General features: G+C 34.5%; 1 protein-coding gene across 6 annotated transcripts; it reads right to left on the reverse strand.

The window, feature by feature from the left end:
- Window positions 1-41,948: 41,948 nt before the first annotated feature.
- Window positions 41,949-101,899, reverse strand: pcdh17 (protocadherin 17). Of its 6 annotated transcripts, none has more exons than XM_015363980.2 (6): window positions 101,337-101,899; window positions 97,975-100,573; window positions 83,260-83,310; window positions 78,749-78,807; window positions 78,452-78,624; window positions 41,949-46,109 (listed from the first exon to the last, which is right to left on the reverse strand). In XM_015363980.2, the coding sequence occupies exons 2-6, from the start codon at window positions 100,246-100,248 to the stop codon at window positions 45,445-45,447; spliced, it is 3,222 nt and encodes a 1,073-aa protein (XP_015219466.1). In that variant the 5' UTR covers window positions 100,249-100,573; window positions 101,337-101,899; the 3' UTR covers window positions 41,949-45,444. The 6 variants fall into 6 exon arrangements, with proteins under 6 accessions (XP_015219466.1, XP_015219465.1, XP_015219464.1 ...); XM_015363979.2 differs by having other exon boundaries at window positions 78,452-78,621; window positions 97,765-100,573; XM_015363978.2 differs by having other exon boundaries at window positions 97,765-100,573.
- Between the last annotated feature and the right edge of the window lie 42,280 nt (window positions 101,900-144,179).

Raw genomic sequence — 144,179 nt, forward strand, 5'->3', positions numbered from 1 at the left:
TGCTATTTGTATTGTCTTGAGCATCATTTCATGGAGTCTGTTCTTTTCATTTGAAAGATTTTATACTTATTTTTTTGAAGCTTTTCTCCTACTTTAATCCCCAAGATATTCACTCCATAGTGTGATCAATTCCTTTTTTTTTGTTCTTATATTCTGCTTCAGTTATTGAACCTAATCCTTTTAGCATAACACCTTCTTGTGTATCTTAATGCACATGCTTGTAGTTTTTGAACAAATTTATGGTCTGTCTGATAGGATCACTCAGCACTATTTTCATTAACAAAAATTGCTTCTGTCTAAAAACAACTTTCAACCCAGTGTTTTCTTTAGATTCTATTGCCAATCAAATGCACCTCAGTACTAGTTCTTGCTTTACTGATATTTTTATTTGGATCCTTAAAATACTGTAGGTACATTCTCAGGTAATAGCTCCACTTAACCCTCAACAAACAAATGTAGGCGTTTGACTCTCCAACTATACTAACAGAGATGAATAATTAATTATCTGTTTTATTTCTTTGGTTTCTTGATTCTGAAGTGGCTCAATGGACTAACCTAGTCAATATTTCTGAAGATCTTGAAAACTTGGGTCAGCAATATAATTGCTTTGCACTGATTCCTGAGCAGCACTTTGTTTTTTGAAACTGGTATTCTGAATTGTACACAATATTCTAAATGACTGGTGGCTTGATTGCAAGGTGGTTAGTGCTGCTACCTTATAATCATTCCTGGATTTCTGGATTGTTTCACCATGTGGATTTTGCATTTTCTCCCCGTGTTTATGTAGGGTTTTATAATGTGATCAGGATTCTTCCTTACACCTTCTAAAAGCATATTGAGCAGGTTAATGCCTCTGCATTTCCCCCTGAAATGGATTGGCATCCTGGCTTCCATAACAGACTCTGGGTTATCATGAACTTCAGCAGAAATAAGCAGCTTTCTGATAATGACCAATAGATAAGTTATACAGTAGATCTTATTGGTGCATCCCTTGATTTCACTTCTACACATTTTTCTATGTGCGCTAGTGTTCTGTTTGCTTTTTTATTGAAAATAATGTGTGAACATATACAGTACACTTAAGGATTTTCATAGGAAGCTTTTTGTGCTCAGTTCATCCCTGTTTCTGCTTCCTGCATTTGTCCAATCCTTTGCTACTTCTGAGAGTCTATTGATCCTCTTATTTTGGTATATTGTAATCTTTGAACTTCACTAGTTTATGAAGTATATCCATATCTAGATTATTATAAATTATAATTTAGGAAGAATGATAATTCTATATATTCCCTTACTCTACTCATTATGTTACTCAATCTAAACATTCACTCTTTATATTTTATGTTTTATGTTTTATGCCCATTAATCCATTCACGGATATCCTCATTTCAGACGTACTATTTGTATTGCATTAACTTTTATAAAAATTCCAGGCTGTATGTACTGTCATATCCATTACTGCTGCTGTTTTAAAAATAAATCTAAGAAGTTAAGCAAGGCCTGTCTTTTCAAAATCTATATTAAAATCTAGAATCATAATGCCATAGAGATGATCTTTTAGTTTAATTTTAAAATTGTTTCCATAGGCTTGCATGTAGGAAAAGTAACACTTATTGGTCTATACTTGTTTGATTTGGTTGTACCACAATTTTTTTTGATGGGTGTTTAATTTTTCAGTCAATGGGTGTTACCCCTGTCTTGAGTGACTGTTGGAAGAGTTTAGTTAATGGCTTGTAAAAACATTTTTTGTTTCTGTAAGTACAACTGGTAGAACACCAAAGACTAGAGATTTATTCACACTTTCTTATTCCAGTTCAAACCAATTTCCAAGGTTCTACAATCAGTGATGAGTTCTGTCAGTTCTCATCTAAGACCAAAGCTTACTTTTTTACCACAGGGGAAACTGACAGCACATCCATCCTGACTTGCTTGAGTGCATCTGTTGTAAGTAGAGCTCCATAACAACTTGGGTGTCATGCCCACTGTAGAGGCTCTAAATCAGCTTGGCCGAATTCAGAGAGAAAAGTAAAACTATAAAGGCAGGAATTTGAAAGATCTTATATTTAATAAGTAAACTTAAATAGCCCAGCAGACACTTTTCTTTAGTCTCTAGGGTGGGCTACATAGCAATTTTTCAAGTTAAATGAAGGATTTAGGTTAGTGGAAAACCCTTGAGATGCAATCTGGCATTTTAAATGCAATAGATATCCATTTATATGAATGAATGAAAAATACAGCTCACAATATTGACAGTTGTGAATAAATGAGCACTCTTTAAATTTAAGTTGGTACAGTTTTGGAAAAGCTTACAATGACCAATACTGACAAATTGATACTATTTATGGAATTCTATGTCAGTAACATCTCAATTATCTAAATGTAAACACTAAAAACAAAAGACTGTACATATAAAATGTGGCTAGCACATTATTGAAGTGTCATTAATTATATGCATGCTAACATTCTAATAATTGAAAGTGAAAGACTATTGTATATCTAAATTGGTTAACCAATTATTGAAGTTTGTCTATGTGTGTTATCATTCCAGTACGCTTTAGAATAACCTGCTTCAAAACTAACACATAGATATTATTGACTTTCTTGTTTCTGCAGACAAATAATGCACGAATTGGATTGTCTCATAAATATGTTTGCTGGAAGCAATGATACAACAGATGTCATTGAATGTAAAGTAGGCTACATTGGCTTGTTGACTGAAAAGGACATTTAGGAATTTCCAGTACCATGCACAAGAAGAGTACAATTATGCAAACAGTTTAATATTTATATCTGAAAACAGAAGTGGGGAAAAGGTTATTATGTTTATTAAGGAAGGTCATGGACGATGTAATAAAGCTAGGTTTTCACACTGGGTTATAAAGTACTTTAATGGTTAGGCATGGCCAGCTTGGAGGTACTTTGTGGAAATGCTTAGTTTTTCATTTTGTAACAGTCTTTGTTTTGCAATGCTGGTAAAAAATCAGCTTTGGCTAGTGCTAACATCAGTGACTGGGTGGATCTGAATGAGATTTATGGGCTCTTTCTTTCTCTTCAGAGTCGTACACATTCAGCAATAACCAGGATTTAAACAATTTAGCAAGGAACACCTACAGTAGCAGTTGCATCACTGACATGGTGGTGTTGTATTTTGTGCTTACGATAGAAAACAATAGATCACCCTGTCAGAATAAAATGAATAACTTCAGATCAAACATTTAAAATACATATTCATGACTGCACAAATAAATGATGAATGGGAAGCTTTTTAAATTCTATTAGTATTAAACACTTTCTTCATGAACAATGTGAACAATTCCAACATCAAATTCAGTCTTTTTTTTTTGCTTTACAAATGATTCTATATTTTGGTGTGGTACCTCAACTTTTGAAGAGGCAAGAAAATGCTTTAATGAGTCTATCAACATTTACTTATTATTAATTACAGAGTTAAAGAATTAGTAAGAACAATGGGAATAAATAGCAATACTGTCGTAAAAAAACCCAGCATAAGACATTAACCAATACCAATACTTAGAATGTAACATGGTTTAACCTGGTTGCAGTGGTTTAGTTGTTCTTTAGCTGTGTTAATAAAAACACTTGACTGCAATAACTGCCCTAGTACCTTAAGGGAATTTCTGAAGGACACTAAACAACTGAAGTCCAGAAAAGAAATACAAAACCAAATATTGTATTCTTTACATTTATCTTATGGATTACATTTTCAAAATTATCATTTAAAATTTGCAAAGGTTTGGCTCCGTCTTCCTCTAAAAGATTGTGAACTTGGTTACCCATTCCTTTTCCTTCCTTTTGAAGCCAGTAATGTATAATTCACTGGAGCCTTCACACAGTCCTAACAGCTTCATTTAGTATGAAAAGGACGAAATAGGATCTTCTGTTTTAAGCAGCATAAACATTGTACAGTATTCTACTCTTGGACTATCAGTACAAGCTGGTTATTAAAATTTCAACTATTTTTTTAGACACATCCTCTATTCTATCAGCCAGTCCATAGCATTACCCATGATTACCTCACTGACCTAATGAAGTAGTTACTGAGATGCTCTGATTTTAGAGTCCTTAAGGCTCTGGTACGTAGGAGGGCTGCAGCAGGTGGGAAATACTTGTGTTCCATTGCACATGCAGCAAAGAATAATTCTTTCCTTATTCACATATAAACAGAAGATTCATATCTCTGAGTTCAGTTTTTTTATTAACAATGATTAAAATAAATGTGACATTTGTTAATGTAACACTTATAATAATCAGAATGAGAATACATAACGTAGCATATCTTGGTGATATTTGTAACTTGTAACTTACAAGTTTATAGTTATGTGGGTACATTTTGTTAAGCCGTAAGCACAAACCATCAGCAGAGTGATTGTCTCACAGTAATCCTTATGTTTCCACGGTGATCCTTATCTTGCATGCTAAGATTAAATCACATTAACACTGATAATATTACTATTACTAATTAGAACAAAATCTTGTAAAATATAAATAAAATGGGGTAAGATATGAGGTGCAACTTGAATGTAACTGCAGTTCACCAGTCCCCCATAAATGTCTGAATACATACATTTATTCTGTTCTATTTATTTAAGATCGTCTGAGATAAATCATAGAGACTGTTTCTTTTTTGCATGTGATTCAAGTTCATTGCTAGATTAACCTGAGGCTATTCTGCACCTGCTATATAGTCCCGGAGTGTTGTTTCCTGGTTTTCAAGCACTAGTGGCAGCAGTAATTGATCAGGTTGAAAATGTGGGTGTTGGGCCATTGTTTCTTTTTTTGGACTTGTGGTGGTTGGGACTATGAGAATATAGTTCAGAAAAGCACATGCTTATATTTTGGTTAGAGTGACCATAGGTAATCTACTTAATATGTCCAAAAGGTGTCTGCATAAGAACACATATCAAATATCAGTTTGACTTCAACAAATATTGCATTTCTTTTTTCTAGGCAATTGTCCAAATTGTTCTTTAATAATAAAACTGTAATTTAATAATAAAAACCTTGTTTTTTAAATTGTGTATTTCACAGACACAGACAGCTTGTAGGTTGCTGACTTTTTAACCCAATAAATTGGACACATTTCTAAGTTGAACTAATTGTATGACCCATGATATTTAACTTTGTTACATCCTTGCTCTCTTCTCCTGAGCATGAAGTTAATTACAGTCAAGAACCACAATATTATTTACTGTGGAAATCCACACAGTAGCATGTTCTTTGTCCACATCCTTTCTTTCTCTACTGTCTCTAACATTGTCAAAAAGAGGATCACATCAATACCCATATTGCTTTTCTTATAAAGATGGTAACAACATTTGAAGAATTTTCTGGAGCTTTGTAGTACGTTTATGTTATGGATAATTTAGACTGTATTAGCAAGGCTTTTACAATGTTACTGTAAAGGATAAGTCTCACTATATCAGGCATTTAGGGCATAATGTTGTAGCCATGTTCCAAACACTTGATAAATTTACATTGTGTATATATGTTCTGTAGGGCAATGGTCGTAACAACATTGTAAATAATATTTCAACATCCCCTGTAAATCTATAAAATGGGATTCCCAGAGTATTTTATGATGTGCTACAATGTTATTTGTCTAACTTGGTAGCTATATGATTTAAGATTTTCTAGCTTTGTAACATCATAAAGTGCCTGGAGACCAAGAGTGCTTCTTAAATACAGTATGATGTTCTTTTTCTCGCCTATTTCTATGTTTTGCAGGCATGTAAGAGGCAAACCTTGAGCAACATCTGTATGAATGTTAATTATTTTTAAAAAAAGGAAATTGTGCATAAAAGATCCTGAAATAAAGCTGGTTCAGCTTTACAACTCGAGAATTGTATTTCTTGTGTTTATCAGTCCAGATGAAACCTGTGGAATGCAGGAACATATCTGAGGTTCCAAATAAAGATTTCTTCCAACCCCTCTGTCACAGATACAGTCATTTTTGGGTATATGTGACTATGCCAACTACTCAATGTCCTCAATTGTTCATACTCAATGACTATTACTACTGAAATTACAATTCCAGGTTTCTGTAAGAACTGAGGTTTGGAGTCTCTAGCTAACAATTCAGTTTCCCAAGGTTGTGTGGAGACTGAGACAACCATGAATATCATCTTGTTACACTCATTTGTAATAACTATTCTTAAGGTGTGAAGTATAGCCAGATTACATTGTTGTAGTGCAAAAAATGTGTCAGCATGGTCAGGTGCATTCTTCGCTTACAAGGGTGTGTGTAAAAAGTGTTAATTATCCTCTTTTCTATCTGGTCCATCTATTTTCTAATGGCAGGATACACTGGATGGGGTTGTTCAGTTCTTGTTCTGAAAATTCCATTAAACATTATTTAAGAAAAAGAAGCTCCTGCATGCTGTCCGTAGACTAATATGTTCACCCTGAAGAAAGATCTCATCCACTTGTGGCAAAATGTGTACTAGGGTTGAACTGACACACATACTAAGTTAATTACTTGATTTAAGGCAGTGCACGCTTGGTTAGGGGGAAAGTTTGAAATATTGGCTTTTCTTTTTCCAAATAGATGAGTACATGCATTTTTCCTGTTCAGTTACACATACTCAGATTTGTCAGATTTGTTCTGCTTGCTTTTCAGAGATTGAACAGAGGCGATGACCATAAAGTGGCTATGACAGTGGTAAAAAAGCTAAAAAGCGAGGTAAGATGGTGGTTTGCATGTGATCAATATGCAACACAACAAAAACAGCCATTAAATAATCATTTAGGTGAATTACATGTTGTTTAAGGAAACTACTAAACTTCTGTTTTTACTTAGAAAACAGGAGAAGTACTGAGAAAGGGAATGGTTTGCGTTAGCATAGCAAGAGTAGAGCGCATCAGGAATACAAAGGAATTATTTGGAAAGGGAAGGGTATGCTACTCATACTTATGTTACTCATACTCATGTTTCTTCAAAAAGCAAATGTACTACACTGTCCTTGACAGAATTATGTAGGGAGTTAATAAACCTAAGAATAATCACAAAGAAAGTAAAGGATTTGCTCGAAAGCTTCAGAACGTAAACAATATTAACTTTGTGTGCCTCCATTTTAGGCTTGGATTATTTTCTTTGGTGTAAACATGTTAAATTTCCAGAAATATTTTGACCATTCTTTGGCACATGCAACTTCAGGTTCTGCATATGGCTTCAATGGCAATCTTCGAGTCTGCAACATCCTGATGGGAATTCTGGTACCCGAGATGACAAATCTATATGCAATCTACATGGAGAAGTAAAGGGGAAGATCAGCCCTTTCTTTCTTTTGTTAAGAAGAAATACTTGCAAGGCAAATTCGTTCTTTGTTTTATTAGAAGAGTATTATGCAGTAAATGTTGAGAGGGCAATTAAGTCTGCATACTGTATATCCTTTGTTCTGATAGGAAAACTAGCCTTAGGTAGATTATTGTATATATTGAGTCTTAAAGTTTAGCAACAGATTAATTTAGCTCTAAAAATATTAGCATTAGCTAAAAGCAAGGTTCCAATTTTACTTTAATTAGAGCAGTCTTGTTAAGAACCCACAGTCCACAGTGACTGTGTACTGTATATAGTTTAAAGTTTTTGAATTTGAATCTTACCATGTAAGAACATATATTTTAATACATTAGCAGTTTTTTAGCTGTTTTTATCAGATTTATTGCTGTACTTTAGATAGAGCATCCCATAAGTAAGGCTAATTGCTAAGATGATGCAAATGCAAAGCTGGTTCAGAATCTAGGGATTAGAGTGCGGAATAACACCCAAAGAAGGCTCCATAGCCGAAACATTATGTTTCTTTTCTTCTCTTTTTTAGCACAGAATAAACCTTTACTTGTCCTTTGTAGCCTACGAATGCTGACACAGCTACTTACTTGAATTAATTCATAACATTGTTCTATTCACTAGAAATCTCCATGCATGGTGTTTCCAAACAGTACAAGCAATACTGTATACATGTATACTGTAGATACATACACAAAAAAGCAGTGCATATTTGGAAAACGTTTGTTTGCAGTCAAAAATGCATTCTTATGTCCAGTGAAGAAAAATGGCTTTAATTCACCAGTGTGTCTTAATCTGTCAATCTCTACAGCATGTACAACCTGCTAGAGATGCATTTAAATCATTTGTGGATGACATAAATGCAAACCAGATACGACAAGTACAATTAATGAAAATTTACTGATGCGTCAGAAAACAGGTTTTCTGTCAAGCTGTCTTTTTTACTTCAATGGGAACGTAGATGATTCCGCATCTTTTCATGTACGTCAGCAAATTGAGTTCTTTATAAAACTGAAAGGTTATGTGTTTATTTTCCTTACCTCACACAACACTTCTGATTTATTTTTACATTATCTTTAGACAAATTGACTATGTCGGGCTGTTCTACAAATTACTTGGATTGAAGAAGCATCAGATTCAGTTGAGCAATATTTTCTTCATTACAAATAAAGTTATGCATTTGGTTTGTACTGTACTTGAGAGGTATAGTTTTTATGTTGGAGGAAGTTAAGGTTAATTACTGAAAAGTAAAAAGTACAACTGAAATGCTGTTTTTCTTCATTTGACTTTTCAGCATGGAATTAACCTTTCCTATGCAACTAAAGCACACTGATGCAGCTCCCCACTTGTAGGTCCTTATTTTGTTAGGTAATACAGTAGATTTATTGCCTTAGTTGTGAATAGCTCTGTATAGAGAAGTTTAATTTTCACTTGGCTTTTCTATGTGGAATTTCTTTGCATATATACCGCATTTGCCATTGCAAATCATACAAAGAAAAATATTCATACAGGTAAAGTTAAGGTTATGAGGATTCTTCTTAAATGTACTCTTCTAATATTTTACACATGCTGTAAGAGAGAATTTCCCTTCCTAGTGCTGAAACAAGATGTGAGTATAAATGGAAACAAATAACTAATTGCAAAGTGATGGGAGTAATTGGGGCTGATTTAACAGATATTAATGTTCCAAGCACAACTTTTAGTGTGTGATGTTTCACGCTCACTTCTTAATCCAATTAACAAATATCATATGCCAATCAATTGAACTATACAATTAATGCTTTAGCTACTGAACATTAATGTGTTTCTAAATAAGATGTCAATTAAGAGAGACAAGGCCACATATCTATAGACTAGTATGAAAAGCACATCAAAACTAATTAAACACTGGCTATAGCCGTGGAAGGCCCACATTTCCCATAAGCACATTTTTATATATTCATATTTTTTCACTAGGTTTAAATGTTTCTGGTGATTTAAAAAATCACAATGATTTGTATGGTCTTTTCTATGGCCATTCTGTTATCCATCAAACAGAAAACGTAAGGGTTCTAAATCAACAGAAAACACCCTTTTGAATAGTGATTGAGTTACTTATTATCCTAGACAACAATGGCTCAAAGTATAAGGATACATATATTGTACTAAAAATGATTATTTTATGATTGATTATTTAATGATTATTGTATGATTGTGAACATATTAATATTATTTGAAGAGCACATCAAAGAAACAACTTTTTAAACATGTTTTTATGTTTTATCACCAAAGAAAGAAATGAATAATTGTAATATTACATTTTTCACACTCCCATTTAATCCAATAGAAACAGTATATGTAGCCTTAACTCTAAATGTATTATTTTTTAGATTACATTTACATATTTTCAAACATGCTTTTGTCTCTTCCACTGTAGAAGATGATTTTCCTCACACAAAAGTCTTGTTCTTTTGGAAAGAGTAAAAAATAACGTTTCCTGTTGTGGGTAACACAGTCCCACTGGCATGGCTCCAGTAGAGCACATCTGGTACTTGAAAGACATGCAACACAGAAGGTGATCACCCAAGAGTAGGAATGCTGCCAAGCATGGTAAGGCAACATTCTCATCATGATAAAATGCATTTGAACTATAACCTTAAGAATACAGAGGAATGTATTTTTCATTTTATATAATAAATAATGACCATCTATCTATGGAATCTTCAAAGAATACATACTGTATATGAAAAATCAGAGGGATAATTTAAGGGGATTAATTTTAGGGATATTTTGGGGTATAATTCTTTATGGAGTTATCAAGGATTAATATAGCCACTTAGACACTTCATGAACTCCCTGAAATCTGGTAACATACAGTATCCTAAAAAAATATCTGGGGAGATCACAAATAGAATTAAATAAATATTTCTAGCTGTTTGAATTACTGCAACAACAAAGTACATTAAAGCAAAAGCAAACATAACTAAACAGAATACTAATTATAAATTTACTAGAAACAAACCAACATTTCTTATTCCACATTTTGTCTTCTATTTCGAATGACATTTGTATATTTTGGGTGGCTTTCCATTATAATTTTTAACATTACAGAACTGGTCAGTAAATCACACAAAAATACACAAATAAATACCATGCATATTCAAACCTGAAGTGTGTAATGAAAAGAAGGTTATGACATTTCAATTCTTGTCACAGACCTCAACATTTAAATTCCCAAATTCACACTAGATTATTTTATGGAGCACATGATTTGGGCCAGATGGCCAAATTCAGTAAGTGTCTATTGAGATTATAGCACGTGACTTAGAGGCTGTGCTACTGAACCTGTTTTGATTACTCAGGGACTTTAGCTTCATTGACATGTGACACCAAGATGCTACCTTGCCTCATCATTATAATGTCTTCAATCTAAACTTTAGAAACAGAATTAAACTGCATTTTATCACTGTTGAAACTGAAGTACAGACATTATTTTCATCACTAATATTAGCTAGGAAAATGTAATCAAAGTTTTAGGCCATTTTTCTTTAAGTGTATAAATACAAATTATCATTTAAATTACTAAATCATTTTTTTCAGATGTTGTGTTGAAACCAATGGATTAAGAATTATGTGTGTTTTTGAGATTTGAGCTGGTGATGTTTCATGTCTATCGCTACAGATCTGCATCAGATTATCTTTGGGCATTTTCTTTTGCTGTCCAGAGTATTTATTCCTTGTTGATGCCAGTATTGTTTTTTTCTAAGAACATGTGCAGCTCAATCCCACCAATTTAATGGATTAAAAAATGTTTGATTTTTAAATCTGAATATTCCATTGTTTTCAACAAAACATTTTGACAAAAAAATAAGTAATATAACTATATAGAGGGATTTGGCAAAACATATAAGGGATTTGTCTATATACAGCATCTTTATACAGTACATATGCAAATTGCTGTTTTTTTGCAACAGAAAATGTGTACAGGGATTTTTTCGAAGTTGTAAGAAAAAAAGCATTGTAGTGGACCAAATAATTTATTTATAATCCAGTTTCTAAAATTTCTAAAAATGTACTTGTTTTTCCCAAGAAACATTTGTATGGAAGCCCGTTTCTGCCAGGGAGTAAAAAAACAACGTGCTATGGTATCTCACAATTGCGACTTTGTATCTTAGAATTCCGACTTTAAATCTCAGAATTCCGACTTTATATCTCGCAATTGTGATTTTATTTCTCAGAATTGCGACTTGATATCTCAGAATTACGACTTAAAAACTCAGAATTACGACTTAAAAACTCAGAATTACGACTATATATCTCTCAGTTGCGACTTTTTATCTCACTATATTTTATCTTATTTTCGACTTCGAAATGCCCACATTTCATTGTCTGTCCTTTTGCTATTAAAACTGGATTCGGGTTCTAGGGCTTGTGCCCTCGCTGCTCCCACCCTTGTTCATGCCTCACTGCATGAGCTCGAACCAAGGTACAGTATTGCCACCTGAGCTAAAGAAGACTTTCTTTAGCCCTGGCAACCAGCATCCCTGTGTTATGCGCAGGGGAGGGCGGTGTTGTCACCACACTGCAAACAGATCATACAACCTTTATGTCGGCCGTTCCGTTACACTACATTCATAAATCGTACAGGATCATAGGATCTATAGGCCTGAAGACTTGTCTTGTACAGTGCCTTGATAAAAATCAAATTAATTACACTAGTTTTTATGGAATCCCATTTCCGCCAGTGAGGCTTCCATAGAACCCAAATGGAATAGTGGACGGTGGGCTTTTTAAAACATTTTTATTTAAACACCAGAAATACAAAAAAGGTGACAGAATATGAAAAAAGATACAGAAATAGACACTTAACATCCAGAGGAATTCACAATTATTAATGCTGAAACGTAAACTTTTTATATATTTCCATTGTATGTCTTGCCTTTTGATTCTTTACATTTCTAATAGAATTTAAATAAAAAAGGAATTGTACTTTGAAAGCATTAGTAGAGGGAGCAGTATTACTTTTGTGGATGAAGTATTTCGCCAACATAATTAACAGATTAATTAACATACTAACATAACATACTAACTAACATACAGGTTGTACGATCTGTTTTCAGTGTGGTGACAGCAACGCACTCCCAAGCGCATAACACAGGGATGCTGGCCGCCAGGGCTAAAGAAAGTCTTCTTTAGCTCAGCTGTCAATACCTGGATTCGAGCCCATGCAGTGAGGCACGAACAAGGGTGGGAGCGGCGAGGGCACAAGCCCTAGAACCCGAATCCGTTACAATAACAAAAGTACAGGCAATGAAATGTGGGCATTTCGAAGTTGGAAAAAAGATAAAATAAAGTGAGATAAAAAGTCGCAATTGAGAGATATAAAGTCGTAATTCTGAGATTTTAAGTCGCAATCCTGAGTTTTTAAGTCGCAGTTCTGAGAAACGAAGTTGCAATTGCGAGATATAAAGTCAGAATTCTGAGATTTAAAGTCGGAATTCTGAGATACAAAGTCGCAATTGTGAGATACCTTAGTGCGTTTTTTTTTAATCCCTAGCGGAGATGGGCTTCCATACATTTGTGAAATTGTATACATTTAAGATATTATTCTATTGTTAAATAGAGGGGGATCATGCAACCTTGGTCCTGATAAGCTATAATGTTCAAGCAAAGGATATCTGGGTTAGCCTCTTCTCTTTCAAAACATGCCAGTGGATCTCTCAGGGTATAATCTGAAGGACATCACCTGTTACAGCACAGTGTCAGTGTCAGTGTCAACAGTCACTATACATTTTGTTGCATAGGGAAAAGCATCACCAACTGGTCCAGCAGCTACATGTTGCAGCAGCTACATGGAGTTTCTTGGTGGTTTCTCAAGGCAATACTAAATAGACTTAGCTTGCTAAGTTTCTGAAGTCTTATGAGATCAGCTACAGGGAGGTAAGGCTGTTAATGACCAAATAATCAGTAATTAACTTCTCATCACTTTCTTTAGCATAGAGCTCCAAGTCACCAGAGATAAGAACTTTAGAGACTACTAGGCCAAAAAAAACCAAAAAGGTTAGAGGTGAGAGGAGGTCTTTCAGCCTATCTGAGACTGCTTGGTAATTTGTAGCTAATTGATCTCAAGACCTCAACCAACCATTTCTTAGAAAGAATCCAGGGTATCAGCCTTCCCAAATACTGAAGAATACTTTTGGAAATTTAATTTAAAAAGAATTTATGGTATGTTAAGTATTTGTGCAAAGATTAAAACACAGACATTTACTGTTGTACACTACATTACAAAGGTAAGACTCAATTTGTGCTATAAAACTTGAAGATAATATTTAATATATAAAATCTAGACAGTGCACAGTTCTTAAAATGGTTAAATATGAATTAAAAGCTATTACAAATAAAACAGTCTCGGGTGTAAGAAACTACATCCAATGAGGGCAAGTAGAAGTATTCTGCGAGAGTGTGCACTGAAGCTCACTGTAATAATCTGTTTACCTTTGAAACCAATGGTTGCTTGTTTAGCCAAGGTTTAACACTTGATAAAGTCATTGCAGACAAATGTTCCCATCCAAGGTGCCATCAGTCGTTGCTTCAGAAAGATTGCGAAACGAAAATATACAAATTCTCTGCATGATATAATATGGATTTCCAATATTATAGAGTGTTTCTTACAGTGTATAAATAGAGGAAAATAAAACTAAAATTCAGGGTAGAAGACTACATCATGTATGGGGAATTGTTGCTTTAGTCTGCAGGGCAGGTAACACATCTTGTTTCTATGACAATTTCTCTAGAAAAAAAGTGTCTCCCATGTTTACTTTTAAATGCACCTTCTATTTGACCAGTTCGCTTCTTTCATTCTGCCAGTGTAAGTAGGACATTATTTTGAGGCTGGGAATGTGTCTGGATCCTCTTTTCTGGACTGATTCCAAAGCACCAATATCTTTTTTTTGTAACATTGTTTATGTTTTAAAATGAGGTCTAATTAGCATTTTGTAAAATTGTAACATAACACACACTTATTTAAATGCTATGCTTTTAACGATGTAACCTATCATACTGCTTTTATACTGTACTTCTTTTGTCATCTATAAACTGATTTAATAAGTACTGTACTTCCAGCTCTAATAATGAACACTGTATAGCCCTTTAAATATATTTGTAGCACTTTAAATATGCCAAAATGTTTTATTTTAAAAGAATGTTTTTTAAAACACAAGATCTACAATAAAATGTGACAGTGACTAACAATGCACACTGCTTTAAATCTGTGTAAATCAGGGTAAAACTGAATCCCTCTAACTAGTGATGTAATTAAAGTTTTGTAGGCATTTTACTACAAGTGAGCAGTGACCTGAAATTAGCTTTGTGAACATATGTTTGATTTGCAGTATTTCAAGAACTTAACTATACATGGAAATCATATTTTCAACATAACTTAATGAGTAGACTGATTCAAAAATATTAAATATATATATATATTTAATATACACTCAGAAACCTTAAGACCACTTAGGCATTAGTTTTTGTCAATGGTGTTCAATTAATATTCTTGGAATATTTAAAATCGATTTTTATGGCATAACAGTTTCTGGTACATGCATATACTTTATGGTTACTTTGTTTTTGTTTTCTTGGAGTACTAGTTATCTTTGAAGACACTCTAGCAAGATTTATTTTAGTGTTTCACACCCCAAATTTTAGATCTTTGCAACTACAGTGTATCTCTGTGTAGCAGATATGCCTGAACCGCAGTGCACTGCAATCAGCAATCAATTCAACAATCACACAAAGTATAGGACATAGAAATAACTGCAAGGTATCTACTGTACATAAACCAGGCAATTTAAATACAAATAAGTGAATTGACCAACAAAAGACATCAATCACAATGGGGATTGGTACTTTGGACTAAAATGAGAGTTATCCTGTGGGAAAGATGATATTCTGATTGAAAATGTTGATGGGTTATCAGGGTCTTCTAGTACATCTCTCAGATGATGTCTCTGATTTCAAGAGCTCTTATCAAGACAAAATAAGCACAGAACAAAGATGAAGAAGAGTTTGTTTATTAGTATCTATTTTCTTAGTCTGCATACTTGTTTGGGCTATACTGATGGAAGTGCCACTTATAAATACATGTAGCTAATCTGTTTATGTTCTAAGTAACTGTATGTTCTCTATCCACTTTTCAGATGCTGGATAAAATTTTATAGCTCTCTAAATGATTTTTTTGTTCTTAAATGTGTTCATGTCTCATGATGTGTACAGTATAACATTTGTTTGTATTATTTGTCACTGTATAGGATTTCTTTTTTTCCAAGCACTACTGTAAGATGTTCATAGTTAAAACAGTGCCCTTGTAGGTAAGGATATTTTCCTTGTTTCTTTTAAACATACAAGAAACCCTGGGGAGTCACCTGTGCTTCATAATCAATACTGTGACAGTTTGAGTAAGAATGTATACAGCTTAATTTGGCATCAGTAAAGCTCCAAGCATTCATTATGAAACACTTTTAAAGTTCATGGAGCAGATGAGTTTAATTCTCCTTACACTAGATTTGTATCATCTGTAGGAACAAAAATATTATAGAGGACATGACATCACCTACAGTATAATATCATATTCCTTTATACCCTGGTAACTTTTTTCTCTGTGCCTCAACACAGTCCAGACACTCAAAACATTGTGTGGAATTAAACTCTACTCCTTCACCTGTAATAAAATAATCTTGGCTGTCTTTGTGATACCACATGTTCTGCACATTATTATGGCTTATGCTAATGAAAAGGTGGAGAAACAAGGAGAAGAATTTTACGTAGCATCTTTCATAATCTGTCATTGCAAGGTGCTTTCAGATAATAATAAAATCAAATTAGAGACAGGCATATATAACTTAAACACTATTTAAAGCTACAGTATAAAAGTCAGGTTTAAGTCAGGATTTCAAAGTACAGTTATTTGCACGATATGGTATGGCTTGGGACAGCATTTCACAGTCACAGTCGTGCAGCAACAGACAAGAAAGCAAGTTGTTCAGACCCTTAAAACTTAAAGTAGGCCAGGGTCAGAAAAGCGCAAATGAGATGTAAGTGTACAGGGGTTAATAATCTACTGATGTAGTCAGGAAACAAACCATTTAAACCCCTTAAAGTGAGCAACAATACTTTAAAATTTGTTCTAAAACACACAGGCAGCCAGTGCATGGAAGCTAAAACAGATGATATACAGTACATACTCGTACATTTCAGTTTTGGATAAAATCTGAGCAGCTGAGCTCTGAACGTGAAACATGTTGGACATTGTAAATCAATGCACTACAAAAATGCAGCCTGGAAAAGACTGCATTCCTAAGTGTCAGGAGTAAGTGACTCATATCTCACCTTGATCAACCAATCAGGGACTGGTAGGGCCGAGTAACCCACGTGGGACTCTGATCAACGAGCTGAAGTTCCTCCAGGTAAAAACAGGCAACACAGAGAGCCTGAGAGATTCAGTAAGATTCAATAAGATTCAGTGGAGAATTCTGTGGACTTTTCTAAAGGGAATTCAAAGGAGAATTCCAGGGCAAGACGGCCCAGGAGCAGAAGGCTCCCAAGGGCAGGACATTCTCGCAGCGCGCCTCCTGACCATCCTAAGACTCAGCCCGGACAACCACGGAACGGCCAGTGTGTCCAAGTGCCAGAACTTTCCTTTGTTCTAAGAGTCTAGAGCGGAGGTTGCCAGAGAGTAACCAGAGGATCCACCCGAGGTTAGCACCAGCAGCAGGCCTCGTGAACAGGTCGGAACTGTGGACAGCTGAATCACTATTCAGAACTAGCTCTTCATCAGGAACGAACCGGTCCTCTTCCTGACTTGCTGGGACCCACAGTCACCTTTTCTCCTGTACACAAACTGTGCTAGTTAAAGCCAACACTAACTAGCCGGTCAGTGAGCATCAGCAGCGCACCGTCGCAAGCCGCACAGCACAGCCTGGCACTGAGCCAGAGAGCACGGATTGGACAGCAACAGCCTGCAACTGTTTCTTTGAGTCTGCAGGAGATCTGAATCCCCAGAGATTGGATGAGTATTCAACTTCACTGTATTACTGCTCGAGAATTCAATTGTTATCCCAACCAGTTGATATCAATTTAATTCCTAAGAGTTATGTACTTGTTTTGAGTATCTAATGTAGAAGTTATAACCAAGTTCATTTACGAAACGGTCTAAATGAATGATATACTGAACGTATGTCCTCTTGATATATGTAACACTTTGTAACTGATTGAATATATACCTTTTGTATTCTGATAACCCTCTCGATAAGATCTGTTAGGTTTATATGCATATTCTATGTATTAATAAATGTATCCTCGTGTATTAGTACCTGTGTGTGCGTTGTTTGAGTTATGTCGCATGGTTGGATTCTAAAGCCATCAAAAGAATCAATTTTGTGATTTACTGCTACAATTAATAATTGTCCCAGTAAAAGCCCAAACCCTACAGAACTAGTGCCTTCAGAGAGCACACTACATTACATTTTGGCTATGGCAACATTACACCCTGATACAATTTGTATGAACATAACATCGATTGGTTTGTATTGTTCTTGAAATTTGATGTTTCTATTTTTCATTTGTGTTCGGTACCACTCAGATTAGGTCACAATGTACAGTCGGTTACATTTCTATGAAAATGTTTATTAAAACCCTTAAATTTTTTCTTTAAATTTATTGGTGGAATTTTCAGAGCCTAATCTAAAGAGTTTTTCTGTCGTTTTTTCATCTTACAAATTGTTTAATTTTCTTTCAAAGAAAGTTCTTTGATTTTTATTTTGACTTTTGACAATTGACTCAAAACAATGAGTCAAAGCAAGACAGGCTGATCACTATGTTCGTAGTTCTACAATGAGGGGCTAATTATAGTTGACCTGTCAGCTAATTATCGCAATACTTTTTCTTCTTCAAAATAAAGAGGTTCAATAGAATTTTTTTGTGTAATTGATCCAAAAGGGTAGAACTGAATGACTTTTTAAAAAAATTACTTAGGAGTTGTACTATCAGTCATGCTTTTTTTTCATGAGAAATGATTATTATTAGAGTTGACAGAGAAAATTGCAGTTTAGATTTAACCAGCACAATAAACCATGTAGAATATTTTAGTCTCTAGGTAAAGATGATTTTGCATTTCTTATGTGAAGAAATACATAATACACAGCTATGCTGTTGAACAATGAAAAAGGTGGAATAACTATGAATAGAATTCAAAAAAATGTTTTCTTCCGGTAAGGTCAAACGCAGAGTAAACTGACCTAAAAGCAAAGCTATCATCAGGTTTATTCATTCTGGTGTTACACTAAACACTACTTTAGGTGACATAAACATGGCAACTCAGTGATATCATTACCACATGACATATTGGCTGCTGTTTCGAAATTGTAATCTATGGGGATATGTATTTGAAAATGCCACTTATAAATGGATTTAGGTAATTTTTCCCCTACGGGTTTTCCTTACTATAAGTATGAAGAGTACCAATAAGCAGTGTGAATGGAAGGATGCTGATTAAAACCCATAAGTGCAACTCCAGAACTGACAATTTTTTTCATACTGTTGTAACAATTACTATTGATGGAGTCAATCACTAAACATCAAACATCTTTATACATTTAGATTACAATATTCCCCCAAGCCAAAGAAAATCAGGTCTAGTTGTTTGATACATTGGATAATTTATATGTAACATTTTCACAAATAAATATCTGAACACATTTAAGATTCCAAAATGATCCAAAACAAAATGACGTGTTGTACATTATAAGCCATTAATGTTCTCGCATAATGAAATGGCCTTTTGATTGCTTGCTGTGTAAAGAATTTATTGGGTATTAAGAAAGTGGACAAAAGACTAAACAACACAATTACCCCTGTTAGTTCTTTCTTTATCTGAAGATAACATTAGATATCCTAGTTGCTGTTATATTGCATGATTTAAATGACTAAATACAGGATGTCTGAGATGTTGTATGGGATTGTTTCAGTTTGTTAATAAATAAAAAGGGCAGTAACTTACATTTACACCACAGCATCCAGAATAAGGCCTCAGTTCTTTTTTACATTCTTTTGATGTAATTATCATCATACACCCAGAAAGTGTATGTGTGCAAAACACCATTAATTGATAAACATGTATGCGATGTAAAAAATATTAAAGTTAAATATTAAACTTTTTTATTTCTTTAGATGCTGGATGTCATATTTTTGAAGATCAAACTTGAATTTATCTAGAAAATTAAAATATAATCTCCTCTGATATGAAGCTATTGCACAATGCTTAATTCTGGGGAGACAATAAAAAGTAAGTACATCATGTTAGTTTCACTTATACTGTTTCAGTGAAAACAAAAGCTGTTCATTTGAAACTAGGCTAAAAAAAAGCAAACTCATATTCATCCTCAGACTACGCTCATACACAGTGAACAAGCAGTTCACTTTAAGCAGGCTATACTCATACATACTGGTCATATAAAACTGAACACTTAAAATAAATATCAGTAATTAAGTGCAATATCTTCTACACATGAGAAATTATACTGGCATTGCCAATACCATCCCAGATTCCTTTGGTCTTCCAAGAAAAATAAACCATATGTCATTCCCAGAACAGGCTGTTTGACAGTGATTTGTCCTTAGTTCATAAAATGCCCTGACCCCATGAGTGTCTAATAATCCATATGGGTGACTGACTGGTAAGGATAATATTTTACACATCAGCTAGTTTCACATTTGGCCTTCTTGCATAAAGTGGTTCCCCTTGCGAAGCAGATAATTTGTTTATTCAAATGTGGATTATTTTTAAATGGTTTTATGCCAGGACTGATTGTTTATCAAGCCCTGCATGCAACATTGCTGCATTTGGTGCAATGTCACATCTGGAAATACACTGCCCAGTCACCATTAGCTACAGATGGCTACTAATTTAGAAACCCATATTTGCTGAATTGTACTGTCATCTCAAGAGATGGCACATACGGGATTGCATTTAAAAAGCGATTTCTTCCCAAATAGGTTTTTAAATAACAGATGCAAACATTAACTGAGAGGGTGTTCAAAATTGCTAATTGCAAACACTTTATTTGACACAAAGTATCCAGAGTAAATAGTCTACCTGCACATGAGGAACATTAGGGGATAATCTAAAATCACTACATAGTTAATTTTGAAGTGTATTTAAATTTCTTGTTTAGTACTGTACAGTAAATACAGTGATTTAATGTACAGTTTAATGAGATGTCAGATGGCTTCCATTAAGGCATAAAGATCAATGCAGACTCTTCTCTGATTACTTTTCTTTTAATAATGTAAAATACTCCTCTGCTGTTTTACTGTTATCATGTGCCAGTCACATCAAGGGTCAAAACATAGTAGTTGTGTTTTGTTTTAATTTCACCTGTATCTCCTGAAATGCTTACCCACCATAAATAATTGCTGACAATGTTTGTTGAACTTGCTGATCACTTTTAATATTTTTCTTAAGCATTTAGGAGTACTGGACAAAATACAGTAGTTTCACTTGACATATGTAAATACTGCTATCAAAGCTCTTAGTTCTTTGTGTCTTTGTTTCCCGATGACTAATGTCCTACATTATTTCAAATCAGGCAAATAAGTCAGCATCCAGTACTAAAAAAGGCTAGTTGTGCTTGAGATCTGTGTCATTCTTTAATTTCAGATATTACCAATTTTTAAAATGAAATCCTTCAGATGAAAGAACAATTTATTTTAATTAAGATGTAGCCTATTATATACTGAATATAGACTGTATTGTCCAATTTTAGTTATATAGTTTTAAGTGATATCAAATGTGTATTTAAAGCTATACTCAATGCCTTTTGCTGAGGTTATGAACTGAGATAGTTGCTGAATTTGTAGCTCAGGGCTGTTGAGCATGTTGAATGTCTCTGGGGTTGTACTGCTAGCAACACACATCTTTCCAATTGTAGAGCCAAGGGATGCATTATGACAGTGATTTTGTTTTTTAAACAAGCTGGAGTTTTCACCCTACAGACAGCTGGCTAAAGTATCCCAGAGCACATGAACTTAATTTTCATCTACTAAAGAGTGACAGCACACAGCTTTATAATCCAGTGTAACTACTGACACTGTATTCTTATTTAATAGTCATGGATGCATTTGTTTATTATTACTACAATGATGATGATGAAGAGACAATCATAAAAAAATTTAATACACACAGTCATCTATGTTATTAGCAACACTCTAACATAGCATGTTGCTCATGTAAGACAACACTGAAGTTATAGGTTTTTGGAAATATGTTGTTTAGTAACACTTTTGGAATGTTTCACGACTGGCACGTTGATTTGCTTTAATACAACTGCTCACCTGCATTGTTGTGTAGTTCATTAGTCATTAAAGTCCATAGTTGTAATAGACAAAAAATCATTCAGCCATTTTCCAGCTCAAGTGCCATCTTTTAATAAGTTGCCATTAATTAGTTATTATGAATTAATAAATATTAATAAGCAAATAAGAATATTTAGAATACACAATCTATTGTAATTGTATTGTAATAATATTAGTTGCACAATTTAAGAAGGGAACTCAAAATAATGGATTGTATTAAAGGGAAATATTGTAACTGTATGAAGCTTTCCATTGCATCTCATTTGCTGTACTATCTGGTACCCTTTAGGGTACAACATATTTTCTATTTATTGTCTTTTTTGCCTTATAACTGAACAGATTCAAGTGGTAATTACATGTGGCTGCAGTATGACAACAATATGATAACCTTTTTAAAACGGTTGTCAAGGGACGATATATTGTGCTTTGAGCTACAATTTACAGCATTGTTCTGTGACTGTCTCTTTTATTTGTTGAGACAATACCAATTGCAATGGCTTTCTTCGTGGTCTCCCTGCTCACTCATGTTCTTCAATAACCTCAGGAGAAAAAAGTCCATGTGATGGCTAGGTAAAGCAATTGATTAACCATTTAACTGTCACTCTTGGAAGCCGGAAACAAGAGACACAGATGTACAGGCTTCAGTTGTTCACACTTCAGACAATGAAATGTCTCAAAATAACATTTTGCTCCAGCACAGCACAACACAACAATGACGATGTTTTCTCAACTACCAGCTGCCAGCTGGGAAGAAATGTAAAGTAAACCAAATGTTTTTTTTTCTTGTGATGATGTTATGCATTTTCATTATAATTTACCCATAGAATTTCCATTCTTGTCTACAATAATTCACGTCTTATAAGTATTCAATATGTTCCAACAAATAGCTCTCAGTAAAGTATTCTATTGGAATTTTTAAAAATATACATGTGAAAGTGAGGATGAAGAATAAACTGTTTTTTCAACCCTTAGGAGAATGATTTCTGCAGGAAATAATTTAAGGCATTCTTGCAGAACAGTTTGTATGGACCTGTATAACTATACCCTGTACTATAATTTCAGATAACCTTACTGTACTGAAGGTATTGCTAATTAAATAGGATAGAATAAAGCTTACAGTAAGTTTTATTCCCAAGTGATGTGTTCAACACAGCTAAAATGCAGTTATACAGATGTAACGGGTTTGCTGTTGTTATTGTTCACAGGCTATAATTATGTAACTAATTTCTCTCAGTTCATTGCTTAGTTTTCTATCAGTCATGAACCAATTGATTTACTGTATGTATATAGAAAACACTCTTGTTGAACAGTATATTTTACAAAAACAGAGGATTTTTTATGGTAATTATTTTTTTTCCTAGTTGCAGAAGAGTGATAAAAATTAGTATTATCTGAAAAAAAAAACTGATTGATATTCAAAATCCATCATAGTGACTTTGAACACAGATTGTACTGAATTGTACTGGCAGGTGCTGTCACTGAAATAGAACAAGAGCCAAAGGAGCTGCAGAGGCCATGTCTTTTCAGGGAAATGATTAATTATATTTGCATTTGCAAGAGGGCAAATTTTGCATTGTGACTCTTTATCAACAGAAAACTGTACATATGTTTGAATGCACAGTAGTACAGAACTCCGAAAATGAAATATTGCACCATGTTCCGAAAGAAAACTCCATGCGTTACTTAAAATTCTGGTATTTTTTGGTCCACAATATTATTATTTGGTATGATACTACATTACTTTATATACACCAACACAGATGTCCTACACTACAGGTGCATTTCAAATGCCATATGCTGATATTTCTGGAACAAGCCAAATGTGGGTTTAGAAATTTTGTACATGGTGTAAGCCTTTGGCCTCTTAAGAAAATAGGTTTCAAATGAGAGGAGGCCATTCCGTATACCAGCATTGGAAACATGGCTGACTAGTATGTTCTGTCTGTCCACAGCCCTTAAATTAGTAACTTGATCATTATTTAAATGAGCATTTTCATAACAAAACTAGCTAATTAAATTATTAAACAATAAAACTGCTTAAGCTTCTACTGAGTGAAGCTGTTTTTTGTAAGCATGGACTAAAACAAAATGCACATTCTAGTGATTTTGTTATGCTGGAAGTGACAAGTTCTTGAGAACTGAATTCTTGCAGGTACAGTATTTTGCACTTCCATCCATCCATGTATTTTCTTACTGGATCATCATTGCCTATTCCAGCAAGCAAGGTGGCATAGCAGGATACACTGTGGATAGGACACCAGTTCATTGCAGAACACGCACAATAACAAACACAGACATGCACACTCTCACATGAGGGCCAATTTAACCAGAAGCCATATAACCTCAATATCCATATGTCTTTGGACTGTGGGTGGAAACTGAAGCACCCAGAGAAAACCCATGCAAACACTATGAGAAAATTAAAACTCCAAGCAAATAGCAGCCCAGGTCCAGATTCGAACCCAGTGCTGTGAGACAGCAATGCTAATCACTCCTCCAGCACAGCACTTGCAATTAGTACCTTATTAAAACTAAAAAAATGCAGGTGGTTTGATTTTTTATTCAAATAATTTATTTCAATGCAGTTATCAGAGACTAGATGAAAACCCTACTTCTTTTGAGAATTGGAGTTGCCCATCCCTACCCTAGACCATTGTTTTAAAAGAGTTTCCTTATTTACCCTATACTAACATTATAATTAAAACTTCTTTCTTTTAAAATTGTTTATTCTGTGTTCTACTGATTAAGTCAAATCCACAATTACTGGATTTAATTACTGTAGGGTACAAGTATAGGACCTGTGAATGAGTAAACAGACATTAGCAAAAACATAGAATCTTCTTCAGCAGATTTTCTCATAGATGTATGAAAATGTATTATCAGTAGAGGAGAGTTTTGATGAACATTGGAATTCTTTGTGAAATGTGCTTCATAGATCAAGTTATTGATTGTATTATACCTATTGTGTTATTGTTCTTACAGTATATTTAGTTTTCAGTTTGCCATACTGTTCAGTACATACCTTAATTATTATAATCAATAGGGGTGGCATTTGACTTGTGCCATTAATTTTCTTTTTCCAGTTCCTGAAATCATTAAAGTACACCTGTAATGAGCAAATTATGAAAAGAATAGAAAGATGCATCTTCTTTGTTATAACTAAAATTATCCTTGCTATGCTTTACTATACTGTTGCACAGTGAGATTTGAGATTTGAGGTTAAAGAATGATTTAGCCTCACTACAAGCAATGAGCTTGTAAAGAGTAAAACTTTTATCGTGCTGTCTGACTTTCACTTACACTCCTGAAAACTAAAGAGCAGAAATTCAAATGGTGATGTTCTGCAGACCAGTAATAGTGTATTTGACAAAGTCAAGCAATCTCAGCACAGCATGACCACCGAAATAGTTTTCAGACATAGATGAGCATACTTTTTATAAGCTACTGCAATATAAAGATACATGAGATGATGATTGAGGAATATTTTTTTACTGTATTATGAGAAACAACATGAACCAATGAAAGAAAAGTTATACATTTTGATACATGGAGTCTTGTACTGATACACTATGCATTCATGTGTCCTTCCCCATTCTCAACCACAGCATCCAAGTGAGGAATGATAGTAGAAATCATGAAAATCTGATTGTAATGTTTGCATTGCCCTAATATAAAATAAATATAGTAATATATTTAAGTAAATTCAAGTAAATATAGTCCATGAAATGATTCCATAACTGAGGACTTTATACAGGGTGTTTGGAACTGTTGTTGCACCTGAGATACTATATCTACTGTACCAGAACAATGGCATGCTGAAGATAATGTTTTTTCTTGCTGGATAATTAACACTCACACTATGCCTCAGAGGAATTGATGAAAACAGAGTTAATCAACAGGAAAGTTGCAGTTTATTTATACAATGCTTTATTGTAAAAAAACAATTTAGTTGAACACAAGATATTTTGAAAAAACAGATTCATAAATATTTCAGTTGGTAAATAATATAGTTATGTTAGTGACTGTTGAGGTGTCTCAAGAATCTAGGAACAATAATTAACACCTGGCTTGTGTGAACATTTGTAGTTCTCAGTTCTGAGGAATTGGAGTGGAAGGGTGACTGAGACACACCGATCAAAGGGTAAATGATTAAGAGTCATTAATAGTAATTGTTGAGGAATAAAATCAGGCAAGTATAATGAGAGAGAGCAAGAAAATGAAAGAGAAGGAAATGGGACGAAGAAAAGCAAGACACTACAATGGACAGTGCAAGACAAAGAGGTCCTTGTTCCAATCAGTCTTTAAAATCAGATTAGAATTAAGTATTTGAACCTTGTTAAGTGATTTTGTCATTCTGTTGCTTTTTAGGAAAGTGATTTATAGAGAATTCCTAGGTTAAATGGGTCTCTCCTGGTTACTGTATGCATTTTTAGAACAGAGAGTAGGTGACCAATCACTTTGCAGCATCTGGATGTGTAGAGAGATTTGACTCTAGGTTGTATTCTATTTGGTGCAGAAGGCAGGTTGCTGTATCTCTCTTTTGGGGCTGGTTATGCTTTACAGAGGATTCAAATACTTGGTAGCCGTCTGGGTTTTTTCTGGTTGGTCAGGACATAAGCCTTGATACCTTGTTTGTAAATAGTGTAGCTTGTATGTTGTATGATGTTTAGTGTGCATTGTGTCATTATTAAGAAATATTTGTTTAACCAGTGTGTCTGAATTATTAGTCTTTTCGTCAAAGCTGTACTAGAGAACAAAGAACTCAAGTGCCTCTAATTATACCAATTGCTTGGGTATATATTTGACAAAATATTATCATTTTGATTTAGATTATTTTAATTGTTGATTAACCAACTCAGCCCATTTCCAGTGTTTTCTATTTTCAAAGCAACATGCACTATTACATCACCAACAGCAAAAATGAAAACATTGTTAAAAATGTATGTTTGCAGCGCACAGATTCATTGCGTGTTGAATTTGTAATTACTATAGTAAATATTTATTTTCAATGTGACAGGTGATACTCTACCTATAATAGCTTGATTGTGTGTGCCATTATGGTGTAAACAAACTTTAATATTAAGGACTGCAGCACAATACATTGGACCTATTTTATGGGTCAATTTGCCTGAAGCAATTCCAATCAAGTGACCTCAAAGTATTCCTGACATAATTACAGCCATACAGAGCAGAACAGCTAACAAAATGTATTGTGAGGTACATGTCCATGTATTTCATTGCAATACAGACATTCCAATTCAGATGTCAGATTTTAATTTTAATATGAATATATCAAACTGCTTTAGACTACAGATGAGGCAATCAGCTTATAGTTGATTCAAGGACTTGTTGACTTCCAAGTCTCATTGTTATTGGTCACCTCCCTTATGCTTTAAATGTACACAAATCAACTAGGACCAATTTGCTCAGGAAATGCTGTTAGTCAAATTAATTTTTGGAATGAATACACTTGGAGTCTGAGATATAGTGATATCCTGGAAGAAGGAAAGGACTGTGCTTGTCTGTGTAGTTTGAGGAGAAAGAAAAGACCTGCTTCTTGAGAATAGGGAATACCTTACATTCCATGAAATGACACCAACATGAGTAATCCTGCTTAATATGACAAATGGACTCTTTTAATCTCAATGAAGTGGATGTTTTTTATGCATTAATCCCATGAATCAAAGGGTCTATGCAAATAGACTTTTAAAGGAATTTCCATCTAAATAAGCACTGGTATTAGGTACAACCCAGTTAGCTTTGAACTCACCATGTAAACATGTCAAAATATATCTGTTTAGTGTAAACACTCATGTCAGAAAGTTTATCTTTTTCTGCATGATGTATAAATGCCAAAAAATGTATGATTTAATCATAATCTATGATATCACATCTACATAAGGTTTCTTTTACATGCAATTTACTCAGTTATTTTGAAAGAGTATATAGAAAGATATTCATATTTACCTTATTATACCAATAATATAATTCAGCATTCAAGTGCAGTTACAATTCAACAATTGGACACACCTGTCATACCACGTCCAATAAGCACCCAACCCTCTCTGCATTGCAGTGCAGTTTCAAGATTCCAGTGCAGTTTTTGTTTTCAGATTGTTTTTTTGGATTGACTTCTTCCTGGTTTTTTGGACTTTTTGGCTACAGACCTTGGCTTCCTGGTTTTCAGCTTCTTTTCTCATCTCCTGCATAGGGTCCATCTTTTCTTTTGCTTAAACAAAGTGTAACAGGACTACAGGCCATACAACATAGTAACATACTATATTCTTAAATATTAATTTCTGGAAAACCTATGTTGATTATTATGTTATTTAAAATTTACCAGTTCTACTATATATTTTCAAACATCTATTGTTGTGATACTTTTTAATCCCTAAGCCCTTTAAATTAGGAATAACATCCTCAAATTTTACTGTTACTGTTATACTGATATGGACTAGGAGATCACTGCATACTCTTGGAGCAACTAAATGTAAATTCTCAATTTGAATGCAATAAATACATTATTTCCATTGTGCAGCAATGAATGACCATGTTTTTCAAACCAAAAGTGTGTTTGATTTTTACTTTGCATTCATCTTTAATAAGTAGTAATCTAGTAAACATGTAAACACTGCACATATCACCCTTATTGACTGGTAAGTAGGATTTTGTGCTATAAGGTGTTTTCTGTATAGATATTGTGTCTACAATGTTATTACTGCACTTGCCATGTTTTTCTGCTATAAAACATTTGCATGGTGTCTTTATTTTACAATTATGTAGACAATAAAAAAAATATTTTGTTGGTAAATACATTCTGCATTTAAATTTAAATGAAATTTATTTACAATTTCAAAACTGAAACATATTTGCATGATTGTAGAGCTCAGGAACACAAGATGATTTTCTGCTCCAATATTTCTTGAAGCATCTATCAATTTAAGATGTCATCTATGTCAAACGTCTACCCACAACCAGATGTAGCTATACTGTACAACCCACAAAAATGTACCCCCTGTAAATCTACCAGTTGAAATGGAGCATGACGCCTCATGGTTTGCCATCTGGGCAAAGATGTTTTATTTGTATATTAAATGAACAAAGAAAAATAATTGATGGCAAAGTTATTTGATAAACTGATTCTCCTTATCTTTACTGTATATTTTGGTCTTATACTAGGGGAGGACATACAGTAGGTAACCCTTGGAATTTGTCAATGAAAATATTCTTTACCATGATGTACTATCGGTGCAGGGCAGCAATACTAATTACTGTGCCTTAGTACCACCCTGTCACATAGCACTCTTTTGAAAATCATTTTATTTTAGATAATCTTTTTAAGTGTGGGTTTCGAGAAGTAGTTCACAGTTGCTGTATATATACTGCATACTGAATCCATATTTAATCTGAAAAGTCAAGGCATTTTTTTCTCATTGAGTATTTACTACAAAGGAGTAGTATCTGCTATTTCAGAAATTTAATTTCTTAATTTTCCTACCACAGTCATAAACTATTGTTTCTTAATGATTCTCTTTTATCATCTCTGCCTATATCATTCTTCATCTTTCTAATTCACTGCTGTAGGTTGTTATTGAACAACCTTCAGTATATACACTAATACTTCACCATTTGGCCTCAAACCATTTTTCGGAACTAATTGTCTTTGCCATGAAATCTCTGCTTGTTGAAAATTCTTAAAATAAACTATGCATACTGGAGCATGAAATGAATCGGAGCAGACACGCCAATCCCAAATCACACAGAAGGCCTTAGTGCAGAACAAGTTTAAAACATTGATATACTGCAGGTTACATAAGTTTGAAGCATTCTTCTATTTGCATTAAATACATATATCCTTCTCATTTCTAAAAGACCATAAAAACATCTTGGCAGGTTTGTTTTATACCATGTTTATGGTTAGTATTTTTTTTTACCTTTTCATTACTTATGTCTGAGTTCATAAAACACTTCAGTGTTAAACTAAGTTGTTTTCGGGGGATTTTACAGCCACACAGAATGGTTGTTTGCAGACTGCCTGTGGAATTTGATCTGAGTTAAAAAAAACATCGCTCAAGTCCTAGCATGTTAAGAGAAGTGCTATTCCTGTTGAAGCTTGTGACCCTTTGAAACATTTTTCTCACAGTGAGAACTTGGCAAAAACAAATAGTACTTGCCATTATTCAAACTGGCCTATGACACATATCACATACAAGTGTAAAACATTACATATTTATGAGAATCTTATTGATTATTCAAAGAGTAGTACACATTAGTATTACATTTTTAGTGTACATAAGAAAAAACATTTCATCATGTAAGATTGTACTGATATGCTGTACACCATTTTATTATCACACAAGTTATGTGAAAAATAAGAGTTAATATTTTCAGTGAGATTCTGCCACAGTGAAGATACAAAATGTAAACGCTGACAAGGCCCTGAGATAATTAAATGAAAATCATTTAATTGAAGAAACTTGTTTATCAATCTATTTAATAACAAAGTGAATTAATTTGGGAGGGTTGTACAATAGTCTTCCAAAATGCATTCTTGAGAGAAATAAAAATGTGTCAGCAAAGTAAAAAATCAGATTAGAACATTTTATTTGATTATACATTTCTTATTTGCATTGTGCTGCTGCTTCATGCTACCTGACATGAATATATTTTGAAAAGTGCGAGTTTGCAAAGTATAGTTGTACAACCCAGGTCTATAGAGGTTATGTTATACTTTAACATGGACTAAGTGAGCTCACTTTGTCACTACTAATGCATTGTTAATGAAACTTTTAAACTGATTATGTGGCATCAATCATTATACCAACTCACTGAAATTAGAAGGCTGTTTTTTTATATTTAGATATTAACATTTTTGTCTTAATCACTGATCTTTAACTCATTATCCTGTACTATTTCTGTTACTCTGGTACATCTTATTGTAGAAACCTGACCCCAATAAATAATTGTCTAGCAGTGCTTAACAAGAAATCAGGAACAGAAAAACATGGAACAGGTGACATTTAACAATAAAACGTGAACACAAATCTGGACTATGATTTCAGACAATTCCATATATACAAATTGATTTGGCAGCATCAGTCAGCATTCTGTTTTGCCATAGGGAATAATCCATTTGGAGATATTCATATGTCTACTTCATATTAAGTTTCTATAGTGCTTATTGACCTTTTCATTTTACATTTTTACTACCGAGATGAACTGGCCCATCTGCAGCTTGTCTACACTCATTATTCTCTGTGAACCACTTGTGATAAGAGAAACACAATGGTTGAGACATCTAGCTGAGTGGGTTCTATTTGAGAAGCAGTTTAAAGGACAGTTTCCTGAAGCTAAGATCTTGAACAGGAAGTCACAGGCCCCTTAAAGGATTTGCAATGTCACTTTCTGTTGCCACTCGGTGTTACTCTGTGCATAACTCCAGGTCTGGTTCACTTCAAATATGTATCTCTGCTGTCAATGCACTCATGTATCTGAATACATTTTAGCATTATTAGTATAAGAGAATAGTGTTTATAAACAGTGGGTGTAGATAGTCACCACCTCCTTTCAAAATGTTCACCTTTTGTTGGCCTAAAGCCCAGGAAGAAGACAAATAAAATCAGTTGTTTTTTTTAATTTACAAATTATACCTTGCCACATCCAAGTAAGGTGGATGATTTGCTTTGAAATGCACTTCAAAGCAGTAGAATCCTCTGGAAACAGCTGCTTTTATTCTGTACTAATCAAAATCACCACAATTGATCACAGGGGGGAGCCAATTAGTTTGTTGTGTGATCTGTATGGTGATTGGTTATACCTGAGCAAGTTTACAAATACAATTGTTAGGGGGGCGTTCACTTATCCAAATAAGGTATATTACTGTTGTAATATTAATTAATTCTCAGAATGTTTTAGAGTTTTATTTTCACTTGGCTAATGTGAGTTACTGGGTGTTAATAAAAATGGAACAAGCTTAATTTAATTTGTTTTTATACAACAAAAGGTACACATTTTTAAAGGTGTGTTGACTTTCTATACTCACTGTAAATGGTACATAAGTAGATATAAAAATGAATAAATATTGAATTAGGCCTGTAGCAGAAAGTACCAATTAATTTTCATTATCATTGTTCCATTTATGTTTTTCCGACTGGAGTGTCTCACTACAGGATTTCCATTTTCTCTTCTTCTTTAATGGCATTTGAATTCTATGCTTTTGACTATATTCTAACATTGTCTTATTGTTTCCCACATTGTCTGGAATATGTAAATTATATGTCAACCCATCTTTTTCAAAAGTAGCAAAACGTATAAAGATCTCTCGCCCAGGAGGGACTTACAATAGAGGAAACGTTAACAATATGGCTTACAAAGTATTTGGAAATTATGGAAACTGATTCTGAGACCTCACACATGCAAAGCATGTGCTCTATCAGTGTTCTATTGTTACAACAAAACAAAATAAAACCACATGTATATTTACCCACATTTTCATCATACAACATTACAGTCAGCGTTAAATACACAACACCTTGTTCTCAAGGTCAGTACTCTAACCACTGAGCTATGAAGCCTCTAAAGAGGCAGACACGGTGAACTAATAAGGACTCAAGGTTGTTTTCCTTAGACACATACTTGCCATTGTGTTATTCTATTAAATCAAAAGGGAAATTACTTTTTGGATTTGGATTTGGATTATTTACCTAGCAAATAAGCATATACTGATGATCAAAATAATTAATGCTGTAAATTGCAGAAGTTGTTAGTGCGCAGAAGCAAGTACATGCTGGTGCCTTTTACAGAGTTACTTCCGTACTTTCTCTTGTTATTAGGCTTTTCTAGGTCTCAAAATAGCCTCATTGACTTCAGTCCAAATAAAAAAAAAATCCTCAATCGTTTTCCTTCTACTGGTGTTCTACCTCAATTTTTCCTAGCCTGTTTGGGGGATTGATTATCTAATTCACTATCCATGCTTTATAAAAACAATTCCACTCATTAATTTGTTTCTTTTCAAACTTAAAAATAAAATTATTTCAAAGACCTCTTTCTGATTTGCTTACCTAAACTGTAACAAATTAAAACAACCTGGTCTCTGTGAAAAAGACCACTAACTCTCCTTTGCTCTATCTATATATCTATGTATGCCCTGAGCCCAGGCCCTAATTAATAACACCTGTACTAAATTGACTCAGGTAAACTGGGAATTGTAGCTTTTTTCTATTCTCTTTTTCTGAAACTACAGAATTTAAATAGAAAAAGTTATAGAAGCCAGGTACTGTGCATACTGTAATTCTGAGATCATAACAAACACTTTGCACCACCTCATTACATATTTGCTCACGATGTCTAAAAGCATTACTTTTCAATATATAACGAGGCACCAGCACCACATCCATTCTGTTCTGTTCTGGGCAATTAATGTGCTGGAGTTTCCTTACACAACAACTCTAATCACACAATCTGGCAGTATTATCTCTGCCACCTGAGCCACCACCAACACCACCTACATTACTAATTCTACAGTACATATTCATCTCATGACTCTCAATTTGCAGGTCCTGATCTCGATAGATACATTTGAAACAATTATTCAAAACAGTTATTACTAGAAATGTCTATTGGTAAAAATAAAACTTCCTTTGAACCCAATAAAAACTAGAGAAAGCATTTATAATTGACTGGAAAATACCCCTTTTGTTTACATTTGATCTCCACCGGTTTAATAATCTTTTCAAAGAGTATCTAAAACACTGCAATATCCACTACACATTTCCTTTTCCTTTCTTCTGGTTCTATAAATGTTTTTGTCTTCAACAAAAGGGGAGTCATGGATGTGTAGCTGTGCTTATTGTTGTGAATGACACTGTGACTAGTTCTGCATCTTCTAGTCTTTGATGTACTTCTACTTTAGTTTTACTTTTAATAACAGTGGTTATAGTGGTTAGTTCTTGCATAAATCACTGAAGAAAAAAAGTTGCATGACAAAATTACTTAACAAAATCAAGAGTAAAACAAATGCTTTCATGGGTTTTGACAAACTAAAAATGTCAACAGTTGTAAAGTATCTACTGGATTTTGGTAATAAGCCAGACATTCATGGAGCCATACGTGAAGGCTCTATTGTCCATTGTGGGTGTCTTTAACAGAATAAGAAAATATGAAACAACAGATCTCAGATTAAGTGTTGAATAATTTTCATGCAGTAGGATTTTATGGTAATTTAGAATTAGACTGTTTGGTGAATATGTAAGCAAGAGAACATTATACTTTGGGAACAAGTACTAGGTCCATGCTGAAAAGAGAAGAGAGAAAAAACAACGTTTCAGCTGTGAAGCCTTCTTCAGGTGTGGGTCTGACAATACAACAGTCCTGAGAAGTGTAAAAAATAAATAAGCACTTAGAACAATATTTGTTTTCCATCTTGGTTGTTTGCATTCTATCCATTTTTTAAGATGTGCCTAGGCTGGATTACAGTATCACCCAAATTACTACTAGTCTTAATGTATTCCCCATCTGCGCAGCAGATTGCTTATTTGATCAGCAGGCTGCACAGACTAGTAAAACAGTAGGAAAACAATTCAAATGGTAGCTTTAAAAAAGATGTAAATGACAGGTAAAGACAAATAAAATAGAAAACAAAATATCCATTCAAAATTCCCATATAAGAATTATTGACAAGACCCTCAAGGTAATTTAATGTCGATTTTCCGTGTTTTTGCTCAAGTGACTTTTTAGTAGAGTGCAGTGCACTCTTAGTACAGTTTCACTGCAACTTTAAAATCATATCATGTGGATATCCCCTTTTTGCAATCACAAGAATGTGATCATCATAACCATTCCCAATATAAGGGGACAAATCTGACTGTGGAAAATGCAGGGGAATTCCCCCTCCTGTTTATTGTATAGTATGTAAGATCCTGGCCCATATCTTACTTAACCACTTTTGTTCTGTTGGTCAGGAGATACTCCTGGAAACTCAGTGTGGCTTCCAGCCATCTAAACATTACTGTCAGCATTTATTGCCAGGCAGATCTAAGGAAACTATCAAGAGCAAAAAAAGAACTGGTTTTCTTAAATCATGATGCTACTGTATGTGCATCATCTTCCAATGCTTTGGCTGTCTGATGACATTTGACACAACCATTACCATTGTGAGTGGAATATTGGAGACCAACCTTATATTCCCAGACTGTTTTTTTTAACGAAGTTCTATGATTGCCTCCCCTTGGTTATCTATCTAAGTGACCATGATCATCCAGATCACTTTCAGCATCCAGCATCCAGTGCTAGCATTCAAAAGTGACTGGATGGGAAAGTCTTGGTTATATCCAGCCAAAACCAAAATTCAACACAATCTATGCATATATCCAGTTAGATGCTAGATCTATTCAATGCATCGTATAAAAGCTTTAGTTTAGTCTTTAATGTTGCTGAAACAAAGGTCCTACAACAGTGTCCTCCTGGCCAGCTAAACATCCTTTGTGTCATCCATGTATATACAATAGGGAGGTTCTAGAATATGGGGAGTGAATCCCAAATCTCAGCAGCCACCTCTCCTAATGGGTTACCATGCATGAAGATGTCCATATCAGCAGATGCGCTTCCTTCATGCTGTAACAAATTGCCTTGTATCAGCTACAGATGCAGCCATTCAATGTGCGTGGTACAGAAACGTACCAGAGGTAATTGGCTACGGCGTCGCGCATTGTGACGCAAAATACCGGGGTACGTGATTCGTTGACCGACAGGGGCACTCGTGGTCCATTGGTCGGTCGTAGAAAGATTTACAGTAAATGTCTTTACTGTGCCCGTTTTAGCATTGAATATTCATAAGGAATTTTACCACTGAAGGGAAATCTTAGTACCTGAGCATAAAAAGAATAGGAGCATACTGTAACGCATGTGAAGACCATAAATGATATTAATTTTGGAACATAAACATACAGTATATGGCTGGTCTCGGTACTTTAAATAAAAAATACACACCAGTATACCATTTTCCCTAAACATTTTAAGCTTCGAAGTCTTTAAGTAATGTGATACTGTAGTCAACAAGCATACTTTTAGAATTTGATTAAAAGGGAATATAATATGGAATCGCGTATCTAAAGAAATTAATAATTATGTAATTATATTCATGTACCGCAACACAAGAATAGTACATGCTGTACATTGTCAGTTGATATTATTTCTGTAGTGCTTTTTCAGCACTCTGCATGTGACCTTGCTGGTGGCACTGTGGGTTAGGTTCCTGACTCCCATGTCACATGGTCTGTGATCAATCCTGCTGGAGCCATGACTTTTTTTTAACAAACATTTCTTTGAAAAAATGAAACGTTTCCCTTGGTCAGAGATTTAATAAAACCTCACTCGCACCAAACAAATTTATATTTCTAAATATCACAACATGATCGAATTTAAGTCATTTTAATAACAATGAATAGTCACCTATGCGTTACAATATAAATATTTATATTGATTTAAATCGCGTTTTGATTTAAATTGCAAACACAGGTTTAAATATATGTGTTTTTTTATTCACAATCAGACAAATGCAAAATAAATTGATATCTTTATCTTCTAAGTATCTTAATAAACTTTCAGCATAGCTTTCTCCCCGTTTAGATTTATTTTTCTTGGGATCTTGGAATCATACGTGGAAAGATTAGATTGTAATCGTTTTTATTTTTTAAATACATTGTAGAAAAGTGTAATCTATACTAAAAAGATGTACACCACCTGCTATAAAGATACATATTGTAATACTTTCGGGTTCGGATAGGTCAGACACAAGAACTCAGACTTGCGGAGTTAAAGCAAGTTAAAGCCTTGATTTTTTATATCACCTTTAAAAGTGCCATCTCAAAGCAAAGTAAATACCCAACACTGATTGTACCCATCTGTCATGCTAATAAAGCATCTTGAATTGAAGAGAGAGAGAGAGAGCACACAGACAGGCAAATAAGATACACTCCACATACATTCACAACAGCAACATATCATAAAACGTTTGCAGATATAGTTAAATTATTATTATTTATTTTTCAGGAAGTTAAAAAAACACTTGAATTACTTATCCAGTCTCTCGAAATAAAATTAATTTTCAAGCAATGCAACTAACGTCGGGCAACGTGTTTTTTTTAATCCAACATTGACAGCCACATCTTAAATCTTGTCAGTCAGCTCTTTTTTCTGTATTTGAATTGTGGCGATTCAAACAACCTGGGATAACAAGTGGTCTCACAGAGCTTGAACAACAGATGACAATTCCCTTAGTCCTTCCTTAGTCTTCCTGAAATTGTCAGATTATGAGGGAATAAAAGCATTTTATTAAAAACTTAATAAAAAATATGTTTTTTATCACGTATCTAAGGAAATAGCAGTATAACCTTGTTCATGCACAAACAGTGGCATGTTACATTATTAATTTGGGTGTCTCCTCTTGCCAGAAAACTCTAAATTGCATTTTGAGTGCGGTTTTTGACTTTTTTAAAATTGCAACCCATAAATAAAGCTGATACTGTTTAGACTTTTAATTATTTCAAACTGTATTACAGCAGCACAATGCACAATGCAACGTAAATTGCAAAAATGCACTTGGAATCTGTCCAAGCCCTACTTTGTCAGGCATTTTCTTTTACTGTAAAGGACATAAAAACTCCCTTTCTTTTAACAGAGCGTTTCATAATTTCTAACTACGAAAATTATTTAAACTGCGACACTTATCATTCAACTAGAGCTCGAAATATCACAAATTTACAGCTTGTCCAAAGTCATTCATTATTAATAGTATTAGTAATATCTTCGGCAAAGGCTTTGATGCAAAAATATTTCTGATAAAGGTAGGTTGTGTACTTTTGTCCAACTGAGCAATCTTGCTTTCATAAAATATACCAACTTTTTAATGACTGATGATTAACATGCTGTAATACACAGTTTAAATTTAAAAGCTCAAATGCTGTACATGAGAGGTTAAGCTTTATTGGCTCCTCCTGGCAGTTTTACAAGGTGATGCTGGATACTTTCCGGCATGATGTCAAATGACGCAATTAACCCCGTGATACTGCGTGATACTATGACACGCCCACTGGGGTATACCGCGAAATACCCCACCCATTTTGAATGGCTGCATTTGTAGATACCTGATTTATAAAACTGCTATACTAGCCACCCTCATTTACAGCAGTGAGACTTGTACCATATACCCACTTGTTGTACAGTAATTACATTATTCTCCATGATCAAAGCATTACTCTTTAGAATAAACTCTGATGCAGCAGTTCCAATGCCAGATTCTCTTTTACCATCTTTTCATTGGTCAATTTTCAAAAGGCAGCCAGAGAAAAAGTACAGAGATTCCCAAGGTTGCTCTAAAGTATGAAGGTATCAACAAAATGACTGGGAGGCATGACACCACTTGGTTCATCAGGGTGTGTGCACTACCTCATGATCCAAATATTTAATACCAAGACAGAACCTCAGGAAGGACAAGGACACTAACTGGGGGCTGTAAATCCCACTCCCCCATGGAACAATATGCACCAGTGATGAAGAATGTGAGCATCCAGAATTGAAGTCCTCAAACTGTCTGCTAAATCTATCCCCAAACTATCCACTATCCTCAAATTAACTGTATTAATATGGACCACATCTCCAATCATATAACTTACTCTGTTTAGAAATAAAGGAAGTGAAGGATCAAAAAGGCACACATTAAGAGATTGTGCTAACTTGTCCAAAAACAAATTAGAGTTAGACCACCAATGGTGGTCCTAGCTGCACAGCCAGGTCAGAGCATATGCAGTGCTCACATTGAATCATGGACCATAGTCTCTGTCAGACTAACAGGAGGCAGCCAGGGACATCCAGCCGCACAGATCCCACCCATCAGCAGCAATCTCTGATGTCAGACAGCAGGGTAGTCAGCATGTAGGAGGTGAATACAGCAGCAATGCACAGCAGCAGGTAGAGACCCTATTCAGGAATTCAGAAAGGAGGGCAGGTAAGCAAGTAAGCATGAAAGAAGTAAACACAAACAGGGATACAGTTCAAAGTTCAAGAGGCACAGAAAACCTGCAATCCACAGAATAGTGAAACACTTCAGTAAATAGTCAGCAGCAGGCAGAGCAAATTTAATATAAGTCAAAAAGTTTAAAATATCAATAACACAAAAAATGTTTTATTTAGTATTTAATTTTTAATTTACATCAACCACATTGTTTTGGTTTTCTGTTTGTCTATCCAAGCCTGTTGTCCTGAAAAAATACCTTTTCAGGGGTATACTAAAATATCTTTATTTACTTTTAACGTGCCTTTTTTAGGTGTTTGCATAATTTCCTATTTTGTTATTAAATAAACTGTGATGTAATTGCTACAGTAACAGTATTTTATATCCTTTAATGCTTCAATAATTGCTCTTGTATTCTTAAGTTGCAAAGAATTACAAATTTATGTACTGTATCTAAAATCTAAAGACCATACATAGTCCCTTACTCTGTGAAGTCTATTGACATAGTAATTCTTTATTTAATTAAAAAGTTCTTTAAATAAATGTACAAGATATAATCTCTGTGATCTCTCTATAATAGACCTTAATGTCACAGAGGCAACTATTGCCTTCAATACACTTGGTTTCTATTGTCAGCACCTTCACCAGCTGCAGTGATCTAATTTCAATGTCACCTTGATTATGTGCACAATAGGCCCACTGTCTAAATTTTCATGTTCCACATTATGGCTACACATCACCCATGATCTGCACAGAATCTCAAGTGCATTTGCCATTCAAAGTAGCTCATTACCATGCTGTTGATTCATATATCATCTATTTTTTCATTTTTTTGGGGGGTGGGGGGGTGTTATTTTATACCCTGCATTCAATAATCAAAGAACTACCTATTCACTGAGAAGAATTTAACATTTGCTGTTCTTAAGAATATCTATGGTACTTTCATCTTCTTTAAAAATCTATTTTGCTTTTTTTACCTCATTTGAAAAAGGATTGAGGCTATATTTGTCATGAACAGCTCTCTGCTTGCTTTGTGCTCCTTTTCTTCTTTTCATTTGTCACTTTTTCATCAAAGACAGTCCTGTTAATGCTCTAATTAGTCCTCATCATTCCCTCCTTCTATGAACCTTTATTATGAGTAGATTTTATAATGAGATGAATGCTGAGGTTTACCTGGGTGAATCAGGGTAAATCTTGTTTGTATTTATGTTACAGACACAATTATGTTTTCTAATGAAAGGCTGTTAATGTAAGATCTGTTAATGTAAGAATTTGTCAATCATCAAAAGGCCACTTATTCATGGTACAGGTAATGGTAACCTGGACCCTATCCTAGAAGCATAGAGCATAAGGCAGAGCTACAAACTGTAGGGCAAACACATATACACTATTTAGAAAAATCAATACAGCATGTTTTTGAAAGATGGGGGAACACCAGATTACCTGGAGAAAACTGATATGAAAGAAGGCAGAAAATGCAAACTTCGGACCAACAAAGTTTAACCTTTATACTTAAATTGCTGTTCTTATATTGCATGTATATGTTTTTTTTTTCTAATGCTAAGACAAAAGAAGCTACAAATAGTAATAATTATTGTACAAGAGTAATTGGGAAGGTGGCTCAAGTACCTGCTGCTGACACTGCTGTTGTACCGTTAAGCTATTTGAGGTGGCATTTGAGACCAACAACCTGTCAGTTAGCCCGAAGTCCAAAGGCATACACACTACACTATGCCACCCTCTCAATTACTGTTGTAATAGCTTATAAATTAAAAAAAGTAATTTCAGTGGTGTTTAAATATAGGGATATTTCATGAATCAAATGTTTGAATCCTAAAGGGAAAACAACTAGACACTGTAAATAAAAACATGCAAAATATTATTCCATTATTCCCAGGGCTCTTCCTTTGTCATACAAGAATTATAAGTATTTGTAGATTTTGTAGCATTTGCCCTAGCATTTTTAAAAAATTAAAATTAAAATGAAAAAAAAAATAGTATACAATATAAGAACAGCAATTTAAGCATAAAGGCTAAACTTTGAGAAAACAGGTCACCATAACCCAGTTGCAAGATGCAATAAAATATTTAACATAATTTACATGCTGGAACTGTTGTAATTTTATCTTGTAACTTTAGCTTTTATCTTAGATATCTTTTATCTTTATAAATAACTTTTATCTTAGAAGAGGTGAGTAAAAGAAAGAAACATAAACAATAAAAAGATAATAAAGAGGAGGGTGTGGAATGACTTCCAAAGTATTCTTATCCTGATCAATATTTTAAATTTGGTTAAAGCTAGCCAAACATTGTAAAAGAAATGGCTTTGAAATCAAAGAAGATTAGCAATATGAACTAATTTTAAGGACTTTTCTGGTATGCATAGTAAAGTTCTCCTTTGTGACCAAAACATAGAAGATTTTTTTTTCCCCTGGCAAAAAAAACAACCTAGCTGTATATTAAAACTTCAATTTTTTATGACATTTCATATTATAACATCTTTTAATCAATGAAATATATGCAAAAATTGCCTTATAAATATTACTCCCTCATTAGATTACAAAGTAATGTTTTTATAAGTTAAAAGCTATAAATAATAATATTATTTTTAACTTAATAAAGTTAAAGAGTACTTATTTTAACCTTTTTTTCAATTAAGAGTTTAAAACAATAATGGTGTCAACTGCATTTATTCATCTATCTGGGTGAATAACATTTTAGCTTTCGTGTGAATGTAAAGAAATGAGCAAAAAACACATCTTCTAATAGCAATATTTTTAAAGATTTGCCATTGACAAACTATAACAAATGGCATTCCAGAAGCAACATGAATCACAATGATAATAAATGCATTGTTAATGAGATCTGTTAGGTATGTCTCATCCCACCTGTCCCTTTTTTACACTGTGATTATTTAAAATCATAGGGAATTTAATTCCCTATGATTAGTTAGGGAATAATGAACATTAATATATTAATGTTAATATATTTCTTGATTTGAAGTGGTCAATTTTTAGTTTTGAATTGGTCTTCCATGATGTTCTTTTTCAAAAGCCCCATTATCCAGTTATGATTTTGCACTCCTATAGTAAAATGTATGAGTTGTCGTTCTTAGAAACCTGATAACTAGATGCAGCAACTGTTGTGGCACAAGTTGTACAGTATATCAAAAGTAATTAATGTCAATTTCCCAGTGGTATGTAGTGTTTAACACATATCCTCAATGTTAATGAATGTGATAACAGGAGACACAGCTATTAGTAATTGCTTTTTATTCATAGTCTTCATTTTCCAGATAGATCACATTAAACACAGCCATTAGACAATAGCGGTTGAGATAATCCATACAATGTATGTCTCTTTTCTTTTCACCAGCTGCCTGGTGTAGCTTAGAGCCCTATGGGGTGACAGGGGCTGATAAATGTTGAACACCAGCCCATGGACCAATAGGGGCTGGAAGAGTCAGGACCTCAATCAGGTTTCATTCAATTACACTCCAAATCAACAAACTTTGATAGCCGAAATTCCCTTCTGACTAATGCACCAATTAATCCTGCCTGATGCCAAAAGAATGTAATTAGACAATAATGAGTAGGTGTACATTATGCTAGATTTCAAACTACTTGTTGACCTCAGCAAGTTATACTCCATTAGACAACAAACAGCTTGAAAGTCAGCAATAATAAAGCATGTCACACACATGCATAGAAACACAGTTAGTTTTCAGAGGACTAATTCTGATTACAGGCCTACAGGACATAAGCAAAGTCTAAAAAGTTTTGGTCATTTGTTCTGATTAACATAACTCTCAATGTTTGAATGCCAACTTTTATTTTTAAAGTCACTGTAAAAACCCTGTGAATAATATTATTCATTGTTGACATTGAACAATTGCAGTATGCCCCTATTCTCCCTGTGGGTAAACTGTGGGCAAACTGCTCATTCCATAGTAAATGAATTAGATGGGCACTTGAACAATTGCAGTATGTCCCTATTCTCCCTGTGGGTAAACTGTGGGCAAACTGCTCATTCCACAGTAAATGAATTAGATGGGCATTTTGCCCACTATTTGCCAACAAGGAAAATCACTTGCAATGACAGACATGCATAAAAAATGTCAAAGAGAGAAATTTTGCTTAAAAAACAGTCTTTCTTGATTCTGGTTCTAGCTTGTTTTCTTAGGTTTTTATTTGTTAAAACAGAAGAATTTAGTTTTGGTCTGATGATAGAAAAAAAGAAAGAAAACTGTCAGACATAAGTCCTCGTTTAGCAGAGACGTGATCATAAGCACTCACCACACAGTCTGTTTCCTTTTTGTTGTTGTTTCTGAGCCGTTCTCAGTAACATATAGAGCATGTCAGGCCTGTCAAACCTGTCTGGCTTTTGTAAAATCTCATTTAGTAATGAGCACAAAGTATCCTCTTTCCGAAATGCATCTCTAGTAGTTCAATGATACTACTACTATGTTGGAAAAACAAGATACAACGTGTTCATTTGAGTTTTATATATAAAATTAGTCAGAGAATGCAATTCCCTGGCTGATGGTATGGTGAAAAATTGGTTCTGAAAACTTTAAATATTAAAAGATTTTCAATTTGATACTTTCAATTCATTCAGAAACATTGTATGTTTTACTTTATCCTTAGCTCCCAGGCTTTGTGGAACAGGACTTAACGGAACTCAATCCTTCTAAGAATGGATGATTAAAATCAATAAAACTTTGGCAGTTTCAGGATCTCTATGCTAAGGATGTTGGTTCATTTTGACAAATGAATGGACAAGGCATGGCTAAACAATGTCTGACCCATATTCTTAAGCAATAGCCTATGGTTGCCCTTATGCCAGTGTAAGTGCAGCATTACTTTTCACATAACTTCATTTTTAGGCCAACATATTTTTATAGATTCAATTTCCTCTTATCTCAGTATAGAAAAATCATCACTGCACTACTGTGTTGACAGCTTTCCATATGTTTCTCTTACATTTCTTTTAATATTGTAATCATTGTAATCATTTTTAAATTGTAGAAAGCTACGATCTGAATGTGTCTTGTTAAAAGCCTTAATTCACATTATAAGCCCTGAACATACATATTAAACCCTGCTTCTACTGCTACAACAGTGCTTTATTTTTTTAAAAAAAAGTAAAATGGAATTTCAGTTATCAAGTTTGGTTAGTCTTAGAGATTTCTGGTGAAAATAACAATGTAATACACACAGAAAACACAGATAATACATAAACTGCTCAAAAGGAACCTTTTTGGTCCTATAAAACAATAAAAAAAACTGTACTGCACATTCTCATGTGGACTGTTAAATGTCCTCAATAGATAAGAGCACTACAGTTATATTAAGATTTTATCTTTTATTTCTAATGTTAGTAAGGCAGCTTTTATTATTTTGTAATGAAACAATTCTGTAGTAAAAATGCCAAGTTTTTCTTTAAAAAAAATAACTAAATATATATTCTAGCTGCCTTGGTAAAGATATTTCAGCTTAGGAAATGTAACATATGGTTGTTGCTTTTTTATTAGCTGGCTCATGAAGCTTTGAACAGTTTATGTATCCTAGTACTTTTTGACCAAATGATAAACAAGAGACTTTGCTCTGAGGCACTGCTACCCACTCCTGAGGGGAAAAGGGAGCAGACAAAAATGAAATTAAACTCATAGAGTTCGACAGCTACTAAGGCAACAGTTGCCAAATACAATATAAGCCCAAGTATATTGCAACACAACTATATATTAATTTTAATAAAATACACAATATAGCTCTTATACACTTAACAATTTGGCTCATATGCACAGAAATTGCAATAAATCAATAAAAATATGTAATTTGATGTAAACACATTAAATTCGATACACTTTCACATTAAAAGATATTGTGTATAGTGATAATGTGAAGGGACATTTCCTTTTAAGAGCCTTTGCAGTGTCCTCTGCTGTTCATAAATAAATATTTCACAATTAACTGCACTTTAGCATTTTAACGTTGTTTTTTTTTAAAAAAAATTATAAATATTCTGTTATTATCTGGACACTACCCATAAGTATATATATCTTTCACAGTAGAAGAAGAATGTCCCTAATATACAGGATTATGTGTGTCACAGGGGATGTTCGACAAGTGGACATTACTTTACATGAAAAGATTGGGAATTTATAAAGAATGAGGAGTTCACACAATGAGCAGGGTATATTGTACTGCTTCATCAATTTGGAATGTACTATGCAGCAGATAAATATAAGGGAGTACAGTTTACACAAGTGATTGCTGATGGAATGTGAAGATCTGCGAAAGTTTTCTCCCAGCCCTCCCCCCAACCCTCCAACTATAAAGATCTTCTTTTGCACTTCCACAATGATACAGTGAAATCCTTTGTAATTTGTCTGTTCTTCTCCTCAGTTAGACCAAGTGGGTACAGAGTCCACCTATTGGTTTCTATCTGATTGTCTTAACATTCTGTCACCCATCTTGTCAGTACAGATGTCTTCAGCTCTCCCCCACCTTCCCCAGCTGTGAATTGGTGATCCTTAAGAAGGACAAAACTGCAGTGAAAAGGTATGAGTCGGTGGGCACTTGAAATGCTTACTAGAAGCCAGAAGCAGCATCTTCAGTCACTTCAGGGATCCGTCTCAGGACACATCCCTTTAAAGCCACCTCCACTTTCTTAAGAAGATGCATTGCAATTGTCTGTGTGTATTTTATTCTTTGTTTCTTTTCTGTTGTCATCATTGTTGTTGTTTTTTTCACTTTCTCACCGATGCTGCTTCACTTCCCCGACAGTCCTGTAACAGCTTGTCAATTTCGCGTACAACTTGTTCAGCATCCATGCCCTCACGGTTTAATTCTGGATTGGACTGATCTAACTGCTCCAATACACAGTCCATCTCATTCGAATCTCGACTTACTCTTGAATGCACATCAGCAAGGACTTTAGCCATGGGATCAGACAGAAGGTATGGGGAGTCTTTCAATTGTTTATTTGGTGAAATGTACTGGTTGCTAGTTTCTGCGAAGTTGCCAGATTTACCTTCACAGCCTTCTATAAGTCCCTTTGTTGATGTGCATGCAGGAATACACATTTTGCTGGGGCTGTTTGAAGCAGAGGGCACCTCTTGCAATAAAGGGCTCAAAGCACGCTTGGCTTTTAAATAAGGTTTGACGTTGGCAACAAGGATGGTGTGATCTCTCTTCTCTTTCCCAAATGTGCAGAAAGTCTTTTTTCCATTGGGGTTTACAGTTTCATAAGTTTCTGTCTCCACTGTTGCTTCCATTCCTGCTGGTACAAAAAGGTTTGTGCGATAATCTGCGCTTTCTGCCTGGTTTGCTGTGGGGAACTGTGGCATCCAGCACCTGTCAGAATGTCCTAGTACTCGACACTCATCCGTGCAATTAACGCACTCTTCTTGCTCTGTGAAAAACAAACAGGGTTTCTCATTAGCTTTAAAAAATTCAAAACCACATAATTCTAACATATATTAGACTGGTGCTTAAAGGGTTAGCATGACCCATTGTGTCCTGTAATTAAAAACAAAAACAGAATCATTATGAATATAAAAAGACACACTCTCATGGGAATACAGGATACCAGCTGGCTGACTTTGTGTTTTCCATGCGTATGATCAAGGGATCATTGTGTTTACAAGGAGCTTAAAAATGACTTTTAAAAAATGTGAAAAACAAAAACTGTCCAATTTGGCAAAAGAGTGGAACTGTTTTCATAAATTTACATCACATGTCTTTGAAGCCCTCTAAACTCACATTCTCCTTATTTTACAACCAAGTGCATCATGCATTTCTATAATTGTGCTCCTTTTAATCTAAAATTCAATAGAAAGTACATTTCAGAAAATTTCTGACAATATGTCAAACAAGTAGAAGGCTTTAAAAAGACTTCTTTAAATATTTAAAAAGCAATAAAGAGTCTGAGGAGCTTCAGTACTTTGAGCATTAATATTCAAAAGACCCAGGTAGACAAGTAATTGGCTAAATAAAAGTTGTATTAACTGTCATTATACAGTAGGCTTCAAGAATATTAACAATACCACAAAATATGCTAAGTATAGACTTCTATTTATCAGGTAAAACTATTTCTACATGTCTAAAAAAGATCAGCTACAGTACCCTTTGATTCTACCTACTTTCAGGTAGACATATAATAATCATAAAAATAATAAAATAATATATATAAGTAGCTACTGGGGTCAAAGGGAGATCTGAGATGTGGTCATTTGTTTTATGAGGAAAAGGGCATTGCTTAAATATGAGCACTTAAGTTCAGTATAGTAAAAAAAGCCAAATCAATCTAAACAAATGAGTACTACAGAGACAAAAAAGGGAAAAATATTTGATCATGAATATGTGTTAATTTTATGCATTGGTACTGCAACATATATGTAAAGAATTCTATTATAAACCTTAAGATCTTCATTATTTTTTGTTTTTATAATCAAACAGCAATGTGCCTTTAATTATATGAAATTCAGCTAAGTGAAATTAATTCATGTGAATAATATAAGTGCAGCCTGTCTGTTTTTATGCCCCAAACAGTGCCACATGAAACAATATTTATCTTGCTGCATGCTTTAAATGGATCTGATTTTACTTTAATTGTTCCAATCAAAACTTGCTTTACTATGTACCAGTACCTGCTAAACTTCTACTACTATAATAACATATCTCTCTACTAAACTGTAACTATGTGGGTATGAAAGAGTAAGTTACACTTTCTTTTACAACTACTGATTTGGTGCTGTAACACAAAAAATAAAACAAATGCAACCCAATCATACATGGGGACAATTTGGAAGCCATGGTAAAGGCCGAGGAGGGAAATTTGACCTGGACACCGAGATAACTTCCTACTCTTATCGAGAAATGCCCAAAGATGAGGACTGAGAGTCAGGACCTCGGTGTAATGTCCCCGTCACTATACCTGGGCATTAGAACCCACACAGAGCACAGGGCGAGTGCCCCCCACTGGTCCCACTAACACCCCTTCCAGCAGCAACTATAGCTCCACAGGAGGTCTCCCATCCAGGTACTGACCAGGCCCAACCCTGCTTAGCTTCAGTGGGTAGCCAGTTGAGAGCTTCAGGATGATATATTGTAAAAAGGTGGCAAATAGTAATAAACAAAGTGAGCAGGGTGTATTATACTGTGGCAAGCAGTTGTAATATTAGCTGCCACACCATGTAACCTGGCCTTTAGACTTCATGTCCATACAGGGAATCAGGTAATTATACATCTTTATTAATAGATGTAGAATTTACTGCTTAACTGCACATAATGTATTATCTGACAATGTTCTGTGTCAGAGAGTAGCAATCTTTCAAACCCAGCAAACTACTGCCTTTTACTGTTTTGTATTTAATAACAGAGTGATAAATCACACATTACTGTGTGCTTGAGATGTATAACAAGGCACAAATTCATTGTTCTCTTTCATCCACAACAATTATGCAACTGAACAGACCACCTATTACCTTACCTTTAAAAAGAAAAGGACAAATAATCTATGTATTTGCCAGGCATACTTCCTTTAAAACATTTTACAAAAATACAATACAGAGTTTGCTAGGTCAAAAGGTCTTACACTACAGTTACTACATAATTTACTTTTCTCTGTTTTAGTCAGTAATATATTCAACACTGCTTCAGCTATACAGTATTTAATATCCCGCTGTTCATGCTGGTATGCTTAAAATCAGTGTTCCATGTGAACTGCTTCAGGCCTGTAGGTCAGTAGTAAGTTTGCTCCTTAGAGACAGCAATGGAAGTGCATGAGATCAGCTGAAGAGTTTAAAAATGTCTAAAGAAGCATGAAGATGTTAAAGGTTATTTCATATTTTGGATGTTATCTGCTTTTCTGGGGAGAAAAACAATTATACATTGATTCTGAGAAGACAAATTTACAACTACTTTAACTGTAGGTACAATCTGATTTCCCTGAAAAGAAGAAACCATATTTATTTAGTAAAACATTAAAGATTCCTGATAATGTGGACCATTGAAACACAGGCTGTGTATCAGTCATTATGCACTTAATCTTTTGTATTGTACAGTAAGCATTTTTTTTTGTAAAGGCATTACTAATTTAAAGTATTCAATTATATATATATAAGTCACTATTTGTTCATGTATAAAAATCTTTTTACAAAAATATTTTTAATGGTGGCAGAGTGGAACAGCGGTTAGTGTTTCTGTCTCACAGTGGGACTTGGTGCTATCTGTGTGGTGTTTGTGTGCTCTCTCAGTGTGTGGGTTTGCTCCAAGTGCTCCAGTTTCCACTCACAGTCCAAAGACATACTGGTAGGTTTATTGGCTTCTGTGAAAATTGGCCCTGGTGTGTGTGTGTATGTGCCTTGTGATGGACTGGTGTCCTGTACAGGGTGTATCCAGCCTTGCACCTGTTACTTGGTAGGATAGTCTTCGACTCCCCAATGACCCTGTATTGGATAGTGGTTAGAACATGGATGGATGGAAAATTCTGACATTCATATTTACATGAATATAGATAGAGAACTTCTTTATACAGTATCATATCTTTATAAACTATAAACTCTTTATGGCATTTTGATGTATTAGTGGCTTTGAGTATTAATTACCATGCTTACCCAGATAAAAAAAAAATATTATATGATTTAAACTGAAATTATTACTTAAAAAGACAATTTTCACAAGACATGAGGGGGTAAATCAGTTTATCAAAGTTAAAACTCAATTATTTTGCTACTGTGTTATTCATTGTAAAAATAAAATATTAATAGTAGTAGAGGATGAAGTAGTAGTACTTTTCAAGAATCTAATTTAAGGAAAAAATATTTTATGTTCAATTTTTCTACCAAACTACAATTAGTCAATTTCAGCATTGCTATTGTCATTCCAATTTTAAATTTAATTACACTCCACAGTTCTTAGTTTATTTAAAAACTATGTCAATCTCAAAACAATGGCTTTTGAAATTCTCTGCTGAGTACTTAATATTCAATGGAAAAGCTGATAACAAAAAGGACAATACGAAAAGTGCTAACTCTGAATTGAAAGGTAGGGTTTGTTCATGTTAAGAACAAAAAAAAAATGGTTACATCAAGCTAAAACATAATAATGCAAATGCAAACTTACACAGGCTAAAATGGGTTGCTGTAGCATTTTTTCAATTTTGCAAAATGTCCTCCATATTCATAAGTTTAAATATGTGCCAGTTATCAAAAGGAAATAAAAAGAAAGACACCCTATCAGTGTTTGTGTTTTATAATGACCTTTGAAACATAAAATATGGCACAATGTATAGAATATGTGTGCTACTTATAAACAGACTTCACAATTTCACATAGAGTATTTTGACATGGCAAGCGTATACCCAAGAAGTGTTTCAAATAAAAATAATTTCCGGTATCTGAAGTTGATCACTCATTATTTGATTCCACACTACTCAGAAAGATAATGTATAAAATGAACAGCTCCTGTGTACATCTAATGCACAGACAGATGCATTAAGTGTTTCTGCCAAATCTTTTATTAGCATCTCATTTTTCACTTTGGTGTCTCAGCCACAGAGTATGCAGTATATGTGATATTCGGGTTTCTAAGCACTCTAAAACACAGCCTATTCTGTTTGGTTAGTCATTTGATTTATTATATTGTGTAGGAGGCCAGAAAAGGTTCTTGTCAGTTGCATGTTGAGGAATATGACAAAGAATGACACTACAAAGCAGGGGTAATAACACTGAAAAAATAAAGAAAAAATCTTTTTTTTTAAGGAGAGTTTTCATCTTTTTATTATTTTTATGTGTACTGTTCTGTTATCCCCAGTTCCATAGCTATTTCAGTGTTCTAAGTCACTCATGAGCTAGGAAGACTGAGGATAAGAGGCCTTTCTCTGATCTCACCAATCTTTCCAACAAGTGTAATCCTGCTTTATTTCTGAGCTGCTGAACCCAGAAGGACATAGCGCAGCTTGGCCAGTCTCCACTGTGCTAGCAGTGCCTTTGTGGGACTCACTGTAGCATGCTGAGGCAAACAATTCTTAGGTGATATTCCCTTCCTGGCCCACTGGAGCACAAACACCAATACACAGCACCCTAGGCAGTCCAGGCCAAGGATTTTAGAGTAAATACAACCAGAGATCAAATGGCAAAATCAAACAAGCTTTTGATATCATTCTCAATCATCAAGGGTAAACATATATCTGTTATAAAAGGTGGCATTAGCTTAACAAAATCATTGGTTTGCATAGTGTAGGAGAATTTAACCCAGGCAGTGATTTGAAGCCTTTTTCAGAAGTTCAGTGCTATAGTTTACTTATGAAATATGGCAATAAAATTATTTTAAATGCACAAAACTAATAAAAAAGAGGTGCTTAATGTTTTTAATTCCTCTGCTGTGTAAGATCTTAAATTTTCTTTCAGAGAAACCAGTTCCATGAGCTGGTTCCATGATAGAAGTAGGTTTTACTGTATGAAAACAGCTTTGGGGTCCCAAGTTAGATTTTACCTTCTGTGTGGAGTTAATATGTTCAATCTATGGCCATGTGGATTTTCTCCAGGTGCTCTGGATTCCTCCCATACGTGATGTCTGGCATCTTTAAACTTTGCCCTCTAGGCTTCTGTATACTGTATGGTAATAATTGGCAGCCCTTTCAGGATATATCATGTATTATTCCCATTGTTTGCTGATTGTGGCTCACTGCAGCCCTGCATTAGACTAGGTGGTCATTGAAAATGAATAAATAGTAATACTGAAGAAATGTGTGTTTATTGCATTACTCTTTATCCAGTTCAACCTTAAAATAGCACATCAAGGGACTCAAGTGCAGGCTAAGAGCTACATTACAGACATTGCTGATTTGACTCTGGGCTATGTAAGGTGTCCCTGCAGCACACAAATGGTTTAGTGTGAATGGGGCTGGGTGGGTTAAGTATCCTTGACTTGCCTCAAAGTAGACGCATTTGACAGTGTACCTCTTCGAGGACTAGTGAAAAGTCCCCATCCATTCATTGCTTGCACAATGTCCAAAGCCATGAGGTGAGTTGATTTGATAACTTAACATTCCTAAGTGTGGTGTATACAAACAATAATTGAAATAATACCACAATGCTTCTACTTCACTTAGTGAAGTCTCTGAGCTAAAGAATTGTAGACTATTGGACTCACCCTGAGAACTACAAAATAGTATATGTCATTCCATTATGAAGCACAAAGGCATTTTTTCTACATATATTAATATACTTATTTATAAGGAGTGCATCGTCCCACATGTTGGCACAGCAGGATGAACGGAATTCTACTTGAAAGGGTTCTACATTAACAAAGAAGTATATTTTTTTCAAGCACTCAATATTTTAAAAGTTGCTTCCAGCATTTCTCACCGTTGGATGTGGCAAATGATTAATTATATATTTTGGGGCTGGCTTGATCTTTTTTGTATAACAGAAATGAGACTCAAACCGAGCAATGTTTTTTTAGCAGTAAAGTGGATAGCAGGATGAAGGACAGGTTGATTTACCTAAATGTCGCAGTCACTCCAGGTTGCTAACCCATCCAATCTTCCTTTTATTACACCACACCATGATTAATGGCTTCCGGTCACTACGAGTAAGGCCCATAAAAAATGTCGCTGTAAAATACAGCCTACAAAACAGCATGCACTTGTGCCCTGCAACTGGGCACAGTCATCATAACTAGCAGGGCTGCACTGCCTCCAAGTGTATTCTGTGGCAGCTGGACTCAGCCTTGAGCATCTGTGACAGACTAGAGCTGCACCTGCACACCTAAGGGACAAGAGCAGTATGATCTGAATAAACCTCACAGTAACACTCTGGGACTTCAACAGAGATGGTAACGTGGCTTGCATAAACGTGGTCACCTCACTCCTGCAGAATGCTAAATATGTTTGGATACTGAAAGCTTTTTCCCCCCACTTAATATCATACAGCTACTCATATTAATATTTCACATGTACACCACAGAAATCTTTGCCTGCCTTTTTGAAATATTTTTTATCTCTCAGGTTTTACAATTTTTATGGTGTAGTTGGATTAACCCCACATTTCACAAAACAATAAACAAAAATAACATAGTAATATAAACAATATAAATATGAGTAATTTTAAAAGTAAAATCCTAACAATTCAGAACATAGAATCACACAATTTCCTTTGCAAATACGAATATCACTGATTATTATTGCATAATATGTATTCATTACAACAAGTGAAACAAGACTATTCTGAATTGACAACAGTTACTGTATGCAAAGTACAGTACATGACATAATGGCACATTTTATGTTGATATCTTTTATTATTGCATATTCTAGAACCACACCAGCGGAAATCTAACTATACCAAAACAAGTCGAAAAACTGAAACAAGGTAAAAATGGCTTTTGATCAAATGTGTTGTTTTGCCACTTTATTTCAGTCAGCAGGACTCCAAGAACGTAAATAACTGTCATGTTGTTCAAAGTTACATTCTAACGAGACCATGTTGATGGAATGAAAACATTAAAATGCACAGTATATACTGGTAAGGACAAGAAGAAAAAAAATAACCTATAGTTCTGGTTGCTTAAAAGTCACTTTCATTCCTCCATAAGAGGCATTCAATTATACAGTATATGGTGATATTTCTATATTGATCATAATGCTATTCCAGTCCTTTGTATTCAAATAATCTACAAAAAACCTTACAGCTGGAAAACATGGCATATTTATTTGCTTAATATTTCCCAGCTCATTTAAACAAGACGTTTCTCCACCCAGCAAGCTGGAATACTGCAACTCAAATTTCAATGAGGATACTGTTACATGGGGATAGACTGATTGGGATTAAATGCGCCTTTGTTTGTTATTGTGTTCCTACTTCAGCTACATTTAGGGAGGGCAATGGGTATATCTGCTGCACTGGTCAGTTCCTGAGGGAAGCTGTAGCAAAGAGAAAATGCAATTGTTTGAATCTCAGGATAGAGTATCATACTGACAAAATGATCTCTGTTCTTCAATTATTCAGCAACGATTGTCCATAAAAACAGATTAGATTCAAACATGGTATATTCACAGTGAGAGGGTTAAGAAAAAGCAGCTCCTTTCTATGTTAAGGCATAGTCTTTGTTCTGTTAGGCCTTTAAGCATAAATAACATTTAATTTATGTTTACACACTAAAAGTAAAACTTTGAAAAATGCATGATTATTAAGTATACAATTTACTTAAGTATAATATTTAAAACTTTGCAAATGTGGTTGTCTCATTATTGTCTGTGCCTTGGAAGATGTTAACAGTTCCTCCAGACTTATATTTTCTACATAAATGATTATCTCTCAAGAACATGATGGGCAAATCTTGCCTTCATATTTTATTTCTGATGGAAATTTTTGAAAATGAACTTAATACTTCAGATTAATAATAAAATAAGTCTAAAAGTACTGTGCAAAGCAAGAATTATACATCATGCAACAAATTAAAAAAAGAAAAGTACAAGTCAGCATTCCCACCATTTATTATAGTGTATATATTCACAACCATCACTGCAGAGATGCTCTTTAAAATGAGAAATTCATATTGGAATTTTTAAAAACATGCAGACTTTAATCATGTTTTAATTTATATAAAAAAGTTGAGTGAACTCATGGCAAGTTTTCAGATTTCATTTAAGCACCACACAGTGAAATACACAAACTTGCCTGCAATGCAATAACATCCCCATGTCAAAATATACTGTATGTATTGTTGAGCCTACACAGAGTATACTCAAGTGTGTTCAGACTATTCCTAGTAGCCCTGTCCCTTTATCTCTGTGCTTAATATGAACAATAACCTTTCCTTTTCTTCTTTGTTTTGCACTTCAGATTAACTACTTGGGTAATAATTTCAAGAACATAAGGCATGCACTCTCAAAATGCCTTATAAGCCTCAATATAGCGTGATTGTATTCACTGGCCTGTTGACTATAGAACTACATCTGCGCACTTTCAGAGTTTAAGATATCACATGAAACACCACTTCAATTCATTTAGCGGTTATAGAAATTCGGTAAGGCATTCACATGTCTTACTTTTCAAGTGAAGATTAATGCAGTGGGGTACCCAGTTCACTTTACAGCAGACAACAAGTCTACCAGCATGTCTTTAGGAGGTAGGGAGAAATGTGACTATTTGGAAAAAAACTGCCCTACACCAGAAATCAACAAAGGACCCTGGAGCCCAGAGCTCTGAAGTAGCAATGTAAACCACCATGCTACCATGCTGAGCTCAATAAAAAAAAAACTTTCCCCCTTATCTCAATTTCTCAGCTCTGCACCCAGTATGTTCTTCTGTAGGACTTCTGGCACATAATGACTGTAGCATGTCACCCATGTGGGTGCTGCACTTCAATGGCGTAAGTGTGTTATTTTCTATATACAAAACACTTTGGGATGAAAAGCACTATATCAATGTGAAGAAGTAATAATAGCTATTATAAATAATAAATATCAATTATTATATCAACTATTATATTAATAATATCACCACCACATTGCCCAGTAATTTGTATGCATGAAGTGTTTACAAAGTGGGTGCATCATAGAAAAAAATGATAATTGCTACATTTAGGGAACACATAATCCTACAGAGAATAGCTTAGTAAAACAGTATAAATATTCCTTAGTTATTATGACAGTGGCTCATTTCATTTTTTGTATTTATTCTTCATCTACGTGCCATCTACATCCTTCACTAAGAACAGTAATGAACAGAAGAAAACGTTATCCAGTCCAGGTGGTAAAGACACAGCTGTGCCTGCTTAAAATAAAGCCATTAATGCAACAGCTTCCATTTTCACTTGTTTATTCTTTTAAGACAATATTGATAGAAGTCATTGGTTTATATCCAGCCTTAAAGGCACATACAGTACACAGGGAAGAAACAGTATAGAAAACAAGAATATTTTATTCTCTCAGATGTTAACAGTCCAAAGCTAAGTTGCACTGTACCTGTGTATTCAGATAGAAACACAGACAGAAAATCTCTACTTTCAGTTTTTAGAAGGTTTATTCCATGTACTCCTCTGACAAAAATAAAAATATTTAGGCCTCAAGGAACCTATGCCTGTTATGAATTAAAATATTAAGCCTGCAAGAACTGTATTACTGTTTTGTGCTTTCCCAGCTTGCCTATGTTCTTTCAAGGTCTCTCGAGCGGAGGTGTAACTCATGTATCCTACACTTGATTCAGGTAAATGAAAGGGAACAGGGGTCTTAGCTAATTAGGGTCTTGGTTAATTGCCCAAGGCTGATCTAACTGCCTAACAGAAGAAAGAAAACACAACGTTTCGGCTGTGGAGCCTTCTTTGGGTTTAAGAAAGAGAGGGCAGTCAGCAAAGATAATATACTGTAGCATGGGAAAACAAAAGCCAGGAGAAAGGAGGAGGTGGGAGCAAGAAAGAGGCAGAGTGGCCAATCATGTGGTGCGAGGTTGAGAGAGGTGAAGAGAGGTGTGAAACGAAACCTACAAATGCATAGAGAGAATTAGATGGTGGCCAAGTTCCCACCTTTGTATTGTGAGCCAGTTGGATGCTGCAGGGTTTTAGAAATGGTGGTGGGAGGGGTACGAGAGAGATGCACTATGGGAAGCCCCAGATGTGAAACAAATACTGTATGTAGACAAGACCAAATTCCTCTTTCCTAATTTCTATTATAACTTCTGTTATAATTCAATTTCTTACTCGTTTCACAATCATAAAGAAAAAATCCTGCTATATTTGTAAACATAACTCCTTTTAATTTGGAAGAAGTGCTAAAAACCTTACTTTTGAAACTTTATACTGGGCCCTTTGTAACATCAGAGGTACTGTGTTTTAAACTGCAAGACCTTCTCAGTAGAGGGCAAGATACTTATATGGGTAACAAGCTTGGTACATTTGCTCCAAGAAAATGCAAAATCAAGTTAAAATTGACATACCAATTACATTTCCTACACACACGCCCCATTGTGTATCATGTCTTTAAAACATAATATTCAATTGTTCTAGCACAGGTGCACATTTCAGAGAAATACACAGAAAAGTATTTTAAACACGTGAAAACAGCAAGAAGCAAATTTCCAATTTCAATTTCATTAAATTGTTTGCAATTAGTACATAAGGTATCATGTTATCTTTTTACTAGGCATGTAATCCACATTTTGAATGCAGATTTGCTCCTTCATGCATAAATCCATGCAGAGATTCCTACACAAATCATAATCAACACCGCATAGCAGGTGCACCTGGAGAAAGATACACCTGAGGTTAAATGGTGGCAAGTTCATACAGGCTTTCTTTCTACATTAATAGGTCATTAATTGCTAGAAAAACATAACACCATTATCAATCTGTTGCATGTTTATTTTACTAGTTAGAAAAGCATGTCTTTGTTGACTTATACACATTAAAATTCACCTTTGTGGTATAGCCACACTGTACAAAAGAGGCATAAAAATATTATATAAACATGAGAAAACTAGGCAGAAATATTTGAGAAGCATTTGCACACTCACTAGTGGGTTTTGAATGTACATAAGTAGTCAGATGTAATTAAAAAATAATAGATCAATTTAATTTTATGTCTTTCAGTGACACCCTGGAAATTGCATATTGTTATATTGTATTATTTTGAAAACAGGTGGGGCACATGAAAGTACTGCAGTATTATATTTATCCATGACATATAATAATAAGACTGGGATCTTATGATTACAGTTTGCTAATAATTACAAAAACACTAATACTAATTTGCAAAATAGAAAGAGTTTAGGTTTTGTGGTCAGTTAGCCTTTTCTAAGACTGTACAAACTGTAAATATGAGTCACTGCAATATGAGGAAATAATGTGACCACATGCTCATTCATGATAATCGAGCTTAGCTAGCCTCTGAAAGACACCACTCCACAAATACAAAATTAGGACAGCACCAAGTGCTGTGGGGCCCACAATTACAATTCTTTTTATAATTTAAAACAATATTTAACAGTATGTTAAGTAAGTGAGTAGAACATCTGTCACTAAGGTACAAAGAGGTGAACACAATACAGTCACTGCACACAACAATTTATTTGTACTTTTGGGGGATGTCATGGCTAATGAATAAATATGCTGTTTAAACATTCCTAATTTAAACATGAATTAATCACTAAAGTAATAGTGTTTTGAACCTTTCGTCTCTGTCACACCTTGCATTAACATCTTGATAGTTTGGAAAAAAAACATACCAGAAAAAACAGTCTTTAAATAGCATGCATATTAAACTATGTTTTAATATACTCATTGCCATGCAAAAATTCATCTGTACATTACCTGCTTTCAAATAGTTGGCCTACTTAACAATCCATGCTCTATTCATTGTTTTTAACATGTCAACAACACAATTAAACCAAACATGCTATTGTACTATTCTGATGAGCATTGTGATGGTCAAGTGTGTTTTATTGAGTAGGTTATTTACATTTTAAAAATGAGCATTTATCTGCAAAAACACCAATTGATTTTCAATTACAATTATTCAATGAGCAATAGTTTGGAACAAAATGCAGTAATAACAATTCTGAATCCAAAATTCCTGAAGTGAATATAGAGCAAGAACAGTAAAGTGATTTATTCAATGCTGAAGTTTATAAGTTCTATAACTCATACTTAGGTTCCTACATTCATCATCTTTAACCATTGAGCTGCCCAATTAGCTGAAAGGTTTTTGGGTTTATTTTTATGCAAAATCAGCACTCTGTCAGAGTTACGACCTCATGGATCACTGACTACCTGACAGGCAGACCACAGTCTGTGAGACTTCAGAACTGTGTGTCTTAACAGGTAGTGAGTAACACAGGGGCACCTCAAGGGACAGTGTTTTCTCCATTCCTCTTCACCCTCTATACTTCGGACTTTAAGTACAACTCAAAGTCATGCCACCTGCAGAAGTTCTCAGATGACTCTGCAATTGTGGGATGTATCAAGGGTGAGCAGGAGAAGGAGTACAGAGGACTGGTCAGCAGCTTTGTGGAGTGGTGTGGGGTGAACCACTTGGAACTGAATGTAACAAAGACAAAGGAACTGGTGGTAGATTTCAGGAGGAAAAAGGTCAAACCTACTCCTGTCTACATCCATGGGAGTGGCGTAGAGATGGTGGACTCGTACAAGTACCTGGGAGTGCACATCGACGATAGACTGGAATGGTCTAAGAACATCGAGGCCATCTATAAGAAGGGACAGGCCGACTTTACTTCTTGAGGAGGCTCAGGTCCTTCAATGTGTGTAGTAAGATGCTACATATGTTCTATCAGTCGGTGGTAGCGAGTGCCATTTTCTACGCAGTGGTGTGCTGGGGCTCTGGGATTAGAGCAGTGGATTCTAAAAGGCTGAACAAGCTCATCAGGAGAGCAAGCTCTGCCATTGGGTCTGACCTGGACCCCTTGGAGGTAGTGGCTGAGAGGAGAATGATGTCCAAACTAGAGGCCATCATGGACAACTTCTCCCATCCCCTCTATGACAGGCTTGCAGGAATGAAGAGCACGTTCAGCAATAGACTGATTCATCCACGGTGCGACAGGGAGCGCTACAGGAGGTCATTCTTGCCTTCTGCCATAAGACTGTACAACGCATCCACCTTGCGTCTTGGCAGAGGCAACATCGACAGTGACCTGTTTCTGGACTAAACGCATCTACACATCTACAGCTACATCTGTTCTCTTTCTTTTTCTTTTTCTTTTTCCCGTTTACAACCATTTTTTGTGCAATATATGCCAGGGACCTGTGCAATACATGTATATTTATATCTATATTTACATCTATATTTATATTTATATGTGTGATACAATTTTTCTGTGTACTGTGCTGTTCTAGTTTGTTCTTTGTGTGTCCGCACTGTGAGTAACTATTGTATTGTATTGTATGTATTGTACTATTATTATATAATTCGTTACACTGTGGATGTGTTGTGTGTGTTAAGCTGCTGTTGCACTGCAATTTCCCTCACGGGATCAATAAAGTATCTATCTATCTACTACAAGCAAAACTTTCATGAAAAACATGTAGACAGAAGTCAAGATGCACAAACCATAGTAGTGGAAATAGTCAATGAGTACTTACTGGGGTAGGGATCACCACCATGTGTTAACAGTACTTAACAGATGAAGTAAAGGCCATGTATCCAAGAACTATAGATTTTGAAGGTTTACTGATGTTCATATGTAACACATTTCAAATATCAAATAGTAATTTAACATCTGACAACTGGTGCTGGTACCACAACTCCAACATCAGTCCTTGCAATTGCTTTTATAATATCCATTATAATTAAAATAGTTAAGTATGCAAATGAGTGGGATGCATTCTGTATTTCCTCTTAAAAGCCAGCACTACACTTAAAACTAGGGAACAGTCTCCAGCTTTAGAAAAAAAACATCTACGTATGCAGGGTGTAATGATCAGTAACAGTTGTGGGTCTCATTATACATAACTAGGAATATAACTAGGAAATTTAAAAGATAAAAGACTTTTACCAAATACCAAATTCATTAAATTCCTGTGAATATCTTAGTCTATATGAACAGCAATTAATTTTCTTTGACAAAAACAAAATTTCAGCTTCTCTTTATTTTTGTTTCATTTTTTCTTGAACTCTAATTCCTAGCCCACCATTTTGCATGATACAATTCTTTTTAGCAGTGCTTTGTTTTAGCATTCATGTTGTACAGTCTAGAATGTGTATGCAAATGCTGTACCCTTAACGCCCCAGAGTGCAAAAAAACACCAAAGAATCAAATATCTTGGGAGGTCTGATGCAAAATATATGGGTACTGCAGCAACTAACACCAATAAAGCATATAACTAGTATACACAAAATACAATAAAAAATAGATGAGATACAGTACCACCTAAAAATTGTCAAATGTTCTGTAAAGATGGAATGACATTAACTCAAATCAATGGACTTAACCCAGAGATTTATTCAGTGTCCTGTTGAAAGCACACCATGTCACTATGTTTGGTTTATATTACATGTAAGAAAAATACTTATTGAAGGTTTCTGAAAAAGAGCAGCACATCAGGGAGAAAACAAATCAGCAACATTGCTTTCTCATCTGTCCATAAACGAAACCCCAAAACGACACACAGAAACTGATGTCAAAATTATTTTACAGAAGAACCACATACTTTCATGTATAATTCACTAACACAAGCTAAAGGCAATGGCATTGTCCTAACAAATAATACAAGTGTGGTTAACAAATGTAATTCATGCTCGATTGCAATGCCCAAACTCAACAATACATTTTGCTTTGACTCTGTCCCCTGTGTGTCAAAAGTATACAGCGAGAAGACGCACGACAGAACTGTCAGTATTAGTGAGATTTCCCAGGTTGTCACCTCTTGCCAGTCACTGAAGCAATTTTCCCCAAATCGTGCAAGATAATTGACCCAAAATAATGTCCCACATGCACTCAATACCACAACAATGGAGCATCCCCAAAACTGTTAATAGGTTATAAATTAAATCTTTTAAGTATACCTGTATGTTTAAGAACCTTTTCAGTCCCATCTATATGAAAACTGAACTGGAAAAAAAACCCTTGACAATTCGTTTATCTGGTATGAAGGGGCTCTGTGTGTTAGTGAAATATGAACTGAACTATTAACTTTCACAGATCCTCCAGAAGCAGGAATGAGTCAACATTGATCAGAGTAATTAACTTGGGCAGCAAATACAGACTGGAAACATACTATATTTATAAAAAAGTATCAGCTTACAATTATATTATGAAACAAACTTGTTCCCACACAAAAAGTATGAATGTTGATACCTGCTTCATTCACCATGGCCAATACATTGTCATCAACATGTTAACAGCAACAATGGAAAAGGAAGGTAAACCCAAGGGGGTAAAGCTACTGCTACTTTAAATGCTACCTGTACAAACTGCCAGTAAGGTTAACAGGGACAGTAGCAGATACATGAGAAACTCTGGAATTGGAAATTCAACAGTTACTGTTGCAGTTTGGAATGCAACAGTTCCTCAGAATACATTAGAAAAAATGAGAGCTGATAGCTTGTGTAAGTGTTTACAAATGCTGGATCGTTTTTAAAAACGACACCATGATTTAAGTGTTTACCAAGAAGTCTTTAGGCTGGCAGAGAAATTTAACAAATCACATGGAATTTGCTGAACACTGTAGCAGCATTCCGGAGAATACTGGACTGATAGCTGCTGACTACTAATGCTCTTAGCAACAAGAATGGCTCCAGTTAGCAAAGATGTTGTTCACACTTTTTTGGATTAATTGCAAATTAATTCTTGTGCAAATGCTGGGTGAAATCTGGTGTCATATGCAAGTTTAGAAAAATACATATGCATCTATTACTAGTGCATTTGTTAAAAGTGAAATTTTTATCACCTTTTATTGTATTGTAACATGCATACACTACAAATAATTTCTATATAGTTTTATATATACAAGTATCTTAAGAATTGTTTTAATCATGGAAATTAAATTTTGCATATACTGTATATACACACATATATATGATATGTTTATCATTTATGGATTGTTAGGGATACTTTAATAGATCTGTTGTTATTAATTTTCTTACTAATTTATCTATGTTTTTATCAAACTGTCAAACATTTTATGCCATTTTATATGACTGAACATTCTACTAAAGAAATCTGAGTGAAGTATCTTGGCACAAGGGCAAACCCTAATTGGGATTTGAACCCATAACTCTCCACTTACATGTTCATAGTCATAATAACCATTCAACACTAATCATGTTGTAAATATACTGTAATAACTATAAATAAAAGAAAACAAAAGTAAATTAAAACTAACAACACAAAATTAATCATAAAATATTTGTGTTCATGGTAGCAAGGACGCCATTTGTTGAACAACATACTGTAAGACAAAAGGAATCATATTAAGAGGCTGGTATTAAAGAGCCTTCATAAATTTTCACTTAGAATCTAAATGCATCAGGTGTTTTTACAGAAGAGAAACTGCAGTTTCCTTTAATAATATGTATAAGATACTCACTGTATGTAAACAAGGCTAGAGGTTCTTTGTATTTATTTAGCATTGATATTTTATCCCTTTTCCTGCATATTAGTGTTTACTGTCTAGACATACTCTGTTTATATATATCATTTCATAACAGTGATTGAATTAAGACAGCCTTTTGACTTGAGTGCAATATGAGCTTATTAAGACATTACATGGGATAATCATTATAAATTCTCATATCAAGTTACCTTAAATTAAATCTGTGCATCTTTCCCTTGTCACATATTCCTTTAGGCCATAAAAGCCCATCCAACGTCTGTGAGCACAAGCCAGTTACTAAGCAGCCATAAATCGAATACTTTATTTGAGAAAGAGGGAAAATTACATTTGTGTATAAATATATAATACATAGATATTTCTATTGGTATTCATTCTAAAACTGCAAGATTAGGGTCAAAGATTATTAAGATTACATAGGATAAGTAAAGGATTACTGAAGCAAGATTATGATATATAACAGTTCTGAAAAGCAACTCCACACCTGTCCTATAAGCAATGATCAACTGATGATGACCTCCTGCAGGATACACAAAAGAGAGGTTTTTTTCAGCTGCATAACCATGCAAGGTGAATTAAACAGAACTGCCCAGACCTCCATTCCTGTCATAACACTTCTGGATTAACGTCACAATACTCTTGAGGGTTTTGAAAGCATTACAGTTCATTTTGATTACATCTTACTCTTTTGTACTTCCAGAATATCACTGCGGATTTTTATATTCAAAGGTACAGTATGGAATTCAAGAAGTACATGTTGTTTCTACCATACATCAGCATATATTAGCCACAATTTTTAAACATTTTTTCAACAATTTTTTTTTTCAACTCCCTTTTAAACATTGTGCAATATAAATAATTGTATGGTGAAGAATTATTTATATATTTCTTTAAAATAATATACTGTACCAACTGTTATACAGAAACATGCAGATATTTTAAGTAACACAAGAACATGTTAATGTAACATAAATTGAAGAATGCTGTTAAATTATTAATATTATAAAGTTAAGACTTTTTAATAATAATATATGCTTCTTTAGTATAGCTATATATTGTAGAAACATAATAGACATTATCGACTCAATAAGAAAGTACACAAATACTATAATAGGTTAAGAAATACTAAACATGGCTAAATATTCAGATTTAATGGTAATAAGCTCATGATCAACCTGTGGAACTGCATCTCATTTGTTTCTTTGATTGAATTTCAAGCATTCACTCATTAGTCATGTTAGCTGTATAACAATTCGTTTTATCAACAAACCCTGATGCCTTTTAGAATTAGTGAAGTGTTACTGAAATTAAATGTGGAACCACTGGTATATATTACACAAATCGTTTCCATGATGTAGCATTTTTGTGGTGTGAAGTTATGTTGAACAATGAAAACGTATTTTTAGGCAGGCTAACTGCACAGTACCTCAAATTACAAGAAGTGCCTGATCAAATTCAGGAACATGTTGAGAAAGCAATAAATAACCAATGGTTTAGTTCAGGGATTGAAAATTCAATTTACAAATTCTTATTAATTTGTGACAGAACATTAATCAAGTGTTAAAACCCTGTTATTAATCAGTCCCTACTAATTGTTAAGGACATGGTCATTAACAAAAGTATAACAATTGCTTATATTTATAAATGTATAGTATTTTCTTCCCAAAGGATCTCAAAGTGTTTTACATATACAGTAGAAGGAAACCCACTTCATTAACATCTCATGTATCCACCTGGGTGACATGTAAATCATTCAACCTGGCTTTTCTTGGAGGTCTCCCATCCAAACAAGGCTTATCTGGCTTTTGGATCTAACAAGATCAGGATACACAGTAGTAATGGTGCTCTCACAAATGCTTTCTTGGTGTGTACAACAATGTTTGGAAATTTGCTTCTCAAGCAATGTCTATAGCTTTGTTTCTCACATTTTTAAAAAGTGTTATTTTCAGTCCCTAAACTCACATATGTTGGCTACTCAGTAAACAACTTAGTGGCAAAATAAAATAAAATAAAACATATATAAACAGAGAGTTTTTGAAATTGAGCTTTAATGTTATTAAAATCAACTCAGAATGATCCACAATTTATAATGCTATCACTTGCAAAGTCAATTTGCATTTAAAGTTCAATTTACTTATTTTCAGTTATTATAGACATTTTATCAGTGACACATTACAAACATTAAAAGGATAGACTACATAGAATACCAGCATGTGCTTTAAATCCTCAGTTTTCACAGTGAAGCGCACATATGCATTTCCTTGGCACAACAGCACTTGAAAAGCTGGTCTTGTACAGTAATACATATTTACAGTACAAACACTTGTTCAGGCTAAATGCCTGCTAAAAGAGACTTAAGTTAGGATCTAAAAGCCAAAACTACTGAACGAAACAGTGGCAGTAGTGCATGACTATGTTAAAAGCACATTTCAAATGCAAACTTACTGTTGAAACAGCTGGATACACATCCCACCCACACTGAACTAGAAAATTATATTGAGCTGGCTAGTGCATAGGTGATGTGCACTGGGCTCTTGTTGCTTCAGCTCACATGACATTTCAAATACAACTAGAAAACCTGCCACTAATTCACATGCTAAAATTAATGTAAAACATTTAATGTTCAGTCAGTTGGTGATACAGAATAACCAATTCTAAAAAGAATGTTGCAATTTCTGTCTTTTTTGTGCATCATGCGATCCCACATGTGTTTCTTTGATTAATTTATTCCTCACAAAATCTTGATCAGGCTATCATGCTGATCAGTGAGTAGACATGACTACTAATTGAAGACCTGCTTCAGATGTCTGTATTATCAGCTGCCTAGTTCAAAGCAGTATATATTTTCTTCATTTTTTGTCTTCATTCCGCTACCCTGTTTCATTGCGAACTAAGCCTTATCACAATCTCTTGACTGGATTATCCTTTTGCCCTACTCACAGTATACATTTCCACTTCTGAAGAAAATATATAACAGCAAGAGGCTTGCTAATCTCACTGATTTGTACTTTTTAATCATGAAGGATTTCAAGCACCTTCAGGACAGATGGCCAGTCTGCATTCAAAGCCGCCTTTAAAGCAGTAATGTGAGACAGGTCTATGCAACCTATTAAGCTACAGCAACACTGTCACCTGAGTCCTTTGTTAGACTGCTTTTAATTAAAAAACAACAAAATATCTCGTGTATCAGATATTTATAATTTTGAAACACACAGCAGAAAATAGAACTGAAACCTCCTTATGTGATCTAGCCTGAAGATTCCAAAGAAATGGAAAAACAGCATTTCAATTTCAATATACTGCAAATGCTTGTAAATGTTATGCTTTTCATTAAGTGCAAAATACTTTAATGGCTGTGCAACCTCACTTGTGCTTTAGCAACACCTGACAGCACTAATCCTATAATAATGAACCTTTTCAAATGGAAAAAAAATGTGAAAGGTGCAATTTAAATAAACATTTCTAATGCCTTCGTTCAGTTTTTTTTTCACAGATTATTTTCTCCTATGGCCTATGGTAATGCAGAAATATGAATAATGGCATAAGGAACTATACCATTAGTACAGCAGCACACTTACAATATCCATCTATCAGGAAATACCTTTTAAAATACTATTTTAATAAATAAAAAAATATCTGGAAATATTTTTTTAGCTTGAATCTCCTCTCCAAAGGAACCTTCTCAGCAGTTGGAAAAACGAGAAGCATGTTGTGCGACAGGCTTTTTCTAATTAACCTTGGTTAAAAGAAAGTTATTTTTTTTCAGTTTCATAGCCCCTTAAGGCATTTACATGTGACTTTATATTAGCATATTCCAATATGTTATATGTTTAATTTATGAAGAAAACAAAATGTTAAAAGTGAAATTACACAAATCTGTATAAATCCTAAGACTTTCTTGTATTTCAGGGACTCACTTTTGCAAATTCTGAACTATGTGAATCAATATACAGTATACCTCCCTAACACAGTCACATGCTCAATTAATAATATAATAAATACTGAATGCACTGTAATTCATCTGGTAAGAATAAGGAAGATTAAAAAAGTAAACATGTCTTGGTCTCCACAAGACACCAGTCAAGATTTTATTTTTTTTCTGGAAAGTGCATTGGACTGTCATACAGTTCTCTAATAATATTATCTAATAAAAAAAATCTTATTTATTATTTCAATTCAGGGTAATTTTTGTGATTAGAGAATAAAAGAGGGAGCTACCTTCCTCAAAGAAAACATTTTGCAAACAAAACTTGCTTTTTTTATTGCTACACTCCAGACAAGTTTTTTTAAAGTCACTCCACAAACCATTCTAATGCAAATACACTGTAAAATCAAAAGGTACATGGCTCTGGTGACAACACGTCAAGACACTGCTCCTATTAAGGAGAAAGAGTCTGTGTAGGTCAAACAAAGCGATACAGCAGAGGAAAAAAACTCACGGCTAGTGACAAACTTTACCCAACAAATCCATTCTGTTTTTTTTTTATTCATTCAAAGCTTTTTTTAGTCTAGGAATCATTATGTTTAAAAACAATGACTTCAGTTTTTTTTTTACTTGAGAATACAGAAGAAATTAAAAACCTTTCCAAAGCTGTTTTTAAGAATCGTTTTATGTAATGAGTTGTGCTTATACTACACACTTGGTATACAGTAGTGTTGGTATATTTAGCAGTGAAACTTATGGCACACCAAATTGATTTTAGGAAATCTGGTTATGCATTATGAGGAGAGGAAACAAAAAAACATCCCTATAGCCACAAGGACAGACTTATTACTACATTAACTGCAACTGATTGCAATAGATCTGAACCCACAGGCTACATCCATGCATCTTATTGAATTGGATGGCTGAATTCTGGATCAAAGTTTAAAGATGAGTGCAATGCTTTACATTGGAATGTTTTTTGTATGTAATTTTAAGTATGTCTACCTTTTGAATTTGGCATGATTCGAATGGAATGCTACAAAATTTAATAAAACAGAAATAAAGGAAAATATATTTTCAGATATTTCTCTCCCTCTAGCTCTGTTAATGTATAAACATTTTATATAAAACACACACTCACATAATAGAAAGAATGCAATAGTGCCAGAAGGCAACTAAGCCTCACTATAATCCTCTCTGGAGCTTTACTCTGCTTTTGGTATGCTTTTCCATACTTCTTCTTTAGAAGTTGAAAAGTAACTTAATGACTGGTGTTTATTAGTTTACCTTTAGTCCAGGAAAATTCAATGGCCTCTCCATTTCTTCCTTAATTTAATAACACATGGACATGGATTGGCAGCAGTCTTGTAAGCACTTTGTAGCCTGGTCTTGTCAATTCTCAAAGCTAAGCAAGGCTGGGCCTAGTCAGTCAGTACTGGATGTTAGACGTCCTAGGAAAGCAAGGCTGCTCTTGCAAATGATATTGGAAAACCCGCAGGTGGTACTCATTACTTCAGACCAGAATTTCCAATACTATATACCAGTATATTGACCGAGAACACTGTTACATAGGAGGTCCTATCCTTCAGATGAAGCATGAAACTGTGTTCCTGACTACTTGCTCAGTAAAGATTCCATGGTGCTTTGAAAAGACTACATGTTAACCCCTGTGGCCTGGCTAAATTTAATATTGAGTGGGCACAAAAGTCCCTTATTAATTCAGACAGTCACTCAGTTCTCTAATTGATCTGCAGAGCTGCTGGTGCATAATGCCTGCCCTGCATCACCCATGTTGGTGTTACACAGTAATGGCGAGTGAAGTGGGTCCCCTACTATATCTAAAGTGCTTTAAGATCCTTTGGGATGAAAGGCACTATATAAGTGCAAGAATTTATTAAATATAAAAAAAATTAGCTGGACAACACCATGTAGGTTCAAGTACTGAAGCATAAATGCTATTAATCATCCTCACACCAGACCTGTCTGCATTCCAAATGTACTGCTCAACCAGCACATGGTGATTCCAGGGAGGATGCTGAAGGATGTGAGGCTTTGCTCATGCCTCTGCATTTTAGTGTACAGTTAGTTCTTGAGCAGCCATGTGTGTCTGAGATATTGGAAGGAACCAACTGAAGCAAGCCACTGCAGAACTGACAACAAAAGCTGCTGAAACTAGTAGTGTCTTACAAAAAAAATATTTCCACATAGTTCCTTTTAGTCACAACTAAAAAGAATCTGTAAACATAAAATAATCAAAGGAAAGAGAAAAAGTGGCATCACTTTCAAAGTCTATGAAAAATACAAATTGTCAGCCACTGTTTTTTTTTCTTTATAATCTGCAATACAACTTCTGGTGTGTATTTATTATCTAATCAGTATTCTTTATGGCTAGCTAATTAAGCACAACATAATTATACACTCAACAATGCCTTAAAGTAATAGGTTAAACCAAAATGTCTAATGTATTGCCTTGAGTACAAGCACATTAATTAATCACACATATGTACATTTATCACAGTTACAATGTTATTAATCAGTTTAAGCAGACATAAACTATATTTGTTCTTACAATAAGCGAGATATATAGATTTTTATATCTATTAGTTTATCATTAATAGCCTGTTTTCACAACTTGAAGACAAACACTGTAAAAAAGATATATATGTTAATTATTCATTAAATGGAAAAAACACATGTACAATACCTTAGTAAAACATCCAGGATATAATGGAATTGCTCAGTCTCCCCATATCACTTCCACACCCCTGATAATAATGTCAGTATGTCTAAAGGTTTCTGCATGATAGGCTGCTTCTGCTTCTGTGTTGTGTTGGATACATTTTAATCTATGTCTCAAAGCAGCTCATTGCAATATGGCAGAAATCTTCAGCTAAATGTGCACAATAAAAAAACTTAAACTACGTATGCTTAAAACAGGAAATCACTATGTTTATAACATTACTATGAGAAAGACATGCCCCTCTGTGGTATAAATTCACTTTTTTTTTGCAATTCGAATATACTGAACCTTCACACTGAGCCTGTTTAAGTCTATCGCTGTACCTTTTAAACCAAACTTCTACTCAGCAGCATGGGCACTGTGAGTGACATAAAACACTTTGTAAAAATTAGGGGGCAGAAAGCAATGGCTTAGTTCAGAAACATGTCTAATGGACAACAGAATGACTACTGTACTATATCTACTAAAATAAGTCATTTTAAGTCACAGTATCATGGTATATATATATATTTTGTATGGAAAAGCATTTTATAAAATATTTCATTTCTGTTTATTCAGTAATAAGAAGATTCACAAAAACTCATAAAGTATGTTAGATGTAAAAATCCTAATTTATCCAACTTCAGTAACTGCTGATAAATGCTTAGTATAATGTTTCTGTGGAAACAAAGAACTTAAAGAAAGAAATGCAACACTTGAATAATCATTACTTGAATTCCAGTCACTTTTACAGTCCATTCTCAGTCTCTGAACACAAACTGAGATCTGGCCTTGCAGACAACATTACAATGCTGTATGGTGTTTTCTAACAGCACTGATTAATACTGCAAATGACTCTTGCATTCCAGTCACATAGACCTCACTACTTCCGAGAGAAAGCCACACAATATTGAGTACATTTAACTGCTTATGTGCTTTTTTCGGTCATGCTCGCAAGATCTGCATCTGTGAAAAAAACCACGTTAACAAAAGTACGTTTGTATGTAGGCTTTATATTTTTTGAGCGGCTGGGGATGAAAAAGTTTTTTTTCTGTGCACCATCTTCAATATTTTCTGTAACTTCTGTGTGTAAAATAAACCCCAAAATAAAATAAATATTCAATATTTCCCTAGCAAATACTTGCAAGTAACATTCCAGACCATGACAAACTCATCTATTTGGATTTAACAAGATAAGATACAATGAATTGCAGATTAATGTTTTCTCAATGTATTGCCTGCTGTATAGAAGTAACAAAAAAGCCTTATGCCTGACATTTACACTTAAGAAATGATTAAATTCCTTTATAATAGAGGAGAAACAATCATTACAATAGATCAATTCTGTAAAACAGTGATGTAATACATTAAAATCTCCTTCATCACAAACTAATGCACAGTTTTATTGGGATACTAAATCATTTTGAGCATGGGTAAATAACTATTCTTACAAAAGAAAATTAAATTAAATTAATTATTTTATAACACAATAATTAGTAAATTCTGTTGTATTTTGTAGTATTAAGTATAACCTACGAGTCCTCTATACAGTGTATCCCATGTTTCTTAACATTTTTTATAAGAATATGTTGTGTTTTTTATTACACAATATACTTGTTCATTGCTTGCCATATTTGCATTTTCTACTTTTTATTTTTCTGTCTTAATTTCCAAAAAAATATAGTTTAAATTTATTAAACCACCTGGCAATGACTGAAAATTCACCTTAAAATAAACAATATGTATTTCATGATAATTCTTTGCTGAACTGATGTTTCAGATATAATATTCAGATAACCTTAGCAAAACAACTTTAGGAGTTACAGTTCCCAAAAGTGCAAGGATTTTTGTGATATAAATTAGTACTAAATTAATAATTCAGCTCACCTACCAATTTGCCAAAGGCTTCTTGCTTCTAAGCAAATGAATCTATCCAATAGAACAGTACTTTGTTTGTAATTTATGAATGGTGGGCCGGTTAATGTTTTGATGTAGTCTAGATGCAAGTTTGATTCAAATATCCTAAATACTTGTTTGGCTACATGTCCATTAATAAACATTAACATTTTCTTACTACTGCTTAAAATTTGCTTTTACACAAGAACAAATTAAATTGTTTAATATTATGATAAAATTGCAGAGGGTGGCTTTACTTCTGATTGTTAAGGTTTGTAAAGCACTCTTTCCTTCTAAATTCCCTTAAGAAGAACTCCAATATTTCACTAACAAGAACAGAACATATACAGAAGGTGACTTAACGTTAAAGCCACAAACGTACTGTACAGTAACTTTAAATCAGAGGAGATTATTTTTTTGGTAGTCAGGTCAGCGTTTATAACTGTCCCTTAAGGTAATATGTTAAGGGTCTTTAATGATTAACTTGCAATTGAATTCTATTTTCATTTTAAAGACTGTGATTATTACCTGCCTTTATGAAAAGAATCTATAAATCTGTAGTACATTTCACTTGGCATTTTTAGAAATAATGCCATCTAACCCAGTAATCCACACTCCTGGTTCTGGAGAGTTGTAGGTCCCTGGTTTTATAGGCAACTCAATAGCTAAAATTATTAAACTTAGAAACAGTGGCGTCAATAATTGATTCAATTTACTCGTTAAGAGCTTCAATAGAAAGAAAATCAAATGATTCTGTAGCTCACCAGGACCTGAATTGAGTATAACTGATCTTTCCTATTTTCTCATGGTGATGCAGTTTCTTTGCAAAGTCTTTAATGAAACAAAGTTGATTGGTTTTTTTTAATAAAAATTACTTGCTGTTAACCGCAAAAGGCATTTATCAACATGCCTTTTATCATTATTTTTTAGTTGTGTCATAATTTCTTCTTTTGATTTGTGATGTTCCTGGTAAGGAAATTATTTTTGAGAATTAAATGCTTGTTAATCGTTCAGTTTCTCAATATAGCATTTATTATTATTTCTGCAGACTGTAAATCAATATCATATTATTTAATGCAATTGATTATGTTTCCAAATAAAGCCAAAATGCTACAGCAGAATATGACCAAATTATGAATCCCCCTAAAAGCCACACTACCATGTCTAATAAATTGCTCAAATGACTTCCTTAGTGAACTTTTCCACATGATTTCTTCTTACATCTTACTGTCAATAATGCAGCATGACAGGTCTTCAGAACATTCTCCTGTGTTTTTTTCTGATTTATGACAAAACTAAGATATGGCTTTAGGAATAGAAGCATATGCTATATTCTTTATATAACAAACATATATTTAGTAAATAGAAATAAATGAAGATGTTTAAATAAAAGAATCAGATATTTTCAGTAAATGATCTTTGTTGCAGCATTATTTTGCCTAGAAGATCAGTTAAGGGCTTTCTAACAATTACATTTAATTTCCACTATGACAACATAACTAGTGTTTTATAGTCAGAGAATTTGATGACAACATATTGGCTCTTTATTATGCATTACATACAGATACTGTACTAATCAGAACCTCACATTTCATAGCAAGACCTTAAAAAACACATAGCACAGAAAGTTTTCTTTAACACACAGTATATCAATGAAAGATGATTCAGCAATTCAACAACCCCATTCAAATCTGAACAGGTCCTAAGAAACAACTGTGCAACAACATTTTCTAATATTCAAAGCAGAAAGTCAGACCTTAATGGATGCATTACAAGTGCACAATTTGATCTATTAAATAAAATTTGTGGTAGTTGTATTATATTCTTTTTCAGTTAAAAATAAATGTTTAGGCTCTTTCTACATTTTTATTATCTCCTTTGACAACGCTTCTCCCTTATGAGTAATCATTTGCATGCAGCTCCAAAGTGCTTTAGGTGCTTTATTACCCAATTTCTGTAGTTTAGTTTTAAAATCTCTTCTGTATAACCTGTGAGCCACGAAGCTGCTCTATGCCATGTAATTTAATTACTGGCATGATAAATGCATGCCACTAAAATGATTTACCTTTTCTGCATTTACATACTGATTAACAGGGACAAATTCTAAATAATTTATGAATAGCTGAGTATACAGTATATGCATTATACTGTATTATAAAGAAAAAAGTCACAGAAAAAGTTAACTACTGTTAGTTAACTTTTGGTCAAAATGTGTTCAAAATGTTATTTGAATATTTAAAAGGCAAAACATTTCCATATTTTCTAACTGTAATATGGATTATGTGTGATGAATTTCATTAGACCTATATAGATTAACTGAAGCACGGGAATAGAAGAAATTTGTTACCATGGCAACACACATTAAAAAGGTATCTGATCTGACTTTACCTAACACATTTCTCCTTTGGAAATACACTTTTAATTAATTTTGTTGCATGACTCACTAATAGTGTTTAGGCAAGGATTACAAAAGTATAAATTCTTTCCACTTTCACTTTAAATGAAACCTAGGTAATGGCCTTGTAATCTTCAAGTATGCAAACTACTTCAAGGGACTCTCTTTGTTTTAATCTGCTTTTTTATGTGGAAATGATTAGCAAAGATATGGTCATTCCTAGGAATTACCTCCTAATTAAACAGTCATCATCTGAACATTTAAGATAAGATTATAACTGAAGGTCAAAGTGAGATGTGTAAATTAAGATACAGATTAAATAATATAATATATACACATACACAGATATACACATTCACCCATGAACAGTATACAAAAAGAAATGTTTGCTGATCATTATTATTTTCAATAATTATATAACATCACATCCACTTGTAAGAGAAGTACAATAAAAATAAACTTGCTGCTAGAAAACAAACAAACAACACAGCCTTTATACAGGTAAACTACAGCAGTGTTTTGTACATAAGCATTCCTCCTATACTATTAACACAATGACTGGTTTTGAAATGGTGAAAGATTGTGTTTCAATAGGACAAAGCTTTTAAAGACCAGAAATATTTGCTGCTCATATTGTGTGGTTATAATACTCACAGATGGAAGCCAATCGTAAGGAATGACATAGAAGGAACTTTAGGACTTAATTGTGACCTGTCACAAAGTGACAATAAGTGTTAGCGGAATGTCTAAAAAAAGTGACTATAGAACATTAGTTCTCTCAACAGTAAGACAATTACAGTTCTAAAAAAACATCCTTATAAGGAAAATGAGAAACTGATATTCAAGTAAAGGAAAGCTTAGCTGATGGTAAAATGGAAAAGCTGTCTAACTTTTATACAGACAGAAAGATATATCTATGTTGTTTTTCCAGTTACCTATATATGAAACTCAATAACAACATAGGTATCATTTTATTTTATAGAATATCATTTAGTACTGAAATTACATACCATCATCATACACTAATTAAACTAATGGCTTTGCTTATATGTCAGAGTATCAGTATAATCTTTGTTTTAACAAGCCAATGCTGTACATTGTTAAGAAGCAATGGGTCACGAAACAGTACTCCTACAGACATATTACCATGCACAAATTAAAGCCAATTGTGTGAGGTCAACCTGAACATTTAAACAATATCAAATGCCTTTCCTGTCTCCTTTTTTTCACAAAGCAATATTGCATGGCACTCTCACAGGCATTGTATGATACAGGAAAACCAACTCAAGCATGCAGCTGCTGATGAATGCATTTCAGGATTAGTTTGTGCTGGAGGCAAATCCTTGCATCAATTAATCCACAATTAATATAAAGCTTTTAATATTTTTCTGCTTAATTAATATACAGCTTCTAATTTGCAAAGCTTAATTAATCAATTTTAAATAGCTTTAATGTGGTGAAACACATCTAATAAATGTATGGAGATGTTAAACAAAAATTACTGTAAATGACTAGGAATTTCTGATTAACTTCCACCCCAATTAATTTAAATCCAATTTAAGTTTAGAAAGCAGTCTAACATTTTCAGTTAACTACACTGACCAGAGCATGTATGGAATCAAGAACAATGGTGAACTAAATTATACCATTCTATTTACTTTGTGGATACCATTTCTGGGAATATGCTCATTGTTTTCAGCTCATTGGACAGAGATAAAAACAGTCAAATAAAAAATGTATACTATTAGAATGAGCAGGGAGATGAGCTGAAATTAAGATGGAAAGGAGCAAAACTACTCTCAGCTAATCTTCTGCTTTTATTTGTAGATTTTTGAAAAATTCTTATGACCCTCTTTGTTAGACATTTATGGAAGATGTAAAAGGTAGATTATCTCATATACAGTACAGTACATCCCCTATTCGAGAATAGTTTCTGTAATACAGCTTAGGTATTTTCAAAAAGCTCTCTTTAATTGAAGTATCTCTTGTACTGAAATTGCTGTTGTAGATGACAGAACTGAATATACACCCAACACATTATAAAAGTATAAAGTATAAAGTTATAAAGGTGTATTTTTATCAACACTATGAACAATATGAACACTGCAGACTCACCCACTTCCAGTGACGTCACATTTTGTTTTTAAAGCAAGTATTTTTCATCTTAACTTCAGTGCTCAAAATGCAGGCTTTTATGGGTGGAAGTTAAATGCCAAAAAGGCACTATATGTTCTATTTACAGTATATTCAGTAGCTTGAAGCTTCAAGTTACATACCTAGAAACTGGAGTACATGTTCTAATCTTTGGTCCTAGAGACTTCAAGCAGAAACATCAAAACATTTAAAATAATTTCTGAAATCACAAAGTTGACTTCATTTTAATTTAGCAGAATACAGCAGTTTTTGACCCGTCCATCTCTTTGGTTTTAAATGCTTTATGCTATACATGGTCCCGGAGGAACCGGAGCCTATCCTGGCAAGAAACAGGCACACATCCAAACAAACATGCACACACTCACACCAGTTTTCCCAGAAGCCAATTAATCTATCAGTATGTCTTTGTACTGTGGGGGGTAAAGAGAGCACCTGGAAAAAACCCCAGCACTGCAAGGCATCAATGTTGACCACTGCACCACCATACCCTGCTCTGTTTTTATAATAGAAGGATATAGCCATCAATTACTTTCACTAATTCTGCTTTTCTGTCTTGTGAAGAGTAGGCTTTATTTCCTAGGTTACTTTGTTACTTATCTTTTCTAGAAATCAAAAGCACAATGTTTTACCATTGTTTTCTCACTCTTGTGACTCTTTCTCTACAAAAATTTACTTTTTCATTTTCTATGCATGTTTTTCATCATCATGGACTTTTCACTACAGTTTTCAGTAGAACACTTGTATGAAAAATACCTCCTTAGCATAGCTGATTGTTTTCCTGTCATTTGGTGAATACTTCACAAAGAAAGAGCTGCACTTTATTCACATTAATTATGTTAGATCCACAGGACAGAGAAGCATCCCCTAGAGACATTTATGCTGAGAAAGCATTTGTCTAAAATTAAGACTGTGCTACAACTTAAACAATCTTAATTACATTATTGCTTACCATATAGAAATGTATGAATCTTTTACATTTACAAGACTACATATGAGACATATAAAACTAATAATAATAATAATAATTCACAATTCCCCCAAAAAATCCAAAACAGAAGAAAAACCAAACATATTTCTGTGTGCATACAGTATGTACTGTTTTGAAGAGCACAAAATAAAAAAAAACAATGCAGAAAGGTTCTATTAGACAGCACATTTTAAACTCTGGTTATGTAAAATACATTTTATACATATTTTAATTATTAATTCAACCACCAGACAGCTCTAGATGTTTGCTACTCTGTATTTTCTTCATGTGGTATTCTGTATTCTAGTACAGCCTGACTGAAAACCATGTCAGCCTTACAAGACATATTAACAAATATAAAATGCACCACAGTCTTTTTGAAATATGTCCTGACATCCTTGGTCTTATGACTATTTGTATGTCACAGGACTGCAACCAGCAGGACAGGTCTAGAAAAAGAATGTTACTGGGAAAACAGAAGTAAGCCAGCTGGAACCAGTTAACTTTATTACATGGATATGGATTTGTAGAGGAAAAATGTTCATTTCAAATGTGTTCTTTTGTAAGGGGAAGAACTGAAACTCTCTATAGCTCTGTTTGAGCACTCTTGTATCGGGTGTACACCCTCAGCCAAGCTCATTATTACTAAACAATTTACTGGATTGTTTCATTACATTCTGCTACCATTAACATTAACATTAACAGTAACATTATCTATGCTGTCTGACAAGTTATCCCTTGATCTTGTCCATTGTAGTGGCATGCCAATAAATTTGGTAATTTAAAGCTATATTGTTGTTATGCCCATGGATGATTAAATCAGTTCATTTTGTAAATATGAAACATATGGGCCACTTTAATTGGCCAATTTTTCTTGGCTATGCATTTATTTGAGCTAAACCTAATGAAGATGTAATAACAAAGACAGACACACATTGGACCATATCTGCAACAGTCACGCCATCCTACTTAATATGTACTAGCCAAACATTTTGATAAAACATGTGTTTTCTTATCTATAATCAATAAAAGTAGCACTGATGTAGGAGTTATTTTTTGTTATGTAAGAAGGACTTCCTGAAAAAACATTTTCTTTTTTTAAAAAACAAATAAATGGTATTCACTTTGTACAAAAAAAATAAAACTTTGAGGCAAAAGATGTCTGATATAAATTATAAAACATTTGACACACCCATGATTACATTCCTGAAGATAATGCAGCACATGTAGTGAACCTTCCCTTAAACATAAGTGGATGAAAGTGAAATGCATATTGGGAGAGTTATTGTTCTACACATGTCATATGTAATTTTTCTAACGACAGCAGTTAAAATAATTATTCATTTTTAATCAATCTGTTACATTTCCCAGTGCATGATAAGTCATTTTCCGTGTTCCATTATTAAAATTTTAAGGAATCATGCTTAGCACAGGCCTCTATCTTGAACTAAATGGGAAGGCTAAAGTGGTTAGGCTTATAAAATCATAATGGGCTTGTCTAGTTTGATAAACTGTTAATGTGGCTGGTGTACAGAAAGAGAGAATGAGGAAGAGAAAAGGGGAGAGGGAGAGCAAGAAGGAGAAAGGGCTGTCTTTATCGTCAAGATGTCAAAGCTTTAACTTCAACTCACCCTGCTCAAGAGGTTGGGGCTTAACTGAAGTTGCTTTCATCTTCAGGGCCTCCTTAGCTGACATATCACAGCAGGAGCCTTTATTGGTGTCCTGGTCACTATCAGCCTGGTCACTGTCCCCATGCCCACTGTCTCTAAGGCTTGCACGTTCAGGGTCCTTGAATGTGGAGCTGCTAAAAATAAAAAAAAACCACAGTGTCTCCTTTACTGACTCTAATTTGAGTAATATAGTCTGAAGGAGTAATTCTGACAGGAATGTAAATGCGATGGCTGAGCAAGTTATTTAATAGCCCTTACCTTTGAACAAACTGCTGCCTGCTGCCCATGTAATTGGGCTCTGCGGGAAAATTGTCTGTCTGTGAAGGAGAAAGGAGAAAATTTACGTATTGTGCTACACAGAAATATCTCCTGCCGTGCAACAAGATTTCCTGGTGGAAAAATGATTAATAATGCAAAAGTTCTCTTTAATCTTCGAATTTGTACATTTTAATTACTTAACAAAACATTGGGCATATTAATTATACTTTCCAAACAATTCCATAATTCCAGGCTTCAAATTACCTGCTAATGTAAATAACAGGCCCTCCTGAAAAGGGCAATTTCCATCTTAAATAGGACACATAATACCATTTCTTAATTAATGATGATATGACGCTATAGTCTTTGAGGAAAAATAATATATGACCCTACTCCATTGAGAAATGTAAAGGACAAGCATGCTGTGATATCCACTTTAATTGTGGCATTTGCATTAAGTTCTAATTGTCACTGCTCTAAATTTAGCAAGCCAAATAAACAGTAAAGGGATGTTGGTTTCAACTACCCTTCAGATTTTAATATTTTCTGTTTTTATTTAATCTTACATCTCATCTCCTGATGAAAATTCTTTGCTAAAAAAATCAAATTCCAAACATGAATGCCTACTGAAACTGGGCAGGCAAGGAACACCAGTGATATAAAGTAATATAACACTAAAATATATAGGGTATTATTCAAGGAATATGAAAAGGTTTGGCTCTGTCAGATATACACCATTTAGTGAGCAAGGAAAGGCTGAAGGGTTGCAATATCAGATTCTCCACACAATGCCACTCTGAAATAGTTATTTTAATATGAAGCATTAAGGATGGTTTTCTCCCTTCACATCCCCCATGTTGTGTTAAAAAAACAATTTCCATTCTTCACACTTAACTCTCATCCAACTGAATTGACTTATCCCTGGTTAGTTCAACACATAGTTCTAGAGAATATAGATTAACTGAAATTTAAGAGAGAAATTAAACTTTTCTGTAATGACTACTGCCTAACAGCCCCAAACAATTTTTTTCAGTAGGTCAGACATTAAGATGGAATGCGAGAAGTAATTTAATTGGTTTTTAATCACTGGTTTGGTCTGTTTGGTTAGAGGAATGACAGGCCGGCTATAAAGACATGGCCATTGGAACCGAATGAACCCAACCATAGGAATAGGTGGGGTAAGAGGCACACTGTGCCTTACCTTTAAATTAAAATGAAATAAATGAAAAGACACAGTTATAAATCAAAAGTCTGTTTTGAAGAATGTCTATTTTTTCATGCAAGAGTGGGAAAAATCCTGGGTAGATAATTAAATTATTAGTTTCCTGCAGCAGGATGTAGATTTACTGGACTTTCTGAATGCTTTTCATTTTCATTCAATTTAAATTGAATACTAAAAATACAGCTAAGAGTACAGGTAAAAAAAAACGTTTTACTGGTTATAGAGCTCACGGTAACTTCCATAAAATACATATAATTGCATCTCACTTGTTGTTTATTTACATATCCCATTTAGCACCAGCACATCATCACATTAACAAGCCTACTTTCAGTGATTTACTAATATAAAACATTGTACTATGTACCAGTTAGAGAGAACTTGGGGTACAATGTGTTACTTCTGCCATCACCTCACATTTCAACAAAGGTATACACTATCAGGGGACAGAAGTGATGATTCCGCATCAATATCCTCCCTACTTTGAAAAGCATCCCAACAGCTGCTTACAGACTGAGGAATATTTTGTAAATATGCGAAAAATGAAAGCAATCAGTGTATGCAAACACTTGCATATATACAGTATACACCTTTTTAAAGCAACAATCTCCTAGCTCCAAAACACCTTTTGTTCAATGTTTCCTAAAATAAAAGATTAGAGTTTATATATCTGAGAATTTGTAGGGATACTGATAACATAGATGGTGGCATGCTGTAGCAGGTAAGTCTTTGGACTCATGGCAGGCTGTGAGTTTAAGACATTCCTGTTTTACCTTCAGCAAGGTACTTTTCCTCAGTTGTTTCAGTCCACCCAGCTGTATAAATGTGGACCAGCAGGACTGCTGGGGGAGTAATACCTACGATGGACTGCTGTCCCATCCAGGGTAGGAATCATATGCTCTCTCGTGTGCTTAATGTTATAGAAACCAGGATGAGCTCTGGCCTGATGAGGCGTAGTGGCTCTGGTGTGGACAGTACTTTTTACTGCTGCTGTATTTATGTGTTTAATAATAGTTTTATATGAATTATGCCTTAGAATGAGAGTTCAATTTTAAACCTTAGAAAAATGTCCAGCAGTGTAGCACAGTAAAATAATGTCCTGTATGCAGTAACCTTACAGTAGCACTGTTGGTTAAAAAGCCATACCACAGAGAAATATGTTGCTCAGTGAGAGATTAAATGTGAAATCTTTGTCTACCCACGCCTTTTGGAGTGGGCTTGTAGTCTGCATTTTGGTTGGAGGCTACTAAATTTCCTTGGAAAAGTAATCTTAACAGATATACTGAAAGGTGGTGGTGGGGTGGGAATACTTAAAAACTGAAATACCAATAGAAAATAATATTATAACTGATCTCCATTTACATGTATGTGCCTTAAATATAATTTTACAAGAAGACTTATAATTTCTTAAAATGAAATGAATAAAAGCTTAAATTGGTAGATAGTACTGAAGCAAGACAGATAAACATTTAAGAAAATGCTATTTGTTTGGCTGGTGCCCTCTTAAAAAACTCTCAGTTGTAATGCTGTAATACCACAAACTAATTAAATAAAATATATTGTCAAAGAGACAAAAAATGAAGATGCATATACAGTATCTCCAACCATAATCTTTAAATATTGCTTTATTTATTGGATAAACTGAATGTTACAGAATGTCACAATTGAGAATTAAGATGATCAAACCCTTAATAAAAAAGACAAATAAACAAAAAGATAATCGAAAAGATCACAGGATTTCTGTTTAAAAATGAAAATGCAATTAGGAAGCTGATTTCCTTCATCTTGGTGCATTATTTTAAGTAGAATGGGCATCTGTTGCCTAATTCAATGGGCAATACCAATATGGTAGGAGCCTGCAAGTCATATGTATTTACAAGGGAACACTGTAGCATCTCTTTAAAAGAGACTTGCTAGCAAGAACATAAATAGAGAGCATAAATAAATTAAAATTAAAAATGTATATTACTACATTTATTCAGCATAGAGCAAGTTCATTAGGATACAGAGAAAAAAAAGTCTCCTATGCTATTACGCTTTTTCCTGCATGCATTTACAAACCTTGAGAGCACATTTCTACAAATTGGGTTCAAGAAATACTCCCGTAACTGCTATTCTAACAAACAAGAGACTACAACAGACAATTTTGTCCCAACAGCCAAAGTGCATCCAACATATTTACATCATTTACTAAAGATATGCACTTAGCATGGGCTACACTGTCAATAAAAAGCACATTAAGTAACTATTGAAAGGGCTTCCCTGTCAGTCGGACAGCAGATGGATTCTGTCGTCTGAGTTTTCCTGTCAATTTAATATACTAGGTCATATTAACAGCAGAGCCTTGTCAATAAGGCGGATCTGAATCCTATTAATGGAGTTATCCTGCCAATATAATCGGGTTCATATTTATCGAGCTTTGCAGTGTTTGGAAAAGCTGTGAAATGGGATTATAAGGTTACCCTGTGTACATCTGGCTCTTTGGCATATAAATATTTCAGTAATTTGATCACACAGGCTGAAGAAACACCTGTATAATCACTTTTTGTTCCACCTACAAGACTTTGAGACAAGAGGAGCACTCAGACACATAGTGAACAACACATTTCAGTTGCAAATCAACCCTTGCAGCAATTGTACTGCTGTATTCTGCAAACATTTTTTCACATTTAAATTTAAAATCATTCTCAGCTACTCCACATGGCGTCTTTTGTTTTCAAAATAAAAAAAAATACTTTTATAAACTTCCTTAACTTTATTGTATCAAACCTGATGTTGTTGTTGGATGCAAACATGTTGTAACATTTGAATTTCATTGAAAACATGTTGCTCCTGCCTGTATTTGCTACAGTTGCTTCAGTAAATGAGGCTAAAACCAAGAGCTACTGTACATGAATGACAGTAATGAGAATTTCACTCATAATAATGACAAAACAAATTAAAACAACAACACGTTCTGAGCACTGATTGTTCAGAGCATAAGATTAATAAATGTTATGTAGTCAGTACTTCTGACACTAAAATTCTTAAAATAATCAGATATTCAAGTTAATTTCACAATGTTTGGACACAATATATATTTCCAATGTAGATTAAACCTTTATCAACATTATCTATCTTTTCAAAATTAAAGAAAATATTCTTATTTTTGTGTTTTCTCAGCTCTATATGGAGACAAATACGGCATTTGTTCAAGGCCCTAAAACAGGACTCCTGATATTTAAGCTTTCAAAAATAAAAACTTGCATGCCATGTTAGGAATGTTAACTTTATTAAATTATTACTTACATACCTTAATGGAGTGAACTAAATGCCAGTGGCATTCATTTCCTCTTGCTGGTCCCTAGAAGTAAGTACAATATTTAAAATCAACTTTACTAACTCCCTAAACAATAGATGCAGTCTTGAGTACAGTGGAAGGAATATCTGGTTAAATGAATTAGACAAGAAGGAATCATTTCTCTTAAGCCCCAACCACAAGTCAAAGGACTTTTGTATCCTACAGGCTTATAAATACATATTATATTTTTCTGAAAATTAAATATCAGTACAATATTTTAGTAGCTCTTCACATGAGAGGTTATATTTCCCATTTTTCAATTCTGTATGGCCCGAAACAGGATTTTTAAACACCTAATTAATAAATGACAAATGGAGCATTAAAAAAGTCTTATTGACCTAGTAGTAACTGACAGTAATCTTACTAAGGATTAATAACATGCTTAATAGCAAAACCCATAATGTTCACAGATATGTTTTAGTAATTAACAATTTAGTGATAATAGCCTGAATGTTATGCATGTGTAAATGCTCACTATCAACCCCTAAACTAAGGTTTACTAACAAAACATAATTGTTTAACATAGTCTTGGAATAGCACACCAGAAAAACATATTCTTGCTTGGAACTGGAAAAATAGTCCAAAATAGTAAAGCAAAAAAGACTCATTATCATTCATCTTGGAACAAAGTATTTGAAGTGTAAAACTGATGGCATAAGCAGAGAAAACAAAAGGCTTTCATAATTTGCATTGCAAAGGAGAACAAATCTAAAACAATAGTATTAATCTCCACCCTTATGTGGCTGGGAGTGCAAATAACACAAACTTCTTTTTGTAAGCTGTTTCAAATGAAGAATGTTGCATTTATGTCAAATAAAAATTGATAGACAAAAATAGAACCCAGGCAAAGAAATAATAAAATGAAAATACCCTAGAAAATTCAGAATATCTACAATATTCCACTTGTATCAAACTATATGTAAAGTTCACAATTAAGAAGAATGATATTAAGAAGAATGATATCCATGCAGTGCTCTTTAATAAAATAAATTAATAATATAAATTTATATATTTATACTATAAATGTATAGAGTTCCTTTAAAAAAAAAAAGATTTACAGCATAACTTTAACAAGGATACATACTTTCTGGACTTCGAAATTACTGGTAAAGAAAGATAAAATCATACTGTGGTTCATACATTTGGATGAGATTGTACTGAATGCTCACCAGAAGAGCTAACAGAACCTAAATATTAAACTAATGATGAGGCTAGTAATAGGGTGAATCTGTATCTGAATTATTCACAAAATAAGAATTATGAAATAGATAAGAGAGTAAAAAGACCAAGGGGGAAATATATGAGTGGGGACAACTCCCACTATACTATGGAAATAATACTTCAAAGCTCATAGCTTATTTGTTTAAATATGTGGTACACTTGAACATCTATTATTCACTTTCAACAGAACTGACATGCTAAAGCCCTATATGCCCTTTCTTATAACACATCATTGAACAGTTGAAAAATGAAACTCCCCTTTGTTTATTGTGCAGAGGAAAAAGACATAAACATCTAGTTTGAGCTTCAGAATGTTTATTTCATTAGTGTAGCCACATAGATAGCACCACCGAGTATTTAGTTATGTCTTAGTCTCAAATTTAAAATAAGAAAAAACAATTACATGTTTGTCACTGAATTTTCGTGGTCTTGGGTAAACAACTAACATAGCATAATTCATTGTTCTCAGCCATCTTACACCCAGAAGTTTACACCTAGGGAGATTAAGGTAATAGATACTATACATGTTTCTGATTCCTGGGAATAAGCTCTTTAGTCTTCTAGACCAAATTGTCCATTGCTTTTCAGAAGCATAAGCATGAATTTGTTTGGTAAGTTACTCAAATATAATGTATAATTCAGATAATATAAACCAGGTTTGAACCAGGTTTTATTTCCTTTTGAACAAAGTAACCAGCTCCAACGTCTTGAAATATCCTGTCCTTCAGCCTGTTGGAATTTAAAAAGTACTTTTCAATTCTATGTGTAAATTAGTCTGTTAAAATATTCATAAATATACTATATATATATGGTCTTCATCAATACCTGTAAAAAAATGAATACCTTATCCACTGCCTTACAATGAGAGCAAGAAAAGAATAAAACATAATATTTAATAAGAAACATAATATACCATATAATATAATTTATATAACAATATAATAATTTTACTATTTATTATTTTTTATAATTTATATAATTTCATATAAAGCTTTTACATATTTACTAATTTTTCAACAAGTATGTTTTAAGTGTCAATGATAAACATTTTGGAAAATATCACCAGAATTCCCTGTAAAATAATAATCTATTGCATTTCGTTCTGAATTACCTGAAAAGAACCACCAAAGTCTTACTTTTTTATCACTTGAATAGAGGTACATTTGTAGATGAACTACAGGAGGTTACTTGTATTCTAGGGTCAAAAATAAAAGTTTTAATACTTTATTTTCAACAATTTAACAAAAAAATTTAACATCTTTATCTTCACTCTTCAATAGTCATTATGCCCCAAAGGAAGTAGCATAGGTCATTATTTCATACCTTATCAAAAAGATATACATGTAGACAGGTTTATTTAGTGATGTTTGAGAAAGTCATCGTGAAGAAATTATTTTATACAATTAAAAGGAGAGTTTAGCACAAAAGCAAGGTAATCTCAGAACAACACTATTTTAGGAAGTTTAGGAGCAGCAGTCTTTCTTTTCTAAAAGTAAAGCGAAATGAAATGGAAAAAAAAGGCTATTTCCAAATGTGCAGTATACCTTAAGGCATAAAAACAGCTCTTTAAGTGTTCTGCAAAAGTGTCACAGCACAGAATGCCAGTTTAACGATTGCAGCCTAGAAAAGCTGTTTGATTTTGAACCCTTTCAAAATGTGCTGAAAGGCAGTATTCAAAATATTTCATAGTATATAAAGGACGATTATTGTGACATCGATCCCCAGGTCTTTCAAAGATTTTCAAGTTGCCCTAATCAGGATTTTGTGAAAAAGTATTGCTACCCACTGTGACTCGGCAGAACAGGCACTGGGAAGAGTACTTACAGTATAATGATGATTCAAAGAAGTTAAATCTAAATGAGTAAGGTCAGTCTATATAAAGTAAGTTTAGTCTTTATTTGAGTCATGCAAATAAGAAATCATGCAAATAAGAAAATGATTTGCAGTGGCAGACAATTCCCAAAAACTACATTTATACTCCCTTCATGTAATATGTTGATATATTGACATGCATTACAGTATTATCAACTTATTTGGCTGACACCTTCATTCAAAGAAAATTATTACTGTATATCTATTGAAATATTTGGACATTTTCTGTCACAATCAGAATGATATTTCTTGCTCAAAGGTACATGTGTCTGCATATGCATATGATCATATATATAGTACACAGATTAACGCATGTACTGTACATACAAAATATTATTTCAGAGAATTCTGTAGAGTAAAACTCATAGCCTTCATTTTTCTTGATTATGTCTCATGGAGCACAAAATAGAGCTGCACACAACATTTACCTTTATATGTGAGGAGTGAAACCTGCAGAGACTAAAGTGACAGAAGAATGAGTGAGTTACAGCACTGTTGAAAGGTCATGCAGGAAGTACAGAGCCATTACAAAAAATGAACTCGACAAGTGGGCCACACTGTACTGTTACAGAACACTGAGCGGCATTGTTTATTGTAATGGGTATATCACTGAGAGTCTTTTCTGACAAAACCAGTACAATTCTCTCCTGTAATTACTGACATATCCTCAAGACAGTATAATCATAGCTATATTGTTCACTGCTTACCTGAATTAGTTGGAATTTTGTGTGTTAAGAATGGAGAAAGATTAGCAAACACTGTGCATCATCAGATGATATATAAATCAGAAAAGATATTCAAATTGAATGGATGTCCCATTATACAAATACTTAAGGTAATGCATTAGAAATTAAACACCAGATATTTGAACTGTGTTGAAAATAAAACAGCTACTCAGTTTTTGGTTTTACTACAATATCATTTTCTTGTTCAATAATTTTTCAAGATCCGTTTGAAAAATACATTTAAAAAGAACACTGACTGCTCAAAGATTATGGGGAGCAATTTTAGCTGACATCAGTTGCAGATCCTTAAAATGGTGTCTTTTGTCAGGGAAAGTATGCAAAATGAATAATTAAAAATCAATAGAAAGACATGCAATAACAGGCCAGGCAAAGGCAAACCGTGCTGCTGGGATTGCATGCACTTGAGTCGGCCCTGGTATTCTCATCTTGCTACTTAACAGCAATCTCTGGGATCCCCCCTATTTGCCAGGGCACCTGTAAACTTGTAGTTTTGTCAGTGAGAGCTGCAGCCTTTCCTTTCAATCATTGCTAGCTCCCATGCAGTTACTGTGAGGCTCAGGGCGTGAGATATAGTAGCTTGCTCTCACAAGTGGAAATTCAGAGGAAATGTTTTGCTGTCCTCACCCCATCTCGTCCCTCCCCAACCCCCAATGTTAGTATGATTGCTTATTTTAAACTGGAAGTGTAAAAAGAGAACTATTTGGAGGGGAAAGAATAAATACCCTTACATCCCTTGAAAGATTGAAAAATGCTGTAGACCTGTAGAATTTAGACTGTGAGAGCTGTTTTTTTATTCTTGCCCTGACCATTGTAAATATGCATTTAAAATATTTAAATACATGTGCTGTGTTTGTTTTGACATTTATAGTAGAGGTATAAACAGGGCTTTATGTGGATTATAAAAGGCATAAAAAAAGATTGTATTCAGAGGATGGTTGTGCAGCTCATTCCAGGAGGACCTGTCCATTAAATAAACACATTTCGAAAACTTCACAAAATTGTGCTGATTTCTCGCATCACTACAGACCAGTGGAAAGACTTTTGTATTCAGAAACAATCTATTCAGAAGACAAGAAAACCTGTTTGTTGTTTGACAGCTAAAACTGTATAAATCTTAAATGATTAACTTTGAAAGAATACTACATAGTATCAGCTAACATTATGAAATGTGTCTGTATTTTTTGCACCAATGAACTCTTCCAACTTAGTCAAAACCAGGTTATCACCGTAAAGGTGTTTTTGATTGGAGGGATTTAGTCTGCATTCATTAAATTAATTTAATTTACAGTAAATAGTGCTTTTCAACCAAAAAGTTACATGAATATTTACATACAGAATAGTATAGGACCCACATCATGTGCCCTTAAAGTGCATATCCACCTCGGTGATGCATGATGGTTACTATGAATGCCAATAACAATATCAATATGAGGTAATCTCTGTATCTTGACAAAGCTAAAAATAAATATATTTCTTAAACACAAAAAATACTGTGCATATTCACACACAAGCTTCTTGTTCCTGTACATTAAATATACACTGTACTTTCATCACACTTTGAAATCGCTAAATAAAAGGTCTTACAAATTTAAATATACCATGTTTCCCTTGGATATAAATTTTGTTTAGCTTTTATATTTATCCAAGCAATGACATAGAGCCTTTCTATGTAATTGTATTGAGGTAGCAAACCCCAGTTGATACAGTACATTTGTTGAACTATAAAGTACAATACATTAGACTTTCAATGCTGACAAAAAAAAAAGCTCCCATCTACAAAATGATCTGCAAAAAAGTACTCTTCTTTTTTATAAAGGTGTTGTGAATGTTCAAAAACCTTGTGTAAAAAATGCATTACAAAAAAGAATGTGTTAATAGTTCAGTGGAACATAAAATGCCCCAAGAACGTATTGACACAGCAAAGTCAAAACTACTTTTGCGTTACATTCTATCTGCATTTGTGATATTAAGACTAGTATGTATAAGTACACAACACTGTATGTTTCACTTCTGAGTAATTGCATGCATACAATTTATCAAATAAAAACTAAAAAAATACTTTGTGATTTCAAGAGACTATAATAATAACAATAATTTCTTACACTTATATAGCGCTTTTCTGAACACTCCACTCAAAGTGCTTTACAGGTAATGGGGACTCCCCCTCCACCACCACCAATGTGCAGCCCCACCTGGACGATGCGACGGCAGCTATAGTGCGCCAGAACACTCACAACACATCAGCTCTCAGAGGGGAGGAGAGCAGAGTAATGAAGCCAGTCCATAGATGGGGATTATTAGGAGGCCATGATTGGTAAGAGCCAATGGAACATTTGGCCAGGACACCAGGGTTACACCAGGGTTACACCCCTACTCTTTGAGAGAAACACCCTAGGATTTTTAATGACCACAGAGAATCAGGACCTCAGTTTTACATCATAAGTTATGGTAAACTTTTACTTTAAATTTCAGATTGTACAAGGCGGTTACTGGTTGTATATACAGTACTTTTGTGGTAATAACTACATGACGGCTGTGGCTTTTTGTGTAATAATTTGAGAATCTTTGCCAAGTAGCCTATTTTATGATCATTTGGGGTCCTTAGCTCTTAGCTGTTCTTGGAGTTTTCATAATTCAATTTTTTTTACATTGTAAAATGTATGCTAAAATGGATTTAAATCTGCAGATTGACTTTACAAGTCTAGGATTTTACACTTAGTTGCACTGGCCATATGTTTCTTTTTTCATTGCTGCATAGTACCCAATAAGAAAGAAACCATTTTCTTCTACATAAACTGATAACATTTTTCTGTATACCACAAAATGTATTATTTTGCTGCCACCATTAGTTACATTATTAATAGTGAGCCCAGTTCCAGTGGCAACTATGCATACTCAGGGCATGGCATTAACGTCACCATGCTTCACGGATGAGGTGGTGTTCTCCGGAGATTCTGCAGTTGCTTTATTTATCCACACTTTAACCTTTCTGTCATGTTGGTATACAGTAGTTTTATCTTGGTCTCATCTTTCCAAAAACGCCGTTCCAAAATCTTTCCTGTCTCGTCTTTCCACTTTCAATTCTAATCCACCTTTTCTGTTTTCATTGCTCATGAGAGGTTTACTTCTTGTGATATAACCCTTATAATTTTTCTGTCTCAATCTGTGGAATTGAATAGCTTCCCCCCTGCACTCTGGAACTTATGGGTGATTTGACCGACAGTTGTTTTAGGGGTTTCCTTGATAGCTCTGATATTTTTTCCGTCAACAAAATAAAGATGTTTTTTCTTGCATGGTCTATTTTTGGCTGATTGGTAATTATACCTATTGTTTCTTTCCTCAGTATATTGTTGATTTAGATATGCCCAATTTGTGTACTATGGGTCTGATTAAGCTATTCTTTTCTTTCATCTTCACAATTGCCTGTTTTCTGTTAAAAACAAGACTTTGGTTTCATTTTGAGATTTGACTATTGACTCCAGATACTGAAGTCAAACCATAATAGTTTGATAGAATGGATGTTCACAGTGCGTTTGTGAGTGTGTATTACCTGACCAACAAGAGACAACTATCAGCCACTTCTCCCAATATTTTTACTTTTTCAAAGTAATGAGGTTCAAAACTATTAATGTTTTAAGTGACCCAGGAAGGTGGAACTGAATTTAATTTATTAGAAACACAATTCTTAGTTGTTGTACTTATTACTCATATTTCTTTTTTCAGCAGAAATTATTATTAATATTTAAAAACCCTCCTTATATTTTGCTGTCCCAATACTTTTGGAGGACAATAAATAATCAGCAAGAATAATTTTTATTGTTTTACATTTTGTCAGTAAAATTTAAATGTGCCTTGATTTTCAGACTTGTGATTACGAAAATAAACAGCACCATATGCCATGCCAGTAGTGTCTACACAGGAAATCATCCTACAGGGAATGAAACTGGTCATTCTGCAGAGGTGTGATCACCAATTTTCTTTGCTGTGCATTACAGTTATCCTTTAATTGATGAAACACCTCCAGATCCCCATGTGCTGATGGAGTGTGGTCATACCAGCTTCACAGTATTCAACAGTCACTTATAATTGTGCCGAGGATGCACAGGAGCAGAAGTACTATCACAAAAGCTTTAGAATGAAACAACTACTCTCAGAGGAAAAAATCAACCACAATGTACACCTATTAAATACGTTGACCTTCTTTTCAAGCATGGCGTTAATATTAAGAATATTCTACACTTCACTTGTCTGCTTTTTGAGTTTTCAGTCACACAGTGGTTGACATTTCCTTGTGAAGGTATTCTACTGCTGAAATTTGAATTCAGCATAAATGTAACCCTTTTCTCTGGAAAGTCTGGGAAATGAAGAGAAAAAGAGGTCTTTGAAAGAAATAATTGCAGGAAGTTTTGACTGTATTCAGACAAGCAATTTTCCTTGTTTGACAGATTTTAGGAAATAAATATTTAAATAGTAAAACCTGTAGCTACAAAACACCAAATTTTCAATTTTCATGTATTTAGGATTTAAAGAAGTATTGCATATAAATGATAAAACTACTACAGTAACAAAAGCTGGTCATATTGTTTAATCCACAGTAACAAAATAATGTTTTTAACCCTTGCATTAGCAATCTATAGTTTCAAGCTAAGCTGTCTGTGTCTGCTCAGGCTTAAGAAGTTTAATTCTTCAGGCAAATAATCTTTTCCCAGTCAAGCGTGTTAACTCTTTTACTTGCAGGCTGCAATATGTAAGGGGTTTTGCACTAATAGTAGCAAACTGCAGTTTGAGCAGGTATGAGTTTTACAGTATCTGGAGGGTAAATGCAGAGAATACAAAAAAAAAGTGATCTGAGCATGGGGTTGTGTCACTGTACAAGCTGGAAAGGTACTGAAAAATGACAGACCGAAAAGAAGAAATTAATAAGTATTGTCAAATCTAGTTCCAACTGCTATGCATGGGCCTTCAAGATATAAAATACTTTATAAGAACACCTTAAATGAATGTAGTTTTTGTGCATCTGCAAAGTACTTGAAGGAGACTGTATCTTGCTATAAAGAAAATCAAGTCTTTAAGTCCACATAAATTGTTGTGGACTTAAACTGAAGACTCCTGTTAATTAGATAATATAACTATGCTATTAACTCTATGAGCATGTGTGCAACCAAATGAATTACAGATTGAGAACTTAAAGATTTTTTTCCCCCTATCAATGCAATTTTGCCAAATAATGTCTTCATTATCAAATTATATTTAGATTTTTATGTGCACACATGCAGGAAAGGGGTCTCTCTTGCTAATCACACAAAGGCATTTTGAAATATTTTTAACTTTATAGAATTCAAAACAGTATACTGCCATTTAGACACATTAGCACGGCATTTCTGTGTGAACAATTATATTATTAATGAACATGAGATCCATTAGTACATTAATTCAAAGACAAATATCTGCTCATAATTGGGCAGAAAATAAATTATTTTTATCAATTTCATTTTTTTCAGCAAGCATTTTTCAACCCAAAGAATCCCAAAGCACTGTACACTTAAGAAGGAATCACATCAATAGCATTCGCCATTGATGTGCGGTACCCACCTGGGTCACAAAAACAGCCATTGTACACCAGCAGCTACAACACAACAGATCACGTAGAGAGGTTCCTTAGAGAAATTACTTCACCAACTAAATTAAGTTGAAAGTTTAGTGAGACCAGATTGTGCAACCTCAAAGTGTAATTTAGCCACGACACCAGGGTTAACACCCCAGCTCTTTCAAATGTACCATGGGATCTTTAATGAGCAAATAGTCATGACCTCAGTTTAACATCTCATCTGAAGGATGGCACCTCCTACAGCCAGTGTCCCATAAGTCATAATCTTATGAGCGGCGCAATGAGATCTTTAATGACCAAGTATTCAGGAACTTGGTTTAATAGGTTAAAGTGATTCTTTTTAACATGACGTACATAGTGTAACAAACTGGAGAGGAGATTTTAATTAAAATGCTAAAATAGTAATAAAAGCTGCCAGGTCAAATGTCCTAGTAAGATAATGAAATTAACCTGTTGTGCCATCTACTACATCTTTATTGACACTCCTGATTAGAAAAGAATTATAATCTTACACCTTTAGCCCAGGTGAATGAATAAAAAAACTTGTGAGAAACCTGAAGAAATTACAAAAAGCGGGATCTCTCTTAGACACAACTATGTTAATGCTCTCTAGAATTTAAAATCATCAGAAATCTCTAGAGTATAGAATTATACGGGGCTAAACAACACAGTTAATTATTTATAATCCTTACATGGACTTCTAGAAATGTCTATAAATAATGTATGGATGTCCACAAATGCCTATAAATATCTAAATAGTGCTAAAAACACCAAGAGACTTTCTATCCATATATGTCTGCATATTTCTATCATAGTTCAGGTGGGTAGCTGCGTCAGCATGCATAGGCTGCAAAGGAACAAGTAATAGGTTTATTCCATGCTGAAAAACGAAGAAAGAGAACACAACGTTTCGGCCATGGAGCCTTCTTCAGGTGTCAGGTGTCACCATCAGCATATAAATAAAGAAATGCATCTTAATCAACATGGCTGATTTTGGATATATCAGAATAAAAAGCAGTTTGGATAAAACAAAATTAAAAATATTCATATGCAGCTTATTTAATGAAAGTTGTGTTTGTTGTTGTTTTTATTCTCAACCTGCACTAAGTTTTATTACAGCTGAACAAGACACAACACAATTTGGAAACATTTACAAAATGCAATTATTTCTTAATAACCCTGTAAAAACAGTAATATTTGTATTCAGTCTGCAATACAGAGGTGCATAAATGAAAATAAAAAATCAGATAACATAAAAGAAATCATAGAATTATAAGCAAAAAGTATGCTATTTCATAGTTATAGATTGTATTATATCTTATTACCAGCACATGTCCACAAAAATTAACCATTTCTGAATGTATCCTCATTAAATATTTAAGAAATACATCCACACAACGTACAAAAACATCTTAAAATAATCAGTTCATACTTGGTATGAATGATATATAATCCACTTATGATCCATCTAGAATAATTAATGGCAGTAGATCGATGGATCAGTCTGCTACAAAAAAGAAACAAGCTAAATGGGGTGAAAGTCCTCCTTTCATTTGTAAATTTCTTATTTTGTTCCAAACAAATATACATATAATGTAAGAAACCTGCTTTCAACAAGTTTCAGAAAAATATAAATATCAATCTAGGAATTTAAGCTAGGAAAATAATTAAAAATCCCACTTTCATACTTTTATTATATTATGTTCTACTTTTTCAAAATCTTTCAACATGTAAATGTCAATCTTAAAGTTTCTCAACTTGAGTTTTCTCTGAAATGAATATAAAGAAACCCTCTAGAACAAATCTGAATGCTGTCACTCTAGATGCTCATTGGGAGTGTGAGAGTATTTTCAATAAAATGCATCTACAATGATACTGTATATTACAGGTCTGGAACTGTAAATACCAGTAAGTCTGCTCTATGTTATCCACCATTACTACTGGCTCCTGGCACAGTTATTTTGATTAACACATACTGCTGCTCCCATACTTAACCCTACATTTGGCGAAAAGGTGAAATGTAGAAAAGACCTTATCTTTATCACATTCTGCACAACACAAAAAAACATTCTCATTGAAATTAATTGCTTTGTGAAGCGGGAATTGTATAGTAGACCTGAGGCAATATATGCCTGCAAACCCACAAAAGGCAGACTTTTGTCTTGGTGCCTCTGACCTTTATAAATGGTTTGTGGTGAGCCCACCTTGTGAATTACTGGCCTGTCTGACTGTGTGACCTTGTGCAAATCAATTGACCTATCTGTACCTGTGCCAGCCCTGACTGATAAATGGGACAGATTCAATATTACACTGAAACTAAAATGTCTCTTTTCAGTTGAAATATCCAGGATTTAGTGGTTTCAAACAGCTAGACCAAAAGTACACTTTTGCCTATAATACACAGTGAAATGTGGAAGTAAAACCAGTTAGGAAACTTGGCTATACCTTGAATCGCTTAATCACACGTTACATGCCTGTCAATTATGAAACACTTTCAACAGGATGAATGCACGCATGATATAAAAGGAGTGTGCAGCATACTACTCCCCTGTTGTAAGTCCTCCTTTTCTTCTGTAGTGACCATGTAACAACCATAAGGAAGACTAACTCCACCTAGAGGAGAATAAGTAATCTCGTTTTGGTTTTAACAGACACTCACAGTTACAAATGTGATTTGCAGGGACTGGAGTAGAGTTTTACTAATGTTTTGAACGTTAAAGGGAATAATGTGCTTCTTTTTCATGTTTTTTATAATTATTTCTTGTAATTTAGCATACCTTGGTTGTTTCTGCTTTGGGCCATAAGTATATACAGTAATAAGTACACAATTCTCGACTGCTTTAGTGAAAAAAAAGAACTTGTAAGGATGATATATCTTGCTACCACAACAGATTCATTTTAACCTTGATTCAACCATAAGTAATATTCATTAATGCTTTAAGCTGAATTAACTAGCCTTTATTTCCATATTCAATAATTCTTTACGAATCAAATTGCAATTTTTGTTTCACCAAGCTGAAACATCACATGGGATGCAGCATTTAACAATTGTTTTTTATTTGAAATGCAGCCAGCAGATAAACTTCTGGACTGCTATAAAATGTCATTATTGGTTCAGTAATATTGCATGTACTGTTAGGCTCATAAAAGGCTTAAGGTGACCTTGTGCAGCAGCTTTTTTTCTGCAGTTAATGATAGATACAGCCACACTAGATCAATAAAGGGAATTCTGTCTTTGTTTCCTGCCATATTCCAATAACCACTCTGCAAAGATTTAGGTTACCCACTTCAGCACCTGACAGAAAATAGTTTTTGTCATTGGAAATGTGATACTGGGTATCTTCCTACATTGTTTCTTGTAAATAATAGAATACACATGTTCAATAAATAGAGGGAATCCATAGTGGTGTGCTAAGAATAATGTTTTTTGCACCATGTAAATGAGAAGACCACAAACACGTAATGTGAACTTCAGATATTTGTAAAGGGTTTTTGTTACATCAACATTCAAACAAGATCTTCCAATAGCGTTAAAACACTTTGCTCTTTAATAAAGATTCTCCAATAACCAATTTGTTGATAAAAAATATATGCGACAAGACTTTTTAAATACTTTTTACATCACGTACACTCTCGGAAATGTATATTTCCGCTATTCACAATTCTTTGAAATAAATATTGTTGGGCTTCTGGGTTAGGCTCTGGTTTGTTGTAACCTTTATCTGAAATGAGTAACTATCTGAAAAAAAATGGATGAATGGATATTGTTTGGAAATGAGAATTTTCTGATTCAGAGAGATACAAAATTTACAAAAAATTTTGGTGTTGGTTTAGAACGTTTACAAGTTAGAAGCTTTAAAATATGCTTATAAAAGTTCTGAATTCTCTGTGACTCACGCTCAGAATTTTTCAAAACAACAAATGAACACACATTACAATAACTACAAATAAAACCATCGTGGGAAAGTTTGTGCTAAAGAATAACTAGCTACATGTAAATACAGCAGGACTGTGGTGTTTGCCTATACTAATCTAGCAGGTCGCATATGTACACCTGGATGTATTCTGCGGTTTAAGTCGGACTTTAGCCTTGTCTGACATGACAGATTTCGAATTGCTTAAAACAGGCTTAGCACAACAGATACGCAGTGGTTGTCAACGGCTTAGTGAAATCGCTCCTCACAAAGAGGTATTAGGAATGTGGAAAACAAGTAAACCCCTTTGGCTTCTAAGAAAAATCTGAGCACCTATTAGTTTTGAAGGATATTTGGGTAATTTGCCGTCTTTGAAATTAAAACAGCTAAAACGTAATGTTAACTCATAAATTAGGATGTATTCATCATATAAATATCTCAACAAATGTTTTGTTGAAAGAATAATTTCAATTAAAAACAAGGAGTAATAAGTATAAAATAAAAACATAATAAGTAGCATTCGCCATCATTTTAAGTGCATAGATACTGATAATCTTTTTAATACTTTCAAGAATTCAGAAAATACTTAAAATCATTGTTTCTAGCCTTCTCTGAAACACTTAAGTCTTATGTTAAAAATATAAATCTTACTGATACAGTAGTATCTCAACAAATACAGAGCAGATTAATCTTGGCATTGATGTAAGCACATTATACGTATTTATAAAACCTATAATAATTATGAGAATTATTACTTCAGTAAAAACATGAAAGCACATCCCTGGATCACAAACAAATTGCAAAGAGACATTGGTTTCTGAACAGAACACCAATTAATCTTTTACCTCTCTTAGTTACAGAGTGGTCAGTGTATATACTGTATCATGACCTCAGTAATACTTAAAAAATAAATCTAAACTTTTGAAAAAAAAAAAAGATCGCCTATTATATGTAAAGACTGTCTGACTCTTCATTTTGCAGCAGACAATGTATTCTAAATTGCACTGTTACTTTTAAAAAATGTTTGCATATGGAAGTGGAATAAAAAATTGCTGAATTAAGAAGTTAAAAGACAGATATAAATTGTGTTTCCTACCTGAATAATTGACATCCTATTTACTGGAGTCTCAGTTGTATTAGTTGCAGGCCCTGTGAAGCTGGTATGACAGCCAACATGCCCTTGAGGAACAGTCAAGTTGTTAGAGGTGGGCTTGAGATACATGACCTCTGACCTAGGAGAGCTGAGGGGTAGTCTTGTCTGGTAATCAAAGTACATGGGGGAAGTTGCAAGTGAAGGACTGCTCACCACATTCATGACATTCATGGCATCCCTCTCTTCGACCTCGCTTTGCACCAGCATGATGTCATTCTTATTAATCTTCTTCTTTTTGCTCTTGCCCAGTTGTGGATGAGAATACTCAGCAATCCTGCAGTTGTAAGTCCTGATCTCTTTGTTTTCTCGTTTGCACTTTACAGCTATGGTAATCATAGCTGCAAGAAGGATAATGGAAATAATACTCAGGGTGACAATCAAAGGCAAAGACATGTCCCAGTGACGCTGCTCCTCATTTATTCTGGGCTCTCCCTCTGGCAGAGATCCAGAATGAGCCTTGATTATCAGTTTTGCTACAGCAGAAAGGGTGGGCTTTCCATGGTCAGTCACTTTAACTATAAGCTCCACAACTGGGGCAACCTCTTCCCAGAAAGGGTGGACTGTCCTGACCTCTCCAGTGACTGAATCCATCTCAAAGAGGTGTTCTTCATTTCCATCAGTAATCTCATAAGTCAGCCGGCCACTTTCTCCATAATCATTGTCCACTGCCCTTACAGTGGTCACAATGTGTCCCACCCCAACATTACGGGGCACATGAAGTTCCGCAGTGTCATTTTGCAGCAGGGGTAAAACAATGACCGGTGCATTATCGTTCACATCTAAAACACTGACCTTAACTGTTGCATTACTTTCCAAATGAGGAGACCCTGAGTCTTTTGCCAAAACTTTAAACTCAAAAAACTTAGTTTGCTCATAGTTAAAAGATCTTAAAGCATATATGGCACCATTTGTGGGATTCACAGACACGTACGTGTAAATTGACACATCTCCTACATGTGATGGTAAAATAGAATAAGAAACAGTGCCATTTTGACCCAAATCTGGATCGTGGGCCAATACTGACCCTAGATACTCCCCTGGGATGTTATTTTCAGGCACCTGCAGAAGATAAACGGGCTTGGTAAAATGTGGTGCGTTGTCATTTTCATCTAAGATTTTCACTGTAAAAGATTTGGTAGAATTCAAAGATGGGATCCCACTGTCTTTGGCCACTATTGTCACATTGTACTCATCCTGAACCTCTCTATCTAAAGGTCTGTCTGTAATTACAGTGTAAAAATTATCATAGTTTTCTTCCAGTTTGAAAGGCACATTGCCCACCACTCGACACTGGAGCTGTCCATTTCTCCCCGCATCTTTGTCAGTTACTCTCACCAGTGCAATGACAGTACCTGGAGGGGCTGCTTCACTTATGGCTCCCTGCCGGACAGAAACAAAGCCTATGATGGGTGAATTGTCATTTTTATCAACTACTTTTACAGTGACTTTACAGTGGCCAGGAATGGGATTGGGCCCCAGATCTTTAGCTTGAACATCAATTTCAATAATTCCATTTTCTTCATAATCAATTTCACCCTGGATCTTTATAACACCAGTTTTGGGGTCAATAGAGAAAAGCTCACGGATCTTGTCTGGTGCATATCCACCAAATGAATAAACCACTTGTCCGTTGCTTCCTTCATCTGGATCTGTAGCATTTAAATCTATCAATACTGTGCCTAAGGGTGCATTTTCAGGGATCTCTACAGTATAGGAGGGCTGTTCAAACACTGGACTGTTGTCATTAGAATCAATAACTTTAACATTGATTTGCACAGTTCCTGATCTTGGATACTCGCCCCCATCCAAAGCTGTTAATATTAGGGTATGATGGCTCTGTTCCTCCCTGTCTAAAGGTCTCTGAATAACTAATTCAGGAAATTTAGTCCCATCTCCTCTCGATTTCACATCCAGGGAAAATATATTATAATCGTCTCGGGTGATCTGGTATGTCTTTAACCCATTTTCCCCTGAGTCAGGGTCGTGTGCGCTTGTTAGTGGGAAGCGTGTCCCAGGGGCTGCGTTCTCAGAAATGTCAATATCGATCTGATCGGATGGGAAGCTGGGAGAATTATCGTTTATGTCCTGGATTTCCACTTTAATCATACAGATCTCTTTATCGTTCGCAAACACCTCCAAAGAGAGCTGGCACTTGGGGTTTCGTCGACACAGTGTTTCCCTGTCGATTCTCTGCTTAGTATATAGCAGTCCGCTTTCAGGATCCACATCAATAAGATGAGGGGCTGAATTTTCTAAAACGCGAAAGCTGGGTTTCTTGCTTCTTTCTCCAACTCCGAGCCTGGCGTCTTTGGCAATGTTCCCAATCACGGTGCCAGGTCCCTGCTCCTCCGGGACAGAGTAATTTAAGTTTTTCAATGTCAGGGCTTGAGCCCAAAGAAGAAGGAAAAAGAAAACAGAAAGATACATCCCCCTGCGATGTGTTCGCTTATTATTTGAGATATGCTTTAAGTTTCAGACCTGTTGATCTGCTCAGCAAAATTGCAAATCTTCAATGTAATTATCATCGGTCAGATAGTTCTGCTCACTGCAATATATATATATTTGTATCTTTGCTTTGCGATAGGAAAATAGCTTCGTTTTGTTGTTGTTTTTTTAATTACAAACGGTGATGTTGTACACCTTTAGAATTTAAATGAAACGCTCTCCTGTTCTTCTGAACGCCCAGAAACATCTGTGGTGTAATGGGAAGCCGGTTTCCACAAGATGAAATAGCTGTAGTGCTTGTGCTCTTCTGAAATAGAAAACCAAAGATTCTCCAATCAGAGGAAGAAATACACTACAAATCGACTATTTTGTTATGGGTTGCTGTTTTCCTTTCACAGCTGATTAATTTGGAAAACGAATAAAATAAATGTTCTTGATTTGCAAAAGATCGCTTTTACCGACACTACGGCTTTTTGGATCATAAAAAAAGATGTGAGATGTGATCTTCTCCAAGATTGATGAATGCAGCAGGCTGATACATCTTAAATGGTATTATATACTTATTTAGACTACGCATAAGCTAATTTCATGCTACAATTATATAGCTTATTTTACAAGCATGCGAGTTAGTCATCTTAAACAGAAATAGTACGTTATTCTTACAAAATTAAAGATGAACGTTAAAAGCCAAGGTGAAAACGCAAATAAATCTAAGTCTATGGGAAAGATTATTCTACTGCAACCAAATGCTGAACTGTGGCCATCTCATTCTCCTTAAAGCTACAAGAAAATTAATGTACACAAATGTGTTTAATTGAGCTTCCTAAACACTGACAATACAGCATAGTGCGATTTATTCACAACCTCCAATACAACTTTAAAAACACAAACACAAAATAAATACATATTCCATAGAATCGCTAGTCTAACATATATATTTTAGCCTCTAGGGCTTCTAAGTAGAAGCTGTTGCATCTAGCCCGAATCATTGTAACTCAGAGCGCAAAACATTTTTTAAATCTCACTGTAAACTCTATACGTGTTTGCATGCATGATCATATAATACTTACCCAAGTATTTGTTTGCTTCTGATTAACAGGTTGCTTCCCTTCTTTCTCCTTGTGAACCTATATCTTCTTAGAAACTAGAAAGCCAGAAGACTCAGTGCACACTACTGTATATGCAAGTAAACTGGTCCAGAAAGTACTGCTTGTAATATCAATGAGGAGAGCTCTCTCAATTTCTCTCTGATTATAATGCAATAGCTCGCCTCGGCTCACGGTGTCTTCAGTGAGTCACCAAATTCCCCTGAAGAATGCTTATTAGAGTGTGAAGATCCAGATAGAAAATATAGATCCAGAACGGATATTAACATTGTAATCAGTCTTCAATGTCTTGCATGCTGCAATGATGCAGAATAAAAGATCTGTTTGCATTTGCCCTTGTTCTTTTAATTAGTCCAGTGTATACCGTATAAAAGATAAAGTCAAAGGTCCGGTTTTTACATATTTTAAAAAACGGAACTCAACACGATCTGAGGATCTTCCGTTTTACATCAACAGTTGAAAACGGTGGGATTACAATTTTACACACCACACACCTCCAGCTCCCTCTCAATGCCTCTCGCTGACTAACTCCGTTCACCTCATAGTGCGTTAAACATTGTTACTGATCTCCTGCCAACCAATGAATAGAACAGGGAAAAGACCTGCCTCCGGGTTCTTGTCCAATACGTTTTCTAGTCTTAGCGTTGAGGGTGGGATTTACAGATCTGTTCAGGGAGTATGTGATTTAGACCAGTTAGTTTTGACAGAGTAATTGGAGAAAGGTTATCGTGGAACACGTCGTGTTGCAAAAACACGAAACGGGGTTTCTAAGTGTAAATTAAATTCATTAGCCTTATTTTGTTTGCCATTCTACGTCACAAAGTCAGATTGTAAAAGATGTTTTAAATTTTTAATAATCAATGAAAATGATACAAACTTAGAGGGGCCAGAGGAACTGTCTTTTAACAGATTGCAACAATTTGTTCAGGATGGCTGATCCAAGTTTCTATATTTTAGGACAGTCTTTCGAAACCGCGAGCTTCGTCTTGACATTCATATCGTAAATCGTATATTTGTAACTCTTACCGCTATAGTAAACTGGGCTATATATTTATTTTAAAAAAATGTGACTGGCTTTTTTTTCTGCGATTGTGTTCAAGCATCCAAATAGAATGCATCTCTGCACCAAACTGCCTTTAGACGGCTATTTTATGTACTGTACACTGAGAGAAGGGGCTGTGTTTTTTGTAAATAACTACCAGCAATTTTTATAATTCTTTTCTGCTTAAAAGTATTCTAAAAAAGGATCACGTTCCTAGTCTTGTGAAAGCTGAGGGCTAATGACGTCTACACGAGGAATGTTAGTGTGACATTTTGGTTTTTATTTACATCTGTAAAGTTAAATTAAAAAAACTTCGTATTTTCAGAAGGATTGAATCTAATATGGGTAGGCAACGTCTTGTTTTTCAAAATCTCTCTAATTCTAATGTTAATAAATCTTAACAGTAACCCACAGCCACAAATACAGTACTATCATGGTATAGCTATTCTTTTTCAAATTAGTATTGTTTTATTTATTCCTTGATGGATGCTATTTTTGAAAAAGATGTCACCTGGGACCAGAAAGGGGTATAGATTTGACTCTAATGGCAGAGAAGAATTCATACGTTATGATTGCAAAACACTGCAAAGGCCTGTGCATTTGGAAAATCTCACTTGTCTGCTGGGCATTTAAAGGAAACCAGTAAAGTCAAAATATATAACCTTTTATTTATTAAGATTTTTCATTTTATTAGATTTTTTTTTCCTGCTGCTGTTTTATGATCAATATCAGAGCCTTGGTTAGTCATGAAATCAGAAATATGATTACAAATCCTATGAAAATAACAAAAATGCCGATAAAATTGTAATTACAATGTAGTATACTGTACTACTTATAAAAATCATAATTGCAATTTAAATGGTTTCACTATTTAGAAAAAGCTTGGTGCTTGTTTATCAATACGCCCAGCCAATATAGCTGCAAAAGAAGTATTATTCGGAATTACAGATATAATATGAATATTTGTTATATTAACAAACACTTTTCTCTGGCAAATACTGTAGTTAAAACTGCTGGAAGGAAGGAAGCGTGTTTTCAGATACAGTACTCTTACATTCTTGCCTGGTTCACGTTTATTTCTTATACAGCTAATGTACAGTACTACTACAACATTTTCGTTTATGGCTAAATCAAACGCTAGAATTACATTTTACACACAATGCTTTCTTGCTCTTAAACTGTGCATTCTTTGAACCCTAAGTGGCTTGTAAAATGGTGTTTTGTATTTTGAACTGATGTAACGCATAGGAGAGCAGCACAGTGACATAGTGGTTAGCACTACTGCCTTGCAGCACTGGGTTCAATTTCTGGGATACTATCCGCGTTTGTACTGTATGGTCTCCCTGTATTTGCATAGGTTTCCTCCCACATTCAAAGACGTACTGGTTAATTGGCTTCTGATAAAATCGACTCTTGTGTGAGTGTGTCTGTGCGTGTGGTGTTGTGGACTGGTGTTCTGTCCAGGGTGTATTCTGCCTTGCGCCCATTGCTTACTATGACAGGCTTCAGCTCCATTAATAAATGAATGGAACCATCTTGCAAGGGCACAAGAGCTGCTTCTCAGCATCACAGCACAATCATTTTATGTTTCCAATGTAGAAAAAATCCTGATAAACAATTAATTATTGAGAGATTTCTTTTACATTGGTCATTTGCAATCTGTGATCCAAATCTGAAAAGTCAGTGAAATTCAAAATCTTTTGTTATTATTTTTGTTATTGTTGACACATGATTTAATGAGAACGAATCCATTTTGCAAGTTTCCATCACTGTAAGCCACAACAATATAACCTGCAATTGTAAGAAGTTAATAAATCCCAAAACACCATCTCCTGTTTAGTTGTCTAAACTTACAGTACCTTCTTCACAATGAAGAAATAGAGATTGTGAGTTGATTTAATTGATTTTGACCAAATTATGTATTCCTCCTCTGATTAAACTATTAAATATACATAGCATAATTACATTTCTTCTACATTGCGCATCCAAAATTACTATTTGTTTGTACTTTCAATTTTACTTAAAACCTGACTGCTTATTTTATACTATATTAAAACAATATATTTCTAAATCATGAAGAGACTCTTGTGAAAGTACTAGAAATAAATTCTAGCTTGCCCTGTTGGTTTTTATTTCCTGTCCTTAATATTTTTATTTCTTTTTTTATGGGAACCACTGTAGGAGACTGTTATAATTTTAAAATCTTAGCTAAAACGAACATCTAAATGTGTCTTTAAACTGTGAATGTCAAATACTACTGCTAAATGAATGACACTGTACAGATTTAGGCTCTTAGAATTATCTGTAGTAGATCCTCAGAAAGACTAAGTACATTTATTATATCACTTAAGAATGAAAGAAACTTTCCAATCATGCCAGGAGTGCAGAGGAGGGTGCTGGAACACCAGCGCCACCTAGCAGGTAAAGTTTCCAAAAACAAAGTAGAAAGGAATTGGTGATCTTGTGTGTGTAGGACTTGTTGCAATGCAAATTATCACATTTTTAACACAGTAAAATACTCTGTAAATCTACATAATAAACAACACATTCAGCTTAAGATGACTCGAATGCAAGTTATGGCAGCATTTAGTATAGCTATGCATAAACCTTTAATGTTTTAGGACAAGGTACAAATGTAAATGGAGGCTGAAATCTTCTCGTACTGTTAACAAAACTTAGCTGAACAGGTTAATCTGCTACTCTTTCCCAATGAAAACACTCCCCATTAAATATATATATATATCTCTGTGCATCAACTAATGTGTGAAACATGGCTTTTATTAAAGTCATTTTACAGTGATTTTTTTCAGTTCATCTTAGGTGTGATATTTTGAGCCACTTGGATATGTATTTAATTAAAGATCACTTTGGATGTAAAGTATGTTGTGTCTTGTAGAGGTGAATAGATGAGATTTCCCATTTCCCATTTGTTTTGTCCGTTTCACATGCAGAACATTCCACCTATTCCTTCATACAGCCTTACTTACAGTATGTACTGCAATTCACAACAGGTTATTTAACATAAGTAGCTTTATTTTTTGCATTTTTCTAAGTTAGTCAGAACTGCGATCTTCACCTAATACTCCACTGCACTTGATATCCAAAAGTAATTATACTCTTTAGATCAAACAGTAATTAGTACTCTTTGGACTTGTTTCACAGACCTGACATCGATTATCATTAGTTCCAGGCATGCTTACCTAAATTTACATTAGGTAGTCTAATATTATCCCAGATCAAGTTCTGTGAAACTGCTTCCTTAAGTTTGTACAAGCCATGACAAAGAACTCTGCAACTCCTGCAAAACCTGTCTGTTCAGACTTCAACCCTTTTGACCTGACAAATCTTTCTTGGTAATTTCTGAACTGTATACAGTATTGTGTTGTTTTGCTTCTTGTACTGTATATATTGTATTATTCTGCTTTTTTCCCCACACCATATTATACCTACTACACAGTACATTTTTTTTTTTACTTCAGTAACTGTGAGCACAATTAGCACAATTTACACAATAAAGAAATTTTAAGAGTGGTTTGTATATGTAACAGTTCATTGAGTTTCTGCCCTTGCTGCTCTTGCCCTGCCAGTTGTTCCCTCACTGCCTGGGTGCAAACCCAAGGGAACTTGCCGGCTGAGCTAAAGGAGACTAAAGGAGACTTCCCCCAGCCCAGGCACCTGATATCCCTGTTATACACAGGGGCGTGTGCGTTACACATATCACACCATTTAAAATAACATACAAAAATAATGTGTTTTCTTCAAATGCTGATATAATAATATCTAATTTTGCCATTCTATAAAAATAAATATTGAGCTTCCTGAGTGTTTATTAAAGGTACAAGTTCAGAGCCAAGGTTGGGCCCTACAGTCCAGACATCACATTCCCCAAGCAGCAGCACACAATTGAATGATTGTCACCAGGGGTGGGTTGGCTTGTAATTTGCCAGTATTCCCTCTGAGTTTACAGTGTTGACAGTGCATATCTTCTTAATTGTTATCGAATCTTCTGTAGAGGCATTATGGAGTCCAGAGTGTGTAAATGGTGAATGACTCCAGCAAGTGCATGTTTTGTAAGAATGTGATTTTCTTCAGTCCCCTTGTGTTGATCCAAGGGGTGTATTAGTGAGCCATAATGATTAACTGCTAACAGCTGCAAATCACAAACATAGAAAAAGATTATTCACAATGCCAACATAAAAAAATACAAACACAAAACAATAATTGAATAAAGATAAACTCTTGGAAAAGGTTATATTTCTTAATGCAATGTAATCTGTAGTTTTGTTTTTCTCATTTACACTGTAAATGTGGTGTACACATGATAATTAAGGAATATAAGAACCCATTTCTTGGCTTAAGATTTCAACACTACTCGTGTCTAGCAGCAAGGTATTATCTCCAGTGTAAAATCTTTCATGCCTATGTGGTAAAAAGATATAGTCATGCTCTGCATGCATTGTTTCCAAAAAATGTTGAGGTATCTAATGAATTTGAAATGCTAAGAAATCAGTGATGTCTTTAGAGCTGGGACTGCAGTAGGTCCAGACTCTACAAAGCATGAGAAATCACCTCCAAGTGTAGTCTTTCAATCTGATAAGCCAGAAGCTATAAAATACATGGTGAGGTGTTGCTCTGAAGAAGATATTAGAATGGTACTTGATGTAAACTAAAACATCCTACTAGATATTTAATGTACATAAAGTGTTTTTAATGTGTGTTGTCCTTTAAACCTGTAACCTTTAAACTTTTTAAAGTGTTTAAAGGTTAGTGTTGTCAAAAATGTGTTACTGGAAGTGATTGTTAATAGTATTAACTGTCAGTTCTCTGAAGATTATCAGCAGGATGCATAATAGAGAGAGCATTATCTTTAACCATTTCTAAAATAAACAGAATGCATTCTGCTACTCTTTGTAAACACCTTTCAGGTTTAGACTGGTAGATCCATGTTTCATTGTAGGAAAAAAAGTGTTTATGGATGATCTGGATGATATGGATATCATCTAAATATATGTTAAACACAATTTTGTTGCAATGTCCTCTATTCAAATTTAATTTTTCTATAGAAATGTCCAACCAACTTGCACAGTGGATCATTTTAATATATTTATATTCAGATATCTTCATATATTTAACATCCATCCATTTTCTAAACCGCTTCATCCAATTTAGGGTCATGGGAGAAGCCGGAACCTATCCCATCGAGCACAAAGCAGAATATACCCTGGACGGGATGGAGAGCACACAGATGTAGACACGCACACACATTATGGTCAGTTTTCCCAGAAGCCAATTAACCAATACTGTATGCCTTTGGTAGTTTACAAAAGGTAGGGGAAACCGGGAGGAGACCAGAGTACTTGGAGTAAACCCAAACATGGTTAGAACTTATAAACAACACATAGAAAGCACCCCAGGAATTGAACCCAGGGCCGCAGCACTGCGAGGCAGCAATGCTTACCACTTTAACACTGTGCTGCCCAATTATTTAATATATTGAATAGTCAGTATGTATTTAGAAGTATCATATTTATTCATTTACTCATATGGATTGGATCAGTCAAAAGATTCATCCTATTAAACATTTTTCATAGTTTTGTGTGTTTGTGTGTGGAAGTCTTCTCACCTTCCTTAAAAGAAATTTAATTACCACTGTCCTCTCAAACACTTTCCACATACAGCACCATTTTGAATTACAAAACAATACCCTCTAATGAGTGACAGCGCAATTACACCACAACAACTCTGATAATATCCAATTTGCCAGATGACATTTGATATGCATTGACTGAATATTCCTATAATAAAATTCTGGATCTTTTTCAAATGCATGTAGTAATGTAGAGGAAATGTAAATTCAACCTAGTTAGAATAGATATTTGTGATAGTAAATAATAGTTTTATAGACAAAATGAGAAGTAAACATAAACCATTAATAAATGTTTTCCAATTATATTATGTTTCTGTATCTAATAATGAAAAAATATGATGTTACATGTTACAACATCAGAAATCCATATAATGTTTTGATTTGCTATGAAGAATTGCTTGTGTTTAATGTAATGGGTCTAAAATTTGAACCCCCTCCACACACTTTCTACATCAGTTGTGTATTATTGACACAGTAGCACCTACAGCATTGAGAAATATACTAACGACTCAGCATTGAGAAATAAACGAATGAAAATGTTATTTAGTATATAAAACATAACATAATACATAACAATAAAACTGATCGGGAGAATACAGTAATTATTTATATTTAATTAGTCTGCTTTATTCTGAAAACTGCTGTAAATGTATTCTGCAATGGAATTTTCAAATCTCCAAAAGAATTTAGTACTTGTGAGAGTTAATTTTCTACCTTATTTTTTAATACAGGATGATCAAAGCCAGGTTTCCAGAGAACATAAAATATTTGTTCCATATTATAATTTAATATTACTGTAAATGAACAAAAAAAGCAAAGTGTCAGATGCATTCAGTGTAATCCTATTGTGTTCAAGCTGTCCTGCTTTCAGCCAGTCAACTCGATGAGAGATATACATTTCTTAGACACATGCATTAGTGTGTCTTTGAGGGAGATGACTGTATATATTGCTGAATTAATGTTATGAATCTTCAAGATTGCCATATTCTCTTTTGAAGCCTACATAATCTCATTTAATTTCTAATCATCAGAAAAAACTAACTTTTAATAATAAAATGCTGTTCACTGTTCACTGTTTGCTGCTTGTAGAGATACTCAGACAGGTAATTCAGCATGTTTCAGTCCTGAGTAACCCTGACAATGTTACTGTATGTCAATAGAATTGTCTGTTTATTGCAAAATGTAGATTTAATTGATCTTTTTATGTTTATTGTTTGAATGAATTACTATGGTAAAATTCAGAAATAAACTTGTAAATGTTTACAAGTATTTAGTTTACAAATATGTAGTTCTTGTATTTCTTGTATAGTTCAAGCTTTAGTTCTTGAATTTCTATAGAAGACAAAATGTTATGAAAGTTACATTTTTAACAAAATAAGAGATTGTAACATTTACTTTAATTAAACAGTCTTTTGTAGTTCTGTAATGTCAAATGTTTTAAAATAAAAACAAATCCTGTCTGAATTTTGTTTTTAGCTTAAGGGTGTTTAAATATACTCTCACAGTCCCCCAAACATACTTTCTAAAGACAATTCATATCGCGTGATATGGGAATCACATTCACATACTGTAGTTTCTTATTCCTTTTCCAAGATTTTGTATTCATCAAGTGTTATATACCTCTTTAGAGCCTTTGTCATATCATCACTTGAGAATTTCTTTAATATTGCTGGTTTGAAACACTTCAATCTCAAATTCTCTTTGATTATCCTGGAAACTGCTATGTTTGATAGAACAGCTCTGTTAACTATTTTTCTCTGTCCAAGAGAGAAGTATGTACCTAGTGACCTTGTGAATGCCCTTCTTACTTGATGAATACTTTTGGCAGCTGTGGCAGATCTTGTCATTTGCTGATCAGCTTGCTTGACTGATATATTCTGTTTCTTTCTGTTGCTTTGAGGTAAAATGAATTGTTGGCTAAGAACCTGCACTATTTGTAACATTCTATTCCCCTTACTGCATCCATTTCACCAGATAGGCAATAATGAGTCATTTTTCATCTCATGAAGCAGATTTTGCTGATCATAAACCATATTTCCAAAACCCTTTTTCTCAATTGAACAGTTAATAAAGCCAGCCATACGCTGAAGGCACTTTATGCATTAAAAATGCAAAGGAATTAAAAATATTTTTTAAGAAATATGACAAGAATGACCTTTTACAAGCCTCGGTACACAGATGCCTTTAATGTGAAGAATATACAGTAATAACATCAAAACTTGTCCTTGAAGAAACTGACTTTCCTATAAGCTTAAAATAACATGCTGACATCTTAATCTAGAATTTAAATTAAACAGAGTTTTCTTTGTTGTGTGTGATGTTACTAAGAAAATCCTTTTTACAGAATGGGCCCTTTTTTAGAGATTCACTAATCATCAGACACAACAACCACAAAATCAGCATTTAAGCAAGATAATATTATATTTAATTGTGATACTGATTGTGTTCAAACAAGATGCTTGCGTTAAAACATAGTAATTACTTCATAAATAATATTGCTATGAAAAGTAGGATTGTCATGAACAAAATATTGTTACATTCTTTTTGTGCAAATGAATTAATCCAAAAGAGCATGTGCAATGTCTATTGCATTACTGTTACTGTTGGTCAATCGTTGAATATTTAAGTGCAAAAACCTCAAAAGCTTTTAGCCTATATGTTACAGTACATCAAATACATTTGAATTTTGAATTACACAGAAAATGCAGGAAAAATGTCATTTGATGGGAGAAGAAACACAAAGTATTTCTGCAAAGGAACAAGGAAAGATTTATTCCATGCTGAAAAGAGAAGAAAAGAAATTCAGGTGTGAAAGAAGAAGACTACACAGCTGAAATGTTGTTTATTCTTCAGCATGTTAAGTTTTCAGCATGGAATAAACATTTACTTGTTTTTTTGCAGCCTGCACATGCTGACACAGCTACCTACTTGAACTACATAATATTTCTGTATTGTTTTTCACAGACATGAAGGTAAAAAGATGGGAACGCAAAACAAAACGAAAAACAATTCCAGGATGGCACACAAGCCATACCAGAAGAGTAATACATTTATGGTCTTCTTGCTGGCAATATGTTAGCTGCACTATCTTGTTTTAATGCAATATTATCTCATTTAAACATAATAGGTGTCTTGCAATATTAACTTGTTTAAATACAATAAGTATCTCATTTAAACACAATATTATCTCGTTTAAACACAATAAATATTTTTTTTTCTCCATGGTTCTTATATACTTCATTACCTCAGTTCTCTTACCTGTCCACAACTTTTTACATGAATAGAGCCACTTGGATCTCCTGCAAATGCACTTCCAACAGTACACACATACCTGATTCCTTTTTCCACTGTAGCAGAAGGCATCATGTTGTCTGGTAATCTTATTTATTGCATTTCTTGCAGAATGTGTCCCACCATTTCGAATAGTTAAATAAGAAGACTGACCCAGAGAAGAAGGTGTCTATTCTTGGAGAAGAATATCCATTATCTTACCTCTCCTGGTCATGAACAAACAGCTCTGCTTTTGTATTCATTCAGAGACACCTTGTGCTACAAAACTATCAAGTGCCAAAATTTGTAACAGACTAGGTCCACACATCCCTAGCATTCAAAGATCCACTAATCTCTTTCTAATTTCTCATTTATACTGTATGCAGATCGTTGCCACATTTAAACCTCCCCTTGTAGTCTGTCAAAAATGTACCTAACCAATTTATCCAGTTATTGTTAATCCCTTACTTATTCTCACCTAATCATTTTTTTTCTTGTCCCCTCCACAGTTTTTCATAGTTCTGCTCTCTGCTGGACACACCTAACGAACGATCCACAGCCAAAGGGTTTTGTAGGGCAGTCCTTCTTTCTACTTCTCATTATGAATTAAACCTCTGCTTATTCCTTTGCAGATCACACGCCAAACCAGCTCTGTGCTCCATGTTGTAACACAACAAAGATCTTAATTGATGTTGCTGACATGGCATGTAACTGTTATGTTATTGCTTATTTAGTACTATAATTTTGTCACCTGCCTCAAACTGCATTGCACTTGTAACAATATCAACATATTCAAACACATGTTTAACTGAATGAAACCTAAAAACTGAAAATGAGAGGAGACCATCTATCTCGTTTGGCAGTGGCTAACTCATCTGAGGACGTTTTCATATTTGTTCCAAATCCCCTTAGCTCTTTGCATAAACCCTTTTCCCCTCTTCTTGGTATTAACTGCACTTCCCTATAATTTGCCCTTGAGCACTTTGTATTTCACTTTTGATTCTGAAGAGGGCTATTGAGTTGACTTTCACAATGCCTTTGAGCATTTTAAATGCTTTCAGATTTTGGGTTGATTCCATAATAGCAATATATTTTTATGTAGTGACCACAATTGTACATAATATTTTTAAGAGGTCATTTTGCAGTGCATTTGGACATTTTACACAGCATCCTTGATTTAAATTCTATACTTAACTATATATCCTAAAATTCTGTTTGATCTTTATTTGTTACGCTACATCACTTTAAACTTCTATCAACTTTGTAACAGATAATGTATTTTTCTACATTATTAATAATGTTTTAGATACATTGCTGGGGAGATTATAGTATTAATAAGAATACTAAAATTACCAAAATATGTTTTTTCATAAAAATGTATATTGCCATCAAATTGCTTAAGACTTACAACATGAGTTGTAGGTTGAGGGGGGTAAATGATTTATTCATGCACTTCAAATAGCTCTAGAATATTTTTCAAAATGAGTTACAGTTCTGAAAGAAGCTTCTGCCAGAGTGCATTCACCTCTCGCAGACTTTGTCTATAGTGTCAGGTTCACGCAAAGGCATGAATGTACATGTTTTGACAAGGGGGAAAAAGTTTACTATTCTGTATCTTTCTATAGCAGCTATATAAACCTTTAGTGTTTTCTCCTGAAAATTAAATGTTTATCTTTCATGCAGTGTAGTTCATCTTTCATCATGGACATTGTTTGATTCAATGTATTTATTTTCATCATTTCAAAGCATGTTTTGATTGAGCTAGATTATGTCCGCAAAAATGCTGCAGTGTTCAGTGCACTTATCCTTTTATGAAAAACTGTCGATTAAATAAATAATACCCACCAGTTGACATCACACATACAGGGGAAATTGTATGAATTGGATAAATCATATACAACAATCCTGCTACATTTAAGCAGCACACAGTTGACACCTTTGCTTTCCCTCTTCTTACAAATGGAAAAGAGAGTTTTAAAATTTTATCTGGATAAATAAAAAGCATAATATCTTAGGATGTTTGAAAGGATTACCAAGAGTTTCAGTTCTGTCCTGATTATTCAGTCATTTCTATCTGACCTTGCTGCTAGCCATACTGTATAATACATTTATACCACTGCACTTCTGGAGCTTTTGTGTATGTAGAGAATATACAGTATTTAACATTACATTAATTATCATTTTATCTAATTATTGTTAGCTCTTCTTTGTTACTAAGTACAAACAAAAAAACTAATTGTTGATGTTCAATAGATTGCAAAAGAATGGAGATCTGAAAGATGATGCAGTGGCATAGTGGTTAATATTGTTCAATTCTGGACCTCGGGTGCAATCTGCATGGAGTTTGCACATTCTCCCAATATGCGCCTAGGTTTCCTCCTTGGCCCTGGCCTGTGTCTATGTCTGTGTGTGCCCTGCAGTGGACTGGCATCCTATCCAGGGTGTCTCCTGCCTTGCACCCACTGCTTGTTGAGATGGGCTCTGGCTTCCGCCACCCTGTATTGGATAGAGTGGTTAGAAAATGGATAGAGATCTGAATTAATTTTAGTTGATAATGCTTTAATGCCTGGTCATCTTGGAAATGCACCATAGCAATTTACTTGCCCAGTGTGCTTTCTGATAATCAGAATTCCAAAACCTTTTTTCTCTACAGAATAGGTATAAAGTCAGACAGAAAACCATGCATAATAAGACAAACAGTAACTATGAAACCAAACAACTATCTAGATCACTGACTTGTCTTTCCATTGTCTGTATTTTCATGAGTAAATTACTTTAAAAATATCACTAGTGGAAACACATCTAACTATGAATGCTCAACATTTATTAAATTCTGATTTAATAACAGTAGTCTTTCTTGCTGTTATTTGTTACATATCCATCATTATAAAATACAGATTAACTCACTAGTGAGAGGAGTATTTTACCTAGGGAAAGACGAAAGTGGATAGTGCACTTGTTCTTATGTGACATAATGAATGTCTTTAAGCAGTTTTGGTCTATTACCGTTTTCATACTTCTAAGAAGTGACAAGAACTAAAAAATAAAGATATGTAAGAACATTGTCTCAGCTATTTAAAATCCTTCATAACCATGCTTATATATCTTCCAGGGATGTAGTTTCAATTGTGCAAACCCAGTTTTAAGGTTCCCCACTTTGGGGATTCTAAAAGATTATCATAGGGTGTTTTTTTGTGTTGATCTAAAGAGCAGCACTGTTCAAAATAAAAAGGTTTTTGAAGCTCTTCTCTTTAAAAAAAGAACTGTACATATACCGAGAAACATTACACAATAAGAAAGGAGTTTACAGTGAAATTATAATAAAACCAAAATACAGATTGATTTGTATCTTAGTACAAAAAATTAAGACTGCACATAATGCTAATGAACTTATAAGACATTAATGTTCAAACATATTATGAAATTAAAGGAGGTTAAATACCAACAGAGAATATTTTTGTTCACTTTCTACCATGTCCTTCATTTTCTGCTAGCATTGCTCATAAATGCTCTAGCATCGACACTACAAAGAGTGTTTATTTCTCTTTGGAAAATGGTATTGCACTCCACAAGTGTACCAGGTCATGGATTTCAACAATTCACAGACCAATTTGTTGCATTTAACCAGATTTATTGAGTTCACATTGGGTAATGGGGAGGCCAGTCACTTGCACATTGTGCCATGCCATGGAAGTCTGAGAAAAGCATTTGACATTTTGTGCATGGTCATGTATAAATGTGAGGGCGGAATTCTACTCAAAGTAAAGGTGAAATATCTGAGGCAAAAACATTGTCTCTTTATTGTTGTACAGTTAAGGATCCATCAATGAACACTGTGATCTAGAGTCTTACTGTATTGCAGCCCAAATCATTATAAACCATCATCTACATTAACTTCACTGTTTTGAAGTGTAACAGTTTTGTTGAGGTAGGACAATATACAGAGGCATCTTGCGGCCATAGAAAAGGAAGTTCTTGAACCAAATCACAGACCCACACCAATCAATATTACATGTGCAAAGATACTACTGCACATATCAAAACACCAATGAGCTTTATCCCCAAAAGTTTCAGTTTTAATTAGCTGCTGGCTATGACAAAGCCTTAGTTGATATAGGGAGCTCACTTGAATCATACCAGAATGTGGGGAAAATCAGGATATACAGTACAGCAGTACCTTTCAAAACATGCTCATGGTGAAGACAAAAACCTATGAGTGAATCAGCAGGAGCTTTTAATAGCCCATTTTGTATACTGATGCACAATGGTATTGTCACACCTGTCCTGAGTGTCAGTGAATACCCAAGTGCGTAAGTCTAACTCAGCCCCTTTACAAATTCTACCTAAAAGTCCAATTTTTGAAAAGTACTGCTATTGATATAACCTTGAGAGGAGTACCAGAGAGTATACATTCATCCTTGTTATTAGTGATTACAGTACTCTGTACCTTGAACCTTTTCTGTTGAAATTCATCTACTCCAGATAAGTAGAGAAGTCATTGTGATGGTTCAGAATATTTTTCAAATCAGAATTCCCGACTAGATTATAATCCAATAAATGATTTTATGTCTCAGGTTATGAGAGAATTATACAGGAAATTAGATATTAAAGGCATTCATGCTTTTCCATATCATCCACATAATGGGGTAGTTGAGAATGTTATTCAAACTTTTAAATCTAGGCTTCATAAACTTGTTTTTTTGTGACAGGTGATGACTGAGACAATGTCCCTTCTACTCCTTCCATATTGAGAAGCTCCTCAAGCATCTGCCATTTTCTTCCCTTTTAGCTTCTATGTGATTGGCAGGTGTGAGGACCATTAGATGTTATCTCACAGGGTTGGGAGAAAGAGAATAACACCTCAAAGGGCATTGTTTACTATATTCTGCAATTGCAAGAACCACAATAGAAGATGAGAGAATTTGCCCTAGAAATAGTGAAGGATGCATCTCAAGATGAGGAAGACCCGTCATGATCTGTGAACTCAAAGCATGAAGTTTTTTTTTTTTACAGAGACTGATCTTTGTACTTATCCCTAAATGTTTTATAATCCAGTCATTTTGTGATTACTTGTAGCATACATTTTAATTTTATCTCAACAAGAAAACTGTAAAAAGGCATAAGCAAGCTTTTTGTGTGAGGTTTTTGTTCATTGTCTCTGTTGTTCTGTTGTATGTTTCTTTGTTTTTGTTTGTCGTGTTACATTTTTCAAAACTTCTTAAATAAAATACTTAAAAAGTGCTGTTACTTTAGCTGTCAGGATGTAGTAAGCCCCTGTCAAAGTAGGTCTTATGAGAAATATATTAAATTTTTTTGTTTTGTGCAAGAAAAGAAGGGATGTCATACATATTATATTATCTTAAACTGATGTTTTTTAAAAATACATATTTATTATTAATTGCATTTTATACATTGAAATTGTATTGAAGAGCCTATATATTCATGCAAATTATTTTTTATTCAGTCTTCTAGAAACAAAAGTATTTTGTGTTTATTCCAAATGAATTATGCTACAGAACGTTCTTTTCAAGGTAAGTTTTCCTGTTTTGCTCAAAAACTGACTGTAACTTTGTGGTGAACTAAGCTAAATAGTTATTTTTTCTTGTTACAAAACCAATTGAAAGCAAATCCAGAGGTGTTCACAGAAGTCCTAGAAACACAGACAAAAGCAGTGCAAAAAATTGTCCTTTTATTTAAAGTGCTTTGTGCAGAAGAAAATATTTACCAAAAGAGAAAAAACAGATATCCAACAAAACATATACTTCCAACAAAAATATTTCAAGGAAGGTCCTAATACCAATTTTACCAATAAACACACTTTAATGAACTTCAACAATCTTTACAGTAATTTAATGAACAGTTAACAACAAATTCTCAAATGAGAGTGCAGTTCACTTGCTTACAATCACTTCACTAGCAAGATAAAAGGTGGACAACTAGCAGACCTTTAGGTTATGATAACCTACAGCTGCAACACTTCTCACCTCTTAATCAGTTTCTTCCATCTGCAATAACAAATAACAATAATAATGTCCTGTTACAGCCTTACTTTTCAATTACTTTGACATAACTCAACCTATTCTTTTTAGTTAACTTCATTCAACTTTAAGTTCAGTCTCTTAGGGGCTTTCGTGCAGTGAGTAGACCTCTTTAATGGACTCAATGCCTTGCCAGACAATGACGTCTCGGTGTCCTCAACCACAGGAACAGGAGATGTAGGAGCAGGCTGAACACCCCGAGTTGGATCACTCAGATTGATGGCTGAATCTGCTCCCAGTTCTAGAGTAATCAGCTCTAGAACCCATTCTGCTGTTCCATCCAGTTCCTTAGTTTGACTTTGGTCTGATTCTGCTGCTTGATCTGGAATAGCCTCTTTTACTGGAACATGAAGTTGGAACAGTATGTGATCTTGATGTCAGTATATCAATTTCCCATTCAATCCCCAGTCAACCGCACTACAAAGGTGAGTGGACCCTGCTTTTTAAGAATAACCCCGGTCTCCAGTAAGGATCACTGCCTAAATCCGGAACAAGGACAGCATCATCTGTATTTAAGCACAGCTCTTTAGCATGCTGATCATGCCTGGCTTTTTACTTTTCTGCTACTACTACTTTTGCCCCGATGTCTGGGTGAAGTAAGTCTAGATGTGATTTAGGTTTCCTCACCATCAACATTTCAGCAGGTGTTTGGCCTGTTGTTGTTTGTGGTGCAGTATTATACTGGAAAAGGAAATGGGAAAGCTTAGTTTCCAGGCTTCCACCTGTCATCTTTCTCAGTTTCTTCAATGTCTGTACTGCCCTCTCTGCTAACCCATTTGAAACAGGTTGGAAAAGGGCGGTCTGCCATTTTTATTGACAAACTCTCTGAATACTTCTCCAGTGAATGTTGGACCGTTATCCATTACAATGGTTTCTGGCAAACCATGGGTAGCAAAGATGCAACATAAAGTCTCTACAGTCACTGGAGCAGTGATGATCACCTCAGGCCACTTGTGGTGCACTTCCATAAGAACAAGGAACATTTGCCCCATGAATGGAAGAGCACAATCCATATGCAACCTGGACCAAGGTCTGTCTAGCCACTCCCAGGGATGCAACAGAGCTGGTGGTGATATTTTCTGTGTCTTTTGACAAAACTTTATTTTCCTGTCTTGGTCTATGTTCTGCCACCATACATAGGACCTTGCCAGGCTTTTCATGCGAGAAACACCTCCGACACTTTAGCACGGCTTGGAAATGGGACTACAACCCTAGAACCCCAAAGGATGCAACACTGAACTCATGCCTTCGCCTCCTAAACGGTTTCAGCTCATCATCCCCTCCTGATGATGGCCAACCTTGTAACAGGAACTTCTTAATTTGAGACAAAACTGTTTCTCTCTCTGTCCATAACTTTGTCTGCCTTGCATTTACTGGTGAGCTGGCCAGTTTCTCCCACAAGAACACTGTGTTCAGTGAAAGAGGAGTTGTGGCTGGTACATCTGGAAGCATCAGGCAACTTAAATCATCCACATTCATCGTTCTTAACTTTATACATGATTTGATACTGGTAAGCAGACAGAGTGAGAGCCCACCTCTGGACAGCCATAGAGGAAGTGGTGAAATAACTTCACAGCAAATACAACGGGCAAACCTTCCTTATCCAGCTGCAGTAGCCCCTTTCAGCCTTCAATAATGTGTGTGACGCAAAACTAATTGGCTTCTCAGATCCATCTTCAATCAGGTGGGAGAGTGCTGCTCTGACCCCTTATGGAGAAGCTTCACAAGACAGAGTGAGCTCTTTGTCCAAAACAAAATGAATTAAGAGCACGTCTGACCGCAACAATCCCTTTACTTTTTGTGAAAGCAGCTTCTTGTGCTGCTCCCCATTACCACTGATAGTTGTGGTGTAGAAACTTGTACAGAGGGGCTAGAACTGTGGATAGGTTGAGCAGAAACTTTCCGTAATAATTAACCATCCCCAAGAAAAAAACTATGTTTGGAGACAGCCATGGGGTGTGAGGCCTCTTCAATGGCTCTGACCTTCTCTACAACAGGATGCAGCCCTCGTCTTTTAGCTATCAAATTCAACATGCACCTGCATTGCCCCCAACAGATGAATTGCCTCTCCAGTATACATCCTTTGCTTAATGGGAAATTTACAAAGAGCAGGATCTTGACCAACCGTCTGCAATTTTTTATGTTTCTTCACTTATAATTGAAGCTGATGGTCCTGTGTCAATTTCCATCTTAATGGCTTTGCAATTGACACCAACAGCATAAAAAGGCTCACTTTGTGGCTTAAACTTTGTATAGGTGCACTCCTCCACCTGTTCAGAGCCCTCCAGATGATATGTGGCTGACTGTGTCTTCTTGAAATCTCTGTGCCTTTTTATTTTGTTTTTAGCTCCCTTGCATTTCTTAGCTAAATGGCCTTTTTATTGCAATTGTGACAAATACTGTCTTTGAATTTACATTACTTGTGAAATGGGCTCCCCCACATCTACTGTATAACAGTCCACTTTTTTAGTTTTTCTGTACTTATTTTCAAGATGCACATCACTGTAATCATTCTCATTTGCTTTCTGAACTTCTTTTGTAGTATTCACAGCATGATGCATGATTTCTAGCGCTCTTTTAAACGTGAGTGTAGCTTCTCCCAGCAACCAGCGCTGAATTGCATCATCACTGATTCTGCACACCAATCTGTCCCGCAGCATGTCTTCCAATGTGGATCTGAACTTGCAGTGCTCTAAATTACCTTGAAATGTTACACGATTACAGAGAGTTTTGGTGATGGTTCTGAATGAGAGTGATTAATTCATTGTAAGACATGTGTCCTGACTTCCGCGGTGTAGCTAAGTTCCTCATACGTTTATAAATCTTAGCGCAACACACTCGAGCACGTTTTAGCCTCCACTGTAATATCATTAGCTGAGAAAAAATGTCCCAATCTTTAAACATACTCTGTCCGGTCCCCATTTTCCTCCACAAACTCACCAACCCAGCCGAAGAACGCCATTACTTAAAAATACCGCCGCTGCTCATTCCACTTGCTTGCTTCAACATTTATCCTTATCACCAAAATTGTGATAACTTTCAATAAGCATGCTTTAATGAACTTTAACACTTTTACTGTAATTTAACGAACATTTAACAACAACTTCTCAAACAGCAGCGCAGTCTACTTGCTTACCGTCACTTCAGTCGCAAGAAAAAGGCGGACGACCAGCACATCTGGTTCCAAGGTCAAACAACCTTTGACCTTTAGGTTATTATAACCTACAAAAACTGTAACATTTCAGCTACATGAAAAGGTCAACGGGTGAATAAGTGAAAAACAAATTGTGAGAGACTTCAGCAAACATCAACAAACTCAACATGCATCAGCTCTTCGTTACATTCCTGTTATGACTTTCTTAAAGAATAAAAATGGTTTAAGACTAAAATCTAAGGTTCCTTTTAAACTATCTTATCTTAAAGATAAAGGAATATATTTAGGCTAACACTTATTTTCTGTAATCATTGGAGTGAGGGTTGGTAATCAAGATCCTTGATAACTGCATTGATCCATTTTCTAAACCTCTTTATCAGTGTTGTAGGGGAGCTAGAGCATCCACCAAGCAAAAAGCAGGATACACCCTGGATGGGATGCCAGTCCATCTCAGGGCACACACAGACATAAACATGAACCCACTCAGACAAGGCCGTTTTTTCCCAGAAGTCAACTGACTTACCAGTATGTTTTTGGATTGTGGGATGAAAAAAAAGAACCTGGAGTAAACCCACACAAATTCCATTCAGACAGCACCCCAGAAATTAAACCTAGTGCCCCAGCACTGCAAAGCAGCAATGTTAACCATTCTACCATTGTGCCACCCTCACTGATAACTCATATTACATATACCATAAATATACCCTGCTCATGTAACAAATACAATTTACACTGTTGCCACCCATTGTCCCCAGATTCCTTGAACATCTCTAAAATGTGTTTGGTTTCCCTTAACAAGAGCTCAGTAGTGTATAATGCATACTTTAAAGTCAAGTTTGCCAACCCTCCATGTAACTAGCATGAATTGGACATTCCTGCAGGTGTAAGATAAGCTACAAAAAGCAATTCTAATTATTGGTCTGTCACTTAATCACAGGAAATAAAAGGCCAAGTATTTTAAATCATTTCAACTGGCACCTGTTTATAATAATTTCAACATCATTCAATTAATATTAAAATATTGCAATTGCTTTTGATTTATTTATGTCTACAACAAGCTATGATAATTACTGGCCAGAAGAATGTGTCGAATAAAGAAATAGTATAATCAAGAGCAAGTAAACATCACCTTACAAAAGTGTTCATACCCCTTCTAATGTGCCCCATTTTGTAAAATTACAAAATGATGCCTACACATATTTTAAATCTACTATTTTTATTTCAAAAATAAAGCTCAAACTAAAGACTTCTAACAGTTAGGTAAGTTACGGTAAATGTATCCAAAAACTAAAGGGAAAAAATGTTTTGATTGCATAAATATTCTGATCCTTGAATTGACTATTTGGGTGGAGCATCTTTGGCAATTGTCTTGGATAAGTCTTTCCCATCTTTATACACTACCCTGGGAACTTTATGTCCATTCTTCTTGCCAGATTTACCCAAGCTCTCTCAAGCTGCTTGGGTATCAATTATGGTCAATGTTTTCAAGTCATCCACAGATTCTCAATAAAATTAATGTCAGATATTTCAGTGGGCTACTCATTCAGTCACTTTAGTGTAGATTTGGGCTTGTGCTTTTGATCATGGTCCTGTTGAAAGTTGGATTTTCACCCCAATCTTTGGTCTTAACCGGTTTATGTCTGATATTGCTCTAGCAGTTTTCCAGTCACTCCTGAGAGGATAGAATGCTGCCACCACTGTGTTTGACTGTAGGGATTTAAATGTGCTACGTTGGGTCTACAGTATGTCAAAGCTAACACTTGGCTTTTAGATTTATGAGTTCAGATTTGCCCTCATCTGACTACAACACATTTTGCCACATTTGTGTAGGATCACTCAGATGTTTTGTGTAAAATTCCATGCAGGATAGGTAATAGGTTTTCTACTCTTCCATACATGTCAACTGTAGGGACTAGGATATTGTTAACTCATGAACATTTTGTCCAATCTCAGCTATTGACTCTGTAGCTTTTCAAAGTTCTTGCTGGCACCATCCCTCACCAGTTTTTGCCTTGCCCTATTGCTCAGACTGGAGGGATAAGAGAGCAGAGCCTACTCATAGAGATATTCAGAGACAATGTTGTTACAAATAGAGAATGATTAAAATAGAAAATTACAGAACATACAGATTGGGGTAAATAATAATTAAACAATCAGTTGGTATAATTACAGGCACTTGGGTTCTCTGTTCTCGGCCAATGCTTAGGTGAAAAATCAGGCATGCTAGGTTAAATATTTTTATTAACAATGACAATAACACACCATAAAACATACAAGTTACTCTATTTACAAATGAGGTGTCTCAGACGCCTACATCCTGACCAACTAGAAAAACACAAACTGCTACCAAGTATTCAAAGATATTATATAACACCTACACTGGCCAAATCCAGAGATAAACCTGGCTTCTGAACTAAACAGAATGTTACTTACAGTTAAATCTTACTACTAAGTGAATGGGAAACCTATCCCCCTATGATTAAAAATTAATCTACTAATCAGGAGAAACCCTTTTAAACCTAGGGATTCTGTATGTATGAAATCAGAGTTCCCTAAGAAACAATGAATTGCAAGCTCTCTTAAAAAGGTTTGAATACTTAACTAGAATCTAGTCCGTGATATTGATCAGAACAAGAACACCTTTCTCCACTGGCTTCCTTTTCTTTCTACTGTCCTCTTCTTCAGCTCCCTTGTCATTCTCTGTCTTTTTATTCTGTTTCCTGAGATTGTTGATGACTCTTAATGATTTACCAAGAACTTAATTAACTAAAGTAAACCAAGTTAAACCTTGCAATTCCTTTGATCAATGTGTCTCTGACCCCCTACAACTCAGCAACCATCTCAGTTTCTTTCTTGCTTTGAAGCTCCTGATAACTGAAAATGTTGATCATTGTCTCTAAATTCTTAAAACACCTCCATAGGCCCTTCCAATAACTGTAACAATATTTTTGTATGCTTCTGATCTGTGCTTTTAAATACATTTTTTTCCCTGACTTACTTTGATACTTCCTTAATTTTCATGGTTGAGTCTTTGCTTGAAATCAACAACTTGACCACAGAACCTTACAGAGGCTTTATTCAGAAATCATGAGAACCACAATTATTGCACACAGAGAGTGACCACTTGACTTAATGTGTAGCTGGCTTAGGTATTTTTGTGTATGTAAAATTAAGTTTAGGTTTGCCACACAAAGCAATTGAATCTTTCAAGCATGTCTTTTCCATTTTGCTGTTTAATATTTACTATCTACCCACTTCTTTTTCGTTTTTTGCCTTTATTTGTCATTTGTGAATTTGACAAATAGTAAATGCTACTTCACAGTGTCATTATTGCAACCTTTAAAGCATCAAAATATGAAAACTGTGCAAGAGTCTGAATACAGGAACTGTATATTTACTGAACTTGAACTTGAACTTTATTGCCATATGTAACCGGTACTGGTACAATGGAATTCTTACTTACAGAAGTCTCTCGATTGTAAAACAAGTGTAAAAAACAAAACAAAGTGCAAACAGTGCATCAAGACAATGTACAAACAAACAATAGACAATGTGCAAGTAAACATGTAGACAGTTTGAATGTAAACAATACAGACGTGTAAACAATGACTGGAGATGTGCAATAGATAAGAAATCATAAAGAGGTAGATGGTGATGGTGTAGGTGTGGTCTGAGGGGATGGCTAACTGTGTTCGCCAGTCTCACTGCTTGTGGATAGAAGCTATTGAAGAATCTAGTGGTAAGTGTCCGTATGCTCTTATATCTCTTGCCTGAGGGCGGTGGGGTGAAGAGCTCATGCCCTGGGTGGTGACTGCCCTCTGTGATGGCCAGAATTCTACCACTGCAGCGGTCCTCATAGAGCTGTTTAATTTCGGTGAGACCGCAGCCGATGATCTTCTGGGCCATATTGACCATTCTCTGCAGTGCCTTTCTTTCTCACGAAGAGGTGTAGCCATACCACACGGTGATCCCATTGGTGAGGACGCTCTCGATGGTGCAATGGTAGAAGTTCACCAACACATGTATTGGCATCCCCCATCGCTTAAGGCACCTCAAGAAATAAAGGCGCTGCTGAGCCTTCTTCATGATAGAGTCAGTGTTCACTGACTCTATCATGAAGATCTTTAGAGATGTGAATTCCCAAAAACCTAAAGCTGGTGACTGTTTCCACTTCTGTTCCATCAATACTGAGTGGGCTGTGAGTGTATGGCCTGTGTCTCCGAAAGTCCACTATTAGCTCTTTCGTTTTCTTTATGTTCAAGTCCAGGTTATTGCTATGACACCACCTAAGCAGCTGTACAACTTCATCCCTGTGAGTGGACTTGTCATCATCACTGATCAGTCCTATTATAGTGGTGTCATCTGCAAACTTAATGATGCTGTTGTTGCTGTGTCTTGCTGTGCAGTCGTGAGTAAATAGGGAGTACAACCTCTGTAAGCTTTTCTTCATTGCAATGTTCTTTTCCTTTTATTTTTTAACCTGCCTTTTTATTTTCCATAAAATGTTCATCTTTTGAAGAGATGCTGATACCTTGTGATGTTATAAAATTATAAATAGATTCCCTATTTGTATTAAGATGGAATCCTACTGGTTATTTAACTGTACTGATAACTTTTATAGACAATTTCATTTTGCAGTGAATAATTCAATTGTTTATAATTTTCTGAGTTTATTTGGCAATCACAAGTAACTTAGGGTAAAATAAAATAAAACAGCCAAAATAACCTTTAGAACATTTTTTTTGAGATTACATATATTGCATGTGTTTCAGTATGTTTTCCCAGGTGTTCTCAGAATTCTTTCAGAATGTATACAGAATGTAATATGATGATTTTTTCAAATAAATACACTATTTGTTTGAGAACATGTCACACTTACATTCTGGAAATGCTATTTGTATCATATGACATAATAGTTATCGATTTTACAAATCCATATCTCCTGTGAAATGTTTATGCAAATCATTTAGCAGCCATATCACCCTGCAACTCACAACTGGCAACCCACTGAAGCTAAGCAGGTGTGAGCCTGGTCAGTACCTGGATGGGAGACTCCTGGGAAAAACTAAGGTTGCTGCTGGAAGAGGCGTTAGTGGGGGCAGCAGGGGGCGCTCACCCTGCGGCTCATGTGGGTCCCAATGCCCCAGTGTAGTGAAGGGGACACTATACTGTAAACAGGCGCCGTCCTTCGGATGAGACATAAAACCGAGGTCCTGACTCTCTGTGGTCATTAAAAATCCCAGGGTGTTTCTTGAAAAGAGTAGGGGTGTAACCCTGGCATCCTGACCAAATTTCCCCATTGGCCGTTATCAATCATGGCCTCCTAACAATCCCCCTTTGTGAATTGGCTTCATTACTCTGCTCTCCTCCCCACTGATAGCTGATGAGTGGTGAGCGTTCTGGCACACTATGGCTGCCGTCGCATCATCCAGGTGGATGCTGCACATTGGTGGTGGTGGAGGGGAGTCCCCATTACCTGTAAAGCGCTTTGAGTGGAGTGTCCAGAAAAAGCGCTATATAAGTGTAAGAAATTATTATTATTATTGTTATTATTATTATTATAGTCAAGGCACTACACAGCTAGTTTCAGTCACTATTGCATGAGTCAACAACTGTCGCTACTCCATGATCAAACTGTGGATTAATAGTAGTTATGTCTACCATTGCTTTTGTCTCTTAATGCTATCCCTGACAACTACAATTCATCATTCCATTGAGGGAAAGGGGTTCCTAATGAAGACCCATCTCACATTGGTGAAGCTGCTCATAGAGAAATATAAATTCTATAAATAGTTGTAACTGGATCCATATTGACAAATATTAAAATATGAGGTTTAAACCTGTGCTAAAGGACAAGACATCAGGAATGCTTTGTGAACTTTGCGTTATGTGCAACAATATTATAATTGTTGGAGAGCTCCCTAGATGTGATACCTGTGATATGTTTTTGACTGTTGTTTTGCAGGTTACTGTAGATATGAAAGACATTTTACTTAATAACATATTAGAAGATTCTCTCCAGCACTTTCTTCATACAGCACAAACATCTTTAAAATACACCATACACGGTCTGCACACTCTTGCTATGATAGAGTGACATTACACATGACAACCACTTCTTTTTTGAGTAGCAGGAAATAGCCCAAGCTACCATGGGGAAACCCCATGGAGTCACTACAGTCAGAACTGAATACAGAACAGGGGAGCTGAAGGCACCGGTTCTACAGTAACTAGCATGCCATCACTGTCCATGATTAATGCACACTTTGAGAATAAGAGCTCCTTCAACCTAGAATTTGTTTCAAAAATAACTTTTAGCTACTTACTGCATGTTTATACAATTTCAAAAGAAAAAGTCTAGAGAAAACATTTTATTAAATACATTAAACATATTTGTTAAATATTATGAATTTGCTAAAATTTGTGAAATTTGTTGAAATAAATAAAAAGTTGGTTATCAGATAATTTTGGCGAAAGGCAATACAAATGATGAAAATTAAAACCAATTTATCTAATATGATTTCTATTTTTATCCTTTTTCTTATTCTAGAAAAACCCCAACAGATTTACTTAAATGTGAGATAAAAGCAATGCAGAGTATTTTACCTTGGACATTATTTAATAAATTCCACTGGGTCACACTCGTTTTACATACTGTAAAATTATCTGATCTTGAAGGAACAGATGCCAAGATTCATAAAAACTAGTTAAAAGCCAAAAACCTCTATAAAAAGGATTTTGCCACTTTTGCCAAAATTCACTGTAAATGTTCCTGATCTGTTTGGCGAAAGTAAGAAATGTGCAATTAGATGGAACTATTTTCTGTGGATCAATTCATTTAAATTATTTTTCTTCTTATAACACCAGTACAAATGGTTGATCTCAGAAAAAGAGAATATATTACAGACAACATTAATTATAAGAATTGATGAATAATTCTGATAATTAAATATCATAAGATGTATAACCAGATGCCATAATGTGGATAGAAACTGCTGTATTTGCCTACAGTATATAGTTAAATAGAAAGGTGGACAAACGCCAGAGGAGCTGATCCTATTCTTTCCATGGTAAGTGGAGCAGGTGGGAATGCTGCTCTCTTCACAATTATGTCACTCTGAAGTATCGTCTGTCCTTACCACAATCAAATGTGCTTAGTATTCAGGATATTTGAACAAAGTGGGTGGTCTGTAATGTATTAAATACATCAAACTGCTCATGCTGCTTCTTTCTGACTCCATCTGTTGAAAACATTGGTCTGTTGCAGTTTTTTAGGGCTGTCAGAAATAATTAGCATTGCAAAACTTTGCATTGCTGTACTGTACAGTAAAAAAAGACAAAAAAACAAAGCATATTGAGTCCCATACCTCATCTGGTTAAAGTGCAGGATGTAATCCCATTGGGTGTTGTCTGCCAAGCACATTGCACCAAACCTAACTTAAAAGATGGATCTGATATCCTGTTTCCCAGCTGTCATGTGATCTTTAGTGAAATCTGATAACTGGCAGCTGACAGAATACAAAATAGAAGGATCTACAACAACTCCAGGATTCACATCCTGTTATCTGTCAAGTGCAGCAGGTTTTCTTATTTTTTAATATTTATATGCTAATAGTTGGCACATATTGTTTCAGCAAACATCATAATTGTTGTATGAAGTGAAAAAATAATGTAACACCCCAGGCACTTCTCTATGATGATTAAACTATAGTTTTTACTTTAAAATATTTACATATTTTTAACTAATGAAAACGTTTTGAAGTTAGAAGCATTATCTCCCATAATTAGGAAAGTTAAATGATATTTTTCAAATCATTAACAGGTCATATTTTTCCTTGAAACTACAATGTTTATGAGCCTTTTTTCAGGTAGGAAAATCTCTGCATTACCTCTCCAATTTAACAATTTATGAAGTCAATTAGGAAAATACAATTCTATTTCTGTATTGCTTAAGATATTATCATTATTTTGTTTCTAATCAAGAGCAGCTTTGAATGATATTAATGCTGTATATATAACAAATGTACAACAATTCAGTACTTAAGATATTTTCTTTTGAATCCCATTTGTATGAAGAAGTGCTTTACACATGAATATATAATAGCTTTCTTGGAAAAGAGACAAGTATATCACCGAACCACTAACTCTACATTGTATATGTGATTCCAAGAAATGAAAATATTTTGGAAAAAAAGGATGAATAATACAAAGAAAGGGATCTAAGTATACAACCAGAACAGTGCCCCTCTATTTCCTTGGCTCAAGTGTGTTTACTGCTCTTAAATGGAAAGTGGATGGAAGGAAGAGATATTCAGGAAACCTCTTCATCACACTGTAGTATTGTTTATTTTAAGATACTGTTATTCAGCATTATGTTTTCTTGATACTTCTACAACCAGTTTGGTACGTGTTGTAGCCATTTAGTACATTTTACAAATTTAATTTGGAGACATTTATGCACATTATGAGTTTGTCTTCCTACTTAAAAGTCTAAAAAAGCTACTTTTGAGCAACAAATAAATGAGGTGTTGTTTAACCAAAATATATCCAGAGCTAAACTGGTTTAATATATGAATACTCTTTTTGACAACTATTCTTGAAAATATTTTTCTGCTTCTGTTTGATAAACTAAACTATTCTTCTTCTTTTCTTAAAAACAATATTGTAATTTTTTTCATGCCCTTCCCTGGATCTTTTTATGATCCTCAATTTAGGAATGGCTTTTGAGAAACGTGAACCCCTATCAATATTCTTGGCATTAATAATTGGTACCAGATTTCATTGTAATTATTGCTTGTGAGTGGAGGGCAAAGGGAATCGCTAGTTTGTACACTGACCATTTAAACAAAACTTTTCCCAGTGACTGCTGAAGGTAAATGTTACCTTCTGCTGTTGCTTCTTCTGTTTCTAAGGTATATAAATGGAAACAAGCTCCCAGGTATTGAACCAGTAATTCACAGCTGTGGAAGCTGGTTCCTGTTATTATCTTTGGCTACAAAGATAAGTCAGGCATGTAACCTATTTTGTGTGCTGAAACATGTCATCTGTGGCACATTTATTTCTGCATTCTGTCTGAGATGAATCAAGGTAATATAAAGGAAACAATGCATTCGTATTTTGTTTTACAAGTGTGTATCACACATTTCAAGAGCTCTTTTATATGTTAAGAAATTCTTACTCTACCTTGTTTCTTACAAGATAACATTGTGTATTTTTAGAGCAGTGCACAAAGTCCTTCTTTTAAAAACTACCAGTTTATTTCTCATTTCATTTATTGTTTATTTTTAAACTTGAAGATGAAAACTAAAATTTAGTGTGAGGCTTCATAATAGACATAAGTAATGGAACTAAAACAAGTTAATTTCTTTCTAAAATAAGTTAATACTTAGTATCTTAACCATTTACCATGATGAATGAGTGTTCAATAAACTTATACGAACTATTAATAACATACAAGTGTAGTATTATAGACAAAATGTATTAAACATAATACCTTCTATTAAATTCTTACACACGCATGCACACACACACTACTCTGTTACTTTGTTTTCCACAAGATACATACAGTAGTTACCTATGCATACCGTATATCTATACTTGGTCAATATAATATTTCTAGACTGCAGGATATATATACTGTATATATTTTTACCTTGGACCATTATGCTTCTTTATACCTGATACAATGGTCAATTTTATTAAAGCTACTGAATTTATATGCATTTTAATGTTTCATATTTTAAATGAAGAATTATTGCTTCAACATGCTTTTAAACCCAATGGACATATTACTGCATGGCACTAACTGGCTGAACATCAATCACTTAAAATGGAAATATATTAATTTTTGCAACAGCTGCATTTAGATGTTGATATACACTTTAAAATATTAACAAGAGAAGGCTGAATTTCAGATGTTTTTTTACATTAGTAAGTGAGAGCCTATGCTCACATAAAAGAGGCTTATTTTGATATTCTTACAAATACTCTTGGGTATCAAAATACTGATATAATCATATTTGAATCACCTGAAATCAATAATGCCTATGATTCCATTTTATTATAAAGTTAACTATTTTAAACTAACTGAGTACACAAATACAAAATTAGCACAAAGCAGTATTAAACAAAATACAGCAAAGTACATCATTACCAACTATACAGTATATGTGCAATTATGAAGAAAAAGAAAATTTATGTTTGAGTCATTAAAACATTTTCGGTCTGTAAAATGTATCTTTGACTTTGTTATATATTGAATATTAGCAGATTTTCTATATTGCACACAGTGCTGAATGGGAGGTCTAGCTATCTGATGAGAAATGTGAAGGATAAATCTTGAAGTATTGGTATGTCCAGCACAGTGATATTTAATATTATGTTTTTTATAATTATTTTTCCAATTGTATGGAATAATGCTAAATCATAGCAGATTTTACAGTATATCAACATGTTATATATGTCTTGTGGTCTACTGAAATGTATATACTTATGAGCAATTTGTAAAAAGTTTGCAACAATGAATGTAAAATAGTTTAACTCATTTGCACCACCAAGTGGAGACATACATAGTGTACACTTAAAAAGATTGACAGACTCATTTGAAATGTTGATTCAAAAGGAAACTAGGTTAAACTGTTAGAAATTACAATAAAGGAAAAGGTTTACACAGAAAATATACTATAATATATTTTTTATTATTTTGATAATTTTCAAAGATTTACACATGAAATACATCTGTCTGATTATGTGTGAAATCTTTATGGATTTTTTTTATCATTATTTTGGTTTTAAGGACTGCAACCATATTTGCATCAAATTCAAGTATGCCTGATTTTGAGTGTTGTTTTTATCACTTTCATTAATTGATTTTCTCTTCGAAAAAATCTTATTTTCTCCTAGATGCATGCTTTTATACTTATGTCTTGGTACTGCATACAGTATATAGCAAGCTGATGCAGAGTTATAAAAGCAGCCTTCCAAAATATTCAGTCCATTTAATGAATGGTTCAGATCTCATGGTTGCATAGGAAGAGTCACAATAATTTTCTGTTGCAAGAATTATTACACAATGTTTTTTATATATTGCAAATTACTAGGTCAATGTAATACAACATGACTGTATGTAATATTAGTCTGAAGTATTAGGCTTACTGTTTATGTGTGCATGCCATAGATGTTCAAGAATGCTCGACCTCTTATGAATAATGACATAATTCACACAGTGCACAAATGCATTGATTATGCACAGAACTCAATTTGTATTAAGATATTTCTGATATTATTAATAGATTTAACTAATCATATCCATTAATTTGGCATGTAATTTCTCCCTTAATTATGCTATATATTAAATATAAAATGGTGTATGATATATTCCAAATATTTTAATAAACTACATTGCAACAGTACACATACCAGAAACCCTTCAAAAATGTATTTTATTTGACACTATTTACTAATTATTTAATTATCATATAAACAGAGCTAAACTATTTGTGTAAACGGAGGGTTATGAATATGGAGAAAATCAGAAACTGACCAAGCGGATTAATCGATAAATAAAATAATTATAATCTCCAACTTTCAAGATTTTTGCCAAGAATCTCCTGAGCAGTTGGTATAGTTAGTGGCATGTGAGTACACATTTATGAGGCTTGGCAGAGGCCTAACGTTCTAACCACCCAGAAGATCCCAGATTATCACCAAGCCTTCAATCTCTTAGATAATGCCAACAAAGGCTTTGAAACCAAATAGAATACAACCTATGGTTAAAATCTCTCTCTCTCTCTCTCTCTCTCTCTCTGCGAACCTAGATGCCATAAAACAAGTAGGAACCTATCTCCCTGTTTTAAAATTGAACCCTCTAACCAGGAGAAGTAGTTTTTAACCAAGGGATTCATTACACAGGAAATCAAAGTTCACTAAAAACCACAGAATGGCAAGCTCTCTTAACAAGGTTCAAATACTGAACTCCAATATACAGTATTCATAAGGATCTGAAAAAAAAGAGCTTTCACCTTGGATATCCCCTTTCACCCTGATCTTCATTCTGCTCTCTTCTGTACCTGCCTGTTAGTTAAATGCTACTATCATCCTGGACTGTTGGCTAACATTTAATCCTTAACCCAGAATTTACATAAATTAATTAAGGTAAACCAAGGTGATCTTTACGATCACTTTGATCACTGAATCTGGACCCCCTACATGTCTGCCAAACATTCCTTTGTTCTGAAGCTGGAGATGTTAACACTAGGCAGGTGTTACCTATCTACTGTAGATCCTTAATGACACTTCCATAGTCACCTATAGCTAGTAAAACTATTATATAGTTCTCTTAACCATAAGAAATGATCTAATTCAACATAAAACAAATAATTGACTTATACAGTACAGTGGTAAGCAAAAACTAAGGAAAGGAGCAAATGTACTCAGTATTTAAAGGGCTGTGGAGTCCTGAGTGACTCAACTTGTATAGATACTTTTATACAGTATAATGCAGATTGAATGCAATATGGATTAGACCCATATTGTATTCAGGTTTTAGTCTAGTCAAACTGGTCCCCATTAGCAGTCAACTGGTGAGAGGGAGAAGGAATGCCCAGGCCTAAAAAAAAACGTCACTTCCTTAATATTGGTAGGGACTTATCCCAGCTTTTATTTTATTATGTTCAGTGATCCTAACCCCCCACCACCCAACCTTATTACTTATCACCAGAATCTTGGTCTATGGCCAGTGGAGGTGTCATTTCTTTGGGTATAGTTTGAGACCTGCTGTTTTAATATAAGTGCAAAATTGGATGCTATTTGCTCATACATGAATACGTGTACCATCAGGTCATGCAAGTTAAATTATACATGCAAATAGGGGAACAGTGCTCAAAACACTGCTCTATCGATTAGAAGCTCAACATCGACTGGAGTATTACACAGTGTACTGACATTACTGTATGCAGCCACATTACTGTGTTTTTCATTTAAACTAAATAACACATTGATAAATTCTTTGTATTGGTGTATTTGTCTTTACATTTAATTGAAGAATGTCACTTTTAATTCACTGTATAGAGTATTTTACAAAGTTTATGAAGATTATCAATTTTGTTTATCTTTGTGCTGTACATACACCACAGCAAAAAAAAAAGAAAGTAATACAATGTAATAAGAAATCATAGTGGCAATTTGTGAAGATTAGTCCTTCGTTTTTTACAGCACAATTTTTTATTTTACTTTCAGCCAGGTCTTAAGGCCAACACAGGGGAATAAAGTTCCCCACAAAAGAAAGAAGTGAGTTTTATCACGTGTATTGCAGGGGCTTTAGAAGCTAGGATTTATTTCAATCTGGGCAAAGAAACTCTTTGGATAGACTATGCTCACATGAACCAAGTCATGCGGTAAGAAGTTAATGGGTGATAAACTGTCATGCCCTCTACAACTAGAGGGCGCTCCTACTCTGTCCTGTCCCTAGTTTCCTGTGCTTTGCTTGTCCATTGAGGTTCGGATATCCTGAGACCCGCCTAACACCAGGCTGCCCCACGTCTGTGGTCTTTAGGCATGGGTTTCTATACGACATTGTCTAAGTCCTGTCTTGCCGCTAAGCATAGGGTCTTTTTCCACTCTCCTGCCATTTCACAGCATGCCTCTCCGACATCGGTGACATAAACATAAACCTGAGTATAGAAATACTGACATAAAGTGATCTAAACGGAAACTACTCTGAACTTGAGATTTTATATTAAATAAAATTGCAACATATTTATCCAGATATTCGAGCAGTGTCTTTACAACACTGACTTTTTAAAGTGGTGTATTTGATTATTATCATTGATACCTATTCGTTACATAGTAGGTCTGGTCAGGATTGTCACCTTTTCTGATAACTTTCAATTGCTAACCTCTGCGGGTCACTATTATATAGCACAAGTACTGGACAGTTCAGTTTAAATTAACAATTTAACAGGTGGTTTGGAGATTACATTTTCTCTTTGTGTTCCTGTCCTCTCATCTGAGGCCTTTTTGAGGCACACATCTGTGATGTTTTAATAAGGTGATATCAGTTGTTATATTTATATCAAATATATGGGGGAATATAAATGTACATACAAACACTATTAACGCCTTTAAAATACAATGCATGTTAGAGTGATAACATTGATTTTCCTTCATGAAATAAACAAAAGTTTTAGATTTAAGTCTAAATCTTATACAGTGTTAAAATGATAGTACGTTTTGGGCAACAGAACATCTGTCATCTTTGTGCTGCTGTTAGGCAGGGCAGAGAGGTGTTTAATCTAATTCCACCTCCGGACTCTTCTCCTTGCAACATTGCAGTGACATGAGATGCAGCTCAGGTTATTACAAGTCCTACTGTGGCCATCATTGTGAAGCTATATGTCTGTTGTAACTGCTATCAACTTGGTGAAATATAATGCCAAAACAAACGTATATTTTAAAACTGCATCAGATTCACAAAATGTATAGAAAATTATCATCTTTTTTAACACTAATATATTGAGCAGCAGTGACATTGGTAAATTAATTCTAAATAACATTTGTTGTACAGTATATAGGATAAATCAATTGAAGATTTACTGACACAGCAGATTTGTGAAAGCTACAGGTCAGGAATGTGTTTGCCTACCTTTAAAAGCAATATAAACTATAGATCTGCACCAATATCCAGATGTTGTCTTGAATTCAGTCACATTCCACTTGTACTGTAGTGCCTGTATATAGCATACAACTATGCTATTTACTGGTGTCTGAACCAGCAACTTGATACCATGTGTAACCTTAACATATTCCATTAATATGGATCATGTCTAGTGAGTAGGACATCCATGGCATTCATGGCATAGCCAGTGTAGTCTCAATTGTAAAAATAAAAAAGTAGAATGACACTTGGTCCATGACACTTGGTCAGTGTAGGGCCATTCAGGTACTTCACCATCATTTTCAAAACTTAAATTTAAATACAAACATACACTATTTTGGTGTGAATTTCACATTACATACTTCTAAGGACCAAGTTATAAATGGTTTGATATGTTGGGATGCTGTCCACAACAGCTGGCCACTTTTCACTTCATCTTTGTCACGATATTAGTTCCCCCTCCTTAAGGGTGCTCCAGCCCTTTTACTTAAGTCTTTATTCTCTGCACCTGTTCCCTATTCCCAGCCCACCTTAAAAGCCAGGCGCTGACGCTCATCCGGGCTCTGCATCTGATTTCCATATCGTGCGAGTCCGGGACCTGGAAGCGCCTGGTCCCGTTAAGGTTTTAACCTCTGTTCCCGTTCCTGTTCCCCATCCGCCGGTTCCGACCCGGCCTTCGTGGTTTTTAATTATTTGTTCTGATGGATCTCCTGGTAGTGGACTTACCCTTGCGTTTTGGATTTTCCCTAAGGACTACTCTCTCGGATTGTTCGCCTCGGCCACACCTCCCCCGTGCACCAGCGCACCTTGGACACGCCCTCTTGTCTTCAGCCCCGTTTTCCTGCATGACGTTTCCCTAGTGTTTCCCCACTCCTTCGGACTGTGTCGTCCGCATAGGGTCCGGAAAGAACTGTTCGTTACAATCTTCTAGCATACAAGAAGTGCTCTGACACAATAGACATGTTTAACCCTGGCAAAACCAGGCACCTACAATATATATAAAATACTATCATATAGTGTATTTACTGTACCCTTTTCCAAATCCATCTCCTATTACATAGATTCACACTTGCTTGCATTTTCAACAGTCGGTATGCTCCAGCGAATTTCTACTCGTTTTTCAGATAGCAGATATGGAACTTTCCAAGCCCCCATTTAATGGTTTCTATATTGTCACATGACCACTTTCCTCTGACTTCTCAAATAACACAGCCTTCTGTTGATTGTGATTGAGGCAAGGGTCTCCATCTTGCCTCATTGTAACAAGACGCTGCCTCTCTGAGCCATTCAGGGCAGAATGAGTTGTGGGTGTGCAAATGAGAGACCATTCATACAGAACATACTGTATATGCAGATACACAAGGTTGCTTCCTGCTGATATTGATTACACGTTTCTTAATAGAGCAAGAATAAAGAGACGTGCTGTAATTGTCAAGGCAGGCTGGACTAAGGGTAATTTTTTACTCCAGGGAGTAAGTTATGTTTGTCTTAGATTTAAAGGGAGAAGTGAGTTTGCTCTCCCATAGTTTACAAAGCGAAAGGAAAAGTAAGGTTTATTTTTCCTTCTGGCCAAATGTTAGAAAGGAGAAGCTCGGTCAGCAATCCTGTCATTCTGTTCTTGTAACAAGTACAGGGAAACCTGGTGAGGCAATATCGGTTACAGATTAAGTCAGGGTGGGAGAGTTACACCAGGGTTGGTCCAGACTCAACCTTCATTTCATTATTCCTCACTGTGTGATTTGCAAATTATAATTCAGGTTACAGTTATAGCAAGCAGGACAAAAGGACCCTATTAACAGGGGGATTATGTGCACAGATCCTCTATTTGTGAGTGACTTCATACCTACAGTATAAAAGGATTACTAAATTGGTTCTCAAGCCTTGCTTGCAGTACAGTCATTGTTCATGGAAAATCAATATTGAAGCACTGAAGGATGAACTAAAAGACAACATTTTCAAGGATGCATTAAGGAAAGGCTCTCTAGACCCAACCAAAAACAGATGAAAAGCGTTCACACCACTATATTCACAATATCACTAATGCCTGCAAAGAGAAAAGAGACAATAGCCCTCGGACTTGATGGAGGAAGAATATCTGGGGAGAAGCCCAGCTTTTTAAGAACCAAAGATATTAGAACAATGAAGCAAAATGAGTGTTGAATAGAGCTGGTGAGTGTAGTACATCAGAATATCTGTTCAGCCTACCAGAGGGCATGTATATCTCATTTTGGAATATTCAGTCACATTAAGGTTTGTGGAAGAGAGTCCTCATTAGTAATGGATAACCAATGACTGTTGTTGAGCAAGGTGGGGAGATACTGTAGGTCTAAGGTGGTATTCATAATCATGGATTCATACAATATTTTATGTCTTTTTTCAGCTGCATTTTAAAACTGATTAACACATGCAAAAATGTTAAAATGATGTATTTTAGAATTATCCCTCTTATGATTGCTACGATCCTTGGTTGGAGTGTTAGTCTTTTTTCTAATTGTTTTCTCTTCTTTCTCCATGTGCTGCCAATTAATTAATTAAGTAGATGAGGTGGGAGCATTTAAAAGGGGAAGACGAGACTGCAAGGGGGGGGCTGAGAGATTGGATTTGAGGTGTATAGTTTTTGGGATGGGGGAAGACGTGCTGTATGTTGCTTTTTGCTTTTCTTTTGGTTTGGTTAGTTAGTGTAGATACTGTAGGTGTAGAATGCGGAAGACTTTTTTTTTGGTATGGCCTTATTGCTTAGGCACGACCACTTTTATTCCGGTCCTAGCCTATCTAACTTGTTTATTTTTTTATAGTCAGTTTGCCAGGGTTTTTTTTCCCTTTTTTTGTCTCCCCCCCCCCCTGATTTGAATATGAATTTTGACTTCTGGTTCCCTGGACTTTTGGATAATAAAATTCATTTGTTTCATTTGTGGCTTTTGGTCAAACCCTAGACATATTTTTAAGGTCATAACATTATTACTATATCGTGTTAAAAAAGTGTTTTAACTATGCAATATTTCTGACAAGGAGGGTTGATGCAGGGAAAAAAACCAAGAGAGTGGCTGACATTTAATCTAAAAAGACTTAATATTTTATTCCTCCAAAACCCAAAGCTTTATACCAATTAGTAAATGAGGACATATTCATTAGAGGTTAATTTCATTGTACAATTTTGAGATCATGTTAACACTGCTGAGTATACAGGGATTCAGTGATAAGGGAAGCAATAAATATCTGCAAAAAATATTAAAATATGTAGATTTTTAGTCATACACAGATAGTCATACAGTCATACAACTGTTTTTTAAAAAACAGTCCATATTATTTATTTTTTAATCATTTTCAAACAAACTGTCTTAGCATGGAACAAAAATGCACTCAATATTATGATCCTATTTCATGGATATTTTAGACTAAAACACCCCTTTTGAGAGATTAATTAATTAATGGATCTGTCAAAATCAAATGTCCTTTTTGCAACTTTCTTAAAGCTTTATTCAGATATACATAATTCAAGTTCTATTTTTGGTTTCTAATATTTTACCTTTTGTATTCTCTTTACTTAAGAAACTTAGGTGAACCTTCTTATTTGTCTTTAGAAGCAAAGGCTTTAGGAAAAGAGCAAAGAGATGCATCAGAGAAAAGGAAAATCCAACAACCATTGTTGATTGTACAAATTATTTTAACTGAGACATTTGCTACTTCAACCCAAAACAAACAATATTATTTGCCTGCTTTGCATGTTGATCAAGAAGTGATTTACATTCTCCCTTTGGGAGTTTTAATTTTATTTTTTTTCCGCCATATGGTCTACTAAACCTATTTAAAAATACATACAAATATCTGGTGTACATATTTCAAATAAAACACAGATACAGAATAAAAGTAATTGATACATAATGATAGATTATTTCTTTATTAAAGCCATATCTCACATAGAGGAAAAGAGTATAGTTCATTCCACTGTCTACCTGAATGAGGATAGCATAGAGAGCGATGCAAATATCTATTTAGAACATATTTTATTTTTCAGAATGAACAGCTCCAATTATTTTTATCTGCATTCATAGGTCCATTGTGGTATTTGTGAATAGCTCTTCAATTCAACGAGGAGTTAATCTTGCTTCTTACCTGCCTCGAGGCACTAATCATGCCATCTTTCACAGCCCTTCTTAGGAGTTCTGTGTATACTGTTGGGTCCCCTACATCGACTGGTTGAAGAAAGAGTACTATTAGGGTGACCTTCATCATAGATTCATTCTGATTAGATTTTTTTGCATGCTAAGTTAACATGGTCCTGATTTGTATAAAAAATATTCTTTAAACCAATCATCTGTGTTACAGTGCTGGGAAAAATGTTTGTGAACCCTGTAGGGTTTTCACTCATTTTACTTTCTACCATATAAGTAAGTTATTTTTAATTATATTTCAAACTAAAATGTTATTAGATCTTGATCTAAGTCCTTGTAATAGATAAAGGTAACCTGATTAATAAAATGACACAAAACATCAAACTTACAACATTTATTTATTCTCAAATGATGCTACATTCAAATTTCAAATGTGACAAAATAATTGAACTTTTAGATTTAGTAACTGGACAAGACAAACTGTATGTTCAACTTCCAGACACAGATGGATGGCCTGAGATTCTCCTCTGTCTATAATAGCAAGCTGCACAGGACCTGAGACAGCAAAGCATCCCAAAATACTTGATAGTTGGAATGAGTTCTAAAGCAGTGTTTGGTTTTTGCCACACAAGATTTCTTATTGAGGTCAAAGAGTCTTTGTCTTTGTCTTATCTTTGAGTCATTTGTCCAGAGAACATTGTTTCAGAAGCTTTGTGGATCATCGATGTACTCTTTGGTGAACTTCAGACATGCAGCAATGTTCTTTTGGAGAGCAATGATTTTCTCCATGCTATACTTCCATTAATACCATTTTTATTCAACATTTTTCTGATAGTTGAGCCTTGAACAGTCACATTAGACAAGGCAAAAGTGGCCTGTCATTCCTTGGATGTTACTCTGGGATTCTTTATAACTTTCATGTTGATTATCCAGTTTGTTATTGTAGAGATTTTGGTATGATGACTGCTCCTTTGTAGAGTGACTGCAGTCTTGAGCATTCTCCATTTTTAGACTTTGTTTGACAGGGAATTATTGGAGCCTTAAATCCTTAGAAATATTTTTTGACCCTTTCCTGAATAGAGCTCACAAGATAGTGCAGTACACGTCCTGAAATTTCTTAAGACAACAGCTTCTCGGCCTACCAGAGGATAATGTATCTAATTTCGGACTATTCAGTCACCTTAAGGTGCTCAATAGTGAGGGACAGCCAATGACGGCTGTTGAGCAAGGAGGGGGTCTAAGGCTGTGGTATTCATAATCTTGGATTCAAACAATATTTCATGTACTTTTTCAGCTGCATTTTAAATCTGAATAGAACGTGCAAAAATGTTAGAAATTATGTATTTTAGAACTATCCCTCTAAAAATATTACTGATGAGCATCAATAACTCTGTTCTGATGTCCACTGGAACCTTTCCTTAGATTGTGGCATGACATTTTGTCACACACCAGGTATGGGGAAGACTAAACTCATAAAGCTTCTGTCCATTATATAGGGTGGGGCCTTCCAAACTCAGCCATCAAGCTCTACCTATTTATTTAAAAACCTGATCGTAATTATTCCCTTAATTGAGCTAAAGAAACTCATTATAATAGTAAAAGCCATAATAATGGTTCACTTTTTCATATCCGCTGTACCTTAATTTTTCATTGTTTAATTCACATATCCAATTGTTTTAAGCCCTGTTGGATATTTACATAATATTTTCAAGAAACCTAAAACTTTTTTTCTTCAAGAAGGATGGTAAAACCACAAAATTTCCATATTTATCTTTGGTGTTCACAAACTTTTTATCGGCACGGTATATTTCTTATTAAAAAAGCTCTATCATGCCAATAATATAACATCACTTTATTAGCTTTAAGGTGTTTACTGCTGAATTTGGCAATTGGACTAATTTGTGCAGGAAGAAATAGCATATTAAGTAGACTAAAACTCTTGGGACAAAAGCTATCCATCTATTTTTGGTAGCACACCAAGTCACCAAGAGCCATCTGAGGGTTAATTTGTACGGCTGGTGCTTGGTTATATTTTTGTTTCTAAGTAAAAGGATAGCTGGCAGGTATAGCAAAGTTCTGTTTAAAATTATATTACTTTTATGCTCCAACACAGCAAATTACTTGAGCAAACAGACAACAAAATACAAAATAAGCAATTCTGAAATGATGGCCTAATGAGTATTGCTGTGTGTCTCTGGCAGCTGCTGTACGTTACTTTAAAGTTGCATTAATAGTTGTCCTAGAGATAACTTTTGACCATGTTGATTGTTTTAGTTTTCATGTTGAAGTATTTTTTGTTCAATTCCTGGCTATATATTTTCCCTTTCTTTTTTGTGACAATTGTTTACTGCAAAGGTGTTGCAAAGGTACTGCTATCAGGCATCATGTGTATTAGTTTTCAGCTCTCTATTTTGTCTTCTCAGCCATTTCTACCTCTCAGTGGAATCTGCAGTATCTTTGTTTTATTGTTTTACTGCAGCTATTGCATTGGTGTATATTGTTCTGAGATTAAAAACGGAGAAAAAAAAACAGAAAGGTTGGATGTAGCTCACAGTTGTGTATAGTTTAATTCTTTCGATTCTTAATTGTACTGGTTATTTGATTACTGTTTATTTGTTGATAAAAGGTGGAGTGAATTTCACTAATATATACAGTATGAGATCTCGATTCTTTTTATTGCGCATATAATTTTCTGTTCTGTATTTCTTTCTGTCTTTCTTTTTACAGAATTTAAGTCTTGTGTGTGGGAGGTAACAACACATGCTTTTCTTTTCCTGTGTCTGTCACGAGGGCCTGGTTAGTTCATGATCTCATGACTGTTGTAGATGTTAGTCTTCATACTACAGTACATGATGCAGTAAATAAAAGCATGTTAAATTCTAGTGAACTCCTGTCTGTTAAAAAAACTGTAAACATTCTTAAGAAAATATTTATATCTTACATCATATGCTTTTAATATCAATATTTCAGTCAGTTTATTAGATCTCCCTATTTTTATTTTTAGTAAACTTTTAAATATTTTGATAAAGAAGATTATTATCAATCCAGAGTGTTGTGAAAATGCCATTGGTATAGCATGCCAAATGTTTTGATATAGTTACAAAACAAACTTGTTAGCCTGCTTCTTTTATTGAATATGCTAGATATAAGTATACCATTTTGGATCACAGCTTTTAACAATAATATTGGTGCTCACTCAATAAGGAGCAACAATTTGAAAATGGGACATATACAAACATGTACAATGTTAAATTTAAGATTTTTTTCAGTTTATAAACATAATTTAAAGCTCTATGTTTGTCACTGCTACAAAGAAATCACCTGTCTTTGAACGGCAGACTAAGCTTATTATTTTGCAAATCCTCATTCATGTAAGAATATCTACACAGTCTGTAAATTCTTAACATGTTGCATCAAAGCATTCAGAAGATTCATTTATATTTTCAATTGCATTTATAGCACCAAAAAAACTAAAATGTCAGTGAATTAATTTGCATTTCATAAAACACAAGCAGGTATATTAAAAGGGTAGTACTCAATACACACAATCCAAATATTAATGTTATATTGATGTGTTGCTCAGATTAAAAGTATCATACCCAGTGCAATGAAAATGACTAATTCCAAGAGTGATTTGAAAATTCTATAAAAAAATATGATGATGTAATGCTCAAGAGTCTGAATTGAGGGCACTTTATGAAAACAATGACAGGAGGAATAACAGGAACTACGTATTACAAAACGTTTTCATCACCTTGTTTAATATTGGAATATGTCTTGTAACTTTACTTAAAATTGTTAAACTTAACATATATTGAACAAATGACTGAAATGTATCAAATAAACATGTTTCTATGAGTAAGTAGGTTAGAATAAGAAATACAAAGTGGCATGCTTTAACACTGAATACCTCTTGTACGCCTATTGTATACATATTGTACGAGTTCTGTTCAGTGAAAACTGTTACATTCTTACACTTGTTCAAAAAAAGAAATCCCATTATAAAGATATAATAGAGCTAGTCTTCCTGAATTTAAAGGATTTTCAGAGATAAAACACCTGAATGAACAGAGGTCTTAGCCGATTTGTGCCACTTACTTTCAGCAATGAAGACCTTGGTCTAAGAATGGACCTAATCTCTTTCTAAGTGTCAGTAAAGGCAGTAGCATGAAAGTAGGTCTTGTCAATTGGTTTTAAGCTGGATTAAGGTTCTGGTTTAATTAAAGGAACTCCATACGTTTTCAGAATTTGGTGTTTTTAACTTCCAAAATGCAAGAAAGAGTAGGAGATTATATTTAATCAGAATTCAGTTTTATGAGTATGTTTTGTTTGTGTAATTCTATATGTGATGTACTTTATTTATAAGTATTTTGTATATAAGTATTCATATAATATAAGTATTTGTCATCTTTGAACATTCATTAATGTGGTGGACTATTTCTACACATGTCCAAATCACTCTTGAGAATGACATGAAAGATTGTTACTGTACATCCCACAAATCTCTACAATCTCATTAACTGTCTTTGAAACTTGATAGAAACACAAAAATACAGTATACAGTAAATGTCAGATGAATGTCACTGTGGTGGGACCTCTGAAACCAATCTCTGGTGTTCATAAAATTCTGAAGTGGTAAGGAAGATGCCTCCTCTCAAAAACTTAACAAGGGTATACAGTACTATATGATCAGATATTGTAGCCGCTACAGTCTGAAAATGATCATACAGGTGGATAATACTGCATACATATAATTAATCTGTTGATTGCTGAAGAAGAATACTTTGTTCTATGGGCCTTCAATCTTGCCAATAGCAAACAGGCAATCTTCATTACTCACATGGGGGCATAGTCACATCTTTCCATGTTCTTTTGTTAATTGAAATCTGAG

The sequence above is a fragment of the Lepisosteus oculatus genome, chromosome 15 (assembly GCF_040954835.1).
Source record: "Lepisosteus oculatus isolate fLepOcu1 chromosome 15, fLepOcu1.hap2, whole genome shotgun sequence".
Taxonomy (NCBI): domain Eukaryota; kingdom Metazoa; phylum Chordata; class Actinopteri; order Semionotiformes; family Lepisosteidae; genus Lepisosteus; species Lepisosteus oculatus.

Excerpts from the sequence above, each read along its gene's own strand:
- pcdh17 (XM_015363978.2), bottom strand. The coding sequence starts at position 100,248 with ATGTATCTTTCTGTTTTCTTTTTCCTTCTTCTTTGGGCTCAAGCCCTG. Across the intron at positions 78,625-78,748 it reads AGGCAGCAGTTTGTTCAAAG|CAGCTCCACATTCAAGGACC; the intron begins GTAAGGGCTATT and ends TTTTATTTTTAG. Across the intron at positions 46,110-78,451 it reads GCCCCAACCTCTTGAGCAGG|AGCAAGAAGAGTGCGTTAAT; the intron begins GTGAGTTGAAGT and ends TGTTTTTCACAG.